Source organism: Vitis vinifera, chromosome 3, assembly GCF_030704535.1.
Source record: "Vitis vinifera cultivar Pinot Noir 40024 chromosome 3, ASM3070453v1".
Classification (NCBI taxonomy): Eukaryota; Viridiplantae; Streptophyta; class Magnoliopsida; order Vitales; family Vitaceae; genus Vitis; species Vitis vinifera.
The window spans coordinates 5,118,087-5,245,311 of NC_081807.1; the positions used below are offsets into that span (position 1 = coordinate 5,118,087).

Genomic DNA, 127,225 nt, shown 5'->3' on the forward strand with positions numbered 1-127,225 from the left:
TTCAAAATTTGTAGCGAAGAGTCACGGAATCAGAGGAAAAAGGACACAAAATTTACAGTGAATTTCTCGATATTAAAACTATATATTATAATTTAATGATGAAGAAAATAAACCCAATTCACATTATCTTGATAATGTTGTCGCTGTCACATACCCATCCTAGCAATTGAAATCTAGAGGAGAAGAAGAGATCAAAAACGGTGGCTAACTGAATCCTAATAATATCGAGGACTTGTTTGGTTGCAGATTCAAATCACCAGAAATAATTTCACATTGCGAGATTATGGAATGGTCGTGTCATGTGTGGGAAGCAAATCCCAGAAACTGATGACGGAGCTGCTGCTGCTGCTGCTGCCTCTTTATTTGATTCATCGATGGAAAATGTACTGGACTAGACGTGAAACGCGCTAGAGATAAAGTCTATGTTGCCGGCCAGCCCCCCACCTAGCCTTGCTTTGTCTGCTTCCCAGCTGCCCCTCACGCCTGAGGCCCCTACTCCTCACGAGTCACGCCCTCAGCCCTCTCTTTGTACAAGCTCGTACTACTGCTAAATGCTAATAACAGCTTAAATTTCTTTCATTTGTTTTTTTGGAACAAATTTATAGATGGTGAAAGTTGGGTGATGATCACTAAGAACTTGTCTGTATCTTGCATTTGACTTGGTGTGAAGGGGCAGGTAGGCCGCATTGTGTCTTACCTTATTTTTCTGCAGTAGGTGATGGCACGATGGCTTTGCATGCTACTTGCCCATTATAATACAAGATAATTAAAATTTAAAATGTCCATATTCAGTCCTCATGCACTTTGACTCTCAAAAACAATATGAACAAAAATCATCCCATTTGGCCACATTAATTGCTCGTGGAAAGTCCACGATGTCAAAGTTGAACATCTGGAAGAATGGTGTCGACAATTTTTGTTGAGCACACCATTGATAAATTTATCCATTTGAATAGTCCCTCACTGGGTGCCATGCACAATTTGGACTTTTGTTCTTATTTGAATCATAACGGGATATGTAATTAAGTAAAAAAAATTCTGGTAATGTAATTCATGGAACAATAAAAAGGAAATTCAATTAGTGATGAATTTCTTTGTTTAGGGTTCATCTGCAGATGGAAGCTTTCCGGCCAAGAAGGATGAGAAGAAGGCAAGAGCCCTGGTTGGTTGATAACTTGGAACAAAGTGTCCAGCTCCTCTTATGGTCACAAATGATAGGTTTTTGTATCCTACCGCATATCCGCCGACCTTAAGACAAGAAAAATAGACTGTTAGAATTGGTTCTGGACCTCTGGTTTCCTTAGGGAATAGAGAAGCAAGATAGGCGATGGATCCTTACCTCGCCTTGGGTGTACCAGGGGTACCATGGAGTCTTAACCGATGTTCCAAGATTGTTTATGGAGTAGCGGGTCGATGTTGTTGGCACTCTACCATCTGTGTCACCACTGTATACAAAATTTAAGGTTATATTTAATTCTAAATAGTACTAAGAAAAAAATGTTTGATTATAGCATGAAAGTTATATAAAAAAAATCAAATATAATCAAAATTAATTAAAAATATGTCTTTTTTAAAATTATTTAATTTTTATGTAAAAGAGAAAAAAATTAAGTTGGATAAGTTTGAAAGAATATATATAAATAATTTATTAATTTAATTTTTTTTTTCCATTTTTCTTCCTCATACTCTCTCTCAAATCTTTTAAAAACCAAACATAGCATAAGGAAGATCATGCATAATGTACCACTTACCTATAGATCCAAACACTTATCCCACTGACCATGAGCTCCTCAATCACTGGCAACACTGTCAATGGCATGTCCTTCCAACCGTAGAAAATAGCGTCGCTGCATTGATTTACAAATTAGATCAAACAATGGACGAAATAATCTGCTTTAATTTTTGCGAAATGCTCAGAGTATATAAGGGGTTGTAATATATACTTGCAAGACTCCCATGGACCTGGGATATTCGTGACGTTTGCATGCATAGATTTTTGCACTTCAGGAATGTTCAAGTAAGTTTGGATGTAGTCCTCGGAACATGGATCAAATACTGATATCTGTTTGGAGCATCAAACCATATAATAATGAAGGAGAAATTAAAAATCAAAGAAGAGAATTGTACGATGTTGAGTAGATTTAATGAACTATACCGGTCGGGTACTGTTTGAGGATGAAGAGCATAAGGGAGCATATATGTCATATATATAGATATAGCCTACAGCTGCATCTGCAGCATCAAGATATTGTTCACAGACATCCGAGATTGTTGTCTCAGATGAAAAATTGCAGTTTAAGTTGATTCCCTCATTGATTTCATCGGATATTAGAGAGTGTGTCCAGAAAAAGTCGTACATTCCCTTCAGTCCTGTCTCATAGTCTATCCATGCATTCCCTATCTGCACATTTATGAAGTATATTCATGTCAGTTCTCTTCATTTTTGATTCATACTCAGGCTTGAAGCCTTCAAGCATGTGGACTTACAGCGATTCCTTTTAGGTTGATGACAGTTTGGTTGGTGATCTTGTTGTTTTGAAGGATTTTCTGGGAGAGCTGAGGCACGTAGTGCCCTGCATAACTTTCTCCGGTGATGAAGAAATCTCTGGTTTTGTACTCAGGAAACCTTTCCAACCAGTTCAGAAGAAAGGTGTAGTTGTCTTCAGCAGTCTGCTTATCTCCACTTTTGTCGTAGTCTGATGTCGTATTTGAATAAGAAAATCCAACCCCAGCAGGAGACTCCAGGAAGAGGATGTTTGCCACTGAATTTCAAACCAAAAAGAAAAGAAGGAAGAAATTAATTGCAGGCTTTGTAAAATTGTTAATTTATTCTGAAAGAATGACTGGTGAGTTGAATAAGAAATTTGAGGATGTATACTCACCATTGCTCCATGCGTATTCGTTGTAAGAGAGAGTATTGCCATCACCGTTGACTCGGAATGGCCCCAGCTCCATCATTGCCCCAGATCCTAAAGAGGAGCATCCTGGTCCTGCTCAACAGAAAGACAAAAAAAAAAATGAAAAAAGGGTTCTCGGAGGGATGTTAATGGAGTGGCATGCTGGAAGCTTTCTCAAATTCCTAATCTAAGTTTATTTGGGTCACCAGAGAAAAAGTTACAAGAAATGTGAGTATATAAAGATTATACATGATGTATAGATGTGAGGAATAATAAGAAATACCGAGGAAATAAAAGGCCTTATTAGGATGCAAGGAAGAGCATAAGACATTTAACATGACAAAAGAGCTTATGATACAAAAAATAGAGAACCATGAGATGTTTTAGCACCCCAAAGTAGTTTCTATTTTTTATTTTATAATATTCTTTATCATCTAGTAAATATTATATATAGTTTTGATTTATAGAATCATATTAAGAGTACGTTCGGAAGTGATTCTAGAAAACGTTTCTAGCATTTATAACATTTGAATGATAAAAATTTTCAAGTACTAAAAATATTAAAAACGTTTCTTATAATCACTATCAAATAGACTCTAAAATCTTGTATGCTTTTAGGATTTATATTTGTGTTCTTCCACAAATGTGTTTCTATTCTAACATCAGCCACACTTATACATGATTATGCTAGTTGAATGATGAAGCTGATCAAGAAAACACATATCAACCATGTGATATAACAGTTACCTCCATTAAGCCACAAGACAAGAGGCTTAGAAGAAGAGTTCTGAGACTCCACAAAGTAGTAGAAGAGTGCTCTCCCAGCCTGAGGGTCAACAGTGACATACCCCGAGTACTGATCCAGATTCAACCCATTGGGTTGCCCTGGCAATGCTTGGATCCTATCACCATCCTTCAACCCATCTTGAGACCCCATATAGACTGGTGAATACTCTGTGGACATAGACTCAATTGAGTGACCCTCTGACTGCCTCTTCGACCTTTGAGCCTGCATAAGTTTCCCTAGCAGATCATATCTGCTCCCTCCATGGCATTGCACCAGGGCAACAAGGCAAGTAAGAGAAATTAATATCAGAAAGAACGCAGCCTTCATATTTGCTATGGGAGTCTCTCACACAAACTGTCATTGATGTGGGTTTCTATTTATAGAACCAAGGCAATCCCCTGAATGTGAGGTTTGATGCACACGAGGGTCTTTCATAAACTGTTGTTAGTATCGTTTTGTGTCTATTCTTGTTGGATTTGCACCTTAACAATGCTGGGGTTTTGAGGAGTACTCAAAGCGCTTTTATTCCTTGAAACTATGCTTTTGGATTTTTATTTTGTTTTTAATTATCAGAAGCACTTACACAGCTAATACAAACATATCAGCTCTGGCTCAGATCCATATAGAAGACAACGAAGAGGAGAAGTTGGGGAGTTGGACAAGGATCGGATGGCTAGTGAGTAATCAGCCGGCTAATTCTATATATATGCATGCCTAGAAGTTCCCATGGTTAGTTTGATTATTTATTGCCTGGCTCTTGAACCCAATTTTGTTATTTTATGCCTCTTGTGTTATGTCATGGCTCGCAAAGATAAGCCTCACATTTGGTACTTAAATAGAAAAAGTTTCAAAACTTAGAAATTGACCACGAGCAAAAGACATAATAGACCTTTGGTTTAGTATATTGCATATTTGATGAATATAAAATGGTCCATTTAATTTACTTGTTTGGATATATGCTACTTTGAATTCTATCACCTTATGAGGTACTATATTTGTTTTTTTTTCTTTTTCTCGTAGGCATTTGACACAATTAATTTTTTATAATTATAAGAAATTTATCATCAAATGTAATTGAATTGTTCTTTTTTTTCTTTCTTTAATTTGATTTAGGTTTACCAATTTATTATTTATCAAATTATTAGCTTTAACATATTTTATTTTAAGTATATAAAAATAGAACAAATATAACATTTATTATTTAAGGATGATATCGTAAATTATTTATTTATAATTTTATTATTATAGTAATTTGTATTATTTTGAAATTTTTATAATTATGTTAAATTATTTTTTTGGTCAAATAAGAGTGAATATAAAAATTATTATAGATTTCTGCTACTTCTGGAAAATGTATAATGTCAAAATTGTACATGCCGGTGCATTACAATAAAGCCACAAAAAATGAAATGGGGGTCCAAAATATTTGTAGCAGCACACCAAGTTGTCCGTTTGAATTGGGCTATGGAAACGGCTCCTATAGAATTTTAAAACCCAATTCATCGTCTTTCTATCTAGATCATTTCTTTGTTCTTATCTTAAAGATAAAGTGATCAAATATTTTTGAATTATTAATTATTTATACTTATGATTTCTAATTCTTAACATTATTTTTAATTTTAATAATATATATGTATGATGTCTTATTGATATCATGACTTGGTCGTGTTTCAACGAATAGATTATGGAAACATGATTTGATAACCTTGATTGGCATCTTTCATTTTATATTAGTTTATTAATGTAGTTGTATAAACTTATTGCATGGGATGTCATCATATCAAACTTACATGCACCCAATCATGGTTTTAAAAATTAGATTGGACTGATCGATCGATCTAAATGTTGGTCAATCATGATTCCAGTTTAATCCAACTAATTGAGTTGGTCAAGGGTTCAACTAGAATCAGACCAGTTTGATCAACACGATTCCAATTCAGTCCAACTAATTGAGTTAGGGTTCAATTGAAATCAGACCAGTTGAAGGGTCAAATTGGACGAATTAATAGCTAGATTGAACAAATTGGTCGGTTCAACTTTTTTTAAGACAAAAAAATAACGACAATATATCCTTAAAGAAACTAGATCGATCTATGGGGAGCCAATTCAACCCATTTGTCATCAAGCCCAATAAGCTTTTAGTGTTACAAGTTAATGATTCTTGCATGCCTTTTATATCCCACAATCCCTATATATATTTTTATCCATTTTTTATGTGGGATTAGTTAGTGAGAAAGAATTTTTTTTTGAAGCTTGGGACCTTCAGGTGTAAAAATTGAAACTTAACTATTAAGCTATGAAACTTCTTCATTGTATTATATTTGAAAATAAAAATATATAACAAAATTAATATATTTTTTTCAAATTTTTATTATATAAAAGTATAAAACACTTTCACATTTATTTTTATAGTAATTATATAATGTAATTAAAAAAATAATATAAATTAATTAATATAATAATTTTAAAATAATAAAATACAAAAGACATGCAAATAAAATTAAATATTATATTTTTTTCATTTTAAATATATCTTTATATTTAAATATTATAAATGTTCTATTTAATAAAATTTAAAATATTAATATATTTATATTTCTCTTCATCATTTAATTTGATATGTCAAATATAAAAATGAAATTTTATTAAAAAATTTAATTATATATAATTTTAATTTATTATAATTATTCAAATTTTATATAATATATAAATTATTATTTATGACGTCATTGATTCAATCATTCAACTTGTGAACCATGAATCGGTAACTTTTCTGGTTCAATCACTAGTCCGATTCTGAAAACATGTGACCCAACTGTATAGATATTGTGCACTTTAAACCCAAATGGACCTATGAGTTTAAAAACACGTCTACAAGGTTAAAAAAAAAATTCATACTTATATAACGTAAAAAACTTTTTCTCGGGATTCTCATATCCGATATGTGACATCATAAATATCCATTATGCAAATACAACATTCCGTTATGCTCCATAGGATTATAGGACCAAACAAACAAACTTTCACATCGAGGTCGAGAATTGGACGGAAAAGAAAGTTTTTAATACAATATATATATAGACTTCTCTTAACCTATAGTCAATGCTTTAAAGTCGTGAAAACTCAGTTTGACGTAGAGCGAATAATATCTATACGATTGAAAACGAATTATTACATTAACATTTAGTTTCTAAATTTATATTAACACCATAATTTTTTGCTATAATTTTAAATGATTTTATTTTAAAAATAATAAAAGAGGTGGTTAAAGGGAGAATAGTTTGGAGCGACGCTTAAAATATATATATTTTAACGGGGAATTTGCATGTAAACTCCATAATCTTATATTTTGTTGGTGTGAAAGATCATTTTAGCCCAAAATTCTTCGGATTGATCATTATGCAGTCGTGTCGTCCCTGAGCGGCAGTGGGCGAAAGTCGGATGGGTAGGCAACGCCGCAACAGTCTAGCTCGGTCCTTCCAAGGACTGGCCCAGCCCGACACATATGATCACTATGCGTCTTAGGCTGGCATGGCTTGGTAGGCTAGGCTGAACTTGGCGGCCCAGTAGACCCAAGTAGCCCAATCACTAATTTTGAATTTCTTATTTATTTATTAGTTTCCATTTTACAAGCTTTCTACCATCCCAATTCTAATAATATAAATTTTCTTTTTTGAAAAAAAATAGGACATGAATATTCTCCATTTCCGATCTCCGTCTTCTTGAGATTTAACACGGAAATTAACACACAATATTTCAGATCATTGAATTCAAACTCATCTCAAAAAATAAAAATAATAAAATTAAAATAGATTACATACTGTTTAAAGAATACGCAGTCATGAGAGATTCCCTTCAATTTATAGATCTTAAATCCTTGATCTCTTCTTCTTCTTATCAAACTTTAATACACAGAATTGTTTTCTGTAATTGATGGAAGAGAGCACTCACCGTACATGAAGAGGTTTCTGTATATATATCTTATTGATAAGAGAAGAGGGCTAAGAATACACGTTCAAAACCGTTCTAAACGTATTATTCAAATAACTGCTTTTATTCCAAATAATAATAATATTATTATTATAATTTACCCACTCCATCAAAGGATAAATATATTTATAACAATTTAAATATTTTGGGTATTCTTTTAATTGGTTAAACACTAGGTTAGTGGGCCACCCACTTAATTTTAACGTGGAAATAACATGTCTGTTAGGCATGCTTTAGGATCATAGTCCATTAACCCTTATTTGAAAGTGGCTTCAAAAATAGTTTTTGAAAACGTTTTTGTGATATTTTATAAAATAAATAATTTGTTTGAGAATCAGAAATGTTTTTACTTTGTCTTTTACATTTTTAAAATAAATTTTATTTATAATATTTTATTTTAAATTATTTTTTATATTTATATAATTAATTTTTTAGGTTAATTTTACTTCATTTTTCTAATGTTTTGGTTGAATATGTTTGGTCTCATTGATTTGAAATTCTATCGAATATCTCTTTTATTTAAGTAAAAATAAATAAATAAATAAAAATAATAAAAATATATATATGATAAAATTTCAAACTAACGGAAGTTAAATATATTATCCAAAACCTCGAAAAGGGTAAATGAAATTAATCTTTATTTTTTTAAAATAACTCTCAAAAACTCTTTTTTAGAGAACAAATATCTGAGTTAAAAAACAATACCAAAATTTATGATAAACTTGTTTTTTTCTTCATTAATTTTTCTTCAAATTTCATTTGTCTCTACTTCCATTTGCAAAAAAAAGTCTCAATGCAAAAAAAAAAAAATCATTATTTATGTTTGATTCCATAAAATAAATAAGAAAAAAATATTAAAATTAAATTTTTATATTTAATTTCATTATAAAAATATAAAAAAATAATTAAAATTTGATGTATTTTAAAATTATTTAAGATAAATGAAATATGTTCGAAATAGCATATAATTTAAATCCAGCAAAGGCAAAATCACAATTTTATACCTCCAACATTTCCTTTCAAAGGAAAAAAAATTTCTAATCATAGATGTAACATAAAGCAGATTCATTGATTTCTTCATGGTGAGAAAAAGATGAAGCAGAGGAGCACACCCACTATTTTCCTGCTACAAAGGACTCCATCAAAGCAAAAGCCCTGCGGGGCTGAAACCTTGGGACTTCATGCCCTGCCCCTCGAATTGTTGCGAACGTTAGTCCCTCATAAACAACCCTGTATCCACCCACCTGCAATTATCAACCATCTCAGTAAGATTCCAATCTTTTTTCTCTTCCTCTTTCTTTGTTTTCTAGGCAACCAAACTGCCCATCAAGAGGAAAAAAACACTTCAAAAAAATAAAGTAAAATAAAAGCATACCACTTTTGTGCTCTCCGACCAAGGATGCCAAGGTCTGATGACTTTAAGGTTTAAGGCATTAATGGAGTACCGGGTGCCAACAACTGATACAACTGCATCCACATCACCACTGTCCCCAAATCCAGAGAATCAGGCAGAAACATAAGATAATATTTGGAATAGCAGAGGACAATATTTGGAAATCCGGTTACCTGTAAATTAGTATCTGAAGACCAGAGGAAATTAGCCTCTTGTATATCGGAAACATGGTTGATGGGCTGTCCGTCCAAGAAGTGATCACAGAGCTGGTACATTACACAAGAGGGGAAAAAGACTTAGTTGGGATGGTAGGTAGTTTTTGGGAAAGAACAACTTCTAATGGAGATTTTATAATGAATTTCCTGCTTAATCTTTCGTATAAGTTTTCAAAAAAATATGTCATTTCTGTTAATTATTGTTCAAGAGAAGTACATACTAGATAATCATAAAGAAGATTAAGATTTCAAACCTGCAAACTTCCCAAGCATAAGGTATTTTGGTTCTGTTGGCATGCAAAGCTTCTTGTACTTGAGGAAGATTGAGATATCTCAGGACATAATCTGCTTCACAGGGATCAAACCCTCCATGGCGTTTCGGTTTTCTCGAAGAGTTTGAGGCGCGAAGGCAAACTGGGGCATATATGTTGTAAAAATCTATCAATCCAACTTCCAACTCAATATGATCTTCAAGCTTCTTACACTCATAGCTGTCGGGGAACTTGCAGTATTCGACTAGTCCTTGATGGGTTTTATCAGAAATCAAGGCATGGCTCCAAAGATAATCGTAGAATCCTCTGTTGTCCGTCATATCGTTCATTATCCCATTCCCAATCTACATCAATTACCACAACAGAATATAGTAAGCAACAGGACAGAAGTTTAGAGTACTTTTGAGGAAATGTCTGTTTACCATAATCCCTTTAAGGTGGATGATAGAGGAAGAGACTGCCTTCATGTTCCTCCTGATGATTGTATCAGCCAGCTCTGGAATGTAAAAACCTGCAAGAAAATTTGGTTTTCATATGAGCTGCACACAAGGTGGAAAACTTGACTAAGGAGGATTTCAATTTCATACCTGCATAACTCTCTCCCATGATATAGAAGTCCCTATTCTTATAGTGGGGAAATCTTCTGAACCAATTGATCAAGAAGGCGTATGTGTCTTGAGCTGTAACACTGACAAACATTAGAAATAGAGCACAACAGCAGAGCCTGGCTCGGATTTGTTCGATATATCTAAGCACACAATCACTCACCAGTCCGTTTATCGCCATTTTCATTATACTCGAAGGAATTATTAGAGTATGAGAACCCAACACCTACTGGAGACTCTAAGAACAGAGTATTTGCCACTGCATTTACAGAACCAAGGCTCAGCCACAATCAAATTCAAAGCAAAATAAGCTGAAGATTCAGCAATGACCAAATTCACCTACCTTTGTTCCAGGCATACGGTCTTAAATAGAGCGTTTTGCCATCTGGTTTAACCCCAAAAGGTCCAATCTCCACCATGGCACCTACTCCAAGGGATGAACAACCAGGCCCTGTACATATAAAAGCAGCCAGCTTCAGACAAGCACTGAATAAAGTCTGAGGTAGGAGTTGAGAGAATGTTCACCTCCATTCAGCCACAGAAGCAGAGGCTTAGATGATGGATCCTCAGCTGCCTCAGCAAAATAATAGAAAAGGTTTCGCCCTTTGAGTTCATTGACAGTTACATAACCAGAATACTGCTTAAACAACACCCCTGATGGCTGACCAGGGAGTCCACCTTCAATCAGATCATCCTCCATCTTCCCACTATCAAAAAACCCTTCATCCTCCATATCCAACACTTCCCACCTTCCATCATCAGAGCTCCTCTCTCCCCCCAGTCTTTTACCTCTCAAAGCCCTCAGCCTACTCGCTTGATCAATCCCCAATCCATGGCTAAGGCCATGAAGGAGCACCAAAACAAGAAGAATGAACAAGTTGTAGTACTGCATTGCAGAGAAGAAATGAAGCCTCACCTCCACTGTACTGAATCAGGGACTTCTCTTATATCTATCTTTTTTTCTTTTCTTATGCAGTACATTTAGCTGCCCATTTGTTGATGATGATAATTGTATCAAATTCAGTGGCCTTTCCCAATGGTTGATGATGAATTGAAAATGTCTTCCACCAATGGTGTTCAAAGATTCTCTCTGCAGTTTCTAATGCTTTCTCTTTATGAGGAATTTGGATTGGTCCTTTGCTAAATCCATGGGGCCTGCTGTGGACAAGAAATTGAAATAAAGGCTGGACATATGTGATGGAGGTGTAGACTTTTTAGTAAGAGAGTAAATAGTAGTTGTCGTCTCACTGCTGTTTAGTGTTGGTGGGAGGCACATAATGTAATAAAGTTATTAAAAGAAATGGGAGACATGCTTTTTCCAAGGCCTCTTTTTTCTCTTTCCCATTGTCTTTCTATTTGAGCTTATTAGTTAGTGGAAGAACATACTATTTGGATTTCATACTTGGGTCCATCTTGATCATATCCTTAACAATATCTTTGGAACATTAATTATAATTTTTATAATATAGTAATATTTTTCATAATATCAAGTTATAGTATTAAATAACTTTTTTCGATATTGTATTGAAGAAGTATCACTAATTTAGTGATATCATGCGTGCATCCTAAGTTTCATTTATTTGTATCCATATTTTATTTATTTATTTTATACTTAATATTATTTATTTGTATCTTTATTTAACAAAACTTAATTTTATCATATACATTCAACAATCCGTAAATGAAATTTGATAAGTAATATTTTAATACCTGAACATTTTCTTTTTCTCATATTCTGTTTTACAAGAACATACTATTAAAAATACCTCCGACATTTTCATTGATGCCAAAAGAGAAAATGTCACTACTATTAACATTTCACGATTCACACTTAAGAGAGCATTTAACTTTGATTTTAGAAAGTATTTTTAACTTTTCTAATATTAAAATGTCAAAAATTTTCAAATGTTAATAATATTATAAACATTTTTTTAAATTATTGTCAAACAGACTCTTAATAATAAGTAAATATTTAATCAAATTAATGACATTTTTTTATTTTCTTAAAATATTTACATTAAAAAATTATTTTAATGCATTATTGATACCATTGAATGGGGTATTATTATTATTACCATTTTCAAGTACTAAAATATGACTCAAAATGATTGTACTTCATTTGCTTGCATAACTTGTCACATCAAATAATGCAGCGCTATAAACTATTGTTAATCACTTCAATCTTTAAATAGATAAGATAAATATTGCTAAGTTATTTGGCTTGTTAAGGAAAAATATTATATTTCAAAAAAAAAAAAAAAAAAAAAAGAAATAAATAAAAAGGAAGGTGGTCCAAAGGTCACGGTTTGCACATGACATGCGCGACCTGCTTTAATCCACGAGATTTCCTAGCATGTGCTTTACACTCTTCTTGCTAAAGATTAAAAAGTGGACTAAAGATGGTATCAATAGGATATATAATTCAAGTCGAATTACTTTTCATTTAAGTTATGTTTGGTTCCCGTGGAAATTTGAGGGAAAAAAAATAAAGAGAAAAAGTAAAGGGAAAAAAATTGAAGAAAAATAGAAAATAGATTAAAAATTAATAAATTATTTTTATATATTTTTTCAAACTTAATTTTCTTCGTTATATAAATATTAAATAATTTTAAAATGTATATATTTCTAATTAATTTTAATTATATTTAATTTTTTTTAAGAAAATTATAGTAAAACTAAATATGAAAAAATCATTTTCCTTTTCACTTTTTTTCTTTTCATTAGCACTTTCTGATAATTAAACTTAACCTTAAACTTTGATCCATCGTAATTTATTTATATCTTAATTTCATTTGTATATTGATACTATATTTCTATTACCTTTTTTTGATAAAAGTTCAAATCATGCTCGGAGCCAAGTGTTAAATTTTTTAATAAATTCAAAGAAAATTTAGGGTTTGTTTGGTAATTACTTTTCAAAAACAATTCCAAAAAATAGTTTTTGAAAATCATTTTTTAAATTTTAAAGAACAAAAGTTTGTTTAGAAATATAAAATGTTTTTAACTTATTTTTATTTTTTTAAATAATTTTTATATCTAGTGTTTTATTTTTAATCATTTTACATATTTATATAATTATTATTTAAAACAGTTCTCATAAAATAAGTGAAAATAAAATAATAATAATAACTAAAAGATATTATTTGAAAGCGTCGTGTTTTCTGTTTTTAATAACAGAAAATATTTTTTTATTGTCAAATGTATTTTTTATGTTTTTTTATTTTGAAAAATAGAAAACTATTCTAAAAAATGATCCGTAAACAAGCCCTTAAATTTTTTATTTTTTTATATTAAATAGTTTTTTTAAATCACGAATTTTTTTTAATAAAATTAATTAAATAAATATAAGAATTCTTATTAAATTAAAAAGTGTTCATAAATTCTAAAAATCAGATCAAATAACATCTTAGAATTTATAGAGAATATTATTAAATCACAAAAAATACTTACCCCAAATTAATTATAAATTCAACCACCTACAATTAAAATGGGTTGCTGCTTGAAAATATTTTCTGATTTATATTTTCAAAAAACAGAAAATAATAAGGACTTTATAAGTATAAGAAAAAATAATAATTTTTAAAAACCATTAAAAAAAATACAAGTATTAAAAAAGCTTATTATCTTAAATAAAAAGGTTTATTTTTTTGAATAAAAAATGGTAAGCACATAGAATCCAAGGTGTGAACGTTTTCCCAGAAGAACCCTATGCCAAAAAACAAATGGAAAGCAACGGAAGCCTAAGCCACGTGCTGGGAAAGGCGCGTGGAGATAGGGTGGATGAAGAAAGCAAATGCATGTGCTTGAAAAGCAAACCATGATTGAACATCTCCCTCCCATCATGGCTTTACACCGTTTGTCTCTTCCCCTTTTTCCTTTTTTGTTTTTTTTTTCTTCTTTTATTTTTGCCTCAACTGTCTAAACAACTTGATCTTTTTTTAATTTTTTCATTCAATGTCTTTCGTCACCGTTGAATCCGAATCAGTTAGCGTCATCATCCACGCAAAAATTAACTTATTTTAATGTACTTCTTATTTTTAAAGTTTTATCCTATTTTAATGTACTTACTTTTTAGTTTTATCCCAACTTTTTTTAAATAATTTTTTAATTTGAGAAAGTGAGAATTTTTTGATATCTTAATTTTTTAAAATATTTTTCTTTTAAGATAAATTATTTTTATTTTAAAATATAAAAAATATTAAAAAAAAAACATAAAATAAGAAGTATATGCAAATAAAACCTTATCTTTTCAAAAAAAAAAAATTACTTTTTTTAAAAATAAAATAATGTATGAAGTGCACGGTGTCTTAATCTTTTAAAACAATTTATTCCCAAAATTGAACTACCAAAGATGTGTTTTCCGCCCCTTTAATTTTTGTTCGACAACAAAAACAATGATTCTACAACTGAAAGAAAAGAAAAAAAGGAAGAAGAAGAGCAATACATGCATTACAGGAAGAGTATACGCTCAAAGAAACCTCATAGTGAGAGGAGGAGAAGCATGAAGCTTCCAGCCCCCCACTGTTTTCACAAAATCACAAAGCATGTTCTACCACCCAAAAGGTGAAACATTCCCAAACAGGTCCTTACTTTCACACGGTGCAATCTCAATAAACAATACAAAGAAGTACAAATTATTAGACTCGTATAATTGAAAAGAGCCCAAATAAGAAACCCCCGTCTATCTGACATGCTTGTAGGTCCATGTCAATGATGGAGGAGAAGCACATGGAATTAGATCATTTTTTGCTTCATCCATCACCTGTTACTAGGGTTTTTGTTTCATCCATAGCCTACTCAGCAAAGCATCACAGCATACCTCAAATTTCTGAAGGACGGTTAAAATAACATCCTAACAATGGTTACAAGATGTCAAAATTGAATCCAGCTACAAAAATTCATCACACTACAAACTTGGAACCAATTAAATTCTATCAAACTTTGTCTTTGTTTTTTCGATAACTAAAATTTAAAAGTCTGTCCCAGTAAAACTTGGTTTATTGCCAGTGATGGTTGGCGTACCCATGCTAAGAAGCACCATAAGTTGCAGCTGCAGCATACATGTTTGGATCATTCTGTGGCATTGCATATCCATAGCCGCCACCATACCCCTGCCCTCCATAATATGCCCCATTCCACTGGTTATTGGAATCATTTCTCCACTGCCAAGTTACAATGTAGTTCAAACAATCAAATAAGGCACAATCCAAGGATAAGAGCAAGATGATAGAAAGCAAATGTGAAAAAAAAAAAAAAAAAGAAAAGAAAAGAAAAACAAATCAATGAGAAAATGCAACTTGTTTCACTTAGGAATCATTGATGCAAATTATTGATTCTCGTGCAATACAAAGTAAACCTCATTGCTTGACAACAAAAACGAGAGTATATTTCCAGAATATGTTATCATAGACTATAGTCATTACCGCAGACCAGAATAGAATAACTAAAAGTGAGATGGAGGAATAATCTCTAGTTGACTAAGGGAACCTTCATTAGGAATCTAGATGGAAAGTGCAATTACCTGCTTGCTTGCCGGATTACGGCCCCATGATAGACGAACAGTCTGCTTGCCAATAACAGTCCCATTCAATCTCTGTAGTGCATCCTCGGCACTGTTTCTGTAAACAAAGACAACAAACAGGGAAGGTTATGCGCCTATCAAATCCATGTTAAAACATTACCCAAATTATTTTTATTAAGAAAGGCCTTTTCCACTCTTTCAACTTCTCCCATTACCGCCAAACATTTACCACTTGAGCCACACATCAAGAGTAATTGCAGCATCCATTATATTCCTTTTACTTTCCAACATTTTACTTAACATAAATAGTGAATATTAAATTTGAAAGATAATACTCATAAATGATATTGAATGAATATCTAATGGCAGGCTAATACAAATGTAAACTCTTGGCCATAATTTTACACTGTATATTCTACTCTGTTTAATTAAAAAAGGAAACAAATAGGTAGACAAACTGGGAATTTAACAATATAAAAAAAGTGTACCTGTTAGCAAATTGTACAAATCCACATCCTTTTCCAACTGGTATTTTTACAGATACAACCTCACCAAACTGAGAGAAAGACTGCCTGAGATCTTCATCGGTGACCTCAGAGTCAAGTCCTCCCACAAATATCTACAATAGAACATGGATTAATGAAATAAATAGAATTTGTGCTAGTAAATGCATCAGGGGAGAGCTGAACTCACTGTTGTATTAGTTGAGTCGCCATTAGCCTGGGAACCTTGGGCCACTGCACCATTTGATGCATTTCCACCAGCCAAAACCAAAGCTAATTGAAGAAAATATAGTTAAATTTTTTGGTCAAATTCAGATCAGATGTGTAAAGGCATTAAATCAACTCCTTTCCGATCTACAATTTTAATCATCTACAAAAGCAGGTTCAGCACTTCAAATTAAGAAGAATATGCGGATATGCAATTGGCAAAATACAGAAAGAAGAGGAAGTATTCCAAGTTCAGAAAAAGTAGAAGTTCTGGAAAGGACTTATCTATATGTAAATCATGCAGCAAAGTATACAAGACAAACAGCTATGGAGAGAATCAATCAGCATAAAACAAAAAAATCAAATGTACTTTATGTAAAACTCACAGATCAAAGATATTGCAATATGATTTTAACACTCAGAGAATGGTATTACCTTGTGAAGAATACTGTTGTTGATAACCAGATGCCTTCTTGGGGGTGGCCACACCAATTCTCATGGGCCTACTTGAACAATAGATGCCATTCATTTCATTCATGGCCCTTGACCTCTCATTTTCATCACCAAACCTAACAAAACCATAACCTTTTGAGCGGCCAGTGTTTGAATCAGTGACAACCTTTGCACCTTTAACAGATGGATATCTAGTAGCAAAAGTTTCCTGCAATAATGCATCTGTAACATCTGAAGCTAGATCTCCCACAAATATAGACAGATCAGAACCAGCATCAGTACGTCTATCACCCGTGCTGAAAGTTGCCCAATTGAGGCGAAAGGGCTGCTCTGTATTTGGCATTAGGGTTCCATTATAGCTGTGCAAAATTTTCTCAGCTGTAGCACGCGAAAAGAACTCAACAAATCCATATCCCTCAGACTGTCCAGTCTGCTTATTACGAATTATCTTTATGGAAGAAACCTGCAGAGTTCATAACACCAAAAGTGAGCAAGCTTGGGCATGGTGTAAAAAATTGAAAGCAGAATGTGCTGGTTGGGAAATATTAAACGGCCAAAATGGATGGATGATTGTCTTTGTTATCAGAATGTATCCGCAAGTCAGAAATGGTATATTCAACGATTCACAACAAATGTGGTAGATACAAACTGACAAGTACAAATGTCAGATGCAAACTATTATCTCACATTCAATTATATATGCAAGTGCAAAGGTTTCAAATTTGGAAGCAATCTCACCCAAGAAAACATGTGTCTTAAGGAAGAAATCTAGAATCACATAAATCAACCACCAAAATCATCTAAAAAATTAGGACTGAGGACTCAATGATGAACCGTTCAAGTACTTTGCTGATGAGCTTGTCACTTTCTACTCTCCATTGCAAGCAACAAGCATAGAACTGGAGATGTACTGCAGTCAATGGGATTCCATATCAAAAAACAGCCATTAAAGGAAAGGGGAAGTCACCAAGACAATGTATTAATGAGGATAGATTGCTGTGGCTTTTGTCAATATTTTGGACTCTAAGCATCACACTTTTGAGGCTTTGATCAGGGGAGAGAGCTTATATCAAAATTCTAAATATGCAGCCCTTAGGATGAAGGTGCCTGCCATTTTCTCAGGCACATGTGAAGCAAGCACCACCTTATTTTCCACTTAGATCATGCCATATGAGTGACCAAGAATCTAATCTAGAGCAGCAAGATTTCATGAAAATGTCAGTCATTATTTCATGTCTGAACAAAGTCTAAAATGGGTAACATTCATGTTCACAGAGACGTTAGGCTGAACATCTGTATTTTTTGAGAACACGGCCTGCATATCGCATTCCCAAATGCCTTATGCATGATTGCTAACTATAGTTAGATCCTATAACCATATTGAAGCTGAGGTCATCCAAGAGAAAGAGGGAAACCCTGAGAGAAAAAGGGGCATTCAGTTTCTGTGATTAGGTTTCCTCTCTATGCTTAATTAATCATGGGAGGTAGTGCTACAAGGGTTTCTCCAGTCGCCTTCTTCTGCAGGATCTGCCAGCTGGAGGGACATGCTTTGGAGGAAGAGTGCAGCATCAATATTTTACACCAACATAGGGAAAGACTGGATGCAAGAATCTAAGGAAGATTGATTTAAAGGCAGACAGCTGAACTGAGGTGGAGTATATAAAATCAATACACGATTAGAAATTTAAAAAATAAAAGTGTTAAGAAATAAGAAAGAAAGTAAACAAAGCAGGCCTCTTCAACAAGGCCAGCTCATTGCCAAGCAAGGCACCAGAAGTAAGGAGTCGTTGCGCCTTGGGCCTAGCCTTTAACAACTAAGGCATACAGATTATGGAGTTTATTTCAGTTGTTTACTGAAGGGCTATTTTGCACACACTCCTAATGATGTATATCGGCATTATCAAGGATTTGGATGTAATTTTTGAACATATACAAATGTGATCCGGATGCAAAAATTCACGAACTTACATTACAAGAAATTAAAAAAAAATGTAAAACTCAAATACATTCACGCTGCTACGAAACCAATTACTGTACCTAATATTCCAAGCTCATGAAAAACATCCCCAGCCCACAGCCAAATCCATTCATAAATCTTAAAAGACTTGACTATATATAGCACTTCTATTGAAAAGCCAAACACCAGAAGTCTATTTATAAAATAAATGTGTCTAATACACATCACAAAAAGCCACTATTTACAGTTACAGAAACATTCTTTAAACACACAAAATCTAACATTTATATCAATGTTTTTTGTTGTTTCATTAATACAATCAACCTTAAATTGGAACTTAATTCAGTCAACAAATCAAAACCAATAATGGCATATTGCTTGTTATTTCACATAATCATTTCAACCATCAAACACAATCTAATGACTCGTTATATAGAATAAAGTCCTGAGATAAAGGCCGCGCAAGGTTGCTAAGAAACAGATTTGATTGAAAATTCCACATCCGTGGATAGCGAAAACCTTGACCCAGAACCTAAAACTTATTCGAAATCTTTTCAATATGAAATCCAAATCCAAACCCGTTTCCAACCAAATTATGAGATTTGGTCATTTGCGCCTCTGATTTCTGCCCATTCTTGCAACCAAACACAACCACATCCAGACCGAAGAAGAAAATGAAAAAGAAGAAACCTTAACCTCGCCGGTGTGACCGAAGCAAGTACGGAGGTAATTATCGTCCATCCATTGATGGAGATCCCCGACCCAGAGGGTTTTAATCTCGTCGGTTGATCCGTGCATCTGGTGCTGAGGTGGCTGATTCTGGTACTGCTGTGGAGGTTGAGGGTGATGGTAAGGCATGTAATGCTGCGGGTACATCATCTGGTGCTGCATCACCATAGCCGCCGCAGGGTACTGCATAGCCATCCATTGCTGCTGCTGCTGCTGCTGCTGCTGCTGCTGCTGCATCCACTGTTGATGGTCTTGGCTCATATCGCCACCGTTCGATGTCTGCATCGTCACCCTCTTCTTGATCTCTCTCCTCTCTACCACTCGGGAATTTGCAGAATTGTAGAGAGGAAAGTAGAGAGAGAAAGGGCCAAAGAGGGAAACAAAGTGTTGTGGGAGAGGGATATAAAGAGCGAGCCTGTGGATCTTGATTTTCACATAGTTTATAACGATATTGCTTTCTAGCCGTTGATTCTGATGACCGTGTAATCCACGGTTGTCACTTTGCCCTACAGATACTCGTGTGGGCCCTCGTCTTTGGCACCCCACCGCTTATGTATTTCTTTTCCCGTGTTGTCTCGTTAACAGAGGATTTTTATTATTAATCTGAGCCCTTGATTCGATTGCAATGATTCATTGGACGGTGTAAAATAGTGCCGCACGTTTAAGACCGGGTATCCTACCGACGACTTTTTCATCCTTTCAATTTCCAAAATATTTTCATTTTTCTTCACAATTTTTCGTTTTTCTTTTCTAGTCAAATTTTCTATAATGAAGGGAGTAAAATTTATTTCATTTATTTTATTTATTTACTAATTAAATATTTTATTTTATTTTAAATAAATAAAACTTTACGCATGCATGCATGCCTTTTTTAATTAATTGTTTAATTTATAAATTGGGTTTTTTTTTTTTCAAATTATCTTGCGAAGGAGACATGTGAATGATTGAAAAGTGGCATCCTTTTGCTTTCATTGATCAATGAGGAACTCTGTCAGACCAAGTCCAGTCAAATAAGGGCTGTTAGGCACCTCAACTGTCCTTCATTTGCGAGTCAACCATGTCCCTTTGGACCCTCCATTGGCTTCTTCTTTACTAAGACCGCGTATGACACAACCTTTTCTTACAATCTATGAAAAATCTATGCTTTCTCTTCTGAATTTTACACAGAATTGAAGGAAAACAAAAGGGTAACAGGAAACAAACTTTCTCTGAGGATCAGGTGGAAGAAAAACCAGAGTCCATCCATGAAAAGTGGGTAAAAAAAATGAATCAATTGAATAATAATTGGGACGTGGAAAACTGAAGCTAGGGGGCAAGGCAACACATGAAAGTGCTGCAGACAAAATTTCGACAGGGTGTCCTGCTGGGTGTTTGGCTCCTGTGACTGGAAAATAAATAATTAGGACAGAGAATGTGCTATTTACATTTGTCACAGGGGCTCAAGCTCAGATTTGGTGAAGTCATATTTGATAATCAGCGTGGAGGAAGCTTTCATACTGGGTTCCTTTGAGAGTCTTTAGGACTTCGTCCCAGTTCTCGACCTGTTCAGATAACGACCCTTTATGTATCTTCACTTGGCGACTCCTAAGATCCCTTTGTGGAACTTTAAGAAAGTTCAGAACATCAACCAGTTTCTGCAGTAAGACAATGAGAACAGTGGTTTTTGTAATGATGATGCGCATTATGTTTTATCTGAAGGATGAGATCAGGTTTGAGTTGAAGTAGTTTGTCTCACCGTGCGGTTTTTTATCACATCCTCATAGTAGAAAATTGTGTGTCTGGTGCTATTGAAGTACTGTAAAGCTTTGGCAACTGTATCTTCTACTTGCTTCAGATCCCGTATCAGCAAAGTTGCATTAATCGATGGCTTATATTGGGCAAGTATCTCAGCCTGAAACCATTACTGAGTTCAATAACTTGCATATGAAGGCATGTGTGTGTGAGAGGAGGGAAGTAGAAAGACAGACCTCACGAGGTGAATGTACGTGAGACTTGTGGGTTCCATTTAGTTGCTTGGCTTCTCGATCATAAGAATTGGCAAGCATTGAAATCATCCTCCTCAACAGATTTCTTCTGAAGAGGAAAATCAATGAAACACCCCTCGTGTTGAAATATTCTACTATCTCTTTATGATTCTGCATCAATCCCTGCATTAATCATTCCAGGCAACCATAAGCACTGTTTCATTGACAAAACAATCATAGAAAAGGCGGGAAAAGCATACTTATTGAAAGATAGGCGGCTATCTACTCCACAATTGCCATGTTACTTACACCAAATAGTGACTGCACACTGATGCATATATACAAAGAATGGAATGACAGAGCAAAATATGGAGTAGAAATAGGCGCAATCTATGCTAAATCGCAAGCCCATTGGTTGCCGACTGCCCACTTGGAAAAACTGCTAAGGTTTGCATGTCAATCATTCCAAAATTCTAAACAGATAATTTTGTGAAAAAACAAAAAAAAAACAAAAAAAAAAAAACAAAAGAAAAAAGGAGGAAGAAATGAATACATTTCATCAATGTTTTGTTTAGTTACTCAGATTCGAAGTTTAGTTTGGGGAAAGGAAGCCATGACAGTATTTTATAGGTACTAACCAAATGCACTGAAAGACAGTCTGGTGTGGACTCCTCAATCCAAGTAAACAATCAGCAATCTACACCTATGGTAGGGGGCTGAACTTGAAATTCTGACAATAACAGAGATAAGATATGAATGCGGGCATTTGGGTGACAGTGCAGGTTTAGCTAGTTTGAGCTGCAGGGTTTCTTAACTACTATATAGACCGTGTGTGCCTACAAAATATCAAAAGGAAGAGTTCAACCCTTCCTTGGCCAGCTCCGAAATTATTAGAGATTGAATGATGAGCATATGGTACTAAAATGTTTTGGAGAAGGGGGAATCAAGTGGCATCTCTTAGAAAAGTATGCTCCTTTGAAAGCACTAAAAAGGAGTATTTACAAAATATTAGCTTTGTCTCCTCTAGAAGAAAACTTAGATCTACTTGAATCTGTGGTCTTACTAGCCCAATTCCTTGTAGTAGCTGATTTTAAATGACAGCTTCCCAATCAAAAGAGGTGCTTTGACTTAATTTAGAGTTCATTGGGTTTGAGCCTTTCTCACTGCCATAGTTTCTTCCAAAATTAGCTGTATGATGGTTTGCATTAATGTGTTTATCACCCCCCCTTGATTTGTTTCTGCATTCCAAGGACATCTTTCAATCTATTTACCCAGGAAAATACATCTAATTTCATCAGTGAAGTATGGCCAAGGTTGTAATAGTAAACCTCTGTGGATATTTTGTTTTCCAAGTATATTTTGCCCACTTCTTCAAGCAAAAACAACCACTTATTGAGTACCATGGAAAACTTAATCTAGAAAGATAGTTCCCAGAAAAGTTAAACTTCCATCTTGTTCACATTGTAATATAACTTACACTTTGCTCAAAATAGGCTGCTGCTTTTATTTGGGGGTAGGTTGGTTATTCACCCTTAATAGTCCCATATTGTTCAAATACTCAACATAGGACATCAGTCACAACCATAAGAATTCAAACACCAGTATCAACATCCACTTCTTCCAAGACTCCTGTTTCCATTGAAGCAAACAGCAGCAGAAGAAATCTCCATATTTTCCTCAGGGTTAACCAAGTAAAATATTTTAACCCTTTAAATAGACATCCATCCACTTCATTTGAATCTGGTATATTCTCTTCACAAACATCAAAACTTGCTCTAGGACCACACAGTTGGCTCATAATGTCCAGGAAATGAATTACCATATACATCTAAGTTTCCTTTTAGCAACCCTAGAAAGAATCTACCATCAACTGCCCAAATGTCAATGCCAACCAGATTCATTTGTGTCTGTTTCTCCAGAAAGAGTTGGGAAAGAGAAGGATAAGCTAAAGGAAACATTTATTATTTTCTTGTGAGAATAATAAGAAGCCACAACATCTGTTCTATCAGAAAGGAAACAGGGAAATGAGGCATATTGACACTACCAAATGAGGGCACAATACAATAGTAAATTTGGAAAGTATGTCATTGAAGTCTTTTACAATAGGCAAAATTATCTTATCAAGAAATATTTTCACAATATGCGATGAATGAGGCATGCAGAGCATGCCAGCTTCTGGAAAACTTACGTGGCATAACAACATAAAAAGATTACTGTTTCCTCATTTTGGGATAAAAATGATACCTATAAGAAACAAAGCTCCAATCTCCTTGGTGCTACAAACAGGATAATCATGACAGTTATCCAAGACCATTACCAATTAACCTTACATTCATATCAAATGAATTAATGTGTTTAATAAAAGTTAAAACACTCCATGATTGTTCCTAGAAGTGATCTCTAAAACAAAAACATCCAGCCCTTGTAGCAGGTACTAATATCACATGCTTGGAATAATTTCACTACATTTCACTGTATTGATTTTTACCTTTCTGATTCTAAATATATGGCAAACCCAAGGAATAAAAAGTAAAAAAGCATCCCCAGAAAAGAGCGCATTTGAGTTTTTTTTTTTCACTAATTATATTGAAAAACACAGGTTCCAACCTAGTTTCATCGTATCCACCGAGAATGGTAGGACTTGGCCAAGTCACATCTGTCTCAATTATGGCTTGTGACAAGTCCGAAGACAAAAGTTGGGTACTGCTTAGTTAGCAACAATCCAATCCTGACTCACGTATGAATTACTTAACTTGGCCTACTTGTAAGCCAACAATTGGAAATGAGTCATTGGGATTGGATCAGCTACTCTTAACTTCTTTGTATAACAACACTAGGTTCCAGAGGAAGGAGTTAGCAAAGAGCTAACATGGAGCTTTGTTAAATAGGAACTCTGAAGGAATCAGGAAGCTCATAGACAACTCATGTTAAAAACTTGAGTACCAGTTCCTCAGTATAGAAACATGAGCATCATAATGCTACTGCAATCCTGATTGGAGAATTTATTACCATTGAACAGGCCACTATGTTTAGACCATACCAACTTTATAGTAGCATTACAAAATAAGCAGAAATAAACATGGCTGTTATTTGTACATGCTAACTTTGTTTGCTGATCCAGAGTAGTAGTTAGAATGGAGCTTTCCATGTCATGGAAAATACTGGAAAATTTAAGAGGCTCCTAAGACATAAGCATCTGCCACATAGATATAATATCCTAAATGCAAACTAAGGGGTCTCTCGTCAAACAAAAGTAGTACTAACTAAATGGTTTAAATTTACCAGAAGGAAAATAATGATATAAATTAACCATATCAATAGTGCTAACCTGATTAAGCATCCACTTCAGCCCAACGGCAGCTGTGCACTCATTCTTGGAAGCACTACTGAGCCAGTCTAGATTATAGATTTTATCCAAAGTTTCTGTGATTGAAGAAATATTGCTCCTTCTAACTTTAACAGAGAAAATCTCTCCATTTGAGCTAATGTTGATATGGCTATTCAATAAGGTCTCAAACCACCCGCTCCCAGATCTTTGTGTTGATAAGATGGCAAAATATCGTACAGGATTGCATGCACATTCAGCCCTGATAATTCAGCCAAATAGCATATCATAATGATGTAAATGGAACTCAAATTCAAAACCAAAAAATATAAACATCGGCATACCTGCTATAGGATATGGGTTTCGGGAAGTGCACATAACGAACTTCTGATGGTTCAATATTAGGCTTCTCACACGGCCTTTCAGTCAATTCGACATTTAGGAACCCAGCTGTGGCTGTGGTGCTAATTTGCTTTAGACAGATCGAGCAAATATAAACCCCACAAACCATTGCAAACACCAAAACAATCATCCTCAACACCAATGGAGATTTCTTAGGAGCCTTGAAGACGAAGGAATCCTGTGATTCAAGGGTGGCCAGAGTTAAAATGGGCAAATCACAAGAAAAAACGACATGGGTATTGCTGAAATTATCTTAAAAACGACATGGGTATTGCTGAAATTATCTACCCTGAGACCGATAATCCAATTTGATCGAGCAACCCAAAGGACACAAGGGTTAAATCAGAAGGGGTATATGACATGGGCACTAATAAATAGTCTAACTAGAAGCAGGAATAGGAATCCATTCGGATTGAGCTACCCAGATGATGAAAAAGGGGTAGAGAAAAGGGAAAAAATAATAATAATAAAAATAAAAATAAAAATAAAAAAAAAGAAGAAAGAAAGAAAAAATCAATCTGGTTGGGCTAGAAAATGTATACCCTCATTCTCTAACTAGAAGATAACCCACAAAAAAATAATGATAACTGATTTTATAACAAAAAAAAAAACAAAAACAAAACAAAACAAAAAAAACAAAAACAAAAATCAAATGATTCAAGCTGAAATTCTCAATCCTACCAGACTCTGAAGAAAGGAAAAGGAAATCTGGGTTTGCTTCAGTTCAATGAATTAGCAAAACAAAACCCGGAAACGTTGGAAAAAAATATTTGATTATTCAAACACCTAGATCAGACAACACCACATGCCAACCAAATTTCTAGTAATAGAAAATAATTGAAAACTGGACTCGTAACCCAAACAATCCATACACGTTCGCTCCTTCATAGAATACCATTTTGTGAGGAGATGAATCAACAAACCTTGGTGAAGAAACAGAGATCGTCTGCCATGTTTGAATATTCAAAAAGGAAGAAAATAAAAAGGCATTTGGCACTTCAGATTCGACTCCTTTTATATTTTCTCTCTCTCTTTCTCGAGCTTTCTCGCTCAGTTTCTCAGAGAAAAATGAAATACAGAGGCCTCAAGGCTTGAGCTCTTTCTCTTGAAGAACAATATTATCGGATGCTTCATTCATTGCTTTCCTTCTTCGGATTTACATTCCACCCTTTCAAAATCTAGGATGCTACGATTCACACCCAACTGAGAACAGCACGAACAGTGGCAGGGTTGAAACGTCGTCGTTTATCTGACGTATTTGACTTTTTCTTACACTTAAAAAGTTCAAAATCGCAATACTCCAACGACGCCGTTTTCAGCCGCCCCTGAATTTTATAGATAAGCTTTTGGTCAAATCCAAAGATGGTGAAACCCAAAATTTATCTCCTTAAAATGAAAATAAAAAATAAAAATTTAAGGCTATTATGCTTTGATTTTATTTTTTATATATACTATAATTGAAATGGTAAATAGAAATTAACCATAATGGGTTATAATATTTTGCAAAAAAATTAAAATACTCATTTGGTCAGTGGCATATGCAAGATCGTAAAATGGTTCTTCAAATATTTGATGGTGGTCAACAATAAATTTACACCACGTGGTGTTATTAAATAGTTTAATAATTTAATTTAAATTATTAAATAAATTAAGCATGTTTATTAAAATAACTTAATTGCATGAGTTAAAGTTAAAAATAACTTTAAATAATAAACTTTAATATTCACGAACGGATTATTTAAATGACAATTCATCCATATAATAAGTTTCAATCACTTCTCATGGATTTTCATAATTCGGTGCAAAAATGGAATATGCATTTGAAATTAATATACAAGTAAAAACAATTAATTTATTTTTATATGCATATTTTGATTTTACATTTTTACCCTTATTTGTTATAATCATTTCTACTATTGTTTTTACTACTCCACGACTTTCATTGTTGTTCAATTTTATTTACCTTATTTATAATTTATGAAGATAAATATGTCAATTTGATAATTTAAAATAAATTTTAAGTTATTTTATCAAATAACTTTAATACTTAAAATAAGAATTAAATAATAAGTTTTGAGTCAATAACTTAAGTATAATTTAATTTAAAACTAATTTAAGTTATTAAATTATAAGTATTAAGTTTTATCAAACACTCCTAAATGTTGTACCACTCGAGATATTTATAAAAATATAAATAAATAAATAAATAATCAAATTTTCATCCCAAATAAATTGCAAATTGAAGTGAAAATTATCAAAGAATAAATAGAACCATAATTAGGGTAGAAGTGAGTTTGAGATTGTATTTATAAATATGGAATGAAATTCAAGTACTAATATTTCCATCATATATAAATAAAAGTTAAATTAATTTTTTAACATATGGAAAATAAAAAATATAGGTCAAATTTTCATAAAAATAAAATATAAAAATTAAGAAAATTTTATTATTTATTTTAAAAAAGGAAAATTTTCATTAATTGAGAAAAGTCGATGGATTAGTTCCAAGAAGGGAGGTAATCCATCTTGATGCTTTTTCTAGTCAAATCATATAAATAGAGGGGAAAGCATATTGGGTTAGTTTATGAGCTAACACATTTTGCCTTCAATTAATATGGATGAAAGCTTCCATTGAATATGCCCATCAAGTGGTTTAATGCCTTCTATTGTATATGTGGAAAACTTAATTGATTTGTTCATAAAATTATTATCTGATATTTCTAGAACAAATGTTTATTTAGAAATCTGAAATGTTTTTAATTTATTTTTTATGTTTTTAAATATATATGTTGTAATTTATTTTTAATAATTCTTTATATTTGTAAAATTATTTTTTTAAACAATCTTAAGAAAATAAGTTAAAACAACTAAAACTAAAAAATGTTATCTGAAAATACTATGTTTCTTGTTAATAGAAAATTGTTTTATATTTTCTTGTCATTAAACTTTTTTTTTATCATGAATAATGGTTTTTCGAAAATAGCTACCATTTATATTTTATCTTATTGTCTCTTACCTACAATGAAAAATACATTGTAGTGGATCGTAGACCTTCAATTTAAAAATTAATCTCATAGTATGATTATTTATATGAAATTATAAATCAAATTTTAAATATAATATTTTAGTTGAAGATACAATAAGAATCATGTACAATCCCTGTTGTTCGATGTGCTTGTGCATATCCAAAAATAGTGAGTAATCAACCATTGGAAACAAAAAGAGAAAAAGAAGATTGTGGGTCAGGGTTGTATTAAGAATGATAAAGTTTAATTAGTGTTGACTTTCATATTTAATTTAATAGATAGAATACCTTTTAAGTCAACTTACGTGATACAAATTTACTTTTGAATTGATTTATTTGTGTTGATGAACTTGATAATTATTTTAACATGCTTAACACATATCTGATTTTTTTAAAATTTGATTTTGAATAAATACACCAATTGACTTATATAGGCATGTTGGAATATTAATCACTTATATAAGACTTATTTCAATTTGATTATTAAATAACACTTAATTGTGAAATGACTTAAATAGATTATATGATATGCCACCTATGTAATAATTAAATTGTTTTTGGGTTTGTATTATTAACTTAATTATTATTTATATGGTGTTTAAATTGATGAGTAGAGATGGTCAATTGCCAGTTGCCACCACAAGCCATATGGTATGATGCGCTCACTTCGAGGGATGACGATCCTCAGCCTCTCGCTCTTATCAATAAGCCCGCTCTAATAACAAATTTTTTTGACTAAAACTACGCCTCCTATTATAACTACAACTATTAACTAAATGAGTATGTTTGATAAAACTTAATACTTATTAATTAATATCTTAAGTTAAATTATACTTAAGTTGTTAACTTAAAACTTATTACTTAATTCTTATAAGGTTGTTCGATAAAATTAACTTAAATTTTATTTCAAATCATCAAATTGATAATTTTATCTTCATAAATTATAAGTAGAGCAATAAAGGTTATGGAATAGTAAAGGAGATTGTGAAGGTAAGGTAAAATGGAGATATGAATTTAAAAATAAATTAATTATTTTTACTTATTAATTAAAATTATTTTTGATTTTAAGTTATAATATTAAGTCATTTCACAAAACATACTTAATGACTTAAATTAAGTTATTAAGTCACTTTTATTTATTAAATAGATTTACTAAACACCCACTTAATTTAAGTCTAAATAAAATTTAATAATATTAAGTATTAAGTTACTTGTCTTTTTATTAATATTTTAATTCCATTAAATATTAAATTATTTGCTTTTGTACATGCTAAAAATTAAATCTTAATTATTTTATATAGTTAAAGATAAAATATTTAAAAACTAATAATTTAATTAAAAAAGGACTTTAAAATATTTCTAGAATCTCAAAATAATACAATTAATTAAAATAATAAAAATTATAAATTATTGTAATTATAAAGCAAGTAATGCATCATTAACATCCTTAAAAAATAAATTAAAAAACATTTCAAAACTAATAATTTAATGAATAGTAAATTGATAAAACCTAATCAAATCAAAGAGACTTAAGTTTTCACTTGTATATTTTATTTTGCATTCCATGTAGGTTAAGCTTGCAATATATTTTTTTTTTTTTACAACAATTCATTCTGAAAAAAAAAACTCACTCTTCCTTTCCAAACACCCCATTTTCAAAAGCCTAGAATTCACGACTTCTTAAGGTTAGACACTAATAATACATTTGGAGGTATAATGTTAGATGTTCTTGAGGGTGTTTAGAAGTACAATATCAGATGTTTAATAGATTGTCCAACCCTATAACTCGGAACACTTTTCTTAATCTTCTTCTTTTAAACCAAAAAACAAAAATAAATAAAAAACGATATAGATATACTTCTACTATCATTGAAAATATTGAAACCAATGTTTAGTTAATCTTGATTTTGATGATAACAAAACAATGTTTAGAACTAATGATTATATTGAAGTGTGATTAGGCCAGATGATTTCCAAAGTAGTAATCACAAAGACAAATCAAGCAAAAAAAAAAAATTATTAAGAAGAAGAAGACCTCAAAAAGAAGTGTTTTTCAGGACCCAACCTTCATAAGATATCTTTGTAAGGTTGTTGGTGTACTAGAATTTTCATACATTATATTCTTTACTTATGCATCAAAATCATCAAAGAATTTTTTCATTTTAAATCCTTTAAAATTGGATGATTTCATGTTTTCAACTAAAACCTTGTGTCAAATATTTTCCAAACTTGTTTAAAAGTTTTAAGTTGAAAAAGTTGGTTGTTGAGCCAAAAACGGCTCAACCAGTTGAACCGGATGAGGAACCGGTCGACCCCCAACTCAACCGGTCAAAGGGTGCAAAAAAAAACATTCTCTTAATTCCAGAATGGTTGTTCAATTGATCAAGGTTGAACCTCAATCGATCGACCCCCACTTCAATCGGTCAAGGTCTGGTCAAGAAGCGGTCGAGGTCCAACAATCACTTGCCAAGTATTAAATGCTAACGGCTAATTAACCGGTCGACCCCCATCTCAACCAGTCAAATCTCCAACGGCTAATTTGGTCTTTTTCCTCTATAAAAAGACTCAAATCTTTATTGTTTCATAAGTTTAACCCTCTCAAACCCTTCTTGAATGTATTTGAAGAGTGTTTTTTAGTGCACCATTGTTCTAAAACTTGCATATCTTTAGTGCATTATTCAATCCTAGTTTTCTTATATCATTTGAACCTAAAGTTTTGTATTAGGATTTTATAAAATTATTTGTATATCTTGGAGATGAAAAATATAAGTGTGATGCATCACTTACAGATTCTCAAGTGTAGGGTATCACTTGAGAGGTTGTTCAAGAGTGGAGTATCTTTTGAGGATTGTAAAGAGTGTTTGGAGCCAAAAGTCCAAGAGGGTGGATTGGAACCATAATTTAATCATATTGCTTGAAGGCTTGGTTTGGAAGCCTTCAAGCTTGGGATTGAAGCTAGAGGAAAGTGGACATAGACCAAGTTGCACCAAACCATTATAAAAATCTTGTATTTGCATTTTCTTTTCCTTACTCTCTTAATTTATATGCAATTGTTTTTATATTATTTTATTATGTATTTGCATATAATTATCTCTTACATTCACATAATTTAAATTTACAAAAAGAGACTATCACCCTATTCACCCCCCCCCCCCCCCCCTCCTCCTCTAGGGTGATTACCATAAGTTGGATTAGTTTAATTTTTCTAGCAAAAATAGTTATATGTTTATTTATTATTCAAAAACCATTACTTTTCTCAAATTTTTTATTAAGAATTTGAAGAGATTGGAAGAATATAAATTGAGGAAGAAGAAGAGAATGATGAGTATGTGTTGAACTTTAAATGCATTTTTATTTTTCCACTAGTGGGTATTTTTGTCCTAAAAATTATAATCCAAGTGGGTGTGAGGAACAATCACGTAAATGCATATGTAACATGGTAAAATTGGTGCAAGTATAAGAATGTTGATGGCTTATATGGAGCAGGCATTGGCTCTATCACCTTCATTCATTTTATTAACTTTCGGGTATTACATAACTCCTAAAACAGTGCCCAAAAAACAACCATTCTTTTATTTTCTCAATCACCCTTCTCTCATCGTACCAAAGTCCTGATCCTATTTATATTTGGGTTTAGGGAATACCCAAATATAAAATAGTTTAATATATAGGCTCATGGGCCAAATAAACTTAGCCCAACATGAATAGATTTGTGCAATGCATCCTATTGGAAATATCCCCCCAATGCTTCGTTTTTGGTAATAAACTGGACTATATGAGTTTCTAAAGGTTCAAAGCATAAATGTTTTTTTTTTTTTAATTTAAAAATATTTTTATTTATATGACAACTTAAAATCATGGTTTTAAAAACCGAACTAGCCAGTCACGGTTCCTGTTTGATTCGACCAATTGGACCGAAAAACAATCGAATCGAAATTAGACCATTTGAACTGATGGTCTGACTGATGAACCGGTCGATTCCCTCCGGACCCAACAGTTCATTTTTCTTCCATATTCCCCGTGCAATTGGTACCCCCACTGTCACATGGAGCGTCGTCCAACCGTCAACGATACCTCCACTGTCGCCTGGAGCATCATCCCATCCGCAGCACCCCCGACGCTGGGAACCCCACTCCATCTCCCCCCGCCGCGCGCTGAAAAGCCCTCCCAACCTCGGTAGCACCTAACGCCACTTCCCAACCTCGCCCCCAAAATGCCCAAATTCCTATCGCCAACCCCTCGCCTGCAAAGCCCCATCACCCGCCACCCCTGGAAAGCTCTCATCTCTCTCTATTCCTCCCACCACAGCTTGAAAATCCTTGCCTTCTTAGTTTTTTAAAATTTAATTTTTTCTCTCTCTCTCTTTCTACTCTATAAAAGTGTTAGGAATTTGAGGCTAATCCAACCTATGATAATCACCCTAGAGGGGGGGTGAATAGGGTGATGGTCTCTTTTTCAAATTTAAACTAAGTAAAAATAAGAGACAATTTATATGCAAGTATATGATAAGCAAAATAAAGACAATTGCATATAAATTAAAAGAGTAAGGGAAGAGAGAGTGCAAACACGAGAGTTATAGTGGTTCGGCGCAACCCGGCCTACATCCACTCTCCTCAACCTCCTAACCGAGTGAGGGTTCCACTAGCTTGAAGCTTCAACCAAGCTTCCAATCTTCTTACAATTGGATTATGGTTCCAATTCACCCTCTTGGACTTTTGGCTCCAAGCACCCTTTACAATTCTCAAGAGATATCCCTCTCTTGAAACTTCCTCTCAAGGTTTACAAATAATGATCTCAAAGGTTTACAAAAATCCTAGCACAAGAACTTTAAGCTCAAATGATACAAGAAAAGCTAGGATTGAATGGTGCACTAAAGATATGCAAGTTATGAAATAATGGTGCACTCAAAAACACTCTTCCAAGGCTCAAATATAATCAAGAATGATTTGGGAAGGTTAAGCTCTTTAAACAATGAAGATTGGAGCCTTTTTATAGAAGAAAAAAGCCAAACTAGCCGTTTGGGGTTCGATCGGTCGAGCTGGGGGTCGACCGGTTGACTAGCCGTTAGCATTTAATGCTGGCAGGAGACCGTTGGGCCTCGACCGGGCCTCGACCGGGTCTCGACCGGACCTTGACCGGACCTCGACCGGACGAGGTTCGACCTTGACCGGTTGAACAACCGTTCTGGAAGAAAGAGAAAATTTTTGCATTTTTCGAACGGTCGACCGGTTACTATTCATCCGGTTCAACCGGTTGAGCTGGGGGTCAACCGGTTGCTGTTCATCAGGTTCAACCGGTTGAGCTGGGGGTCAACCGGTTACTGTTCATCCGGTTCACCCGATTTAGCTAATTGAGCCGTTTTTTGCTCAACAACCAACTTTTCCAACTTATAACCTTTTAAACAAGTTTGAAACAACATTTAACACAAGGTTTTAGTTGAAAACATGAAATCATCCAATTTTAAAAATATTTAAAACAAAATAACTCTTGGATGATTTAGGTGCATAAGTAAGGAAAATAATGCATGGAAATCCTAGTGCACCAACAACCTTACAAAGAGACTTAAGAAGCTTTGGTCTTGAAAAACTCTTCTCTTTGAGGTGGTCTTCTTCTTCATGATTTCTCCTTGGCTTGATTTGTCTTTGGATTGCCACTTTAGAAGTCATCTTGCCTAATCACACTTAAAATGTAGTCATTAGTTCTAAACCTTGTTTTGTTATCATCAAAATCAAGATTAACCAAACCTTGGTTTCACAAAAAGTTTTTTAAAAATTAATTTTGATGTTTTTTATTTACATTTTTTATTTTTTATTGATTATAATTGTTGTGATATGTTTAATATTTATTATTATTATTTATTTATTGCATATTGATATTTTAATTTATTGAAATTATTAAAAATATTGAGTTGATTGACAACTATAGGTAAAAAAATTTGTGAAAAAAATCAACAAACATAACAAATACTGTCAAAATTTAGATAGAATTTATTATTTTTATTTATTAATTTTTTTAAAATTTTAATAATATATAAAAATATATATTAATGACGTCATCGATTCGACCGTCGGTCCAACTAGTGAACCATGAACCGGTAACTTTTCCGGTTTGATGACCGGTCCGGTTTTGAAAACATTGATAAAAATTTTGTGTTTGCATTTTCTTTTCCTTATTCTCTTAATTTATATGCAATTGTTTTTATATTGTTTTATTATGTATTTACATATAATTATCTCTTGCATTCACATAATTTAAATTTACAAAAAGAGACTATCACTCTATTCACCCTCTCCTCTAGGGTAATTACCATAGGTTGGATTAGTCTAATTTTTCTAACAAAAATAATTATATGTTTATTTATTATTCAAAAACCATTAATTTCCTCAAATTTTTTATTAAGATTTTGAAGAGATTAGAAGAATATAAATTGAGGAAGAAAAAGAGAATGATGAGTATGTGTTGAACTTTAAATGCATTTTTATTTTTCCGCTAATGGGTATTTTTGTCCTAAAAATTATAATCTAAGTAGGTGTGAGGAACAATCACGTAAATGCATATGTAACATGGTAAAATTGGTGTAAGTATAAGAATGTTGATGGCTCATATGGAGCAGGCATTGGCGTTATCACCTTCATTCATTTTATTAACTTTCGGGTATTACATAACTCTTAAAATAGTGCCCAAAAAACAATCATTCTTTTATTTTCTCAATAACCCTTCTCTCATCGTACCAAAGTCCCGATCCTATTTATATTTGGGTTTAGGGAATACCCAAATATAAAATAGTTTAATATATAGGCTCATGGGCCGGATAAACTTAGCCCAACAGGTATAGATTTGTGCAATGCAACCTATTGGAAATATCCCCCCAATGCTTCGTTTTTGGTAATAAACTGGACTATATGAGTTTCTAAAGGTTCAAAGCGTAAATGTTTTATTTTTATTTTTTTAATTTTAAAATATTTTTATTTATATGATGACCTAAAAGTATGGTTTTAAAAACCGAAACGGTCGATCACAGTTCCGGTCCGATCCGGCCAATTGGATCAAGAAGCAATATAATCGAAATTAGACCGTTTGAACCGGCGGTTCGACCGGCGAACTGGATGAATTGGTTGGTTCCCTTCTAACCCAGCAATTCATTTTTCTTCACCCTTCCCCGTGCGATTGGTACCCCCATTTGTCACATGGAGCGTCGTTCGGCCGACAATGGTACCTCCACTATCACCTAGAGCATCATCTCGCCGGTAACACCCTCGGCGCTAGGAACCCCGCTCCACCTCCCCCACTGCGCACTGAAAAGCCCTCCCAACCTCGGCAGCACCCAACGCAAATCCCGTCAGCAGCACCCAGTGCCACTTCCCAACTTCACCCCCAAAACGCCCAAATCCCCATCACCAACCTCTCGTTTGCAAAGCCCCATCACCCCCCACCCTTGGAAAGCTCTCATTTATCTCTCTATCTCCCCCCAACACACCAACTGGAAAAGCCTTGCCTTAGTTTTTTAAAATTTAATTTTCTCCCTCTCTCTCCACTTTGGAAAAGTTTTTAAAATTTTAATTTTGATGTTTTATATTTAAATTTTAAATTTTTTTTATTGATTATAATTGTTGTGATATGTTTAATATTTAATTTTTTTATGTTTGTTTTATTTATTGCATATTGATATTTTAATTTATTGAAATTATTAAAAATATTGGGTTGATTGACAACTATAGGTAAAAAGATTTGTGAAAAAAAATTAACAAACATAATAAATACAGCCAAAATTTAGATAGAATTTATTATTTTTATTTTTATTTTTTTTAATTTGTAATAATATATAAAAATATATATTAATGACGTCACCGGTTTGATCGCGGTACGACTGCCGGTCTGATCAGTGAACCGTGAACCGATAACGTTTTCGATTTGATGATCAGTCTAGTTTTGAAAACATTGCTTGAAAGAAATCTCACTATAATTTTAGTCATTTGAATATCTAATAATAAATAATTTAAACAAAAATAAAGTACTTTTATCATTTAAATTAAATAAATTTAGATTTTCAAAATTGAGACCATTAATGATATTAGAATAGTAGATATGAAATTTCTTAATTTGGACCGATATAATTTTTAAATTAATTTTATTTTCTTATATGGAGGATATTATTAATTCACTTGAGGGAACAAGGAAAACTTTTTTCTATGTACATGAAATAAATTAAAAATTATGTGGGAAAGTAAAAAAATAAATACTAATAAAAATGAATACAAAAGTATTTGTCAAAATTTCTTTATTTTCTATAATAAATAAAGGAATAAATATATTATGGACAATTGTGTTTAAGGGTTGATAGTTTAATGGGCCAAAAGTCCATCAAAGATATAAAGTTCAGCAAAAGGCCCAGGCCCAGCATTGTGAAAATGGATTCACCGCTCTCGTAACCAAAAGTTTGTTGATGACCATTGACCAAAGGGTGGAAATTGTATGCGCTGACCACGAAAAAGCAATACACTTACTACTTAAAATTGAAATGGGTAAAAATTGATTTTATTAATATTAAAAATTAAAAGAAAAATAGAAGAACTTGAAAAATAAAAATAGTATAATATCATAAATATAGATTTAAAGTTGCTTTTATAAGTATACATATATATATATATAATACTAAGAGCTTGTGTTGGCCGTGTAATTAAAAATTAGTTTTCTATTTTTTAAAATAAAAATTGTTTTAAAAATGTGAAATAAAAAACAACTTTTAAAAACAAGTAAAAGTCGGTTTTACCTTTTTTTTTAAAAAAAAAAAACCATAGAAAACTTTTAAATAAATCATAAAATAGAACATTATATCTTTTTTTTTTCTCTCTTTACCAATACCGAAAATCTTCAATTATATTCTTCCTTTAAATTACACATGATTTTCTACATTTCTTTTAACTTCTCTAAAATTCTTGATTGAGTAAATAAACTCGAAATCAAATTATACTCCATACATAAAATTCATTAATTATAAAAAATAATTTGAAACTCAAAAACCGGTTTAATTAGTACTAAAAAGTCATGAGACTCAATAACATTATAATTAATAATTTTATTTTTAAATTATTTTTATTTATTTTTAATAAAAAGTTTATAAAGATATTAATATCTTATGTTTCTAATATATACTTTTTTTTTATAAAAATAAATAATTTATGATTTTATTATAATATTATTATTTATATGTTACTAGAAACTATCTAATTTTTAATTTATTTGCAATTAGAAAATTATTTATATTTTTATTAAGAGTTGAATTAAATTAAATTAATATTTTATAAATTGAATTTACAATCTTTTTATTAATTCCAAAAAAAATTAAAACAACTTGTCCAGAATTTTTATTTTTATTTTTATTTGTAAAAATTGTTTTAATAAACAATTGTTGAACAATTTTATTTTATAAAATAGGAAAAAAAAATTTATTCTTTAACTTAAAAATAATATTCAAAAAACAAACATAGAAAAACATGAACAAAATAGTCTAATATGGAATGAAATGGTATTTTTAATATTTTAAAATTTTGTTTTCATTTTCATTATCAAAATAATTTAAAATATTTGATAATATGTTTATAAAAAGGAGTTTTGAAGGGTAAAATAGTTTTTTTATATAAAGATAAATAAGTTTTAGTCTTCTTTCAAAACTTATATTCAAATTAATCATTTTATTGTCATATAGGAACTATATCATAATTTTTTTGTTTTTCAAAATTTATATTAAAGTTTCAATCGTCAACCGAGCTTTTATTTTTTAATTAAAAAATCAATTGTCAATTAGACTTCATTTTTTAATTAAAATTTAAATTGATAATCGAGGCTTTAGTTAATTTATTTATTTTTAGTTTAAAACTTAATTAAAAATATTAAATTATAACATAAGTTTTGGAAACGAGGGCTATTTTGGCCAAAACTGTATAAAAAGTGATAGTGGGCCCATAATTCTCCCTTAATTACATGACGTGACTGTTCCTTCCCTCATTTTTTATTCCTCTATAATTGGCAATTGCATTAAAAGACGTATGAAGTTATCAGAGTGACTGCTCGCTAAAACTCCATTTTCAATATAAAATTTGTTTGGTTGAAAAGAAAACAGCCCAACAACGACTCTTCCACCATTTGCCTTCCGTTGTGTACTAGAATGGCATACAGGACTTCAACCTACCATTCACAACCAGTCCCAATATAAATATTAACGATCCCTGCACTTCACGTTTCTCAAGTCTCAACCCTCTCATCGCTGCAATGGCTTCAAGCAACACTGAGATAGCCCACGAGTTTCCACCATTTTTCAGAGTATTCAAAGATGGCCGCGTGGAGAGGTTGATGATCCCTCATGATCCCCCACCCCTTCATCCCAAACCCGGCGTTGAATACAAAGACGTCGTCATCTCGTCGGAAACCGGCGTATCGGCCCGAGTGTTTTTCCCCAAAATAGACGGCCCGGATCAAAAGCTGCCCCTCCTCATCCACTACCACGGTGGGGGCTTCTGCGCCGGATCACCCTTCGACAGCGTCACTCACAATTACCTCACCTCCCTCGTCGCCGCCGCCAATCTGATCGCCGTCTCCGTCGACTACAGGCTCGCGCCAGAGCACCCTCTCCCCATCGCATACGACGACTCTTGGGCCGCGCTGCAGTGGATCTCCTCCCACGCAAATGGGTCAGGACCCGAACCTCTCTTCAACAACCACGTTGACTTCGGGCGGGTTTTTTTGGTGGGTGAGAGCGCCGGCGCAAACATAGCCCAGCACGTGGCAGTCCGAGCTGGAGTCACCGGATTGGGTGGTGTCAAGCCTGTTGGATTGATTTTAGCGCACCCCTTTTTCGTGGGCAAAGAGCCCGATAAAATGATTGAGTTTTTGTACCCTAGTTGTAGTAGGGTTAACGACGACCCGAAACTAAACCCGAATGTGGATCCGAATTTGTCGAAAATGGGTTGTGAGAGGGTGCTTGTATTCGTGGCAGAAAAGGATTGGCTGAAAAGTAGGGGTGTAGGTTACTGTGAGACCTTGGGTAAGATTGGTTGGACAGGGGCGGTGGAGCTCATGGAGAACGAAGGAGAAGATCATTGCTTCCATCTGTTCAACTCCGACAGTGAAAAGGCTGAGATGCTGATGAAACGCACCGTTTCATTCATAAATCAGGAGTGAGCGCCCTTTGGGTGTTCTTGTATCTCTGTGAGCCTACAATAATGTTATCATTTATCCCTAATTTAAATTATATGGAGGGTAAAAAGGTAAATTCAGTGGCTTTTAAAGGCTTTGAATTTAGTGGATAAAATCTCCTATTTGATAAATAATGTTTCAATCATTTCTCAACTATTATTCATCATTACGAAGAAAGCTTTATATTCTTCCTTTTTTACCATGACAAAGAGAAAAAGTTATTATTTTTTATTTTAATCTATTTTTCTTAAACTTTAGGAGCTACGTAAAGACTCAATAATTCAATTTTTTTTTCCTCAACTTTCTTATAAACAATTAAATTTTTATTTTTATTTTATTTTTTAAATATTTTTCTTATCTATTTTCTTGTTTTCTTTCTTCTCATAACTAGAGAAATATAACTTTCTAGTCTCTATGCTAACAAGTCGTGGAATATAACTTTCCTTTTAGCATTTTCTCTCGTTTTTAATCAATATATTTTTACTTACTAGTCTCAAAATAAAAATATCGTGTTTTTATAACTTATTTAATTAAAAAGTGATTTTTTATTATATATACTAAAAATAAAAAATTAAATTAAGTTATTTTTTAAAATTAATTTTATACATTAGGTCGAGATAAGAGAAGGCAACACTTGAACTAGAGTTTTAAAGGAAAATATGAAACTCATCCCTACCCCATTCATTTTAATTTTAAATCCATAGTGTATGGGACAAGTATTAGAAAAAACACATTTAAATAATTTTTTTTTAAATTATTTAGGAAGTAGGCTATATTGTTTCACTAATAATTGAAAATATAAAAAGTATTTTACCCAGCTTTTATATTCTATATAAGTGTATATTTAAGTCCAAAAAATTATTTTTTATATTTAAATTTTCAAATAGACTTTGTTTGTGAAAATTATTTTTAAAAACATTTTTGGAGGAAGGTTCACTGGAATGTTCCTAAAAAACGCCTTAGGTTTTTCTTTTATATCTCAAGAAAAGAAAATAGATATGAAAAATATTTTAAAAAATAATTTTTTTTTTCGTTTAATTGTTTATAAGAGAGTTGAGGAAAAAAATTAAATCATTGAGGCTATATTTGGCTCCTAAAGTTTAAGAAAGATATGGAAAAAAAATGTAAAGTGTAATAAACTAGGGAGGAGGAGGAATTCTTTCTCATTTTTCTTTTATAAAAGTGAAGAAATTCTATTTTATTCCTTTTTTTTTTTAGAGTATTTTTTTTCCGTGAAAAAGACAAAAAGTATATAATTTATTTTTAAAATTTTAATTTTTTTTCTATTTTTCTTAAACTTCAGGAGCCAAATATAGACTCAATAATGCAAAATTTTCCCTCAACTTTCTTAGAAACATTTAAACTATAAAAAAGTATAAATTTTTGTATTTTTTTTATAAAAAAAAAAACCTAAAAAACTTTTTAAAGAAGATTTCCGAAAACCTTTCCCAAAAATGGTTTCTGAAATCAATTTTTACTTATTTTCAAAAACTTGAAAATCTAAATATAAAAAATAATTGTTTGTGCTTAAATATATAATTTCTAGATTCCACATGATGTGAGGTTAGACCGTTAAGAGGACTGAAATCCAAGAGAGCTGTCTCACTCTATGACGTTCTTTTCAAGTTCGTAGCATTTTCCTACCTCTTGTTTGGGCCCAAAATGTCAGGGAAGCCCCGTCCTATCACATTTTCCTACCTATCGTCTCCTTTATCTTTTTAGATACTTTTCCTTTTTTCTTTTTTCTTTTTCTATTTTTATTTTCTTTCCTCTGGGCAGCCAAGTTTGACGAACATAGCCCTTTTGCCTTTTGCTCTACCAATATATCCATAAATTTGGATGCTTGGTGTTTCAAGAGGCCACAGAGACAGTTGGGATCTGCCATGGATTCAAGCTGCAGCAGTGAAGTAGAGTTTGAATGTTTGCCCTTGTTCCGAGTCTTTAAAGATGGCGTTGTGGAGAGATTACGGGGCACAGAAACCGTGCCTCCTTCTGATGTCCCCCAGAACGGCGTCGTATCCAAGGACGTCGTGATTTCGCCTGAAACAGGTCTTTCCGCCCGTCTCTTCCTCCCGATGACTGCCACCCCCGACCGCAAACTCCCAATCCTCATCTACATCCACGGCGGTGGTTTCGTCATTGAATCCCCCTTCTCCCCGCTCTATCACCCCCACGTCGTTTCTCTCGCCTCGGCGGCCAACGTCATCGCCGTCTCCGTCCACTACCGGAGGCCCCCGGAGCACCCTATTCCCATTCCCCACGATGACACGTGGGACGCTTTTCAATGGGTCGCTGCTCACTCCAGTGGCCAAGGACCCGAACCCTGGCTCAACCACCACGCCAAATTCGATAGAGTCTTCTTCGCCGGCGACAGCGCCGGAGCTAACATCGCCCACAATATGGCGATACGAGCTGGAACTACCCAACCTCCTAATGTAAAGATTTATGGGATAGTTCTGGTTCATCCCTACTTTGGCAATAATGGGCCTGATAGATTATGGAACTACCTATGCCCATCTGGGGTTCACAACTTACTGTTTGACCCGGCGGTGGACACAAAGCTATCAATCTTGGGATGCGGAAAGGTGTTGATATTTGTGGCCGGAAAAGATGTGTTGAAAGATAGGGGTTTTTGTTACTATGAAGCGGTGAAGAAGAGTGGGTGGGGTGGAGCTGTGGAGATGGTGGAGAGTGAAGGAGAAGAACACGTCTTCCATCTCTTCAACCCTGACTGTGACAAGGCTAGGGCTTTGATACAAAAGTTTGCGTCTTTCATGAACCAGGACTAGATCCAAACCTTGGTTTGAGCTTTTGTTTTCTATCTGCAAACATGAAATAAGAAATGATGTTGTAGCTAACATTTGTTCTACTCCAAATCATTAATGCTTTAGATTGACCCTTTGTTGGTAGAATGGTGGTTAAGAGTGTGATTGTGTGAATAAAAAAAAAATGAAAGAAACTTTCCACCGACTCTGCGACTTCAGAGAATCAAACAACTCCTCTTTTTCCTCCTAACTGTAAAATTATTGGAAGATCGTCATCATATCTGCCAATCCAACTGCTTTTCCAAGTCCAACCTTACCTTCACTGGACCTTCCATCGTCTCCTATATAAAGACAAGAGTATTGTCACACTGTATCAAAAGTAGTCTCTTCCTAATACACCCGGAAAATGGAACACCTTCACAGCCTTCATGAGAAAGCAAAACTGGAGAAAAGCAATGGCCAACTATCCCATTTGTTCTTCCCCTTCTTTAAAATCTATCAAGATGGTCGCGTTGAAAGATTTATGCACACCGATCACGTCCCACCCTCCGACGACCCCCTTACTGGCGTTAGGTCCAAAGATGTAATCATCTCGCCCGAAACCGGCGTCTCAGCGCGTCTCTTCATCCCAAAATTACCCAACCCCAATTGCAAACTCCCCCTCCTCATCTACATCCACGGCGGAGGCTTCTCCATACAATCCGCTTTCAGTACGAGCTACAACCACTATGTCAAATCTCTGGTCGCGGAGGCCAACGTCATCGCCCTCTCCGTCGATTACCGTCTTGCGCCGGAGCACCCGATTCCGGCCTGCTACGACGATTCATGGGCTGCCGTTCAGTGGGCGGCGTCGCACGCTAATGGGGATGGACCTGACACGTGGCTGAACAACCACGCGGATTTTAGCCGGGTTTTTTTCGCCGGGGACAGTGCCGGAGGGAACATATCGAACACACTGGCATTCCGGGTCGGGTCAAGCGGACTACCGGGTGTGAAGGTTGTTGGTGTGGTGTTGGTGCACCCTTATTTTGGGGGTACGGGTGATGATCAGATGTGGCTGTACATGTGTCCGAACCATGGCGGGCTGGAGGATCCGAGGCTGAAACCGGGTGCAGAGGATCTCGCTAGATTAGGGTGTGAGAGGGTGTTGATGTTCGTGGCGGAGAAAGATCATCTGAGGCCCGTTGCTTGGGATTACTATGAGAAGTTGAAGAAAAGTGAGTGGAAAGGGACGGTGGAGATTGTTGAGAACCATGGGGAGGAGCACGTGTTCCATCTGATGAATCCCAAGTGTGAGAATGCCGCGGTTCTGATGAAAAAGATTGTTTCCTTCCTCAACCAAGAGTAGACTTTTCCACTGCTTTCGAGGGGGAATGTTTGGACGCAGGGTTAAATAAACAATAATTAAGAGTATGTCATGCGCTCTGTAAGGCTGCAAGCTGTATGCTTGTAAATTCCTAAATGTTGAAATAAATTCCTGAATAATAAAAATTGAAAATAAATGCATGTTCTTCCAAGTCTTTCATCAAAATTACCAAAATTTAAAATAAATAAAAAAATCTTCATTAACACGCAACGAATTTCTTCTTTTAGCCAACAAATATACATACATACAAGTACAACAATTTCTTCGGGCTGTTCTATAAACCCAAAATAAAAATTAACTTTAATCCTAAAATATATACAAATCTCTTTTACCTTACACATTTCTTTGAATTAAATAAGAAAAATATTTATGATGGTCATAAATTCATTGTCATTATTATGTTCAATAGTGTTTTTACAATCACTATTTATAATTAAAAAGTGTTTTTAATAAAAATAAAAAATCAGATATTTGATAAAATTTGTAAAAATTATTTATAGCATTTCTTAAAAAAAATATTTTATAAATTATTCAGTTAAAAACATTTATAAAAATAATATTTTTATAAAAAACTCTTTGAAAGAAAACATCATCAAACAGATTTGGAGTTCGTTTGATAATGATTTTAGGATGTATTTTCAAACTTTTTAATACTTAAAATTTTGTATTATTCAAGTATTAAAAATGCTATAAACGTTCCCTAAAATTACTACCAAACGCATTCTTATTTTTATTTTTAAATATGTTTCTAAAATTTTATTAAACATTAAAAAAAAAATATTTTCTATGTTAGAAGTGTTTTTAAAAAATATTATATAAGAGTGTGTTTGATAATGATTTTAAAAAATATTTATAATATTTATAACACTTAAATGATAAAAAATTTTAAGTATTAAAAATATTATCTAAATCACTATAAAACGAGTTTTAATTACATTGTTTTTTCCAAAAGCATTTCATAGGTAAACCTCCCATAAACAATTCTTTTAAAGAGAATATTTAAAAACATTTTGAATAAAAAGCATTCATTATTTATCAACCAATTCTCATATTCAAATTAAAAAATTTTACATTCAAAAATTAAAAATAATTTTCTTGCATTATGACTTTTAAGGAAAGAGTTTATTAATTTTTCTTTGTCCATCTTTTGAAGGACTCCCAAACAATTTTGATTATTTTTTTAATTGTCCACAACGACTATGTATTAAATAATTTTTCCATTTTAATAAAAAGCATGATTATTTTATTACAATATCAATATTCATAAATTTTAAAATATTTTTATTTATTTATAATTAAAACTATTTTTTAATAGGATTTAGTAAATTTAATTGGTATTATATAAATTAAATTTATAATTCTTTTATAGAATCAAAATAGAACATTTTTTTTAAATTAATTCAAATATATTTATCCAGATAAGGTTTTTTATTTTTTTTTTCAAAGTAATTTTAGAAATATTGCTTTTAATAATGATTATAAATATTATGTTTTTAACTTAAAAACAATATTTAAAAATAGGTTTTTTTAAAAAATAATAATTAAAAAAAATCGCAAAACATGCTAAAACTCTCCTCTCTTTTTTTTTTTTTTTGACAACTTTCAAATTTTTTTTTTTCGCTCTTTTAATAGTTGGTGGGGACTTTGTCCTAGATATTTTTCCTATTTTAGATCTCCCCGCTCCCTTCATTGATCGATTTCATTGTTCGCCATTCTTTCTTCACAGTCGCCGCTAATGGAATCCGATGATGCCAAAGTGGTGTTCGACTGCCGCTTCTTCCGAGTCTACAAAGACGGCCATGTCCAAAGGCACCGCCCCATCGAAAAAATTCCTCCGGCCGACGACCTGCACAGCGGACTTCGAGCCAAAGACGTCGTCGTTTCGCCCGAAACCGGCGTCTCAGTCCGACTGCTCCTTCCCAAAATCAAGGACCCAGATCAAAAGCTTCCTCTCCTCTTCTACATCCATGGCGGTGGCTTCTCCTTCGAGTCCGCTTTCTCTCCTCGCTTCGACGCCTACCTCAAGTCCCTAGTATCACAAGCCAACGTCATTGGTGTCTCAGTAGAGTATAGGCTTGCGCCGGAGCACCCAATCCCTGCTTGTTATGACGATTCGTGGGCAGCGCTCCAGTGGGTCGCGTCCCACGCCAATGGAAATGGTCCGGAACCGTGGCTGAACAGCTACGCTAATCTGAGTCGGGTTTTCATCGCCGGAGACAGCGCCGGAGCGAACATTTCACATACATTAATGGTTCGGGTCGGGTCTCTCGGATTAGCGGGTGCGAACGTGGTTGGGATGGTTTTGGTGCACCCGTATTTTGGAGGCACGACTGATGACGGGGTGTGGCTCTACATGTGTCCAAACAACGGTGGGTTGGAGGATCCTAGACTTAGACCAACTGCAGAGGATATGGCGATGCTAGGATGTGGGAGGGTGTTGGTGTTCTTGGCTGAGAATGATCATTTGAGGGACGTAGGATGGAATTACTGTGAGGAGTTGAAGAAGAGCGGGTGGGAAGGGATGGTGGAGACTGTGGAAAATCACGGGGAGAGACACGTGTTCCATCTGATGAATCCCAGGTGTGAGAACGCTGCGACTCTAATGGGAAAAATCGTTTCCTTCCTCAACCAAGAGTAGACCTTCCCTCTTCCTTTTTTTGTGTGAGGGTGTGTTTGGATGCAGGGTTGAATAAGCAACGATCAAGAATAGGTCAGAGCTTTCTGGGTTTTGATGCCTATTATTAATTTGTGATCCAGACTCTATATTTTAATGTTTGTGAAGTTAGGTGTCTTCAATGGAATTTTCAGAAGATTCAATTATTTAATAGAAGAGTATCTAATCTTTAATGCATCAAAGGACTAAATAATTAATATCATATCAATCATTAATTCTTTTATGGTGGAAGCCAGGTCACGCTCTTGGCCAACATTTAATATTTTAAGCTTCATATGGCCTTAAGAGCCTTAAGTAACATGAACTTATACTTTAGTCACAAGATACAAGATTACTATAAATTTAATTTTATTTGATCATTAATAGATTTACTATAAATCATTTGGGTTGTGACAAGTGACCAAACATTTAGCAGAAAATTTGGTGGGACGGATGGATAAACCCGTCACCTGATCTTTATGACTTTGTCTTTAACAATTATACTGTGAAGAAAAAGTAGCAGGGTGTTTATAACTCTGGAAACAAAGCTTTCGAGAAGCAGCCAAGCCAATGGGGTCCAGCCATAGTGAAGTAGCTCATGAGTTCAGGTTCTTCCGGGCCTACAGAGATGGCCGGGTGGAGATCTTGAGATCCCAAGAAGAGAAAATTCCTCCGTTCGACGACCCCCAAACTGGGGTACGGTCCAAAGACGTGGTCATCTCGTCCGAAACAGGACTATCTGCCCGAATCTTCTTACCCGATACAGCCCATCCGATCGAGAAACTGCCGCTTCTGTTCTACATCCACGGCGGAGGCTTCTGTATGCGATCTGCCTTCGGTATCGACTATCACAACTACGTCTCCACTCTGGTTTCCCAAGGAAATGCCATCGCTGTTTCTGTGGAATACGGGTTGTTTCCGGATCATCCGATACCCGCCTGCTACGAGGACTGTTGGGAAGCGCTCCAATGGGTCGCATCCCACGCTAAGGGAGGTGGCCGCGAGCCCTGGTTGATCAATCATGCCGACTTTGACCGGATTTTTATCGTCGGAGACAGTGCCGGAGGTAATATATCTCATACAATGGCGGTTCGGGTCGGGACGATTGGGTTGGCGGGTGTGAGGGTTGTTGGAGTGGTGATGGTTCATCCATTTTTTGGAGGAACGATTGATGATGAGATGTGGATGTACATGTGTCCGACAAACGGTGGGTTGGAGGATCCAAGGATGAAACCGGCTGCAGAGGATCTAGCTAGGCTAGGGTGTGAGCGGATGTTGTTGTTCGTGGCTGAGAAGGACCATCTGAGGGACGTAGGATGGAGATACTACGAGGAATTAAAGAAGAGTGAGTGGATAGGGACAGTCGAGATTGTGGAGAATCATGGGGAGGAGCATTGCTTTCACCGCCGTGACCTTACTTATGAGAAGGCTGTGGCTTTGATCCATCGCATCGTTTCATTCATTAAGCAGTCGTAGCTTTTCTTAGTACATTATTGCATAAATGTTCTTAATCTGTAGAAGATAATTAGAGATTGAATATTAAAAATTATTATCTTATATATTAAATAATTTTATTAATTTACTCAAACCCTATATGGAACAAGGATCTACCTAATCTTCCCCACCGTCCAGGAATTTTTATGTAATTCATGTGGAAAATCTTGGGAGTTACGACTTGTGGGGTGTGATTGGGATATCCAAATTGGATTATATAATATAAAAATACCACATATTGTTTGGTGAGATGTAACTTCCTCTCCAAGGTCAATTTAGGATCAAGAAAATTAGTTGGAAACTGTCCTTCAGTCTTCTCCCTCTATAAAAAAAACCCAATTTGCCTTCACCAGCCTCACACCCAGAACTTCTTCGCTGAGGCCAATGGAGTCCGACAGTGAAGTATCCCATGAATTCCGCTTCTTCAGAGTCTACAAAGATGGTCGCGTACACCTTTTTATGCCACCAGCCGAAAAATTCCCACCCTCCGACGACCCAACAACTGGGGTGCGATCCAAGGACGTCCACATCTCCCCTGATACAGGTGTTTCAGCCCGAATATTTCTACCCAAAACCCCAAGCCCGACCCAAAAGCTCCCTTTACTCTTCTATGTACACGGTGGAGGCTTTTCTATGCTTTCTGCCTTCGCTCGCCCCTATATTGACTGCCTCAACTCCATCGTCTCTGAAGCTAACATCATCGCCGTCTCCGTCGAATACGGTTTGTTCCCCGATCGTCCCATACCCGCTTGCTACGAGGACTCTTGGGCAGCTCTCCAGTGGGTGGCGTCCCATGCTAGTGGAGACGGCCCTGAACCATGGCTGAACGACTATGCTGATTTCAACCGGGTCTTCATAGCCGGCGACAGTGCCGGAGGAAACATATCACATACGCTAGCGGTTCGGGTCGGGTCCATTGGGTTAACTGGCGTGAGGGTGGTCGGGGTGGTGTTGGTGCATCCCTACTTTGGAGGTACAGATGATGATAAAATGTGGCTGTACATGTGCCCTACCAATGGTGGGTTGGAAGATCCTAGGATGAAGCCGGCTGCAGAGGACCTGGCCAGGCTAGGGTGTGAAAAGGTGTTGGTGTTTGTGGCAGAGAAGGATCATCTGAGGGAAGTAGGGTGGAATTACTACGAGGAGTTGAAGAAAAGCGGGTGGAAAGGGACAGTGGAGATTGTGGAGAACCATGGGGAGGAGCACTGTTTCCATCTCCATGACCTCAGTTACGAGAAGTCTGTGGATCTCATCAAACAGATCGCTTCCTTCATCAACAGAGAGTAGGCCCATTACAATAAACAAATAAGATGGACTTGACTGAAATATGCCATCTGCAGTTTGTAGTATTTTCGCTATTGGTCTATTGAGTCCAATAAACCTTTTTTTTTCCTAATTGGTGAGAGAATGTGTTAGTATAAGGAATATTTAAGTGGGAAATGGTGAAGTTAATTACGCATTTACCCTCATATTTTAAGTTTTACATATTATTATCAAACAAATTTCATTACATATGAATTAGTTGCTTAATAAAATAATTTATATATATATATATACTTAATAAAAGATTATTTGATTATTTCCAAAGTAACACATCTTAAAGAAATTTTGAAGTTCATTGGTATTAAAAATAATTTCAATTTATTTATTTACAAAAAATATTTCAATTTATTTATTATAAATGATTTGATTTATTTATTTTCAAGAAAGTTATTATTACAAAAATTCATTCAATGCAATTTCATTAAAAAAATCAATTTGATTTTATTTACAAGAAAATTGATTTTTGTCACCTTTGTTTAAAAAATGATTTCACGATTTTTATTAAAAAATATTTTCACAATTTTATCCACAAAAAAAAATGAATTTTGAGTTTTTTGAACAAATTTAATTTAAAAAAAAAAAAAAAAAGATCCCAATTCAATTTTTATTTAACAAAAGAGATTTTGACTCATTATTTTAATTATTTTTCTTTAGAAGAAATGACTTTTTACAATTTTATTTATAAAGAAAATGCTCCAACTTGGTTTTATTAGTAAAAATGATTTTTTTTTTATGAAAATAATTTTTTTTTACAAATGTATTAATTCATTTTTATTAGAAAAAATTTATTAAAGAGAGTCATTCGTCCTCCTCCCTCGAGCAGTCGCTTCCTCTGCATATAATACCACAATTTGCGATGCGTTTCATGCGATCCAGAGACTTCTCAGAACCGAGCCCGACGACGGAGATTGTAGAGAACCGTCGGGAGAAGCCCCATGGTTCCTTAGAACAATTTTCAATGCCCATAAAAGGGAACAAAGAAACACCATAGAGGACATCACAGGCAAATCGAGCGTGGTATACATATATATATTTAATTGAAAAAATTAAAACTAATGACTTTTCACCATGCCAATCATTGATTTGTAAACCCTACTCTACAACAACCCGACTTTCAGACGGGTTTGGGGGTTTTTATGCATAGGAAAATATATATTTGAACGGTTCGCAACGCAATACAAGAGAATTTTACAGTCTGAAATTTTGAATTTCTCTTTCCTCTCAACTTCTCAGTGCTCGCCCTTGGCTTCAATGGCGATTTCAGCCCCCAGGTGTTGGTTCTCTTCGGTCTTCTCCTCGTATCGCTATCCCACTCCCTTCCCATGCCAACCCCCTATCTTACGCAGATCCATTTCTACAGTGACTCCCACTGCAATCAATCACAGATCCCATTGTATGGTCGCACCGAATGCAATCAATTACAGAAAGATCTCTCCAATCCCACCTAACAAAATTAACAAACAGGTGAAACCCTAATTCTCTCTCTCTCTCTCTCTGTTCTTCCTCTTCTGATATCTATTTCTCAGCAGAAGAGTGCTGGTGGATTAAGAGAAGAAAAGAGCTACGCATTTCGCGATAGAAAGTGTTGGAAGAGGGACTTGAGAGTATCTCAATCAACAGCATTCAGATCCTTTTCCACTCAGTCGCAGGAAGACGACGAAGAGGTATGTTCACTTCATTCATCAATGACCCGATCCGTTCCAAACGGGTGTGATCGGGTTGGGTTCGTCCGAATCATATCCGTATAGTTTCTTAAAACGAGACTAAAATTTCGAATGTAAAATAGGATGAATAATATTTTATTTTTCTTATATCCTATAAAAAAAATTAAAACAATTTCTCTGGCATGATTGAATACTTGAACATATTTTGAACACCATTTTAACTTGGTTTATAAATATAGTATTCTATTTTTTTACCCTACTGTAGTGGCTTTTGTAACTCCATATAGCAGTTTATGATAGAATAAGACTTAGAGAAGGATATGGTAAACTTTGCGTCTATGATAGAAAAATGGCTTGTTTGAATATGTAGTTTGTGTGCTTGCTTCTCGTGCTCTCGAGCGATGTAATGTTGGAAAAGTAGGAGAATATTAGGTTAATCTAAGAAGGCTTAGTCTTAAGTACGATGGCAAATTTGGGATTTCATCTTTCGGTAGGGAGGCAAGGCAAATATTTCTTTGGAATTGAGTGGTATAATGTTTGATAGTGGCAAATTTGGGATTTCATCTTTCGGTAGGGAGGCAAGGCAAATATTTCTTTGGAATTGAGTGGTATAATGTTTGATAGAGATCGTTACTAAGATTGTGTTTTTGCAATAATTCTAAGAAACATTTTTAATATCTTTAATACTCAAAATATAAAATTTTTATAAGTGTTAAAAAGACTAAAAACATTTCTTAAAATCATTATTAAACGTATTTTAATAATCAATTTTTATAATATTTTTAGAAATTATTTTTAATTTTAAAAATATATTTTTAAATAAAAATAAAATCGATAAACACTTCAAATTTAAAAAGCATTTTTAAAAAGAAAATCAAATATTTAATAAAATTTTAAAGACACTTTAAAAAAAGTTAAAAAATGTCTAAAAAATATTTTTTTTAAGAAAAACATTTTTATTAAAAATGGCAAATGGGATTATGGGACTGCAAGCTCTTCTTAGAGGTAGTTAGTAAATGATAAAAATAATTTGGGGCGAAAGGTGCTGGTTGTAGCCTCTATAATTACTCTCATGGTCCAAATATTAGCCAAACGATCCCTTAAAATGACCTTACATTCACCCTACTTAATAGGGTTTGGTGCACATGCGATAGTGAGGGTTTTCTAATATGACAAAATTCCGAATCATCAACTGGTTGATTCTTGGTTGTCTGGGACACCTTTCCTCTACTAGAATTTGTGCTAGGGATTGTACCACTTTAAGGGCCCCAAACAACAAAAGCAGACACTTCGCTTGTTGGACTGTCCAATATTATGCTCCGTCTCCCTCTTTCAACCCATATGATTGAGAGTCCATCATTCAAGGATGCCATTGATATACATAGTTAGAACATATTCATCGAGTCCATTTCATCCCAAGAAAGTTTTGGATCATCTTTTAGTGATACTAATTCAACAAGTGATTGAGTTTGTCTTTTCCCTTAAGAAATATTCTTATGTGTGATTATTGAGAATATACTATAGAAAGAATGAGGACCAAAAGTTTTGATGGTCCAATCTAATTAGAGCAGAAATCATCCCTTTGAAAAACACTTTTGGAGTGATCCCAAATTATTCCCATGTGAATGTTTCCATAGGGTCGCTATCATAGTTGTCTGAGTAGTGGGAGATGCACGACCCCTCTCACCGACTCCCTACCCTACAGTTTAAAAATCCGTCCTGATTTATAATTTTAGAACGTGGATTCATTCAACTTTTATTGGTGATGTGAATTAATCTGAAGTGGCCCCTAATTTTTATGTCACGACGGGCGGCACCCTTCACTTTATCACATGACGACTCATGTCTGTCTCTAATTTTCCAAACCGTATGACCTGTGTGTCATTATAGAAACTTTCATTCTCACCACTCACTCTCCTCATTCTTTTCCTTCTTTCTTTCTTCACCGTCTCCCCAGATGGAGTCCGGCAATGCCGACGTTGCCTATGACTGCCGCTTCTTCCGAGTTTACAAAGATGGTCGTGTTCACAAGTATCACCCCACTGATAAAATCCCCTCCTCCGACCACCCTCAAACTGGTGTTCGCTCTAAGGATGTCGTCGTTTCCTCCGAAACCGGGGTCTCAGTCCGGTTGTTCCTCCCCAAAATCGACGACCCAGATAAAAAGCTCCCTCTCCTGTTCTACATCCATGGTGGCGGCTTCTCCTTCTTGTCTGCCTTCTCTCCTTCCTACGACAGCTATCTCAAGTCCCTGGTGGCCGAAGCCAACGTCATTGGCGTCTCAGTCGAGTACAGACTGGCGCCAGAGAACCCGATCCCAGCTTGTTACGACGATTCGTGGGCGGCGCTCCAGTGGGTAGCGTCCCACGCTGATGGGAATGGTCCTGAGCCGTGGTTGAACAGCCACTCGGATATGAACCGGGTTTTCATCGCCGGAGACAGTGCCGGCGGGAACATTGCACACACGTTAGCGGTTCGGGTCGGTTCGATCGGGTTGCCGGGTGCAAAGGTGGTGGGAGTGGTTTTGGTTCACCCTTACTTTGGAGGGACAGTTGATGATGAGATGTGGCTGTACATGTGTCCAACCAACAGTGGGTTGGAAGACCCTAGACTGAAACCGGCTGCAGAGGATCTGGCTAGATTAAGGTGTGAGAGGGTGCTGATTTTCGTGGCGGAGAAGGATCATTTAAGAGAAATAGGATGGAGATACTATGAGGATTTGAAGAAGAGTGGATGGAAAGGGACGGTGGAGATTGTGGAGAATCACGGAGAGGAGCATGGATTCCATTTGGACAACCTCACAGGTGATCAGACCGTCGATCTTATCGCTAGGTTCGAGTCTTTCATCAATAAAGATTAGTTGGCCGGAGCTGAATGTGGCTAGTAGCATGGATTTTCCTGATTTATTCCTGTTAACTTCAATGATCTTAGCAAATAATTGATCTTAACATATATACTATGCTTATCTTATTATGTTGTATCAGGACTCAAGAGTTTAATTTTTTAATTGGAAATGCCTTCATATTGATCCTTACTAGACGATGTTTTTTTTTTGACTTTTTAGTGAAAACAATTTGTTTTTAGAATTTAGGTTGTTTGTTTTTCTATTTTTTTCATGATTTATTATAAATTTTTTATTAAATAGAAAAAATCAAAATACATAATTTTTTTTAAATATAAAAAAATAATATATTATTTTTTCTTTACTTTTTAATACTTAATATAAATAAAATATTATAAAAACAAATAACCTAATATTTAATACTATTAAGTATTAAGGTACTATTTAGAATTAAGTAAAAAAATAAACACTATATAATTCTGAAATTCTGAACCATTTCAACCAAGCTCTCCCATGGTTTTTGCAATTTTTAAATTGATTTTTTCTTTAGAAAAAAACCTCAACCTATCTTGGAGAGGTTAACAAAGATCTAGCACTTTAACCCAAAGTTTATGTAAATTAGTAATTTAATTATTTAAAAGATGGACTATTTAAATATAATTGGATTTTAATTTTAGATTGGGTTTAAGTTATTGGAAAAAATTTTATGGGCCGAGCAAATTAATTTAGATCTTTATATTTAAACAATTAGACTTGAGTGTTAATATATAATTGAATTTAAAAAATATAAATAAAAAAAAGTAGAACAATGTTTTTCCATTAAAAACCCTAGATATGAATGTTCTATTATTAACTCTTTTGTGCAAGTGGTATCAAAGTCTAATCGAAGTATGTCGGCAAAGATGCTAGTCCCAAAGGGTAGACTTGGTCCTACATCTCTGGAATGAATAGGGAAGAGTCATGTATGGAGAGTTTTCATAAGACCCTATTGAGATTTTTTCTTATGAAAAAACAAAATCAAGGTCAATTGATGGGCTGTGTATGTACCATTGTAGCCCTTAATCGCCCTAGAATTTCATAGGATATGGGGGCTTTCCAACCTTAACGTGAGGGTTTGTTTGGTTCTTAACGGCAAAAATGGAAATATCTATGAATCACTGTTTTTGGACGGCTGGAGCGGATTAATTTTGTTACTGGGCTTCTGGTCCGGATTGTGCAAAAACTGGGCAGTCAAATTTGCAATAGTTTCAAAATTGGGCCGGTTTTCAAAAAAAAAAAAAAAAATCGGTTGTATTTACGAAACGTCAGCATGTACGTCAGTTTTTCTGACCACAAACAGTGCATTGATTATTTAGGTACACGTCATATCAATTGCTTTAGTGTTACATCCACATCAGTGTCACTACTTCATTTTCCTTTTCTTTTAGGAAAATTATACGGTACCACTTCGGTAACTACCGAAAAAATATTCTTGGCCATTGGATGTTGGTGGTTCAATCCGAACCGTCCAACTGGGTTATGTATTTTTTTTAAAAAAAAAAAAGAAATAAGCTACAGGTTGTCGGTAAACTTGTGATAAGAGTGCTGTTTTTCTCTGAAACTAGTATGGCCTCTTCCCTATGGTTTTGTGTGCTGTTCTTGGATAATGTTGAGGCGTTTTGGTGATTTTTTGTTTGTTTGTTCTTTTTTGTTGATGGGTATTTTCTCTTTTTTCCTCGAGTGTGGGTTTTGGGTGAGTTGATCTGGATCTGTGTACTTTGTAGCTGCATGTTCTTGCTGTTTTAGGGGTTTTGCGGGCTGGGTTTTCTTGGGAAACCTCTGATGTGGGAAAATGAGGGAAGGAAACACATTGTGGAAAAAAAATATGGGATGCTTGCAGAGATGGGAGTTTGATCTGGTTTTGCTGGTGGTGTGGGGGTTTTAACAAGTTGGGATTGTGGGGAAATTCCCAGGCCAGTAAAAAAATAAAAAACAATCTCTTTCTTTTTTTCATTCTTTCCATCAACTACTACAGAAAATATTCAAATACGATTCTTTTATTTTTTTTAATTACACACATTTTTTTTCTTTGACTTCTATAATTTTTTTCTTTATACAAATAAATTTCAAAATAATCAACACTTAATATATAGAATTTATTAATTTTTAAAAAATAATTTGAAATACAAAATCGGTGCAATTAATATTAGAAAGTCATGAAACTTAAAATTGTTAAAATTGATATTAAAAAGTCGCATACCAAATTCATCCTGAATAAATTTATTCATTCATTTTTACACATAACTATATTTTAAATAAAAAAATTATTGGGAATTTAATATATTGGATTTATTAATAATTCTAATTATTTATAAAATAATTTGAAACTCAAATATTAGATAAATTTATTTTTAAAAAAATTAGAAATTTTTATCTAAAAAGTAGAAAATCTTGCACAAAAAGTATAAAAGTTTTGTACCCCTTCTCACAAAGTTTGCATCATATCTCACAATGTTCATAGTTCATCTCACAAAGTTCATACTCTCTTTTACAAAGTTTATACCATCTCTTACAAAGTTCGTACCCTATATCACAAAGTTTGTACTCCTTTTCACAAAGTTTGTATCAATTCTCGTAAAGTTTGTATTCTCTCTCACAAAGTTTGTATCATATCACAAAGTTCGTACTCTCACTCACAAAGTTTGTACTATATCTTACAAAGTTCGTACCACATTTCAAAAAGTTCATACCATCTCTCACAAAGTTTGTACCCCATCTCAAAAAGTTCATACTCTCTCTCACAAAGTTTGTATTATCACTCACAAAGTTCGTACCATCTCACAAAATTCATACCCCATATCACAAAGTTTGTACCCCATCTCACAAAGTTTGTATCCTCTCTCTCAAGTAGTCTGTACAATCTATCACAAAATTTGTACCATCTCTCACAAAATTCATACATCATCTCACAAAGTTCGTACACCCTCTCACAAAGTTCGTATACTCTCTCATAAAGTTCATACCACATCTCACAAAGTTCGTACCATATCTCATAAAGTTCGTACCATCTCTTACAAAGTTTGTATTATCTCTCACAAAGTTCATATCATTTCTCACAAAATCTATACCCTATCTCACAAAGTTCGTACCCCATCTCACATTGTTCGTACCATCTCTCACAATTTTCATACCCCTCTCACATTGTTTTCCTTCTTCAAGATATATAAAACTTCATCTTCAAATTATATCTACGAATACACAAAATAATAATATAAAAATATTAATGACAATTTCATAACAAATGACTAAATGGTCTCAATTTGATTAATAATAACTCATAAAAAAATTCAAAAATCTAAATGTTATAAATCATTATATATTTAAATGTCATTTAAACCTACAACAATTATATTTAAATGAAAAAAATATATATATCAAATGTTACCTTTTAACACTTATAATCACTTAACATCCTTCATATAATGTCTTCTTCAAGACATGTAAAACTTCATCTTCAAATTTAATCTATGAATACACAAAAAAATGATATAAAAATATTAATAACAATTTGATAACAAAATTTAATAATAAACTCATAAAAAATTCTAAATTTTAAATTTTATAAATCATTACATATTCGTTATTTAACATCACATTTCTACCTACAAAATGTATATTTAAATAAAAAAAATATCAAATATTACCTTTAATACTTGTAATCACTTGAAATCCTTCATTTTCTTTATATAATACAAATTTTAAATTTTCTCCCTTAAAGAGTTTCAAACTTGATCTTTAAATTTGATTTATCAAAACACATATTACATATTTTGTAATATGATAGTTGAAACTATTTAATTTTCATATTAAATTAGTATCTTTTTGTATATATGAATAATGAGAGCATAAGGATAGTTGGTAGGATTTTCTTTTTTTAGATACAGTATTAAATAACAAATTATAATTTATATTTAATAATAAATTATAAAAAAAATTATAATATTTAGATGTGTATAAAATGCATATGATTATTTCTCATCAATAGGTCATTTTCACCGATTTGATAAGTTTTTATAAACTTTTTAATAACATGTGCTTTATACATGTCATTTTATTATTGGGTCAAATGTGAGTGGGTACCAAAGAACAACCCATTTATCAATGATATTTATACCGGCCAACTATCTATTTAATTTACCATGTTACAAAATCAGTGGGAAAGCTGGGAATGTACTCTAGAAGTGCATAAATAATAGAATTGTTTTAAGGGGGGTAAAAATGGGAAATTATTATGATTTATTTTTTTAGGGGGCCATGTGTCCCCCCTGAGCCTCGGTTGGCTCCGCTAATAGACAAAATCACGAGTACTTGTCATCCACATGGGATGTTTAGGGAGTTGCTTTCTGTCAAAAACTTAATAATTTTTCTTCTCCTATTTCAGAAGGAATATTCTTTTGATCGATTTAGTTGACCCATAATTTGTATTATCACCGAAATATGATCAAAATAACAAATTTATAAGGAAGAATAATAACATGGGGTGGGGGCCAGGCCGCTTCCTTGTAAGATTTTCTAACCATCCAAACACATATACAACGAAGCGCATTTATCGCTTTAAGAATCCATTCACCAGTCAAACTTCATCTCTTTCCCATCTGCATAGCTCTCAAAGTTATATATATAAACCAGAAGAAAAGGCCACTATCTTTAGGCCTATCTGTTCTTTCTTTTATTCTTCGATGGATTCAAACACGAATCCTGAACTTTCCTTCAATTTCCCACCCTTTCTCCGAGTTTTCAAGGACGGGAAAGTAGAGAGGTTCGTGGGAACCGACTCCGTTCCGCCCTCTCTCAATATTGAAACCGGCGTCAACTCCAAGGATATCGTGATTGATCCAGAAACTGGCGTTTCCGCTAGGCTTTACATCCCTAAAATCAACGACCAATCTCAGAAACTCCCTCTTTTAGTCTACTTCCATGGAGGAGCTTTCTGCATCGAAACGTTCTCTTCTCCTACATATCACAACTATCTGGACTCCCTCGTTGCTGAAGCCAACGTCGTCGCCGTCTCCATCGAGTACAGAAGAGCCCCGGAGCATCCTCTCCCGGTTGCCTACGACGATTGCTGGGCCGCAGTCAAGTGGCTAGTTTCCCATTCCAACAGCCAAGGCCCAGAGCCGTGGCTCAATGACTACGCCGATCTCGACCGCCTCTTCTTCGCCGGCGATAGTGCTGGGGCAAATCTCTCCCACAACATGGCCATACGCGCCGGGACTCGAGGCCACGAATTGGGCAGCGTGAAGGTCTCAGGAATTATTCTGATTCACCCATATTTCTGGGGCAAAGACCCAGTTGGCGCAGAGGTGAAAGACCTGCAGAAGAAGGGTCTCGTGGATTCTCTATGGCTTTTCGTGTGTCCGACGACGAGTGGGTGCGACGACCCGCTGATAAATCCCGCGACTGATCCGAAACTGGCCAGCTTAGGTTGCCAAAGAGTACTTGTTTTTGTGGCTGAGAAGGATACGTTAAGGGATAGAGGGTGGTTTTATCATGAGACGTTGGGGAAGAGTGGGTGGAGTGGTGTTGTGGAGGTGATGGAGGCTGAGGGAGAGGACCATGTGTTTCATCTCTTCAACCCCACTTGCGACAAGGCTGTGGCCATGCTCAAACAAATGGCTATGTTCTTGAATATGGCTCAGTGCAATTCGTAGCTATTGTGATCTTGTCGTTTGTTCTTTGTCGATTTCTTTGGATCTATCTCATGCTTTCAGCTCTTGATTATTAACTTCGTTTTGGCATCTCTTTCTATTATATTTTGTACATATATATAATTTTATTTTAGCACTTTCATGAGTCTAGTAGTATAATATTTTACTTGTATCTAGATGTATATTTACCGAAGGGTTAACTTGCTTGTTTGTTGGCCATATCTCTTCCCATTCACACAAGAGGCTACAACTAGCTCAATATGTTGAAAATTGAAATCCTAGATGTTATATTAATATTTTCAAAGCATGTATAGCTCCCAAGAAGATACATTAAAACTTGATTGAATGTGGTTTTACAAGTTAAGGTGGTGATCTTTTTTTGGTTTTTTGTTGAAAATAATTTGTTTTTAGAATTTAGGTCGTCTATTTTTCTACTTTTTTATAATTTATCATAAACTTTTTACTAAATATAAAAAACTAAAATATGTAATTTTTTTTAAATAAAAAAAATAACATATTGGGTTTTCCTTATTTTTTAATACTTAATAGAAATAAAATACTACAAAAACAAATAATCTAATATTTAATACTATTAAACATTAAGATTCTATTTAGAATTAAGTAAAAAAAAAACAAACATCACCTAAGTTTTTGAATCATCAAATAAATTAATTAATTAAAATAAAAGTAAGAAAACATGAAATGTTAACTTAACAATTTTGTTTTTTCCTTTTTGTTTTTACTAAGTAAAAATCTATAGGTTTTGAATTGATTATTTGCGTTGAAATGGATAAGTGCAAGGGAGAATGAGTGACAAAAGAGGAAGATAGACAAGGTGGTTTGGATTGTGGAAAGAGAAAGGAAATCCCATGTTTGAATTTTGAGGATTAGAGGGTAATTTGTGTTACACGTCCATCTTTAATTTCTCTCTTCACTTAACCTTGTTTAAATATTAAAAGGGAAAAAAAAATGAGGCTAGCTGAGAGTGCATATAATTTCCAACCATCCAAATGCACGACAAAACGCATTTATCGCTTTAAAAATTGCATCCACCGATCAAAGTTACCTCCCTTTTCAGTTTCATAGCTCAAAATTATGTATAAATAAGAAGAAAACGCCATCATTTTTAGGGTCAGCTTATTGTTTTTTCTTCAATGGATTCAAGCGACAATTCTGAACTGACCTTCAATTTCCCACCTTTTCTCCGAGTTTTCAAGGATGGTAGAGTAGAGAGGTTCCTGGGAAACGACACCGTTCCGCCTTCTCTCAATGTCGAGAACGGCGTCCACTCCAAAGACATCGTGATTGAACCAGAAACTGGCATCTCCGCCAGGCTTTACATCCCTAAAATCACTTACCCATCTCAGAAGCTACCCCTTTTAATCTACTTCCACGGCGGAGGTTTCTGCATCGAAACCTCCTCTTCTCCCACATATCACAACTATCTGGACTCCCTCGTCGCCGAAGGTAACGTCGTCGCCGTCTCCGTCAATTACAGAAGAGCCCCGGAAGACCCTCTCCCTGTTGCCTACGACGATTGCTGGACTGCATTTAAATGGGTCGTTTCCCACTCTAACAGCCAAGGCCTAGAGCCTTGGCTCAACGACCACGCCGATTTCAACCACCTCTTCCTCGCCGGCGACGATGCCGGAGCAAACCTCGCCCACAACATGGCCATACGAGCCGGGACTCGAGTCAACGAACTGGGTGGCGTCAAGGTCTCAGGAATCATTCTGGTTCATCCATATTTCTGGGGCAAAGACCCAATAGGCTCAGAGATGAACGACCTGCAGAAGAAGGCTCGCGTGGATACTCTGTGGCATTTCGTGTGTCCGACGACGAGTGGGTGCGACGACCCCCTGATAAATCCGGCGACTGATCCGCAACTGAGGAGCTTGGGCTGCCAAAAGGTTCTGATTTTTCTGGCTGAAAAGGATATGTTGAGGGATAGAGGGTGGTTTTACTATGAGACGTTGGGAAAGTCTGGGTGGGATGGTGTTGTGGACTTGACGGAGGCTGAAGCAGAGGACCATGTTTTTCATATCTTCAAACCCACCTGTGAAAAGGCCGTGGCTATGCGCAAACGAATGGCTTTGTTCTTGAATCCCCAGAATTTCAATTGATCATAGCTATTGTGATTCTGGTTGTTTGTTGATGTCTCTCATGCTCTCGTGGTTTCATGTTCTTGATCATCGTTACTTGTTTTTCCATCTCTTATATCATGCATGCAAAAACCTTACGTAATTGAAATAATAAATAATTGAGATTTATTTACATTAATTTTTATCTCTTTATTTTTATACTAATTAATGTATGTTACATTATTTTGTACTCTAATTAATTTTATTCTTTTATATTTTCTTTTATCATTTGTGCATGCCACAATATCATATATATATCATTAAATGACTTATTTTTAACCATGCACTTCTTCTAAGAATCAAGATTGCAAATTCAATGGGTATCAAATCTATATAATAGAATTTTAATTCCTATTTTCTTATAAGAATTAAGTTAGTATTTGAAAAAAAAATTAAAAATTAAAAATCAAAAATGATTTCTCTTTAAAATTGTTAACAATTATATATGATCACATATGAATTTAATTAATCTAGTGAAGTCACAATATGGTAATTAACTCGAATATCCTAGTCAAACGATACCCTTTTATGTGTGGAATTAAGGATAGATATGAGGCTCCTTAGAAATGGTTCTCAATTATTTTTAAGAATAAAATTTGATTTAGAAATTCATACATCTAGATTATGAAATGCCTAAATAGAATGAATAACACTTCTTTTTATCCTAAAATTATTATTTTTAATATTTCAAAAATAGAAAGAGAAATCAATCGAGATAGAAATTTTTACCTTAAAACAACTTGTATTGTCTACTAAAAATTATGCAGATATAAAAATCACGAAATTAAATATCAAGTAAAATACAAATTCACTACCGTTGAAATAACAATACATAAATTTATTTTATACATGTTATCTTTAAATCTTACTTTTCAATGCCTACATTGATCTTCATGCCCATGATACAACATCACATGTGTGCCAATGGACTAGACCTCAGCATATGAAGGGATGCAAATTTCTTCACGAACCCAGGAAATGAGAAATACAATTTTTTTTAAGAGTTTTGTGATGTGGAAAGGATATTTAATTTTCTTAACAAAATTGCATCATAGTCTAAAAAGTCTTTTTGGCATAATTTACTTAGGATAAAAATCTCAATATTTTAATAGTGCGATTGATAACGATTTTAGAAAACGTTTCTATTATTTTTAATACTTAAATAATACAAATTTTAAAGTGTTTAAAAGTTTGAAAACGCTTCTTAGAATTATTGTCAAATGAGAATTTAAATTTAAAATTTTTCAAAACAATATTTAAAAAACACTTTACACTCTTTTTAATTGGTTTATATTTACTTTTTCATCCATTTATCATGTAATGTGAGTGATTAATGAAGGGTAATATCGGTATCTAAATCTAAAAAAAAAAACTCCTAAAACACGGTGAGTGGAATAAAATTACCAACCTAAATGACTTTGGCTGTTGCACTAACTAATATCACCAGAGGAAAGGTACCCACTGAGCCATAATAATGTAATTTCCCATGAGGGCTGAAAAAATGGTCAATTTCCATTAGTTTTGGTCGGTTGGTGGTAGTGCACTTCTATGTAATTTTCTGTCCTTTTCTCAATGATCAAACAGATACGAAGTAAAATAAATGAATTTGTTGAATTGCAACCTTGATAATTGAAAGATACTGTGTTTTCCAAAAGAAGAATGCTGAATTCATTAAATCTTTAGGAGCAGCAAGATGAGTTATAAAAGGAAAAAACCAAAGAATGAAGGTACCGTTGCTTAATTAGACTGCCTTTGATAGAATTATTTTTAATTTTTTTAATATTTGAAATTTTTTATTTTTTAAATATTATAAATATTATAAATATTTTTCAAAATCACTCCCAAACTCTTTCATAGTGAATTTTCAAGGGTGACCATAACATGTGGTCTCCTAAAAGTTTCCTCCACATGTGTATAAGGCGTCTACCATGTGAAACCCCCCAAAATTTCTCATTTTTTCCTATAGAAATTTGTTAGGAGCATACATATTATTCATAAAAGCGTCGATATAATAAGTAGGTAGATAAAATTATCCAAATACATATTAAGAAATGGTAATTAAACCAGCCAATCCCAAATACAAGTTTGGGCCTTCTTCCCCATATCGCATTTGGCCAAAAGATGTAGTCATCACCCAACACAAACCGTAGAGCCTAGTCTTGATTCATAAAAGAGGCCAGCCTTTTCATCAAAGCCACAGCCTTCTCACAACCAGGCTTGAACAAAAAAAACACATGATCTTCTCCTTCCGTCTCCACAATCTCCAACGCCCCACCCCAACCACTTTTACCCAATACCTCATAATAAAACCACCCCCTTTTTCTCAGTCCATCCTTCTCTGCTACACAAACCAGCACCTTACTGCACCCTAATTTTCGTAAATTCTGGTCTGCTGCCGGGTTTATTATTGGGTCGTTTATCCCGCTCGTGGTTGGACACACAAAAAGCCACCTGTTATCCACACCTGGCTTCTTATCGACGAGGCTGTCACCGTCACCACGGCTATCACAATCAGCTTCTCTCCGGCCGAAATATGGATGAAGTAGACAAATTCCTGACAGCTTCACACCACCCAATCCTTCAACCCCAGCTCTTGCAGCCATGTTGTGGGCAATATTGGCTCCGCCGCTGTCTCCGGCAAGAAAAACTCGCTTGAAATCAGAATGATCATTCAGCCAGGCTTCAGGGCCTTGCCCAAGACTATGGGAAACCACCCACTGGGTTGCAGCCCATGAATCTTCATGAGGTACGGGGACGGGATGTTCAGGTGCCAGTCTGTAATCAACAGACACTGCAATGATGTTTGCTTCAGCGACAAGAGAAGTGACGTAGTTGTGGTATATGGTGCAGTAGGGAGAGCCCAGGCAGAGGGCTCCGCCATGGTAGTAGATCAGCAGAGGGAGCTTCTGGTCTGGATTGATGGTGTTTGGCTTGAAGATACGCGCAGATACGCCTCTTTCAGGTGCAATTGCAACGTCTTTGGTGGAAACCCCAGTTTCAGAATCGACCGACGGTGGAACCACGTCGGTGCCGAAAAACCTCTCCACCCGCCCATCTGTGTATGCTCGGAGAAACGGTGGAAAATCGTGAGCTATTTCAGTTGCTTTTGGATCCATTTTTTAAGAAAAGAAGAAAACGAAAGTTTATGGCCTGGTTGAGACAGAGAGATAGAGAGAAGACTATGTATGTTGGATCAGTGATCAGATATAAGAATTTAAGTAGAGTTCTTGTGGGAAAAAGTCTGGTATGTTGGTAGTTGAATCTTGACCATATAAATATTAGTATAAAAAATTAATGTGTGAAAATTTTGGCATTTTATAATTTGCTATATATTTAAATTATGTTAATTAAATATTAGTAATAATTCTTTCACATGTCCTAAATTTTCTAACTAACATGGGCCTAACAAGGAAGGTCGGAAGCTAAAAATAAATAAAAATAATAATTTTAATAATTAAAAAATAATTACCTTAAAAATCAAGGAAGGTCCGAAACTTTCAAGTTACATTAAACAACCCTACTTGAATTAACTCATAACACACTAGTCTTTGGAGAGCCAAGAACTGGGCTTCAGAAAATGGCTGGATTGTGGAGAACACGTCTAGATTCCTTAGAACAGGTTTCCAGAGCACAAAGTTTAAATTCATTTGCGAGTCCATGTGATCCACAGAGCCATTGTCATTATTTCCCCCGTCCTTTCATTTTCTGAGTGTTCATATTGGAATAGAGAGAGCCATTGAACGATTTTCCAAGGATTCGGTGAGAACAGAGAAAAAGGAAAAGGATATTGTTGGTGTCTAGCCATCGACTCATCACCATCGTTCGGTCTTATTGCCAATTGGTACATGTTCTCTTCCTTTCTAAACACTCCTAGTTGTGGACCCTCAAAGACCTTAATATGGATTGGCATGGCTTGAGAAGAGCAAGTTTATTGGGCTTGTGGCATCCAAATTTCCACATATTTTCCATTAACATATAGTGGGGAGAATTTAATGGAAGTTTAAGGCAAGTAGAGACGTAATGTGAACGAATTGAAAAGGGTGTTGGTGCTTAATCGTCACTTGTCACTTGGTGACCCTTTAGGTCGTTAAAGTAGGTATATTTTCCCCACCTTTTAAAATTTCCAAATTGTGGGCCCTCAAATGGCCCTAAAAATTGCAATGGTATGAAACAAGAACACAAAATTTGGTAACCCAAATGTAAAAATAGAATAGAGATGTGACATCCCACATGGAAAATTTTTTTACATTATATAAGCATGCACTTCTCATAACCCTATAGATATGTTTTAAAGTAGTGAGTCATTTTGGGTACAAAGCATCTCCGGCCTCGGTGTTCGTCTATTTGACTCGCAATCTTACAATTTCGTGGACGTTGTGTCTACCCCCATAAGATTACGGTAGACGGGGTGCTTACAAAAGATATAAGGCAAAATTGGCAAATAAAACAATCAAACTTTCATAAAATAAAAAGGCGATCTCAGTGTGAGGTTTGTTTGGCCCCATACAGGTGTTCGTCTATTTGATCTTACAATTCCGTGGACTTTGTTGTGTCTACCCCCATAAGATTGTGGTAGACGGGGTGTAAATAAACAATAATATTTACACCGTGTGGAACGAGTTCTTACAAAAAGATATAAGCCAGAATTGGCAAATAAAACTTTCATAAAATGAAAAGGCATAGTCAGCACAAGGCTGACTTATTAATTGAGAAATTAAAAACTCTCTTCTAAAGCTCCAGCACAAGGCTGACTTATTAATTGAGAAATTACAAACTCTCTTCTAAAGCTCCAATGACCTGAACTTATTCTTGATTGATGAGAGAGACGATCCTTTTCATCAGGAAATTACAAACTCTCTTCTAAAGCTCCAATGACCTGAACTTATTCATGATTGATGAAAGAGACGATCCTTTTCATCAGGGTCACGGCCCTTTCACAACTAGGCTTGAACAAATGAAACACATGCCCCTCCCCCTCTGTCTCCATAATCTCCACCTCTCCACTCCAACCACTCTTACCCAATGTCTCATAATAAAACCACCCTCTTTCCCTCAGCGCATCCTTCTCTGCAACACAAACCAGAACCTTACTGCACCCTAGCCTCCATAACCTCTCATCAGCCGCCGGATTGTACCTTGGGTCATTGAACCCACTAGTTGTTGGACACACATAAAGCCACCTGTTATCCACACCGGGCCTCACGTCCGGTCGACCACCACTGGCATTGTCATCAACCTTGCCAACATCATCTTCTGATTTTCTCCCAAAATATGGATGAACTACACAAATTCCTTGCAGCTTCACACCACCCAGCCCTTCAACCCCGGCTTGTACAGCCAAGTTGTGTGAAATATTGCCTCCTGCACTGTCTCCAGCCAAAAAAACTCGCTGAAAATCAGCGTGGTCTTTCAGCCAAGGTTCGGAGCCTTGCCCATTACAATGGGAAACCACCCACTGAAGCGCAGCCCATGAATCTTCATAAGCTGCAGGGACAGGGTTTTCAGGGGCTAGTCTGTAGGCAACAGACACTGCAATGATGTCAGCTTCGAGGACTAGAGAAGTAAGGTAATTATGGTATATGGAGCAGTAAGGGGAGCATAGGGAGAAGCCTCCGCCATGGAAGTAAACTAGTAGAGGAAGCCTTTTCTCTGGGTTAACGGAGTTCGGCTTGAACAGACGTGCCGATACGCCAGTTTCAGGTGCGATCACAACGTCCTTGGTGGAAACCCCGGTTTCCGAATTCATTGCCGGTGGAACTACATCTGTGCCGAGCAACCTCTCTACAAGGCCATCTGTGTATACCCGGAGAAATGGGGCAAAGTAGTATGCAACTTCAGCAGTAGTTGAATCCATTATTGAACCAAAGAAAAGCTAAGACTGAGAAAGTGTTTGTTTGTAGATAGAGATGTTGGATTACAAGAAATGACACCCACCTCTATATATATATTGTTGGATGGAGTTCAAAAGGAAGAAGATGATTTGATCACGATGCTTCAATCTGTATATATATATTCGCAGCAGAAACAAAGAGAACAAGTATGATTTGTGGTCTTAAAACACTTTTGGATTTATCTTTTAAAAAAATATGTCATGGCTTATCTTACATCGAGAATATTAGCCTTGAAGGTTGCAGACCTTTAATCAATAATTTTCTAATATCTCCGTGGAAGAACTAAGTAATAATTGAGGCTGCTTTGGGTCATTTGCTGCCATTATTAACCCAACAAACGAAAGAAGTCATGGGATGATGGTCGGCTCTTTAAAAAACATATTTTTAACACAGTTTTCGAGCGTTTAATCCGTAAATCAAGGGCTGTTGTTTGTTACCCACTCTTTATTTTATTTTGGGTACCTAACCGCACTTTACCCCAATAATAAAATGACACGCGTAAAGTGCATGTCATTAAAAAATTTACAAATACTTATTAAACCTATAAAAAATGATTGAGAATAATCCGCATTTCATATATATCTAAATATTATAATTTTTTTTATAATTTAATAAATTACCTAACTCTTACAACTATCCTTATATTCTCATTATTCATATATATAAGAAGGATATTAATTTAATATGAAAATTAAATAGTTTCAACTACCACATTACAAAATATATGAGATGTATTTTTGATAAATCAAATTTAAAAATTATATATGTTTGAAACTTTTTAAGGGAGAAAATTTAAAATTTGTATTCTATGAAGAAGATGAAGGATTTCAAGTTATTACAAGTGTCAAAGGTAATATTTGATATATTTTTATTTAAATATAAATTTTGTAGATAGAAATGTTATGTTAAATAATGAATATGTAATGATTTATAAAATTTAAATTTTAGAATTTTTTATGAGTTTATTATTAATCAAATTAAGATAATTTAATCTTTTGTTATTAGTAATATTTTTATATCATTTTTTTTTGTGTTCATAAATTAAATTTGAAGATGAAGTTTTATATGTCTTGAGGAAGACATTATATGAAGGATGTGAAGTGATTACAAGTGTTAAAAGGTAACATTTGATATATATATATATATAAATGTTGTAGGTAGAAATGTCGTGTGAAATGACATTTAAATATGTAATGATTTTTAACATTTAGATTTTTGAATTTTTTTTATGAGTTATTATTAATCAAATTGAGACTATTTAGTCATTTGTTATAAAATCGTCATCAATATTTTTTATGTTATTATTTTGTGTATTCATAGATTAAATTTGAAGATGAAGTTTAATATATCTTGAAGAAGAAAACAAGAATTTTGTCTCTTGGGAAGATATTATACGAAGGATTCCAATTGATTACAAGTGTTAAAGGTAAAATTTGATTTTTTTTTATCTAAATATAAATTTTGTAGGTGGAAATGTCATGTTAAAGAGGGTATAAACAATGTGAGAAGACTAACAAGTAATATGAAAAGAAGGTACGAATAATGTAAAAAAAAAAGCTACAAACATTGTGAGAGATGATACGAATATTGTGAGAGGGGGTACGAACATTGTAAAAAATTGTACGAAATAATGTGAGAAGTTGTACGATCAATGTGAGATTGGGTACGAACATTGTGAGAAGATGTACGAAAAATTGTGAGAAATAGTACGAACAATGTGAGAGAGGGTATAAACATTGTGAGAGATGATACGAACATTGTCAGATGGGGTACCAACATTGTGAGAGGTGATACAAACTTTGTGAGATGGAGTACGAACTTTGTAAGATGGGGTACGAACTTTGTGAAATGGAGTACACACGTTGTGAGATGATGTATGAACATTGTGAAATGGGGTACTGACATTGTGAGATGGGGTACTGATATTGTAAGAAAGGGTACGAATATTGTAAGAGATTGTACGAACATTGTGAGGGTGGTACAAACTTTATGAGAGATTGTATGAACTTTGTGATATATGGTACAAACTTTGTGAGAGATTGTACGAAACTTTGTGAGATGGGATACGAACTTTGTGAGATATGGTACGAATATTATGAAATGATGTACGAACATTGTGAGATGGGGTACGAACATTGTACGAACTTTATGAGAGATGGTACGAACTTTCTGAGATGGAAAAAAAAATCTTAAAATAAAAAATTTGAGAATTTTGGAGAGTACCAAAATGTGGGAATTGTACAAAAATGTGAGGAAATTTTTTTGTGTTTTAAATTTCAAATTTTTTTGTGTCTAACTTCCATCATTTCTAAGGATGATTAGTATGCCTAAGCAATATTGATGCTATAAGAAGTGACAAAAAAAAATTAAATCAAAAAAATTAGAAGGTAGGAAAAATGTAAGTGTAATTAGTCTTTTTAAAGAATATCATAACTATTTGGAGTTGGATTTTTTTAAAATAAATTTTAAAATACGTATCTATTGTTAATTAGTATTTGAAAATTGTATTATTAATTTTTATTGTAAATTTGATTATTTTTGTTAGGACAAGAGTGGATGAAATATTGAAAAAAGGAAAACCAATACAATGGTTAATTGAAGTTGAAAAAGAAATTGCATTATTTCAATTAATTTTAAGCATAATTTGAGCCCTCTCCAATTTTTTAATGTATCATTTTTTTTTTAAGTTTTTGGATGATATTTTTCATCATTTGCGTAATTAGTATGGATAACCAATATTATTACATTTTCAAGAAAAAAATTGATTTAGAAAGTCATACATCTAGATTATGAAATGCCTAAATAGAATGAATAACACTTCTTTTTATCCTAAAATTATTATTTTTAATATTTTTAATATTTCAAAAATAGAAAGAGAAACCAATCGAGATAGAAATTTTTACCTTAAAACAACTTGTATTGTCTGCTAAAAATTATGCAAATATAAAAATCACGAAATTAAATATCGTAAAATACAAAATCACTACCGTTGAAATAACAATACATAAATTTATTTTATACATGTTATCTTTAAATCTTACTTTTCAATGCCTACATTGATCTTCATGCCCATGATACAACATCACATGTGTGCCAATGGACTAGGCCTCAACGTATAAAGGGATGCAAATTTCTTCACGAACCCAGGAGAAATACAATTTTTTTAAGAGTTTTGTGATGTGGAAAGGATATTTAATTTTCTTAACAAAATTGCATCATAGTCTAAAAAGCCTTTTTGACATAATTTGCTTAGGATAAAAATCTCAATATATTAACAGTGCATTTGATAGTGATTTTAGAAAACGTTTCTACCATTTCTAACACTTAAATAATACAAATTTTATAAAGTATTTAAAAGTTTAAAAACGTTTCTTAGAATTACTGTGAAACGGCAGTTTAAATTTAAAATTTTTCAAAACAATATTAAAAAACCACTTTACACTCGTTTTAATTGTTTTATATTTACTTTTTCATCCATTCATCGTGTAACGTGAGTGATTAATGAAGGGTAATATCGGTATCTAAATCTTAAAAAAAAATCCTAAAACACGGTGAGTGGAATAAAATAACCAACCTCAATGACTTTGGCTGTTGCAGTAACTAATATCACAGAGGAAAGGTACCCACTGAGCCATATATAATAACCATTAGTTTTGGTTGGTTGGTGGTAGCGCACTTCTATGTAATTTTTCCGTCCTTTTCTCAAAGACCAAACAGATACAAAGTAAAATAAATGAATTTGTTGAATTGCAACCTTAATAATTGAACGATACTGTGTTTTCCAAAAGAAAAATGCTGAATTCCTCCTATCTTTAGGAGAACCTCAATATCCACGGGCTTATTAGCTAAATGACAATTGGTACATATAATACATCCAGTCACTTCTCATGGATTTTCATAACCTTGCTGTGCAAAAATGGTCATATGCTTGACACCGACCGGGAGGGGCGAAACAATGAATCAATTATCCAGTACCAAATCCATCGGTCATAAATCTTTCTAGAATATGGCTGCCTCCACCCATGTTGAAATCAAATTCTCTATCATCCCCTATCTACTGCAGTCAAGTAACTTCACCCAAGAAACTAAGATAAGAACTAGTTATTTTAGTTAGTTTATTCGGAATCAGTAACTAATTCATTGTGTAACTAATTGATTCTCTTCTATTCCAAATACTGCTACAGCAAGATGAGTTATAAAAGGAAAAAACCAAGGAATGAAGGTACTGTTCCTTAGTTGGAGTGCGTTTGATAGAAGTATTTTTAAATTTTCTAACATTTAAAATTTTTTATTTTTCAAATATTAAAAATATTATAAATACTTTTCAAAATCACTCTCAAACTCATTGATGGTGAATTTCCAAGGGTGACCATAGTATGTGATCTCCTAAAAGTTTCCTCCACATGTATAAGGCGTCTACCATGTGAAACCCCCCAAAATTTCTCATTTTTTCCTATAGAAATTTGTTAGGAGCATACATATTATTCATAAAAGCGTCGATATAATAAGTAGGTAGATAAAATTATCCAAATACATATTAAGAAATGGCAATTAAACTAGCCAATCCCAAATACAAGTTTGGGCCTTCTTCCCCATATCGCATTTGGCCAAAAGATGTAGCCATCACCCAACACAAACCGTTGAGCCTAGTCTTGATTCATAAAAGAGGCCAGCCTTTTCATCAAAGCCACAGCCTTCTCACAACCAGGCTTGAACAAAAAAAACACATGATCTTCTCCTTCCGTCTCCACAATCTCCAACGCCCCACCCCAACCACTTTTACCCAATACCTCATAATAAAACCACCCCCTTTTTCTCAGTCCATCCTTCTCTGCTACACAAACCAGCACCTTACTGCACCCTAATTTTCGTAAATTCTGGTCTGATGCCGGGTTTATTATTGGGTCGTTTATCCCGCTCGAGGTTGGACACACGAAAAGCCACCTGTTATCCACACCTGGCTTCTTATCGACGAGGCTGTCACCGTCACCGCGGCTATCACAATCAGCTTCTCTGCGGCCGAAATATGGATGAAGTAGACAAATTCCTGACAGCTTCACACCACCCAATCCTTCAACCCCAGCTCTTGCAGCCATGTTGTGGGCAATATTGGCTCCGGCGCTGTCTCCGGCAAGAAAAACTCGCTTGAAATCAGAATGATCATTCAGCCAGGCTTCAGGGCCTTGCCCGAGACTATGGGAAACCACCCACTGGGTTGCAGCCCATGAATCTTCATGAGGTACGGGGACGGGATGTTCAGGTGCCAGTCTGTAATCAACAGACACTGCAATGATGTTTGCTTCAGCGACAAGAGAAGTGACGTAGTTGTGGTATGTGGTGCAGTAGGGAGAGCCCAGGCAGAGGGCTCCGCCATGGTAGTAGATCAGCAGAGGGAGCTTCTGGTCTGGATTGATGGTGTTTGGCTTGAAGATACGCGCAGATACGCCTCTTTCAGGTGCAATTGCAAATTTGCAACGTCTTTGGTGGAAACCCCAGTTTCAGAATCGACCGACGGTGGAACCACGTCGGTGCCGAAAAACCTCTCCACCCGCCCATCTGTGTATGCTCGGAGAAACGGTGGAAAATCGTGAGCTATTTCAGTTGCTTTTGGATCCATTTTTGAAGAAAAGAAGAAAACGAAAGTTTATGGCCTGGTTGAGACAGAGAGATAGAGAGAAGACTATGTATGTTGGATCAGTGATCAGATATAAGAATTTAAGTAGAGTTCTTGTGGGAAAAAGTCTGGTATGTTGGTAGTTGAATCTTGACATATAAATATTAGTATAAAAAAAGATTAATGTGTGAAAATTTTGGCATTTTATAATTTGCTATATATTTAAATTATGTTAATTAAATATTAGTAATAATTCTTTCACATGTCCTAAATTTTCTAACTAACATGGGCCTAACAAGGAAGGTCGGAAGCTAAAAATAAATAAAAATAATAATTTTAATAATTAAAAAATAATTACCTTAAAAATCAAGGAAGGTCCGAAACTTTCAAGTTACATTAAACAACCCTACTTGAATTAACTCATAACACACTAGTCTTTGGAGAGCCAAGAACTGGGCTTCAGAAAACGACTGGATTGTGAGAACACGTCTAGATTCCTTAGAACAGGTTTCCAAAGCACAAAGTTTAAATTCATTTGCGAGTCCATGTGATCCACAGAGCCATTGTCATTATTTCCCCCTTCCTTTCATTTTCTGAGTGTTCATATTGGAATAGAGAGAGGCAATGAACGATTTTCCAAGGGTTCGGTGAGAACAGAGAAAAAGGAAAAGGATATTGTTGGTGTCTAGCCATCGACTCATCACCATCGTTCGGTCTTATTGGCAATTGGTACATGTTCTCTTCCTTTCTAAACACTCCTAGTTGTGGACCCCCAAAGACCTTAATATGGATTGGCATGGCTTGAGAAGAGCAAGTTTATTGGGCTTGTGGCATCCAAATTTCCACATATTTTCCATTAAAATATAGTGGGGAGAATTTAATGGAAGTTTAAGGCAAGTAGAGACGTAATGTGAACGAATTGAAAAGGGTATTGGTGCTTAATCATCACTTGTCACTTGGTGACCCTTTAGGTCGTTAAAGTAAGTATATTTTCCCCAGCTTTTAAAATTTCCAAATTGTGGGCCCTCAAATGGCCCTAAAAATTGCAATGGTATGAAACAAGAACACAAAATTTGGTAACCCAAATGTAAAAATAGAATAGAGATGTGACATTCCACATCAAATAGAGGGAAAAGTTTTTGACACTATATAAGTATGGATTTCTCGTAACTCTATAAATATATTTTAAAGTCGTGAGAGTCATTTTGGGTCCAAAGCAGACAATATCTACACAGTTGAAATATGGTATCAGAGTCGATCTTAGAAATCGAGCCATTACAAATGGTATCAAATCCGATCTCCGACCTCGGTGTGGGGTTTGTTTGGCCTCATATAGGTGTTTGTCTATTTGACCCGCAATCTTACAATTCCGTGGACGTTGTGTACCCCCATAAGATTGCGGTAGACGGGGTGAGGAACAGTTCTTACAAAAGATATAAGGCAAAATTGGCAAATAAAACAATCAAACTTTCATAAAATGAAAAGGCATAGTCAGCACAAGGCTGACTTATTAATCGAGAAATTACAAACTCTCTTCTAAAGCTCCAATGACCTGAACTTATTCTTGATTGATGAAAGAGACGATCCTTTTCATCAGGGTCACGGCCCTTCCACAACTAGGCTTGAACAAATGAAACACATGCCCCTCCCCCTCTGTCTCCATAATCTCCACCTCTCCACTCCAACCACTCTTACCCAATGTCTCATAATAAAACCACCCTCTTTCCCTCAGCGCATCCTTCTCTGCAACACAAACCAGAACCTTACTGCACCCTAGCCTCCATAACCTCTCATCAGCCGCCGGATTGTACCTTGGGTCATTGAACCCACTAGTTGTTGGACACGCATAAAGCCACCAGTTATCCACACCGGGCCTCACGTCCGGTCGACCACCACTGGCATTGTCATCAACCTTGCCAACATCATCTTCTGATTTTCTCCCAAAATATGGATGAACTACACAAATTCCTTGCAGCTTCACACCACCCAGCCCTTCAACCCCGGCTTGTACAGCCAAGTTGTGTGAAATATTGCCCCCTGCACTGTCTCCCGCCAAAAAAACTCGCTGAAAATCAGCGTGGTCTTTCAGCCAAGGTTCGGAGCCTTGCCCATTACAATGGGAAACCACCCACTGAAGCGCAGCCCATGAATCTTCATAAGCTGCCGGGACAGGGTTTTCAGGGGCCAGTCTGTAGGCAACAGACACTGCAATGATGTCAGCTTCGAGGACTAGAGAAGTAAGGTAATTATGGTATATGGAGCAGTAAGGGGAGCATAGGGAGAAGCCTCCGCCATGGAAGTAAACTAGTAGAGGAAGCCTTTTCTCTGGGTTGACGGAGTTCGGCTTGAACAGACGTGCCGATACGCCAGTTTCAGGTGCGATCACAACGTCCTTGGTGGAAACCCCGGTTTCCGAATTCATTGCCGGTGGAACTACATCTGTGCCGATCAACCTCTCTACAAGGCCATCTGTGTATACCCGGAGAAATGGGGCAAAGTTGTATGCAACTTCAGCAGTAGTTGAATCCATTATTGAACCAAAGAAAAGCTAAGACTGAGAAAGTGTTTGTTTGTAGATAGAGATGTTGGATTACAAGAAATGACACCCACCTCTATATATAAATTGTTGGATGGAGTTCAAAAGGAAGAAGATGATTTGATCACGATGCTTCAATCTATATATACATATTCGCAGCAGAAACAAAGAGAACAAGTATGATTTGTGGTCTTAAAACTCTTCTGGATTTATCTTCTAAAAAAATACGTCATGGCTTATCTTACATCGAGAATATTAGGCTTGAAGGTTACAGACGTTTAATCAATAATTTTCTAATATCTCCGTGGAAGAACTAAGTAATAATTGAGGCTGCTTTGGGTCATTAATTTGCTGCCATTATTGACCCAACAAACAAAAGAAGTCATGGGATAATGGTCGACTCTTTAAAAAACATATTTTTAACAGAGTTTTCCAGCGTTTAATCCGTAAATCAAGGGTTGTGGTTTGTTACCCACTCTTTATTTTATTTTGGTACCTACTCACATTTTACCCCAATAATAAAATAACACGCATTATAAATGAATTACCTAACTCTTACAACTATCCTTATATTCTCATTATTCATATATATACAAGAAGAATACTAATTTAATATGAAAATTAAATAATTTCAACTACGACATTACAAAATATGTGGGATGTATTTTTGATAAATCAAATTTGAAAATTATATATGTTTAAAATTTTTAAGGGAGAAAATTTAAAATTTATATTTAACGAAGAAAATGAAGGATTTCAAGTGATTACAAGTGTCAAAGGTAATATTTGATATATTTTTATTTAAATATAAATTTTGTAGAATAGAAATGTTATGTCAAATAATGAATATGTAATGATTTATAAAATTTAAATTTTAGAATTTTTTATGAGTTTATTATTAATCAAATTAAGACAATTTAATCTTTTGTTATTAGTAATATTTTTATATCATTTTTTTTTTTGTTCATAAATTAAATTTGAAGATGAAGTTTTATGTCTTGAGGAAGACATTATATGAAGGATGTGAAGTGATTACATATATATATATATATATATATATATATATATATAAATGTTGTAGGTAGAGATGTCGTGTTAAAGGACATTTAAATATGTAATGATTTTTAACATTTAGATTTTTGAATTTTGTTATGAGTTATTATTAATCAAATTGAGACTATTTAGTCATTTGTTATGAAATCAAAACCAAAACTTCATAAGATCTCTTTGTAAGGTTGTTGGTGCATTAGGACTTTCATGCATTTTATTCTTTATTTATGCACCAAAATCATTCAACAGTAATATTGTTTTAAATATCTTAAGAATTGGATGATTTCATGTTTTCAACTAAAACCTTGTATTAAATGATTTTCAAACTTGTGTTAAAAGGTTTTAAGTTGAAAAAGGTTGGGTGTTGAACCAAAAAATGGCTCAATCGGTCTACCGGTTGTGCTCGTCCGGTCGATGACCGATTGAGGGAGGCCAAAAAGTTTCTCTCTTCCCTACTTTTTAATATATATATATGCAATTATCTTTATATTGCTTATCATATACTTACATATAATTGTCTCTTAAATTCACATAGTTTAAACTTGCGAAAAGAGACCATCACACTATTCACCCCCTCCCCCCCCCCCCCCCCCCCCCCCTCCCCCTCCCCCTCTCTAAAGTGATTACCATAGGTTGGATTAGCCTCAAATTTCTAACAAGTATTAAAGGTAAAATTTGTTTTTTTTTTTAATCAAAATATAAATTTTGTAGGTGGAAATGTCATGTTAAAAAGGGCATAAACAATGTGATAAGAATGTACGAATAATGTAAAAAAAAAGGTACAAACATTGTGAGAGATGATACGAACATTATAAGAAATTGTACAAAACAATGTAAGATGTGGTACGAACAATGTGAGATTGAGTACGAACATTGTGAGAAGATGGTACAAACAACGTGAGAGAGGGTATAAACATTGTGAGAGATGATACGAACATTGTAAGATGGGGTACGAACTTTGTGAGATAGAGTACACACATTGTGAGATAAAGTACGAACATTGTGAGATAGGGTACGAACATTGTGAGATGGGGTACTGACATTGTGAGATGGGGTACTGACATTGTGAGATGGGGTACTGACATTGTGAGAGGGGGTACGAACATAGTAAGAAGGGGTACGAATATTGTGAGAGATGGTACAAATATTGTGAGAGATGATACGCACTTTGTGATATATGGTACGAACTTTGTAAGAAAATGTACGAACTTTGTGAAAAAATTGTACGAAACTTTGTGATACTGGATACGAACTTTGTAAGATGTGGTACGAACTTTGTGAAATATGGTACGAACATTATGAAAATATTGTACGAAACTTTGTGATATTAGGTGCGAACTTTGTGAGATATGGTACAAACATTATGAGATTATGTACGAGCATTGTAAGAGGGGGTACAAACATTGTGAGAGATTGTACAAACTTTGTGAGAAATGGACGAACTTTATGAGATGGAAAAAAAAAATCTTAAAATAAAAATTCTGAGAATTTTGGAGAGTACCAAAATGTGGGAATTGTACAAAAATGTGAGGAAATTTTTTTGTGTTTTAAATTTCAAATTTTTTTTTGTGTCTAACTTCCATCATTTCTAAGGTGATTAGTATTCCTAAGCAATATTGATGCTATAAGAAGTGACAAAAAAAATTTAAATCAAAAAAATTAGAAGGTAGGAAAAATGTAAGTGTAATTAGTCTTTTTAAAGAATATCATAACTATTTGGAGTTGGAATTTTTTTTAAAAATAAATTAAAATAAATTTTAAAATAAGTATCTATTGTTAATTAGTATTTGAAAATTGTATTATTAATTTTTATTGTAAACTTGATTATTTTCGTTGGGACAAGAGTGGATGAAATATTGAAAGTAGGAAAACCAATACAATGTCTAATTGGAGTTGAAAAAGAAATTGCATGATTTCAATTAATTTTAAGCATAATTTGAGCCCTCTCCAATTTTTTAATGTATCATTTTTTTTAAAGTTTTTGGAGGATATTTTTCATCATTTGCGTAATTAGTATGGATAACCAATATTATTACATTTTCAAGAAAAAAAATCTTAAAATTGGAAAAAGATTTTTTAATGTTTTAATGCTTTTATTGTTTTTAATTTTTTTGAGGATAATTTTCATCATTTTTAAGCTTAATTAGTATCAATAAACAATATTATTATATTTTCAAGTGGATTTTTTTTTTTTTGCAAAATTCGAAAAATTGTAAATTTGTACTCATTTTCACATTCTTCGTACCCTTTACAATTACTTAATGTTTTAAAATTTTAATTTTTTTAGGATAATTTCTATCATTTCTAAGCTTAATTAATATTAACAAACAATATTATTTGTATTTTCAAGTGAAAAAAAAAATAATAAAATAATAAAATTCCAAGGGTACGAAGAATATGAGGATTTATCACATTCTACGTACTCTCTCCAATTTTTTAGTATTTTAATTTTTTTATTTTTTGAGGTTAATTTCCATCATCCCTAAGCTTAATTAATATTAATAAACAATATTATTATATTTCCAAGTGAAAAAAATTCAAAAATACAAAAAATTGTTAAATTTCTATAGTATGAATAATGTGAAGATTTATCATATTCTTCATACCCTTCCTCCCATTCTTTGTATGCTTACTCACATTCGTCGTACCCTTTACAATTACTTAGTGTTCTAAATTTTTAATTTTTTTTAGGATAATTTTCATTATTTCTAATCTTAATTAATATCAATAAACAATATTATTATATTTTGAAGTGGAAAAAAATCTAAAAAAGTAAAAAAAAAATGTAAAATTTCAAGGGTACGAAGAATATGAGGATTTCTCATATTATTTGTACATTTCCTCACATTTTTTCATACTCTTTCCAATTTTTCAGTATTTTAATTTTTAAATTTTTTTAAGGATAATTATCTCTAAGCTTAATTGTTATCAATAAATTAACAATATTATTATATTTAAAAAAATTCAAAAAAATATGAAAATTTGTCAAATTTCCAAGGTACGAAGAATGTGAGGAAGAGTATGGAGAATGTGAGGATTTGTCATATTCTTCGTACTTTTCATCACATTCTTTGTACCCTTATTCACATTTTTCATACCTTTTACAGTTACTTAGTGTTTTAAAATTTTAATTTTTTTAGTATAATTTCCATCATTTCTGAGCTTAATTAATATCAATAAACAATATTATTGTATTTTCAAGTGGAAAAAAATTCAAAAAATTGTAAAATTTCAAAGGTACAAAATTTTCACACTCTTCATACCATTTCTCATATTCTTTGTACTCTCTCCAATTTTAAATTTTATTTTTAGGATAATTTCTGTCATTTTGAAGTAGCAATAAACAATATTATTATATTTTCCAAGTAGAAGAAAAATATGAAAAATTGTCAAATTTTCACGGTACAAAGAATGTGAGTAAGGGTACGAAGAATGTGAGAATTTCTCATATTCTTCGTACCATTCCTCACATTTTTTGTACCCTTACTCACATTCTTCGTACTCTTTATAATGACTTAGTGTTTTAAAATTTTAAATTTTTTTAGGATAATTTCCATCATTTCTAAGCTTACTTAATATCAATAAAAAAATATTATTATATTTACAAGTGGAAACAAAAATTCAAAAAATATGAAAAAGTGTAAAATTTCATGGGAAAGAAGAATGTGAGGAAGAGTACAAAAAATATGAGGATTTCTCACATTCTTAGTACCAGTTAGAATTTGAGAAGGCAAAACTCTGTTCTCTTCGTAGGAGAAACAAGAGTGAAAGAGAGTTTATATATTGTTCAAGAAACTCTATTACCAGAAGTAAAGACAGCTGTAGAGATAGTTGTCATAACAGAAAGTACAGCTCACAAGAGCTTCTAGAAAGAAGTTGTTACAATAGAACAACACAAATAAAGGAAACAGAAAGCAAGTAAAGACTATCACGTGGGATCTATAACCACTTCCTCTATCTTTGGCTTATCATCCCCCCTCAAGTGAAAGGGTCTTAGAGCTATGCAAAGCTGTGACTTGAGAGACAAGAACCGAGAACTTGTAAGATGCTTAGTCAAAAGATCAGCTGGCTGATCTTCAGTAGGAACAAAATGCAGTTGTATCTTGCCTCGTATGACTTGATCTCGGATGAAGTGAAGATCTATTTCAATGTGCTTCGTTCTAGCATGAAACACAGGGTTCTTTGCCATATGATAAGCACTGATATTATCATACCAAAGCAGGGGAATCGCAGGTATAGGAACACATAACTCTTGCAACAAGGCTTGCATCCATATAATTTCTGCAGTAGCTAAGGCAAGGCCACGATATTCAGACTCGGCACTGCTGCGAGACACCACCTTTTGTTTGGTAGAGGACCAAGAGACTAAGTTACCTCCCAGATACACCAAATAGCCACTGGAACTTCGCCTATCATCAGGTTGAGCACCCCAATCTACATCTGAGAAGCCTTCGATTGTCAAATTGGTTGAAGGACTCAGCAATAACCCATCTTGCATTGTTCCTTTAAGATAACGAAGGATTCTTTTGACTGAAAGCCAATGAGCTGAGGTAGGTTGTTGCATGAATTGACATGCCTTATTAACTGCAAAAGCTATATCAGGCCTTGTTATTGTTAGATACTGAAGTGCCCCTACCACACTTCGATATTGAGTGACTTCGTCCATAGGATCACCATCAAACTTGGACAAATTCTTCCCAACAGCTCCGGGTGTTTTTGCTGGTTTGGTATCAAACATTTCAGTTTTATGAAACAGATCAGAAACGTATTTGGTTTGGCTTAAATTCATAGAGCCTTCATGGTAAGAGACTTCTATACCGAGGAAGTATGATAGTTGTCCCAAATCTCTCAAAGTAAAAATAGAATCAAGCTTAGCAATGAGTGAGGAAATCTGTGTTGAGGAGCAACCAGTGATGATTATATCATCAACATAGACAAAAACAATCAAAGTAGTAGACTCACCAAAGTGTAGAAACATAGAACTATTAGTTCTAGAGTTGCTGAATCCCCACTGTATAAGGGCAGAACTGAGTCGTTGAAACTAGGCTCGTGGTGCTTGTTTCAAACCATATAGAGCCTTCTTCAATCGACACACTTTGGTTGGGAATGTAGTATCCAAGTAGCCAGGAGGTTGAGACATGTAGACTTGCTCTTCTAACTCACCATTGAGAAAAGCATTGTGAACATCAAGCTGCCTAATTTCCCATTGAAAACTGAGAGCCACAGTTAGTATGATTCGAATGGTTGCAGCCTTAACCATCGGACTAAAGGTCTCAAAATAATCAAGACCATGAGTTTGGTTATACCCCTTAGCCACAAGTCGGGCTTTATATCTCTCTATGCTCCCATCTGGCTTGTGTTTCAACTTGTATACCCACTTACAGCCTATTAGATTAACTTCAGAAGGTTGTTCAACAAGATCCCAAGTTTGATTCCGATGAAGAGCAGCAATTTCTAAATCCATAGCTTGAATCCAATTTGGATCCTTGAGAGCTTGTTTGAGTGTATACGGTTCTGAGATCTTTACAGCAGAGAGATCAAGAATGGTCTTCTTCTTGGTTATACCTCGCATTAGCCTTGTTGTCATGCGTGGAGCAGGGGAAGGAGAAGGAGGTTGATCCTCATGTATAGCTTCGGGTAAGGTACTAGAGGCAGGAGTAACAGTAGGACTACTCACAGAATCAGAAGCTTCACTCGTGGAAAGAGAGGAAGAAAGTGAAGATGTGTGGCTGCCATTAGAATAGAAGGTTGGAAAAGGAAAAGAAGTTATAATGGCTGGAGTTAAAGTATCAATTGAAGTGTCTTTGGTTGGGGAGAGAGGGTGAGTTTTAGCTAGAGGAAATTGTCCCTCATAAAAAACAACATGAGGAGTGATGTAAACTCGTCCAGTCAGAAAGTCAAGACACAAAAATCCTTTGTTATGAAGACTATAACCAAGAAATAGACTTTGAACAGAACGATATTGAAGTTTGTGACTGTTGTAAGGACGGATGAATGGGTAACACAAGCAGCCAAAGACTCTAAGGGACTTGTAATCCGGAACCTTTTGAAAAAGTGTGAAATAAGGGGAGTTATTCTAGAGTACCTTACTTGGCATTCTATTGATGAGAAATGTAGATGTCTGGAAGGCATATTGCCAGAATTCCATTGGTAAGGAGGCATGAGCCAACAAGGCCAACCCGGTTTCAACAACATGCCTATGCTTTCGTTCAACTCTCCCATTTTGAGCTGAGTTATACGGGCAAGAAAACCGATGAAAAATGCTTGTTTGCTGAAGAAACGTCTTGAAGGATCTGAACTCACCACCATTATCAGACTGTAGGCATTTGATTTTAGCATCAAATTGATTTTCTACTTGGAGTTTGAACTTCTTAAAAGCAGGAAGGGCTTGGTTTTTTGTTTGAAGAGGATAGAACCAGGTGTACCGTGAGTAGTCATCTAGAAACAAGATGAAATATCTAGCACCAGAGGTAGACTTGACTGAGGCAGGTCCCCAAAGGTTAGTGTGAACAAGTTCCAAAGGTTTGGAAGCACAAGAAAGTGAAAGATGAGTAGGTAATCTGTGACTTTTAGCAAGCTGACAAGAAGAGCAAACAGTAGAACAAACAGCATTTTTATTCTTTTCAAAAGAGACATTACAACTCTGCATAATTTGGGTTACAATGTCAGTAGAAGCATGGCCTAGTTTGTGATGCCATAACTTCACTTTATTACCAAAGATACTGGAATTATGAGAGTAAAAAGTAGAAGAATTAGTAGCACCAACAAAGGCTACTTTCTTGCTGTTCAAAACTGGGAATCGGTAAAGTCCATTCTCAAGCTTGCCTTGAGTAAGCACCTTCTTCGTATGTAGATCCTTCACAAAGAAACTATTAGACCGAAACTCAATTAAGGCATTATTGTCTAAGCAGAATTTAACAACACTTATCAAGTTTGCTGATATAAAGGGGACATGAAACACCTTTTTGAGATGAAAAGAACGTGAATCAGAAAGTAAACGATAAGAACCAGTGTTGGAAATGGATAGGTGCTTACCATTACCAATTGTCACCTTATCTGTGCCCGTGTATGGTGAAGAACTAGTCAGATTGCCCACACTCTGAGTCAGATGATGACTGGCTCCAGAGTCAAGATACCAAGTGTCATCTGCAAGATTATTAGAAGAGGCAACCATAGCAGGTATAGAGTTTGGATTACCAGCATTTGAGGGAAAAGTATTACTGCTCTGAGAGCTTTGATAGGAGATATCAAATCTGTGATAACAGATCTGAACGGTATGACCAAACTTGCCACACAACTGGCATTGTGGTTTCTTAGAACTGTTGGAATTGTGCCTCCCATTTTGGCCATATCGACCCCCTCGACCACGACCTCTGTAGGTATAGTTGCTGATGTTTGGGGTATGATTCTGTCCTCGACCGCCATTATACCTCCTTCCACCACCTCTGCTATTAGATGAAGAGGCATAATTGGCTGATATAGGAGAGAATTGTTCAATCGAGCTTTGTTGCTCAAGGCGATGTTCAAACGCAAGAAGCATACTGTGAACAGCTTCAATAGAGATCTTGTCATATCTAATATTAATAGCAGTTACAACTGCATTATAGTCGGATCCAAGTCCGCCGAGGAGATTCATAACTTGGTCTTGTTCTGAGACAGGTTCTCCAATTGCTGCTAGACTATCTGCAGCTCCTTTAACCTTCATGATATAATCGATCATAGACAGAGAACCTTTCTTGGTTGACTGTAACTTGAGCCTTAGCTGCATAATTCTGGCTCTGGAGGAAGATGAGAAGGTTTTCTCCAATGCATTCCAAGCAGAGTGAGAAGAGTTGTGACCAATGATTTGTGCCATGATCGCTGGTGTGAGAGACGAGTAGAGCCAGTTGAGGATCGTTCGATCTTGTCTTCTCCAAGCAACAAAGGCAGGATTGTTCAATCCTGAACTGAGTTCTTTATCTGGACAGATGGAAGATCCGTCTATGAAATCTTCAAATCCATTGGCAAAAACAACATTATCAATCTGAGATTTCCACAGAATGTAATTAGTCCGATCAAGTTTCATAGGTAGAGTATGATTGAGCATCTGATAAGAAGGATGAGACGCCATTGTAGTGCTTTTTCTAGATCCAATCGAGCCAGAGGATGAAGAGGATTGAGTGGAAGCGGAAGCCATGATTGGATCTTAAGGAAAGAGATGGAAAACTGAGAAAAAATAGGAGAAAAAAAATAGGAGAATACTCACACCTTTGATCGAGAGGCTCTGATACCAAGTTAGAATTTGAGAAGACAAAACTCTGTTCTCTTCGTAGGAGAAACAAGAGTGAAAGAGAGTTTATATATTGTTCAAGAAACTCTATTACAAGAAGTAAAGACAGCTGTAGAGATAGCTGTCATAACAGAAAGTATAGCTCACAAGAGCTTCTAGAAAGAAGTTGTTACAACAGAACAACACAAATAAAGGAAACAGAAAGCAAGTAAAGACTATCACGTGGGATCTGTAACCACTTCCTCTATCTTTGGCTTATCAGTACCATCTCCAATTTTTTAATGTTTTAATTTTTGTAATTTCTTTTAAGGGTAATTTCCATCATTTCTAAGCTTAATTAATATCAATAAATAATATTATTGTATTTCCACGTGGAAAAAAAATAATTTGAAAAGTTCGAAAATTTGTAAAATTTTTTAGGGTAAAGAGAATGTGGTGAAAAGTGTTAAGAATGTGAGGATTCCTCACATTCTTTGTATCATTCCTCACATCATTCGTACCTTCTACAATTACTTAGTGTTTAAATTTTTTAATTTTTTTGAAAATAATTTCCATCATTTTCTAAGTTTGATTAGTCTCAATAAACAATATTATTTGTATTTTTAAGTGGAAAAAAATCAAAAAATTCGAAAATTATTAAATTTCAGGGTACAGAGAATGTGAAATAGAGTATGAAGAATGTGAGGATTATTCACATTCTTCGTACTCTCTACGATTACTTAGTGTTTTAAATTTTAAATTTTAAATTTTTTTGAAAATAATTTTCATCATTTCTAAGCTTAATTAGTATCAATAAAAAATATTATTATGAGGAAGGGTGAGGAAGGGTACGGAGAATTAAAGGATTCCTTATAATCTTCATACATTTTCTCACATTTTTTGTATCCTCTCTAATTTTTTAGTGTTTTAATTTTCTATTTTTTTTTAGGATAATAACATCATTTCCAATTTTAAATTTTTTTAATTCTTAATTTTTTTTTTGTAACAATTCTATCAATAATAAATCAAAATAATATTATTAAACTATGTTATTGTCATTTCAAGTCAGAAAGTAAATCTGAAATTTTAAAAATATAAATAATTTAGGGTACGAAAAATATGAGAATGGTACGAAAAATGTGATAAATACATGTTTTGTACTTTCGTCACATTTTTCATATTGATTTTTAGTTTTAAAATTTTTGAAATTACAAATTTATTTTCGAAATTACTATCAGTAGTAACTCAAAAGAGTATTAGTAATTTATTTTATTGTAATTTAAATTTAAAAACCTTCAATTCAAAAAATGTAAAATTTGGAGAGTACGAAAAAAATTAGGACAATGTAATTACCTAAGCTTTACATATGATTATCAAAATGTTGAATTTTAATGAAAATACTCATTTCATATTAAAATATTACCATATTCATTTTTATGTTGAATTTAAATGTTTAATAATTTGTTAAAAATAAAATAATGTAATTATGATATATGATGATTTTTTTGTTAATAAATATGTTTTCAAATTTTATATCAATTCTATTTTTATTTTTTTCCAATTCTATTTTTATCTCATATTTATTTTATTTAAACCCAAATTTATTGAAAATTGAGGAATAAATTAAAGGAGACAATGGAAGGCTACAACGGATTCTTCCCTTAACTTAAGTGGAATTTTTATTTCAAATTTAAAATGGATGACCAATCTTAAAGTAATAGTTTCAAATTTTGACAAGAATAGATAGAATTATTATGAAATGACCGACACCACGGGTGATAATATTTGATACGATTTATTAAAACAAATCAAATCAACTACATTTTTTATGGATTTGAACCGAATATAATTACGTTTGGGTCAAATTTGCTTCGATGTACATAACCCATTTAATAATAGATTATTTTTCAGTCAACTTATATAATACAAATTTGATTCGAATTAACCTATTTAACAATCATGTTGATTAACTTAATTATAATTATAAAATATTGAACACATATTTAATTGATTTTAAATTTATTTTTAAATAAATATGTATATCGGGTCTTAAACATGTCAAGTTAAAATATTCATCATATAGACTTACATAAAACGTAATTCAACTTGATTATTTAATAGGTTAAATAGATTGTACGAGGTTTTATCCATTTAATAATTAGATAGTGTTTAGGTTTATATTTTTAACATAATTATTATTGGTGTCGTGTTTATGTTGACTTGTTAGTATAGCGAGCCATCAACATGGATTATCACCCATGGTTGAGAGAATAGTTGTGGCTAATGTGGGTACCCCCATAAATATGAGATAATGGGTCTGGGCCTTTGCATTCTCAACAATGGGCTAAGATGGGGGATTCTTGATAAATGTACTGCTATTAGGAAAAATAATATTTAAAATACTGTAGATTGGAAAATAATTCCAATTCTACGGCACTTCTGAACACGTAGGATAACACGTAGGATGAGATATGAAAACTCATTCCCCCCTTTCCATTTCCCTTCCCGTTTTTCTTCTCTGCATCAAAACTCCTCTGCCTGAAAACCCATTATCCTACACGCTGATCATGGGGTGGAGATCCTTGTCTCAACACCAATAGGAAGGAAGTGAAGTGCAGATCTGAGAAACCATTGCCCCCGGTGTTTTCTGTAAGTTTTGTGGTTATATTTGGTGGTGTGGTTGTGTTTGGTCACCGAGAAAGTGTGGGAAGGTTGTAAAAAAAATAAAGTTTTCATTTTTTTTACAATGAAACTGAGTAGACTAAAAATTATGGAGAAAGTTTTAATTTTTTTTGTGGTTCGGCTTGTTGTGATTCTGTTTGGTTGCCAAGAAAGTGTGGGAAAGTTGAAAAAAAAAAAATTCCCAATATTTCCTACCAGTCCAGCCCGCGCACAGGATACAAAATCTGTCCAATTTTTTTTATAAAAAAATATAAGATGCTATTTGGTAATCTGATCATGATTTGAGGGGAAAGGTTGTGTTTTTCAGCTTGGCTCAAAAATTGTGGATTTAGGGTTCGTGAAATTTAAATCCAATGGCACAAAAGCAAAGAGACCCCTAGAATAGATCCAAAAAGCACGGAGCAAAAAAAAAAGGCATTTTTTTTGTTTGTTTTTCTTGGGGGTTTTGCATGGATTTTCTCGGAAATCAAAGAAGGATGAATTTTCCCGGGATTTTCTTGGGAATCAAACGAGGGTTGCAAAAAAATAAAAAATAATAACCTGATTAGATTAGTACCTACAAGAATTGAAATTCAAATTCAAATCCAAGGAGATTCTTCATTGGGCAAAATGGATATACTAACTTTTTATTTGTTAAAATAAAAAATAAAAAATACTATCTTTTTATTTTTTAAAATTAAAAATAAATAAGAGACACTTCAGGTTATTATTTGGCAAAATTAAAAATACTATCTTTTTATTTGGCAAAATATTGATTATAATGTATACAGGTGATAAACTTTAAACATTTGGTTGTACGGTAGGTAATACTAATTAAGAGATAGAATTTATTTTTTTCTTTTGTGGAATCAGCATAAATTCAAAATTTTCTACTATGTATGGAAATTGTAGAAAGTGTCTCTTCAAGAGACACTTTCAGTATAAAGCGAATTTTTTTAACAAATAATGAAAATTGCGGAAAGTGTCTCTTGAAGAGACACCTTTAGTATAATTTTATTTTTTTGGAATTGTAAAATGTCCCTTTTCAAAATTCAAAATTTTCACTGAAAAATTGTGGAAAGTGTCTCTTTAAGAGACATTTTCAGTATAAACCCAATTTTTTTAAAATTATGAAAGACGTCCGAATCTAATTCCATTTTTTTTGTAATTATGGACATAAATTCAAAATTTTCCACTATTTGAATGGAAATTGTGGAAAGTGTCTTTTGAACAAGCACTTTTAGTATAAACCCAATATTTTTTAACACATTTCACAATTCCCAAAAAATGGAATTATATTGAAGGTGTCTCTTGAAGAGACACCTTCCATTATTTTAAAAAAATTGGGTTTATACTGAAAGTGTCTTTTGAAGAGACACTTTCCACAATTTTCATACATTGAAGAGAGACATCTTTAGCTTTTAAATTATTTCCACAAATTTTAATACATATTGGATTTTGTGGAATTGTGTAAAGTGTCTTTCCAAGAGACATCTTTAGCGTAAATATAATTTTTTGGAATTCTAGAAGGTGTCTCTTCAAGAAACATCTTTAGCTTTAAAGTCAAATTCATAAAACATTCAAATTTGTCAAATTATGGAAAGTGTCTCTTCAAGAGACACCTTTAATGCATATTAGATTTTTTGCCACGTGAAAAGTGTCTTTACAAGAGACACCTTTAATGCATATTGGATTTTTTGTCACGTGGAAAATGTTCTTTTAAGAGATACCTTTAATATAAATCAAATTTTTTAGAATTGTAGAAGGTGTCTCTTGAAGAGATACCTTGAGCTTAAATTCAATTCTTTCATGATTTTGAAAATTGTGGAAGGTGTCTCTTCAAAAGACACCTTCCACGTGGCCAAAACTGCCATAAATCTATTAACATTTTCACAACTACCATTTTTTAATTATAATTTTTTAAAATTGGTTCATTAAGTTAATCCAACGTAAGCAACATTCATTAAAAACTAAAAAAATCAGCTGCTGAAATTAAACCAAAATACAATTCATTGCTACCCAGAAATTGTCGATACCATACAAATATGAAAACAAACCATAACCCTAATCATAGCAATGCAAAAGTCCCCAAATTATAACATAGTCATAATAGAAATAATACTTATTCTATTTCTTTATTATCTTAAAATTTTATTTAATTAACTATTTAAATTGTTGTATAAATATATAAAATTATGTTTTTTTATAAAATATTGCAGGTGTATTTTGAATCATACTACTTTAATTTAATTTCATGAATTTAAATAATATTTTTATGTTGCTTTTCTCCTTCTTCTTTTTTAATTCATATAAAATTATTGTTCATATTAATTTTTTACTTAACAAATTATTTTTCAAATTTTGGAAGATTAATTTAATAGTACACTAAATAAATAAAAACAAAATATAAGTACACTTTAAACATTATCAAAAATATTTTTAATGTTATATTAATTTGAATTTTCTATGTCATTTCTTTTCATTTTTTAAATTTAATTAAATAAATTTTATAAAGAGAGTTCATATTAAAAATTATTATTTTATAACTTTTGAAGGTTAAAAAATCACTATTTAATTGCTTATGATAAAATTAAGTTTAAATAAATATTTTTTTTCTACATATTTTCTATTGCGTGCGCGTTTCAGCTTGTCAAAATATAAGAGGAAGCAAGATCTGCTAAATGGCCATTTCTTGACCATATAAAATTTCCCATTTTTTCCATTAATTTTCCTATGGATTTTTTCTGGGTAAGAATATCCAGGAAAACTTGGAATACAAGCAACCAAACAGCCCCACTCCCAAATCCCTGATATTTTCCCTCCCAATCACCCTCTTTGTCTGTCGCCCCCATCCACCCTAATCTTCGTACACTCCTTCACTTACTTGGCCTAAAACAGAAAATCAATGGAGAGAGCCGCGCTGCTTCGCTCCATAACGTGTTCTACGCTCGCCTGCAACAGATTCTTCCTCCGCTCTTCTCATAGGCTATCTCTGCCCTCCGCTTCCTTCTCTTCCTCTCTCTCTCGCAGTCACCACCGTTCCTTTGGCACCCTCACTAGACGCTCCGTGCTCCGCCGTCACTGGCGATTGCTCCCCAGCTCCTCCTCGATTCCATCTACGCGATGTTTCTCTTCACTCTCCCCGAAAGCTATCGCCACTTCGCCAGAGCAAGCCTCTTCAGGTGGCATTGCTTATTCTTCGCTTGTCCATATTCTTAAACTCGCGATTTGGCCTTAGAAACTCGTTTTTGAACTTAGGAGGCGTCAATTTATAAGTTTGAAATTTGAATCTTTTGATTCTGTTTTGGGTGAAAATCGAAACAATGGAAAATTCATTCAAGTAAGATAATCCGTGGTAGATTTTGAGCTGAGGCGAGGTCATGTTTTTAGTTTCTGCTGATGAAACTCAACGACTCAAATGTTGTCGGAATTCTATTTTTTGCAATTTTTTTTTTCCATTTTCTCGAAAATGGTCCTTAGAAACTTTAAGGAGACGAGCCTCTAAATATGGTTAATCGGTTTTATGCTTGTAGATGCTGTTGGAAGTCAAGATGATTTAGCTGAGAAGTACGGATTTGATAAAGTCTCAGAACAGTTTATCCAAGAATGTAAATCAAAGGCTGTGCTTTACAAACACAAAAAGACTGGTGCTGAAGTCATGTCTGTATCCAATGATGATGAGAACAAGGTTTTTGGGATTGTTTTTCGCACTCCTCCGTAAGTTACTGTGTTCCACGCTTTTGAAGTTTTCTCATATTTTGTATGCATTGGAACAAGACATTGTTAATTTAATTTGGACATTATCGAGTAGCATTGCTAGAGGACTTTTCTTTTATGTGATACCAAAAGTTCCATTCATTTTTGTTAGGGGAGTTGAGAAAATAGGGTTTCATTAAACCCCAACAGATGACCAATTTGGTAGAAAATACCACAGAAGCAACTCAAACAAGTGCACCTGTATTCGCTTATAACACCAGAAGGAAAAATAAGAAACCTGTTGTTTTGTGGATATCATATAAAAGGGTGAGAAAAGAACTTGTAGAAAAAATTTAGCAAACTTTTTTTTTCCCCATTTTTCAATCAAGTCATAGTATATGAAGCAAAAAGAATCCACATTCACATAACAATTTTTAATTTCTATAACAAAAAGAAAATTGGAAAATTATAAGTTTTTTGGTTGAAAGTTTGGTAAGTGACTTTAAAAATGAAAGACATACCATCTTTCACCTTGATTCTCTACTTCAATGGTTTGGTTACTTTTTCCTATTTTAAATAAGCAGTGGAGAAGTCCTTTTGGGTTGATACCTCCATTATAAAAAATTTGGGAAAGCCCAATCATAGGACTGCTAAACATGATAAAAACAATGAAAACTTATAGTATGGATATATCTTAGTATTTTTTTTGTAAGCATGTAATTTGAGTATTAATTTGCCTCTTAATTTTTTTTTTTTTTTGGTTTTAATTTCCAATGAGATTCAAAGATTTGTTATTATTTTCCTATTTTAAATTGGAAGAAAGTCCTTTAATGACATGCAAAGGATAAATGTTTGTTACATGCGTGTGCCCCGATATTTTTCTTGAAAATCGGGAGTAACTTAAAAAGGCATTTGACATCTGGGTACCAAGGGAAAATGTATCCTTCTTTATGAATTAGAGGGGCCAACTGATATATAAAAACAGGAGCAATAAGAAGGAATTGTCTTTTTTTAGGGTTTTGGGATGGCCCCGTTTGTGCCCACCTCCCTTAGCCCTTGCTTTGATTCATTGGTTTTGTTGTCAAATTTTGTATTTAAAGATGTTCAATGAGGTGATGGACTGACTTCAATAACAAGACGCTGAATTTTCCATGGTGGTCCAAACAACACCATGGTTAGGAAAGATTTTTAGTGTGAGCTATTGGGTATTTTCGGTTTAACCTACCTGAATTGGTGCATGGGTGGAGATTTTAATGTCATAAGGAGAAGTTCAGAAAAATTGGATGGTTCTAAGTTAACACCTAGTATGAGAGATTTTGGTGACTTCATAAGAAAGTGTGAGTTAATTGATCACCCTTTAAGAAATGCTTCTTTTACTTGGTCAAATATGCAACATGCCTCGGTGTGCAAGAGATTGAATAGATTTCTATATTCAAATGAGTGGGAGCAAAATTCTCCAAAGTCTACAAAAAGCTCTTCCTAGATTGATATCGGATCATTGTTTGATTGCCTTAGACGCCAATCCATTCTAGTGGGGGCCAACTTCGTTGGAGGCAAAAATCTAAGGTGTTGTGGGTAAAAGAAAGGGATTGTAATTCAAAATTTTTCCATAGGGTGGCTAATGGTAGACACAATAAAAAATGTATAAAGGCCTTAGAAAATGAAAAAGTAGCAATTCTAGATAACATTGACAATATCTCAGCGAAGATTTTGAATTTTTTTGGGAAGCTATATGCGAGCCCCCCTGGAGAATCTTAATTAAATTTGTCACCCATTTCGATAGAGAGTGCTTCTAGGTTGGAATGTTCCTTTATTGAAGAAGAGATTCATCAAACCATTTTCTAGTTAGATAAGGATAAAGCTCCTAGCCCTGATGGTTTAACTATTGTCATGTTCCAAGAATGTTAGGATGTGATTAAGGAGGATTTAGTGAGGATGTTCTCAAGGTTTCATAGAAGCGAGGTAGTTAATAAGAACATGAATGCTACCTTCATTGCCTTAGTGCCCAAAAAAAGTTAGACGAAAAGGATGTCCGATTTTAGACCTATCAACTCGATCCCTTGTTTGTATTAGGTCATAGCCAAAGTCTTATTAGGGCGGTTACGAGGTTTTCTTAATGAAACTATCTATATCATACAAGGGGCTTTTGTTCAGGGAAGACAAATACTGGACGTTGTGCTGATAGCCAATGAGATAATGGATGAGAAAAGACGATTTGGAGAGGAAGAGGTAGTTTTCAAGATTGATTTTGAAAAGGCTTATAACCATGTGAATTGGGGCTTTCCATACTTTGTACTTGAAATGAAGGAGTTCAAATTTAGATGGAGGACTTGGATGAGAGATTGTTTATCCTCTTATCTCTTTTGTAGTTCTAGTAAATGGTAATGCTAAAGGTTGGGTCAAAGCTTCTAAAGGCTTGAGACAAGAGGATCCTTTATCTCGATTCCTCTTTACCATTGTAGCTGATGTGCTAAGTAGATTGATGTTGAGGGCTAAGGAGAGTAGGTGATTAGAATGATTGATAGATCCTCGATGCTGCCCTTATTGCCAATGAGGCAATAGATTCTTTGTTGAAACGAAACGAGAGGGGGGTGTTATGTAAATTGGACTTAGAGAAGGCATACGATCACATAAATTGGAATTTTTTGCTGTTTGTACTGCAAAGCATGGGATTTGGGGAAAAGTGGATTGGATGGATCTCCTGGTGCATCTCTACAACAACGTTTTCAGTTTTGATCAATGGCACCCCGGGGCCCGGAAGGCTACTTCAACAGTTCAAGGGGGCTGCGTCAGGGGGACCCCCTTTCCCCTTACCTGTTTGTGTTAGGAATGGAGGCCCTTAGTAGGCTGATCCATAGAGCAGTGGGGGGAGGGTTCCTATCAGGATGTAGGGTTAATGGAAGGGGTGGGAATGGGGCTTTGGTTTCTCATTTGCTGTTTGCCGACGACACGTTAGTGTTTTGTGAAGCTTCTGAAGATCAGATGGTCCACTTAAGCTAGTTGTTGATGTGGTTTGAAGCCATATCAGGTTTGAGGATCAACTTGGACAAAAGTGAAATTTTGCCGGTTGGTAGAGTGGAGAATTTGGAGAATTTGGCTCTTGAGGCTGGCTGTAAAGTGGGCAGACTGCCTTCTTCTTATTTGGGGATCCCTTTGGGGGCGAATCACAAGTCTGTGGCTGTGTGGGATGGGGTGGAAGAGAAATTTCGGAAACGGTTGGCCTTGTGGAAAAGACAATTTATTTCCAAAGGAGGGAGAATTACTCTAATTCGGAGTACATTGTCAAGTATGCCCATATACTTGATGTCTTTACTTCGAATACCAAGAGTGGTTAGTCTAAGGTTGGAGAAAATTCAAAGGGATTTCTTGTGGGGAGGGGGTGCTTTGGAGAGGAAGCCTCACTTAGTTAATTGGGATACCGTTTGCATGGATAAAAGGAAGGGGGGTTTGGGAGTTAGATGCCTGTCCATCCTTAATAGGGCCCTTCTTTGCAAGTGGAATTGGCGTTTTGCGATTGAAAGGGAGAATTTTTGGAGGCACGTCATTAGTAGGAAGTTCGGGGAGGAAGAAGGGGGTTGGAGTTCAAGAGAAGTCAGGGAGAGTTATGGAGTAGGTCTTTGGAAGGAAATAAGGAAGGAAGGTGCCCTTATGCAAAATAAAGTCGCTTTTGTAGTGGGGAATGGTAGAAGGGTAAAATTTTGGAAAGATATATGGTGGGGGAACCTCGCCTTATGCAATTCTTCTCCCTCCTTGTATGCTTTTGCCTCCTCTAAGGAGGCTTGGGTAGAGGAGTATTGGGACACGTCGGGAGGGGAAGGGGCTTGGAGTCCTAGATTTTCTAGGCCCTTCAATGATTGGGAGGTGGAAAAGGTGGAGAGGCTTCTTTTGACAATCCGAGGTGCAAGACTTAGTCCTCTTATGGAAGATAGAATGATGTGGAAGGCGAATTCGAATGGGATTTTTTCAGTTAAATCACTCTATAATGATCTTTTTTCAAGAAGAGCTGGTCTTTTTCCTCATGGTTTGATATGGAACCCTAGTGTGCCTTCCAAAGTGAGTTTCTTTGCTTGGGAGGCTTCTTGGGGCAAGGTGCTTACTATGGATCAACTTAAAAAGAGGGGGTGGGTTGTTGCTAACAGATGTTTTTTGTGCTGTGAGGAAGAGGAGTCAATTGATCATATTCTTATACATTGCTCCAAGGCAAGAGCTTTATGGGAATTATTGTTCGCCCTTTTTGGAGTGTGTTGGGTCCTTCCTTTTTCGGCTAGAGAGACCCTTATTGAATGGAGAGGCTTTATGTTGGGCAAGAAGCATAGAAAGGTGTGGAAGGCAGCCCCGTTGTGCCTTTTTTGGGCGGTTTGGATAGAAAGAAACAGGATTGCATTCGATAATGAGGAATTTTCGGCTCATAGGTTGAAAAATTCTTTTGTTTGTAATATTTGGGTGTGGACAAAATCAGTTGTAAATGAAGGTTCTCTTACTTTACCTAGTTTTTTTGATTGGCTAGGCGCTAGATAAGGGTCGGGTTTGTTTTTTTCTCTTCTTTTGTGTGTGCCTTAAGGGGCCTTTTGTATACTCCCTGTATGCTATTGGGTTTTCCTCTTGGTGCCCTTTTCTAATATATTTCTGCTTTTGCCTATCAAAAAAAAGAATGATTCACTATTGGTGAGAGTGTGACTATTGTTTCCCACTTGCAATTTGCCGACAACACCATCTTTTTTTCAAGAGCCTATCTGAAAGAATTGGAAACTTTTAAGATAATTCTATTAGTGTTTGAGCATATTTTTGTACTTAAAGTCAATTTAGAAAAGAGTGCTCTCTCTAGCATCAACATTGATCTAGATCAATTCAATGGTATGACAGTGGTCCTTGATTGCAACGTGTTGGATTGACCTATTCCCTATTTGGGACTTGCATTCAAGGGGAACCTAAAGGTAGGTGTGTTCTGGGATCCTGTGATTGAGAGAGTTTCATGAAGATTAGATAGGTGGAAAAAAGCCTATTTGTCTTTAGATGGGAGGATAACTCTTATCCAATTGTGCTTATCTCATATTCCTAGCTATTTCCTTTTCATGTTCAAGATCCCTTCTTTAGTGACATTGAAAATTGCAGAGGTATTTTCTGTGGTCAGTGGTTAGGGAGCATAAGCGAGACCATCTCGTTAGTTAGGACTTAGTGTGTAAGTCTAGGGGGGAAGGGGGATTAGGGTTTGGGAAGATTTTTGTAAGGAATCATGCTCTATTAGGGAAATGACTATGAAGGTTTCTTAAGGAAAGTCATACTCTTTGGCATTGGGTTATTCTAAGCATTTATGGGACACATACTAATGGGTGGGATGCCAACACCAAGTAGTCACATCGTTGTCCTTAAAAGGCCATTGCATAAATCCTTAAAGATTTTTCTAGATACACATGGTTGGTGGTGGGAGATGGGACAAGAATTCGTTTATGGGAAGACTTGTGGTGGAGGGATCAACCTTTGTATTCTTAATTCCAAAGTCTATTCAGAATTGTCACAGTTAAAAACTTCACTATTTCATTAGTTCTTGGGTTCGTTAATCCTTTCTCTTGGAATCTAAACTTCTATCACAATCTTTCGGATTTTGAGATGGAATTGTCACAGTTATCTCCGTCTGGTTTTAATTCGAGAGCTTGGTTCCTAACTTGTTTAGGTTAATTTACAGTAAAGTTGTTTTTTTCAATCTTGTCCAACCATACCGATCCAATTCCATCATTCCCTATTGATTTTGTTTGGAAATCATAAGCTTCATTTAATGTCAAATGCTTTGCTTGGTTAATGGTACTCCAGAATGTAAACACCAATGACATGCTACAATTGAGAAGATCCTACAAAACTCTCAGTCCTGATGTTTGTTTGTTGTGTATGGAGAGTGGTGATATGGTAGATCATATCTTTTCACACTGTCCATTGAATTTGGAACTATGGCATAGACTATTCAGCTTGGTTCATATGGATCGGGTTCCTCCTAGGAGTATATGTGACATAATGCTTATCTCATATAAAGGATTGGGAAGTACCAATAGAGGTAAGGTGTTGTGGCAGTTTGCTTGTCTTGCTCTAATGTGGGTTGTGTGGTGGGAAAGAAATGCTAGGATTTTTTGGGACAAGGCGAGAGAGGGTCTTTGGGACATAGTTCATTCTTAGCCTCCTTTTGGGCCTCTTACACCACAACTTTTAAGGGTATTCCCCTTAATTTGATCCAACTTGATTGGATGTTGGTGTGTAGTTCCAAGGGTGTGGATTAGCAAGGATAGATTATTTTTGTGTATTGTCACATGGGACATGGTTTGTGGAACCTCATAGTTGTATAGATTTACTTGAACTTTGGAGGTTCCTACTTTCTGTTTGTGTAGTTTTTAGTGGATCTCCTATTGTACTTATTTTTACTTACCTTAATATACTATATTGTTATTTATCATAAAAAAAAATAAAATTGACTACTGAATGAGTTCACCATCTTTCCCCTTTGCTCCATTATCTATTGAAGCTCTTTCTTTGGATTATTTACTTGAAAGCTTTTTAAAACAATTTTCAAACCATTTTGAATGAGTTTCTTTTTCATTTTTTTTTCCCATGGAACCAAGAACAAGTAATTCTTTTCATGGATTTGTAAAAGGATGCAAGGAGAAAGATGATTATCCTTCGCTAGACATACAACTTCACCAAGATTATCCTTCACTTGATATAACATTTGACCAAAAAGTGGAGAAACTAAACAAGGAAAAACAATGAAGTGGCTTGAACCAAAGAATACCAAATGAATGGATTGAAACTTAAAAAGATAAAACTTAACGAGGTAAAAACTTTGTACCAAAACCATCTAACCAAAAGGCTTCATGTTTGAATAGAAGCATCTCTAATTGGTTGGTTGAGCGAGTAATCCAATAGTAGGACCCTTAAATTTTGGCTAGACCTAATGTTTGGCATAAGAAACTTCATACTCCCACAACCCTTGCTTTTCCTCAGTCACCCAAGAAATGATAGTACTAGAATTTCCTCACTTAAATGTTGGACAAAGAATTAGCCAAACTGAAGCTCCCCAAGAGTGTTTGGATCTCTCCCTTTGTAGCTGAACCCACCCGACCTGGTTTGGGAAATGCTTTGAATGGTAATTTCCCATTGCTCTCATTGATACTTGGGCCAGATGGAGAAGGATATTCTTTTGTTCTCAAACCAATTTCCAGCTGAATAGAGTGAGGAACCATACTACCATCATGATCTCTTATCACTTTGCAAATCTCTAGCTTTTCTGGGACTGCAACCATCAAAATTTTTGCTTGTGGACACTTGCTAAAGGAGTCTATACTGAGCTTGCATCTCCACCATACTAATCTCTTGGAAGAATAAACAAGGTCTCAATCTAGCCGGATCAAGTTCAAAGGACTACCAAAAAAGGCATCTTTTTAATTGAAGCCTAAAGTAAAAGAAAAAAAGCAGTCTCCTAGAGAGCTGTCATTGCCTTCCATCTATCTTAAAAAATTCCAATGTTCCTCTCAAGGTAGATTGCCAAATTAAAATGAAGCAAACCACAACACTCTACTTGTGGAGTGTCATTTAAAATATGGCTCTTAGAATAGGTTCAGGGTGTAATGTCAAATGCTATAAAAGGTTTGACATACCCTTATTAGACACTCATTGGTTTTTTTGATGAGATAGTCAAAATCCAATTGTGAAATATTATTAGAGGTTAAAGATCATGGGTTCAAGTTAGGGAAGCATTATGTTGAGGGAGGGATTATTGGGGTGCAACAATGCCACTCTTAAACTTGGGGACAAGTTACCTAAATAATGCCTCTTAGAATAGGCTTGTGGGGTGCAAAATGTTATAAAAGGTTTGACCTGCCCTGACTAGGCACTAATTGGTTTTCAAATGAGATGGTTAAAGTCTAATCTTATAAACATATCAACTGTGCTACTAGGAGGAGCCTATTCAATCTCTACAAGCCCTGTGCCAAAGCTCTAAAGCAATTGAGCAATGAGGAGATTGATGATCCATTAATTCACTATTGTCCTGTCACATAGTACATCTATTAGGGATGAAGACCTTGCCATGACTCCTTAATTGCAACATGTCATTGGTATTAATCTTTTTATTTGCCATGAACCAAGCAATTGCCTGGATACTTTCTTGCTTTCATTTTTTCTTTTTGATAAGAGCATTACTTTCTTTCTCCATTGATAGTTATTCAATATCTTATCATTTCCCTCAAACCTAATTGTTAATGCAGGAAGGATTCTACTGGGATTCCCCACATACTGGAGCATAGTGTATTGTGTGGATCAAGAAAGTATCCTTTAAAAGAACCATTTGTTGAATTATTGAAAGGGAGCTTGCACACATTTCTAAATGCATTCACATATCCTGATAGGACTTGCTATCCAGTTGCATCCACAAATACAAAGGTAAAAGGAGTTGGATAGTTGTATAAAATGGGAAATTTAGTTATGATAATCTGGTTCTATTTTCAAACTCATCTTTGACTATTATTTTCTAAACAGGATTTCTATAATTTGGTTGATGTATATCTGGATGCTGTCCTCTTCCCAAAATGTGTGGAGGACTTCCAGACCTTTCAACAGGAGGGTTGGCATTATGAGCTGAACAATCCTTCAGAAGATATATCATATAAAGGTTACATTTTCTTACAAAATATAATCAATCATCAAATTTTCTTGCTATCAGTGGTTTTGGGCAATATCTCAAATTTTCTGGTTATATTGGGGCAATGTTTAATCCTATAGAATTCATCCAAACCATTATGGAATAATTTATTTTGTTTTCCCCTTTTTTTAGTCTGATTGATTTTACATCAATTACAGGAGTCGTTTTCAATGAGATGAAAGGTGTTTACTCACAGCCCGATAATATATTAGGTCGGACAGCTCAACAGGCAAGCTTTCTGTTCTTTTCCACTTAATTAATTTTCATATTTGAATGATAAATTTGCCAGTCATTAGTCATTCCTAAGATCCTAGTGAGCAAGAGAGATAAATGTGGCATTAATTTTCATCCATATGTATGGACTTTGAGCATCAAATATATTTAATTTGTTTTTTCCATTTAGTTCAATGTTATTCTCCTTTTACATTGATTATGTGCCATATGAAGCACGCAAAGCATTTTCTTAATTTTCTGGTAAGCAGCAGAAATATGTGCTTAGCAAAACCTTTCTTGCCCAGCCCATATGGGATACTTATCCCCTCTCATTTATTCAAAAAGCTTATTGACTTGTTTAACTTTCTTCTCAACTTGTCCTTCTTAGTAAACTTTAATACCACATTATATGAGACTCTTTTTCTCCTTTTTTTTCCTGCCTCTATGCAATACTATTTTACTTTCACATCCTTAAATCATGTGTTGTGAATTCAATATAGATGGTTTCCCGTTTCCTATGGAACAAAGAATTTTTCTAGAAAAGAATGCATAGATGGTGTGTGTGGCTATGGTGAACTGTTTACTCATCCCAGAACAAAACTCCATATATTGAAACCAGGACTGGATGGATACTGCTAGAGAACCAAATAGAAGAACCCATTGGTTCTGTTCTTAAGTTGAACATCCTCGACTTGCACCTCTGTAGCTATTAAAGCACATTGTTTGTTATTTATGCTTATCTTACTTGGATATTCAACCTACAAAGGTCAGCATTCTGAGTCTATGAATGGTCCAGCTTACTAATTTGACAACTCTTTCATGAAAATGCATCTGATATATCTATCTTGGTTGTATTTATGATTTCTACTTATAACTTTGGCTCAGGCTCTGTTTCCAGACAATACCTATGGTGTTGATAGCGGAGGTGATCCAAAAGTTATTCCCAAACTCACGTTTGAGGACTTCAAGGTTTGTGATGGTGCATCTTATGAACTTTGCTTTTTCCAACATGTTTCTGTACATTTCTTAATTTCCAATGTGGTAATTTTGCTTCTATACATTGATCTCATCTACACAGTTGGCACCTCTATTTATTAATAATAAGATTAGAATGGGTATTATGGTTTGTTAATGTGACTTTTCATTGTTTCAGCTGTTCATGCCACTTATAATGGATGTCAATGAGGCTCTTTAGTCCTCAGTAGCTTGAAATCTATTGTAATTGATATAATTGTTGCATGTTAATTGAGGTTCTAAACTACTGGTTGATATTTTGTAGTTAATATCCCATTGAACTGTAACTTATCATTGATGAACTTTCCTAGAAATTAGTTGGCATTCACCTTCCATGTTGGCTATTCATTGATGTTTCTTTTTCTTCTTTCTTTTTCATTTTCTCCTGAAACAATCAGTAAGAATGTTTCAACTTCATGGAGTAAAATGTCAATATTTAGAATTTAATTATGTAATTGTTTTGAAGGCTTTTTGTTAGATATGAGAGTCATCCTTCTGTTCAAGGGGGGAACTTTGATTTCTTTCACTATTTTTCATTTTAATCTCATTCCTATAATAACAGTTTGATGATAATACTTCTGAATAGATTGCTCTTGACATATTTTGCTTGTAGTGGTTTTCAATTCAAGTTGTTGTTGCCCACCCTTGAAAAGTTCTAGGCAACTCTTTTTTCTTTTTTTTTTTGGTTCACATATGCATGAAGATTTTGTGTTATTGATAATTATTAATTTATCTCGTGTCTTAAAACAAATTACAGGAATTTCACCGTAAATATTACCACCCTGGCAATGCTAGGATATGGTTTTATGGAGATGATGATCCAAATGAGCGGCTACGCATCCTGAATGGTAATTCTTGTCGATTGACTTAATAAGAAATGATATCTCTTTCTAATGGGGAGAAAAACAAAGAATAAGTGATATCTCAGCCGTTAGTAACTACATATATATGGCTGTACACCTACGCATCATTGTTACCTATTTGATGCTTCCTCTGAAATATAAGGGGCTATTTTAATTTGTTCCAATGTGAAATAATGCAATGCTACATTTGCAAAAGAGATATTTCGGAAGGTATGACTGCAAAAATCAGCTGTCTTTTGCAAACTAGACTGAAAAAGAAAGGGCAGAAGTGGATGCTTCACCTATGGCTTGTTCTTATTTTGCTGTCACAACTGAAATGGTTAATCTTTGAAGCATTAACTGTTTCCCTTTCCAGTTATATTAGTTTAAAGAGGCAGGGTATAGGGTTCAATTAATCTTTAACATCATACATCCACATACTGTGTTAGCTGAATACTAAGTTCTGGACTGTGTAGACAATTATACGCTTCCCTCTTTTCTCCTCTCCTTTTGGTTTTGTTTGTTTGTTGTTTTTTGTTTGTCCATTTGTTTACTTACTTTTACATATTTTGTACAGAGTATCTAGATTTGTTTGATACAAGTCCAGCTTCCAGTGAATCAAAGGTTGAACCACAAAAACTATTTTCAAACCCAGTCAGGATTGTTGAGAAATATCCTGCTGGAAAAGGTGGTGATCTGAGAAAAAAGCACATGGTATGCCTTAATTGGTTGCTCTCGGATAAGCCGTTAGACTTGGAAACTGAACTTACCCTTGGGTTTTTGGATCATCTTATGTTGGGAACTCCTGCTTCTCCATTGAGGAAAATTTTATTGGAAAGTGGTCTGGGAGATGCTATTGTTGGTGGTGGGATGGAAGATGAGCTCCTTCAACCCCAGTTTAGTATTGGGTTGAAGGGTGTTTCTGAAGATGACATTCATAAGGTAGAAGAATTAGTCATGAGTACGCTTAAAAGTTTAGCAAAGGAAGGCTTTAATTCAGAGGCTGTGGAGGCATCCATGAATACAATTGAGTTCTCTCTCAGGGAAAATAACACTGGATCATTTCCTCGTGGCTTGTCCTTGATGCTTCGCTCCATTGTGAGAGATTTTTCTTCCTTTTCCTTTTTCCCCTCTCCCCAAACTGGTTAACCTTTTTACCTTTTATATGTATTTACATTCTTATTTTGGTGTTTACTCTGCAGGGGAAATGGATATATGATATGGATCCTTTTGAGCCATTGAAATATGAGAAACCTTTAATGGCCTTAAAAGCGAGAATAGCTGAGGAAGGTTCTAAAGCTGTGTTTTCTCCTTTGATAGAGAAATACATCCTGAACAATCCTCATTGTGTCACTGTTGAAATGCAGGTAATCGTTTAGCCTAGAAAATGGTCTCCTCTTATTTTTATGTGATATTTTGCTATATTAAATACCACTGGTATTTTGTGTCAGCCTGACCCAGAGAAAGCTTCTCGTGATGAAGCAGTTGAGAGAGAAATTCTGGAGAAAGTCAAGGCAGGTATGACAGAAGAAGATCTTGCTGAGTTAGCACGTGCTACACAGGAGCTACGATTGAAGCAGGAAACTCCTGATCCACCAGAAGCTTTAAAAAGTGTACCAAGCCTTTCTCTACTCGACATCCCCAAGGAACCTATCCATGTTCCCATAGAGGTTGTCCAAAATTCCAAATCTTATATCCTTGTGTTTGAGCATCCTACATTTTTTCCCCTTGGTCTAGAAATCCTTACTGACCTTATGTCTACTCATTGTAGATTGGAGTCATCAATGATGTCAAAGTTTTGCGACATGACCTCTTCACAAATGATGTCCTTTACACTGAGATTGTCTTTGATATGAGTTCACTAAAGCAAGACCTTCTTCCCTTGGTACCTCTTTTCTGGTGAGATGTTGCCTCCAACATGTAATTGTTGTCATTTTTTTTCCATGTCCTGTTGTTTACTTTTTGCTTAGGTGAACATTTACAAATAGGAGATGTTATGTTTCTTGAACCTCGACTTCAAACTAGTGCAGAGTCCTCTTTTGTCTGCCATGTAGTGCTGCTACGACTTTAGGAGTTAATATCCTGGGGGTTGTCCACTAATCTCTCTCATTATAAGATGTTAACATTGTCAATTTCTGTTCTTTTTATAGGCAAACAAAAAGGATATGCTCAGGTTGTGAATTTCTTTGCATGTTATCCTTTCTATCTTTGTTAAAATTACATGATCCCTCTTAAATGAAAGAAATAGGAATATTAATTCATATCATATTTGATAACAAAACTCAGCGGGGCTTATATTTGCCACTTAGCTATGTCACAGGCCATGTCTTCTATTAAATTATGGGTCTCTGGATCACCATGTCTTTTCCTATGTTCCTATTCAAAGTGCTTAATAAGCTTTATCTTATCTTTATAGTGCCTTTGGCTTGAAGCAAACAGTCCACGTTGTTGGTGCAATCATTGGCCTGTGTTGCACATGACCAGAATCTTAACTAACTGCTCTTTTCATCATCTTCAATTGATACTACCTCAAGCTTAACATGAACTTCACTTTTCTATACTGTTTTGTCTGATCAATTGTCCTTTTCGACTTTCTTATTTTGGCTAGGTTCATTTTATCACATCTTTCTTAATTCTCCACTATTTTGTCCTAGAAAATTTTTCCTAATATAATAGATATTCATTGATCTCAAAACATTTTAGAAGTACTTCTCTGGTTATCTATCCATCTACAATTCTGTGGCCAAAAGTCCAAGTGAACAAAATATATCTCTAGGTGACATTGCTAGGCCTTCAATTTTCATTATTCCCTCAGTTTTGCCTCTGACTTTACTTCAATTTATTCCATATATTCTTGTGTAAGAGAAATTTGAATTTCATATATACTATGTTGCCTTGCTGATGCATCAATTTTGTGTCACTAAAGTTTCTTTGCATAGTTTGAACTTACTTTGGAGCCAAGGCTTAAGGTGTTGGCGTGTGGGTTGGAAAACCAGGAACACCCACCTCCAATGAAAAAGAAGAGTTACATTTAAAGCTTTATTCTTGCTCTGGATCATTGATTAAAACTATCTTGTGAGCAAAAACATACACCATGGGCATCTTCTACAATAGGATGAGTTAATTCATCCATAACCAATGTAAAAGAATTGGGTTCCTGCTGGTTATCGATGCAAGCTTATTGTGATTAGAAATTTTCTGCTCTGTGAGTTGTTCTCCTACTAGTTGCGAATCATCATGGATGTTTTGCTCATATCAAAATATCCACTTGACATGCTTTATTTTTTATAAAACCCTCCATCGTCTATTTAGTGGGTCGTACTTTTCTTCAATCAATACTTGAGTTCTCTATTCTCTCTTTAATCTTTCTATTGGCTTCTTGGAGCCAACTAATCTTTTGATACTTTTTTGTTTCATGTCTGCATTGTTCTTCAATTGGTTGAACCTTTGAACACTAATCCTGATTTGACCAGGTAATAATGGTACTAAGGATTTGTTTAGTTCACCAGTATCTGTGTTCAGGAGTGAAAATTGTTTTTCTAGAAGTGAATCTTTGGAATGTGATGAGTATGTGATTCTCATTTTAGCGATTGATTATGTCCGTCAAGTTTTATTCTCATTTTAGCGTTTGGTTATTTTAGGAATTGCTCGAGAATTATGCAATTCTATATAACAGCCCTCCAAAAGAATATTTTTAAAAATTAAATTTATTTATATAAGAAGAATGTAAAAATGCATTGTCCATTTTGTTTCTGTTCTCATTACATAGGAATGAAGAAATACCAAGTCTTAAATGAGTTGAAGGTCTTCTGAACTTTCTGGGGTCATTCCCAAAAAACTGAAAAATCTAAAGCTATATGCACTCCAGACATGGTAACATACTTGGAAATAAGATATCCCTAGTTAAGATTGCAGCTAACCAAGTGCACCCTAAATGAAAAGGGATAAACATTTATCTAAACAATAGAATCTAGAGATTTAATTCTATTTGTTGCATGCTTGTTTGGAGATTTAATTCTATTTGTTGCATGCTTGTTTGGCAAAGATAATATGGATACTACCAACATTTAAAATTTACCATCCAAATCTTTTTCACAGTCAATCTTTGATGGAGATGGGTACAAAAGATATGGACTTTGTGCAACTAAATCAGTTAATTGGGAGGAAAACTGGAGGAATATCGGTTTATCCTTTCACTTCGTCTGTACGGGGGAAGGAATATCCTTGTAGCCACATAATTGTTCGGGGAAAAGCCATGGCAGGATGTGCAGAAGACCTATTTAACTTGGTAATGTATTTTTTTTTTTTTTCCTTTTTTGGATTTAGAGTCAGAACTATGATTGGAAGAAGGGGTTGAAAGCTAATACATGTTTGAGGTAAAAATATCATGTATTTCATAGTGGAGCTTTCAATGTCAAAAACTATACATTTGAATAAGCATACATACGTTGAGAAGTAGGTCTCTATGTGCAAATATGAGTGTTCTAAAGTGGATTCTTTGGTGCTGTGAAATCAATTTAAATCATTTTTTGGCTGCATGGCCACTATCAAGAATGTGTGCCCTATAGCTACAGGTCTTGTTGTGCACCTGTGTAAGAACTATGATCTTATTGTTTGCTCACAAGGGTTCCTTGATTTATGCATCTAGGCCACTCTTGAGGCTTACTATGAATATTGATAACCACAATAAGAGATTTTTTTTTTTAATCAGAAACCACAATAAGAGAACTTCCTGTGTTCAGTGTACCATTGGTGGTTATATATTATATGATGATATTTCCTTAAGCTATTTCTTTATGTTCTCATTGAAGTTGTAATTTACCTTTCAGACAAGTAGTTGGAGAATAATTTTACAAAGGTGCTCATGCATGTTGTATATTGTAGGTTAATTGCATTCTTCAAGAAGTTCAATTCACAGACCAACAACGTTTTAAGCAGTTTGTTTCCCAAAGCAAAGCAAGAATGGAGGTATACATTAAAAACAATAGAATGATTGTCACATTATTGAACCATATATCTTCAACTATTTAATTTTTATATTTCACATTTATTTTCAGAACCGATTAAGAGGCAGTGGCCATGGAATCGCAGCTGCAAGGATGGATGCAAAGTTGAATACTGCAGGGTGGATTGCTGAACAAATGGGTGGTGTTAGGTTAGTATATTTGTCTTGTTTTCAAGAAATTTGTCTCATGGCTAACCTTTGTATTCTACAACTACATTTGTCATTATTTCAACATGTGAAAACTCTGATCCAGTACTTGAATGCTTCAGAAAGATTTTGTGATAGTTTTACATTAATCTCAGCTTTGTTGCAAAATATGTTAATGACATGTGAAAGATTTTAATCTTTATTAGAAACTTCCTTTTTTGTGTGAAAAATCATTTAAAGTTGGCTACTGGAACTTTGATGGGACTAATTTAGTTTGCATATATGGTGTTTTACTTGTAGTTATTTGGAATTTCTGCAAGCTCTTGAAGAGAAAGTTGATCAGGATTGGATTGGGATCTCTTCATCTCTTGAGGAGATCCGCAAATCCTTACTTTCAAGGAAGGGTTGCTTGATAAACATGACATCTGAGGGAAAAAATCTTATGAACTCAGAAAAATACGTTAGCAAATTCCTTGATTTGCTTCCTGGCAGCTCTTCTGTTGAAAAAACTACTTGGAATGGTCGACTCTCTTCAGAAAATGAAGCTATTGTGATACCTACTCAGGTGAAATAAATGTTTTATTATATTTGTTTTCTCAGTTTGCTTGCTTTTACACTCAATCATATTCATTATCTTTACAGGTTAATTATGTTGGAAAAGCAACTAACATATATGACACCGGTTATCAACTCAAGGGCAGTGCATACGTAATTTCAAAATACATCAGTAATACATGGTTGTGGGATCGTGTGCGAGTTAGTGGTGGGGCCTATGGAGGTTTTTGTGATTTTGACACTCATTCAGGTACAATTTTGTGTTAAGATGTTTTGTCATACAAATTTAATTGCTAAACCCGCCTCTAAGCTTTGGATCATTGTATAGGGGTATTCTCCTTCTTATCTTATCGAGACCCAAACTTGTTAAAAACACTTGATGTATATGATGGAACTGGGGATTTTCTACGTCAATTGGAAATGGATGATGATACTCTCACAAAAGCAATTATTGGGACCATAGGGGATGTAGATGCATACCAGCTACCTGATGCCAAGGGTTATAGTAGGTAAGGGTCAACCCTTTTTGTCTTTTGTATGGAATTTTCCATCTCTATTTATACTAAATCATCTGGATGGAGGAATTTTGCTACTTGTATAATGAGAAATAAAGTAGATAGTCAACCTTCACTAATAATTTGCATTTATTCATTGCTTATTTTCTTGGGTTATCATTAGTTTTTTGTTTTCTCCTATCACACTTATAAATGCACATGCTTTAGCAAGTTAGCATCAACAAAATGAAAAGAAAATCAAAATCATGTCTGTCAGGTATTTAATTTTTGTGTTTTTTTTTTTTTTTTTGTTGGAGGGAGGGTGGTGTATTTCGAAATCTCTCTTAGGTTTTCTGAAATATCAATGGTATTCATGATGTTTGAATGTAAGCATTCCTTACCATCCTTGTGTCAAAGGGCTGCTGGGTATTTATGAATAAAAATTACCACTTCAATCAAATTAATAAATGTTTTTAGGACAATTAATCCAAATAAAAAAATTAAGTGCATGTTGATGGTATTGTTTTTTCACATTTATATATATATATATTTTTTTTTGATCAGAAACGAAGAGAATTATATTAATAGAAGGAAAGATACAAGAGAAAGAAAAGAAAAAAGAAACAAAAGAAACCACTAGAAGGATGAGAGGTCCTTCCTACACAAACTGAACAACATAAAAACACCCAACAATAGCTAAAAACAAAGAGAAACCCCCACAAACTCAAACTCTTGAAGCGCAAACCTCACTCCAGTTGAGTTGTAACACATTTAGAGGAACTCCTCTAAAAGCTGCAGAACAAGAAGCCCAAAGAGTGGAATAAAACAAAATCAAATCCCATAATGTCTCTTCCGATCTCCCCTTATCCTCAAAAATCCTCTTGTTTCGCTCTTGCCACACTATCCAAACCAAAGTAAGGCAAGCAACTTGCCAAAGAGTCTTGCCTCTTAAAGAGTTCCCCAAGCCTTTAAAAGCAATTTCACATTTATATTAGGGGCATGCAATATAAAGTGGTCAAAAACCTCATGGGAGGTTTCTGTGTTTTTTCCTTTTTACTGTTTCATACCATATTACAAATAAATGTTTACTGTTTTTTCAGTTTGTTACGATACTTGTTGGGGGTAACAGAGGAAGAAAGGCAAAAGAGACGTGAAGAGATTTTGTCAACCAGGTAGAAAATGTTCTTCAATCCTATTATATGTTGTGATCTTATCTACGTAAGGATGCCCAACATCAAATACTTTTGCAGTAAGGTTGAGCGTTTCCCCTAACAATAAATATTAATTAGCGTGGATGGTTAACTAGAGTTCTTATTGGATCTATATTCTTCCCTAATACTCCTGAAAGAGCAATATCTGAACTATGTTTTGAGGTGCTTTCACGTATCAGATTACATTGTTTTATAAACTTATTTATGAACAAAGTCATTTTTAATATGTACTGTTAAGTCTAAAACAATGTTGTGTTTACAATTAGCATCCAAATGACATTGGTTTGCTGATGTTTGAATTGTAAATCTTTGTCCAATATTTTTATTTCTTATTTTGTTTCTCTTTCCCCAGTTTGAAGGACTTCAAGGAATTTGCAGATGCAATTGAGGCAGCTAAACATAAAGGGGTTGTGGTTGCAGTAGCATCTCCGGATGATGTTGATGCTGCAAACAAGGAGCATCCTAACTTCTTTCAAGTGAAGAAAGCCCTTTAAAACTCCAAAAAATGTTGCAAAGGCAAAGATTCTCTTACCGGATATTCTTTTGTTCTGTAGAATACAAAATTCAAAAGTGTTTTTCCAATTTTTCATAGCAATAAATAAATGATACTGTAGCAAAACATGGGATAGGACAGAATCCATGCAGCTTGAAATGAACAGTTGTATGGGGCTTAACATTGTATTTTAGCAGTATTGCAATTTATGAACTCCTAAATTTGAGCTGGAAATTTGTAGATTTCTTCTACTTTTACCCTTTTTTTATATGATTAAACATATTAGCTCTATCAGAAAGCCTTGTGCAGTTCCACAAGTGGTAATGCTCCTTGAGAAAGCGTACTAAAACAACCATAGAGGTGATTCTCCTGTAGCTGTGAGGCATTCCTTGTTTCTGTTTCAGTATAACACATACTTGGGACTTGATTGTCATTGTTTGGTTATTCTACATTCATCTGAACTAAGAAAACATCTTAGGTTCAGATTTTCTATTTTAACAGACTGGAGGAATGCTCTGAGTTGTGTACTCTCGGATAGAACTGAACTTACAGCACCAAATCCAGGCACTCAGGTACACAGAAACTTCGTTGATTTTTCCTTTTTTCTTGATACGATCCTAGATGCTTGGTATCTCTCCAACTGGGGCCTTTTCCCAATTTGTCTTTTTAGCCTCAAGATTCTTAGTCAATGTCGGTAGTAATTTGATGCACATAACGGAAACTGGCTATTACAGAGATGCGTGTCCTTGTTGTGTTTTGCTCCCATGCAGGAGTCTAGAAGTTCTGCTGATATCATATGGTACACAATTATTGTATATGCATGTCGGTTTTCAGTGTTGGATCCTTCACTGCTAAACATGTGCACATTCGTAGTTTTTAGTTCAAAAAATGCAATCTGTACTTGAGATAGTGTGATTTTGGGTCTGATAGCACAACATCTTCTACCTATGTTACAGGATATTGTACAAATTTTGAATCTACCATCCGATAAAAAGGAGAAATTTATCCATGTATCTTAGAAAGGTCCCATATCCAAACATGATTGATACAGCCAAGAGTACATGCTAGTTGAAGTAAGTTTCTTTTTCCACTCAATACTCTTCATAAAATCGTCATCTTTGTTCGCTGGGTTTTGATTTTTTTTGTGGTTTACTAAAATTTGATTTGGATTCTAAAAGCTTGATGTGTAGATACATTAAGCTTGTGCTATAATATTCTATGTGTTCCCTTATGAAAAGGGAGTTAATCAGATGAAATAATTTATGGGAGATTTAGAATTGAGGGTAAAATCAGGCAGATGAAAGAGGTAGTGAAAACTCTAGACCCCACAATCGAGGTTGGGCTCTGACCTGTAGTGGATGGGCCAGGAGCAGAGACATTAGGTTTGTCTTTAGAGGGTCATGTACGGTTCCTGGACTGGACTCGTGGCCCATCCACAGACTAACTCGTCCTTTGCTTCCATCCTCACAAACCAAAGGAATCCCACGGATTATCTTGGTGACACGTCTCCCAACCCCACTGAAAAAAAAAAGGGAAAATATTGAAAACTGAAATCCATATAACATGTCCTATCATCCTATCCAGTTTTATGCTCGGTCGTCTGTGTAGTTGTTCCCATATCCAGGCTGGTTCATAAGTGCACTGCCCTGTCAGCGCCTTACCAAGGTGGCATTGGAGAATCGCACAAGGTAGATATCAGTACTGCAGGTAAATGGCCTCACCAACTTAAATTGTTTTACACATGGGTCATGTTATAGTTACCTGCTGGTAAGTACGTTTAGTTTTTAGCTTTTTACATCCATCAATGATCGAATGGTAAGAGATGAAAGTAAGGAAAAAAAAAAAAACTATGGTACCAATTATATGGTATCGAACTTTGTATGTGGAACATGAAAGTATATGGTAAAATTTAGGTCATTAGATAATGGTATAATTAAAAAATAAGATTAGATATAAACAATGAGTTCGATGGTGTATCATTCAAAATATACTGATTCAGTACCATAGCCAGACCTTAAGGCTATGTTTGGTTCCCGGAAAGTACAAAGGAAAGAAAAAAAATGCTAAGGAAAATGATTTTCTCATATTTGGTTGTCATATGAAAAATATAAAAGAAAATCAAATATAATTAAAACTAATTAAAAACTTATATATTTTTAAATTATTTAATCTTTATATTGATGAGTTAAAATAAATAAAATGAGTTTGAAGTAACAAAAAAAATAATTTATCAACTTTTAATCTATTTTTTTATTTTCCTTCACTTTTTCTTTCCTTCTACTTTTCCTTTGTATTTTCTTTCCCTCGCATTTTCCCTCAAATTTTCCGGGAACCAAACATAGCCTAAGAGTAATTGTAGTAAGGTTTGTTAATGGAACTTGTAACTTATGAAAAAGAACTTAATATAGAAGTACTAAAAATATTAATCCTTTTCGAAATTTTGTTGACTTGTGAAGAAACTAATTTCATGTTTGATAAAAAAATTTGTAATGTCAATATTACTCTTTGAAAATTAGGATTTCATTCGGTTTTAACTTTTAGTTACAAGTAAAAATAAAAAATAAAAAATTATCCCAATCGGGCTTGTAAGTTACTAATCATCTTAGGCTTTTTGAATTGACTTTTTAAAAAGTCATAAGTAAGGTAATGGAAAAAAGTGTGTTCCTACACTGACATGTAAAAATTACTATAAAATATATATTCATTAGTTAAAGGTAATATCTAGGATGATCAAATGTAATAATTTTGAAAATATTGGATTTATATTTAATTACTTTTTGAATATAATTAAGTTAGTTATCAAATTAAAAGTCTGTTTGGTAATGATTTTAGGAAGTGTTTTTAATAGTTTTAATACTTGAAAATTTTTATCATTCAAGTGTTAGAAATGTTAGAAACGTTATTTAGAATTACTTTTAAACGCACTCTAAATTTCTAAACAAATATGACTATTTGTTTCTCAATGAATTCCTAGATTATCTCTTCCACATTAGAAAATCCTTTACTCTACATTTGAATATTTTTTTTATTTTTATGTTTTCAAAATTAAAAATATACAATATATATATATATATATATATCTTTAAAAATTATTTAAAATTTAAAATAGTAAATATGTATACCTCAATTTTTTAAAACAAATTTTAAAATCATTACTTTTTAATATAATTTTTTATATCTTAAAAACAAAAAATTTATACTAACATATGTTTTGACAATTATTTTAGAAAATATTCTTAACATAAAAAGTATTTTTGAAAAAAATTAAGTGTTTGATAAAATTTAGAAAACATTTTCAAAAATATGAAACATCAGTTATAATATTAAAAAATCATTTATAATGTATTTTGGAGAAACATTTAATAGATGATTCTCCTAAAAACACTTCAAATAAAAATATTATTAAATATACTCTTATTTTTTACTAATTCTTGAATGAAATTTAAATTTAAAAAAATTATTTTTACTTAATTTATTATAAAAGGTTTTACATACAAGCGAAATTTTTTTAAATTTTATTAATTATGTAAAAAAAAAAAAGTGTTTTTAACTTATCTAACACTTATTTTTTTATTTTTAAAAAAAATAAAAAATACTTTTCAAAATTATTTTCAAACGCACGTATTTTGCATATTCGTGAGACAACAACCAATAATCGGGGGGGTCCTCTTTCCACCTTTTTCTGTTCCATCCTATGGAAGAGGCTCCTTTTGCCATGCTGGCCGCATCCATTTGCATCTTGGGTTAGGGTTAGGGTTTGTCCACTTTGTCCGCTAAATCTTGAATTTTCAGGTGACTTCTTTTTGATAGTAGAAGTGAAAAGAATAGTTGCATGTGTCTGTAGCGGGGATAACATGTACTAGGGGTCCTACTCAATTTCCTAAGAAAAAAATTCGTACTAGTAACTATATGGTCCAATGTCTTTATCATGGGTTGGCCATGGTCCATGGTCCATGGTCCATGGACGACGTGTGGTTGGTAAAAAATAAAAAATAAGCAATACTTTCCTCCAATAATAACATATCCAAAATTCCACCCAACCTTTTAAAATTTGTTATCTTTTACTTTGATTCCGAAAAATTTAAAAGAAAAATAGAAGAAAATTAAAAAAAGATACATATTCAAAATCAACCAATAATTTTTATATGTTTCTTTAAATTTATTTCTTTTATTATATAAAAATTAAATAATATAAAAATATATAAATTTTAAACTAATTTTAATTATATTTTATTTATGTTTTTCACATGAAATTAAACATTAGAAAACCAATTTCTTTAATATTTTTTTCTTTCTTTAGTATTTTATGGAACCAAATATAACTTGAGTTTTAATAAACACGAAATTATTTCATCGACCCTGTGTTAGTATGTAAAAGTCGCATATTTACAAAATTCTTTAAGATCATATTATGAAAGAAATGGAAAGTATGGAGGAAAAAAATGGAAAATAATTCAAATTCTTTTATTTGACTTATTATGAAAAAATATATATATAATAAAACTTATTTTTAATTTATATATTTTCAATTTTTTAATTTCATTTTCTCCATCAAAGAAAATGCCACTATACTTTCTAACTAAGGTAGAGCACATCCATTTTCTTTGCATATCATCTCAAATTTAACATCACTACGAGTCAAAGATCTCCTTTGATACTGTCTTTTTTTTTTCCCTCTTTAAACAACCGACGGAGGGACGGCAAAAGCCTTTTACTAATTGAAGAAGCAAAATGGGAATCTTTGTTTTCCAAAACAAAACTTGTGTTGTTGGCATTTGATTTAACATGAGAAACCATCAAATAGCTAGAAAAGAAGGAGTTTACAGAGAGTTGGATATATTCATATTCTGTTCTCTGCAGCAGAGAGTATCGAACATACAGAAAAGCAGTTGATCAACTGGGTTTCCCTTTTTACTTGTTTCCAAATGTACGTAAGCTGAGGAGGGAGTTGTGGTCTGACTTTTTTGGGGTGGGGGGCGATGGGAGAAAGATGTTCGCCGCAAATTCCATTTGATGAAAAGCTTCCCCCAGGCCTTTGTTTGTTTTTTGATATTTGCACCAAGGCGAAGATGCTTTTTGAGTTGAGAGTACCATCACCAGCTTGTCCCATAAAAGTAACCAGACTTGTACATGAAAGCTAGAGGCTCCTTTCTTTGGCCCTTTTTTTCTTTTTTCTTTTTTTAAATAATATTTTATTTTAAAAAACAATATAGTTATAAATTAATTTCTCTTAACTCCGTGATAATTTGAAATTTCATGTGATATTTTCTTTACTTTGAATGAAAAGAAAAATGAGTGAAATTTATAAATAAGAAACATAGGATAGGGAAGGTAGTGATCATTTGATAACTATTTTAAGAATAATTTTATGTGTTATAAAAATAAAAAAATATGTTTGATAATAAAAAATTGTTTTATATTTTTTGTTATTAAAAATAAAAAATATAACGTTTTCAAATAATTTCTTTTAATTGTTTTAAAAATAATTATATAAATATAAAGAATGATTAAAAAATAAATCACTAGATTTAAAAATTAATTTTAAAACATATATAAAAATATTAAAATTAGATTCCTAAACATAATTTTATTTTATAAAATATGAAAGAATAATTTTAAAAACTATTCTCAAAAACTGTTTTTCAAAATTATTTACGTGAATTAAGTGAATAATACTAATCCCTTAAAATTTACATGAAAGTTATTTTACTTCTATATTAAGAAACAACTTTAGATTTGTATTCCATAGATTATCATAGGTTTGAAAATATTTTTTTTAATGTTTATACATTAAAAATTATAAATTATTTTTATAATTATTATTTTTTATAAATATTTTTCTCATACTTTGGAGTATTTTATTGAAAGTTATAGTAATTATTTGGATTAAAATTTTCCATGTTCAAAATTAATCACAACTTTCCAAGTTTATTTTATCACATACTCTATGGTTTGATGTCATATTCAATTTTTCTTTACAACTAATTAAAAATATTTTTTTCTAAAACGTAGACTATGTTTGATTTTGACAAAGTATTAAGTGCTCAATGGAAGATTTTTTTTAAAAAAAAAATATTTTTCCGTATTTAATTTATCAGGAAAAATATGAAAAAATAAATTAATTAAAATGTTATTAAAACTAGTTAACAAGTTATGCATTTTAAATTATTTAATTTTATAAAGAAAATAAAAAATAATTAGAATACATTAAAATATTTTATTAACTTTAAATTTAATTATTTTTCATTTTTTTTTACATTTTTCAAAATGTAAGGTTAATAATTTTCAAATTTTCATTTCAACCTTTCTCACAAGGAGAAAAACATTGGGTTTATGTCTTTTATTAAAAAAAAAAAAAAAAAGAGAGATATTCAGTTTTCCACCTTCTTTGCATTAAATACAATTACATCTAAATAAAGACATATAGATTGACCGAATAATTTGTTGCATTAAATATGATTACATCTAAATGAAGAAATATCTAATTTAAAAAAAGAAAAAGAAAAAAAAAGAGGGATAATACTCACATTTGGAAAAATAATTTATTTTTATTAAAAAAATAATTATAATATAATTAATTAATTAATTAATTTTTTTAAAAAGGCATAGGATTGAGTTAGTTAATTGCACATACGCTACTTCTAACTCATTGATGTAGAAACTCCCAACTGCAAAACCACCTCCGGCCCTTCAATAACCCAACTCCCTCTCCTGCAAACCCTCAAAATGCCCACCCACCCATCTAAATCACCATCTGCCAAGTATCTGTTTGCCTCTGTCCCTTGTTTAATCACACTGACATGGCGAATACATGTTTAGTGTACGTATTCAACATTCATCCACCAGCAATAGGGCTTTTGTACTTGGAGTTAAAGCCCCCAATTAAGAGCTTCCGTCCTTGTTTCCTTTCTTGGTGCCTTCCATTTTCTTCCCACAATTCATTGATTCCAGTTTGTGGATTTAGGTGGAGAGAATCTTCAATCTTTCCGGGAGTTGGTTTACAATTGAAAATCATTTTTTTATTTTTTTTCCAAATTAATTTGGTTAGTTGGGGAAAATATTTAAAATTGGTTGTTGAATTTAAAATTTTAATTGAAAACAATTACCTAACACTATTGAAAACATTAAACCCAGCCAGAATGGTTGGCTCCAGTGGAATGAAACACTGGTGGTTTCGGACTATAAATTTCACTCCGCATTTTAACTATTCTCACAGGGCCATGCAAAACAAACAACAGAATTAGTTTTGCACTGGCTATAGCCGGTTGGTGGATTGTCACGTGGCAGGATTTGATTAGTCGCAGGATCGGTAGGATGCCTCAACGGCCAGATCTTCGTAACGGCACCGTCATGCATATGCCGGGCTTCCTGTCACCGTTAACGGAGTCAGGACCACATGTTATAACTGTCTAAGCATATCTGAGCCGTCCCTTTATTGATCTGCGTCCGTCCATTCAAATCTCCGTTTTTGGGCCCTCTTTCTAGAACCAAAAATAGAAGAGAGAGAGAGGGCGAGTTGTTCAGAAATGAAGGAGTACATGAGCGAATGTGAGACAATTGTAGGAATTGCAGTGATGGAGGTTGGTCATGGCGGCGTGAGGGTGAGGCCTGTGGAGGCTTCCACCACTGATGCGTCCAAGAGGAGGAGGATTGCTTCTGGGGAGCTGCGAACGTCGCCTTCGTCTAATGTTGAGCTGAGAAGCAACTGTTGCTACGTGAACTCGCCGCCGGATTCACCGTCGCCGGCCCAGTCGGAGAATTATGTTGAGCAAGTTCTCGGTGATTTGTGCGCCAGCTCATGCGCCGATCACGCTCCGGAGTCTCGTTGTTCGAGCAACGAGCCCGGTGAGGTCGTGAGGAGCAGCTTGAGATCTGCAGATCTGGAGGTGATATGCAAATTGAGAATTTCGGATATGGTTTAAGCCACTAGCATTTTTTCCTCTCCGTTGGTTGCTAAGAAAACGGAGGAAAATAAAATAAATGAAAGGAAAAAAAGAAAAAGAAAAGAAGATGGACTTCGACTAAGCTAATTAGTTGTGTTTGACTTAGTAGAATTAAGATTTTTGTTCTTATGTTGATTTACATTTATATTTACAATTATACCAGTCTAAAATAATTAAAATTTTTGTAGGATTCAAAATTGTGAATTCTTCTCTTCTGCTACATTTTCTCAAAACCGAACGGAATTTGTTAATTTAGTGTGTTATTACTCAAATAACCGTTTCTTGTGATTTAATTCTTCATTACTTTGTATATTCAAAATGCTTCCATGTTCTTTTGCAGGCCAAGGGTTTCGAAACTGAAAACTCAACGTATAGCGACGGCAGATTCAGGTTTAATTATTTTAACTCTTTATTATTTTGGACAACGATGAAACGAAAAGATTGTTAACGGTTCGTTATCTATATTCCGTTTCATCCTCACTGTAACTTTCGCTTTATTCTTATTCTCATACATATTTCGTTGTTCTTTCCTTTTTCGCTGTGTGCGCATTTGTTCTTTTCAGTAGAGAGACCACTCCAGTGAGCGAGCTCTACGCTGATTCAGCTGAGATGGAGTCTACGGCGAAGACTACAGCGGCCAAACCGCGACGGAAATCTACGGCGGGAAAGATGCCGTCGACGGTTGAGATCGAAGAGTTCTTCTCCGCAGCGGAAAAGTACCAGCAACAGCGATTCGCAGAGAAGTGAGTGTGAAGTGTGCGCATGATAAGCACTGTAACACCACAAGCTCACTTTAGCACAATCAGAACCAAAAACCCTAACTCCTCTTTGTTGTACAGGTACAACTACGATATCGTGAAGGATGCCCCCATGGAGGGCCGGTACCAGTGGGTTCGCTTGGAGCGATGAAGGAGAAAAAGGGTAAGAGATTTGCTAAAGTGACAGTAGGGGGTTAAAAAGCATCTTTTGGAGGGGCGTGGTGTGGTGGTGGCTCTTTCTTTGTTATATGTACAGCTTTTCTCTACCTATGTAAGAAGCTCTGTCTCTGCGTGTACGACATTCGGAGAAGCTTCTTCTGCAAATCCCTTTGGGAAGACCCATTTTCAATAAAAATGCTCCACATTTAGAGCTTTCGGTTCTCTTCTCCAGTAGTTACCGGTACAGTAACAGTGATCAGTAATTTTTCTTTTTCTTTTTCTTTTTCTTTTTCTGTTTTTTCTTTATTTGGACGAACGCATTTTGTTTTTGTTTTTCTTGATTCCTAGCCTTAAAAAATTGTTTTTTCTTTGAGCTTCTTTTGGTCCTTATTTTGAATGTTTCCAAACTTCTTTTTCTGCAGTTTGGCACCTTTAATTCTTCTGTTTTTTCTGTTTCTTCTATTTCTTCTCATCATCACAAATTTAAAAAATATTCTTCATGAAATGATTCAAATCCGAAATATCTTTTGGTGTCTTGTATGGGTTGCGAATATGGGTGTGTAAAGTGGGGGACCATTCAGGTTTTGATAAAAGGAAATGAAAAGGATGAATAAATCGTTTTGCATCATCTACTTCACATTATTTCGTTCCAATTCTTCAGGTTATTTTTCACATATATATATTGTTTGGTAATTCTAAGTTTCCACAAGACCATATAATTTGCTTCTTCAAATCCCAGCAGGATGAGTCATTTGCCGAATCAAATGAAAATCAACATAAGTTAAGTCTGTTTTGAAAAGTTCTGACATTAATTTTTGAAGCTACATTTTGGATTCTCGTGCATCACCAAAACGAAGTGAAATAAAGAGAAAAGGCGATTCTGGAACTGATTTGAATCAAATTCTTGATAAAGCGAAAGGCATTATAAAACTTCTCTACTCAAAGCAATTTCAGCGGTTGAGAGAGCATAACAACAAATTTATAAAAAAGAAAAATGAAAATAAAGGAGGTTCTCAGGGGCATTATCGGAAAGAAAGAAAAAAAGCGCATATTGTTGAAGGGACACGTGTCAAATAAAGAGTCCACCCACATCCCATGTGAGAGGGGGTTGAATTGAGAAAAAAATTTAATAAAATACACATAAATTAGAAGGAAGGAGGAGGGCACGTGCTGCTGTGGAATGGCGGTCTCCTCATCAGTCATCACTGACTTCCCCGCTTGCTTTGGATCTGGTGCCTCTCGTCTCCCCCATTTTTTTTTTCTCACACAAAATTGGAAAGAGAGAAGGAGAATGTTGCTTATTAATGAAGAATTAAGGTAGGTTTTGAATTTCACTGCCCCTCTCTCTATTCACGAAATTGATTACTGTGCAGTTCTTCATTCCAGGTTCTTTGATGATTTCTGTGCATCCTTCTGGCTGTTGTAGGTTTTTTTAATGATTTATGTGCGTCCTTTGGGTGTGCATCCTTCTGGCCCGTTGTATTATAAATATGTATAATATTTATAATACATATTATTCTATTAATTTAGAATAAAACTACAACATTTTTTTAAAGACTTTTGTTTTATATATTTATATTAAAATTTAAATAGTAAATGAGATAAAATTTTAAAATAATAACAACAGTTAAAAATAAATTTATATATATTTTCTAAAAATTTGAAAAAGTATATAGTATAATTATAATTTAACATTTTTTCTTAAGAATTTAAAATAAATAAATATTATTATATAGAATAATAAAAATATATGGTAGAAGACCAAAGTTTTTTCTTAAGGTTATGTATGGTTATAGGAAAGTTCAAAGGAAAGATAAAAAATAGTTAAAAAATGATTCTTTTTTCAAATTCCATTGTATTATGGAAAATATTAAATAAAATGAAGTATTTAAAAATTAATTACAAACTTAAGCATTTTAAAATTGTTTAATCTTTATATATAAAAGTTAAAATGAGGGAAATGAACATGAAGTAATATATAAAAATAATTTATTAACTTTAAATCTATTTGTTATTTTGTTGTCACTTTTATTACCTTATACTTTTTCTTTTTATTTTATTTCCTTTGCATTTTTCCTCAAATTTCTCGAGAACCACACATAATTTAAAAGGTAAATTGTAAAGCTAACCAAAATTTACCACTTTTAGTGAAAGAAGAATATTAGTAACATTAAGATCACATTGTATATGAAAAACACATTTTTCTATTTTGAATTTAGATAAACATTTTATGAAAGTTAAAAAGAAAATTTTGAATAAATATAAAGCATAGTGTTTATTTTTTTTGGGTGAAGGGAAAAAAATTAAAATATTTGATTTTTTTCTATTAAGATAAAGTTAGCTTGTTGATATCAACCGACATAAATAAATAAAACCTATTAATAACTAAATTAAAATGAAACTAATGATTTAAACTTGAAATCACGAAGGGTAACTTCAATCTAATAATTGTCTTCACTATTTAGTTCTAAACAATAAAATAACACCATTTTCCAAAATAAATCAATTTTTAAAATCAAAATTAATTATATGGCAATCAATTTTCCCACGTTTTGAGTTTTTAAAGGGAAAAAAACACTTTCTGACCAATTTTCTATTCTAAAACATTTTCATCCTAAATATTTTTCTAAAATAGTTTTAGGTTATGTTTGTAAGAAAACAAAGGATACGCTTAGTTAAGAAAAACACCCAAAAGAGGGGGGTGAATTGAGTTTTTAAAATCTTTTCAATTACAACAAATTCAAACACAATATAAGCAAAGTAAAGAGATAGAGTTTAGAGAATTCAAACTCGGATTTATAGTGGTTCGACACTTCCTTACCTACGTTCACTCTCCTCAACCTCCTAACCGAGTGAGGGTTCCACTAACTTGAAGCTTCAACCAAGCTTCCAATCTTCTTACACTTGGATTCCAGCTCCAATGGGCTCTTACACAACTTCTTAAAGATTCAAACCTCTTAAAGGCTTTAACACTCAGATTTTTACAAGATATAATCCCTTAATCTAACTTAAAGATAGCTCAAATACAAGACAAAGCTAGGATGACACACAAGAGTGTACTAAAGGATATACAAGTGGTGATTTAATGCACTATGAAAGAAATGAGAGCTTTTTGATCAAGAACGGGTAGGTAGGCTATTGAATGCAAGTGTTCTTTTGTCAATAAATGAAGTGGAGCTCTCAATTTATAGGTTTCTAAGCTCGGGAGTCAAAAACAGCAAAAGGTAACCTTGTCCGATCGAGCTAGGGGTCGACCAATTCACTAGCCGTTAGAACATTTAATGCATGACAGGTTACCGTTGCCTCGACCGAATCTCGACCGGACCTCGATCGGTAAGAGAATCACCTCGACCGGGAAGAGAAGACCACTTGGAGAGAGAAAAGGTTTTGGTGCATCCTCAATCGGTACTCGACCAGACGAGCACAATCGGTCGACTGGTTCCTCAACCGGTTGGCCATATCCTCGACCGGTTGAGTCTTTTTGGCCCCGAAAACCTATTTTTTTTAATTCCTTTCTTTTCTAACACTTAGGCAAGGTCTTTAGGTGAATTATTAAGCCATTTATAAAACATTTTGCCTAAGGTACTGTTAGAAAAATTAGGCTAATCCAACCTATGGTAATCACCCTAGAGGGGGGTGAATAGTGTGATGATCTCTTTTCGCAAATTTAAACAAGTGAATGCAAGAGACAATTATATTCAATTATATAATAATCAATATATATACAATTGCATATAAATTAAAGAGTATGGAAGAGAGAATGCAAACACAAGAGTTTATAGTGGTTTGGCGCAACCCGACCTACATCCACTCTCCTCTAGCTTCAATCCCGAGCTTGAGGTTCCACTAATTCAAGGCTTTCAAACCAAACCTTCAAGCAATACAATTGGATTATGGTTATAATTCACCCTCTTGGACTTTTGGCTCCAAGCACCCTTTACACTTCTCAAGAGATATCACACTCTTGAGAAACTTCTCCTCAAATGTTTACAAATAAATGATCTCACAAAAATCCTAATACAAGAACTTTAAGCTCAAATGATACAAGAAAACTAGGATTGAAAGGTGCACTAAAGATGTGCAAGTTTTAGAATAATGGTGCACTAAAAAACACTCTTCCAAGGCTCAAATATAATCAAGAAAGATTTGGGAAGGTTAAGTTTTTTGAAACGATGAAGATTGAAGCCTTTTTATAGAAAAGAAAAGCCAAACTAGCCGTTTGGGGGTTTGACCGATCGAGTTAGGGGTCGACCGGTTGACTAACCGTTAGCATTTAATGCTTGGCAGGTGACCGTTGGGCCTCAACCGGACCTCAACCGGTTGAGGTTCAACCTTGACCGGTTGAGGTTCAACCTTGACCGGTTGAGGTTCAACCTTGACCGGTTGAATAACCCTTCTGGAATAAAGATAAAGTTTTTTGCACCATCAACCGGTTGAATTGGGGGTCTACCCAAGCTTCGACCGGTTGAGTTGTGGGTCAACCCGGACCTCGACCGGTTGAGCTGGGGGTCGACCAGGACCTCGACCGGTTGAACTTGCAGTCGACCGGTTCCTCACCCGGTTCAACCGGTTAAGCCATTTTTTGGCTCAACAACCAACTTTTTCAACTTAAAACCTTTTAAAACAAGTTTGAAAAACATTTAACACAAGATTTTAGTTAAAAACATGAAATCATCCGATTCTTAAGATATTTAAAACAAAATAACTCTTGGATGATTTTGGTGCATAAGTAAATAATGTAATGCATGAAAATCTTAGTGCACCAACAACCTTACAAAGAGATCTTATGAAGCTTGGGTCTTGAAAAACACTTCTCTTTAAGGTGGTCTTCTTCTTCATTATTTCTCCCTGGCTTGATTTGTCTTTGTGATTGCCACTTTGGAAATCGTCTTGCCTAATCACACTTGAAATATAATCATTAATTCTAAACCTTGTTTTGTTATTATCAAAATAAAGATTAACCAAACCTTGGTTTCACAGGTATAATAGTTAAAAACTCGGGTTTTAATGAAATCGAAGTTTTAAACAATAAACTGAGTTTTCTAAGATGCATGAAACGTATGAAAATCCTAAGTGCACTCATGCATTCATCTTACATTAGTTTCTTATTATCACAAGTCTTCCAAGCGTCTCGATCTTGTATCCATTTGGTCATTTGATAAATTTTCGAGTTTATACTTGAGATTCTTAATCATTAAACCAATTAGTCACTTAACCATGGTTTGTTATCATCAAAACCCGATTAGGAGAACCCTTGGGCTAATAGTTTTGTTAGTATAAAATATTAAGAAAAAGAAAAACAATGCTAAGGAATTTTTTTTTAATGCTTGGTTTCTTTATGAAAAAATATGAAAGAAAATAAAATATAATTAAAATTAGTTAAAAATTTATATATTTTAAAATTATTTAATCTCTGCATAAAAAAAAACATGTAAAATTAGTTTCAAATACCATATAAAAATAATTTATTGACTTTAAATCTAATTTTTATTTTCTTTTACATTTTCCTTCTTTCCACTTTTCATCTTTATTTTCTTTCTCTTGCATTTTTTCTCAAAATTTTTGAGAATCAAATACAACTTTAGAGTTTTTAAATCTTTTCTAACATCACTCTAAGATTATGTTCAGTTCTTGAAAAGTACTAAGAAAAGAAAAAAAATATTAATGAAAATGATTTTCTCATATTTAATTATCCCATAAAAAACATCAAGGAAAATTAAATATAATTAAAACTAGTTAAAAACTTATACATTTTCAAAATATTTAATCTTTATATCAATGAATTAAATAAGTAAAATGCTGTTGAAGTAATAAATAAAAATAATTTATAAAATTTATTTATTTTTTATTTTTCTTAAGTCATGTTTGGTTCTCTGAAAATATTAAAGAAAAAAAATGGTAATATATATATATATATATATATATATATATATATATATATATATATATATATATATATAATTTTCTCATGTTTAGTTGTTTTATATAAATCTAAAGAAAATAAAATATAATTAAAATTAATTATAAACTTATGCATTTTTAAATTGTTTAATCGTTATATTAATGAGTTAAAAAAAATAAAAAAAATTTGAAGTACAAAAAATAATAATTTATAAAAATATAATTTATTGATTTTAATATTATTTATTTTATTATATTTTTCCTCTCTATTTTCTTTCTCTTACAATTTCACTTAAATTTTCCGATAACCAAACATATTTTCTCTTAAATTTTCCGATGACCAAACATAGCATTAATATTTTCTTTTCTTTTACTTTTCCTTTATATTAGGATACATAGGTACATGTAACTGAGATGAATCATAATCTCATACAAAAAAAAAGAATCCTAGAAAGGATGAAATTTGATTTTTATTAAAAAAAAAAAATTCAAATAGCATCGATAGGTTCAAGTTCAACAACCTTTCTTCTCATGCAATTTCGTTTTTCCCACGGGTCTCCTTTCCTTCCCCTCAAATGGTTGCTTTCCCTCATCGTATAGTTTATTACCAACACGCCTACATTTTTCCTCTTTTGTGTCCATTTAGAATATTCAAAGTTAATTTCATATTTAATAAAATTATGTTAGTTTGTAAAAACAAATGTGGACACTAAAGGAAGAAAATATTGAAAATAGTAGTTGACACTTCTCAGTAGAATTTAAATACTTATGGAAATCATGTTTATTTAGAGTATATAGAATTACTTTTATGCTTACTATGAATTATAAATGTGCATATTGAATACAACAAATATTAATGATAATTGTTAAAATTTCTCAAATTTAACTACTTGTATTAATCATGGCCGATTTTTTTAACGAACAAGTAAGGAAAGAGAAAATATCTTCCACGGTCATTCACACTTCGTTCTAAAAGTAAAACTTACAACAACTTCACAAAAACGTCTTAATATATTACGAGTTTGTTTGATAGTGATTTTAAGAAACATTTATAATCTTTTTAATACTTAAAAGTAATTCTTTTGAGAAAAGTTTTTAAATACTAGAAAAATTAGAAACGCTTCTTGAAATCACTATAAAAAAACATTTTAAGAGTTCTTTTGATAGTGTTTTTAAAAAATATTTATAGTTTAAAAAAGTGTTTTTGAAAAAAAATCAAAGATTTAATAAAATTTAGAAAACATTTGAAAACAATTAAAGCATCAATTATAATGTTTCATGAGGCTATGTTTGATTCCCATAAAATTTGAGGGAAATACGAATGAAAAAAATAGAGAGAAAAAGTAAAAGAAAAGAAAAAGTGAAGGAAAATATAAAATATGTTTAAATTTAGTAAATTATGTTTACATATTACTTCAAACTCATTTTATTTATTTATCTTTATTATAATAAAATTAAATAATTTAAAAATATATAAAATTTAAATTAACTTTAATTATATTTATTTATTTTTTATATTTTCTATAGTGAAATCAAATATGAGAAAACAATTCTCCTTAATATTTTTTTTTCTTTCCCTAATATTTTTGGGGACCAAATATAGCCTAACTAATTTTCACTTATCCAATACACAAAAATAAAATGAAAGAAGAAAAATCCTCATATTCTTAAGGAAAGAAAAATGAAAATAAAGAGGAAAAATAGAGTTAAATTTAAAAAATTATTTTTATTTACTATTTCAAACTCATTTTATTTATTAACTCTTCGATATAAAAATTAAATAATTTGAAAATATATAAAAATTTTAATTAGTTTTAATTATATTTGATTTCCTAAACCTTTATTTTAGTGTCCTTTAAATATATACATTTTAAAACTAAAATATTATGGCTTGTTTGATAGTTGTTTTTTTTTTAAAAAAATATTTTATTCTTTAAAATAAAAAATAAAAATTTCAACTTAAAAATATATATTTAAAAACTTTAAAATTAAAATATTTTTTTTTAGAATTTGTTTCGAAAATAAGTAAAGTTTATATAATAAGTTTGAAGTGTTTTATGACATTTTTATAAAGTGTATTAAGAAACAATTGAAAAGACAAAAAATAAATTGATAACATTATATTGTAGTGAAATGCCTTCATAAAGAATAGACAAATGATTATAATTTTTTTAGAATTGAGTTTTCAAATAAAATTTTGTTCTTAAAAATAGTGTAAAACTATTTTTAAGAATTTGTCTTAGAAACTCATTTTTGAGATCAATATATTTCGAAAACATCACAAAAACAATCCTTAAAACGCGTCTAATTGTTTATCCAAATTTATTAAAAAAAATTCAAATTTGTGTGTTTATACTCGAAGTCTTTCTCAATTATATTTCAATTCTAATGACTTTCAATAATTTGGATTCCAATGAAGTCTCCCTCATTAATTTTTTTTCCATTTTTAAAATAGATAACTTTTTTAATTAAGATTTTTAGTGTCACAGAATCCTTTTTTGGACTCTAAAATCACATGTTAAAATGATTTTAAAATCCTTTAAACAAGATTCTAATTTCAACAAAAATTCCATAATCTTTGAATATTATCAAAGGAAATGCCCAAACAAAGAGAATACGTTTCTTTTAAGTTAAGATGAGATAGATGAATTAAGCCACTCTCGTAATAATTGTCATCGTGTAAACAACGTAATTAACTAGAAACTTATTTTCTCTTAGTTTTGAGTTATTCGCTATAA

General features: G+C 33.8%; 18 protein-coding genes across 21 annotated transcripts; 11 read left to right on the forward strand and 7 right to left on the reverse strand.

Moving 5' to 3' along the window:
• Positions 1-901: 901 nt before the first annotated feature.
• Positions 902-4,618, reverse strand: LOC100248712 (serine carboxypeptidase 1). Its single transcript, XM_002281952.3, has 8 exons — positions 3,645-4,618; positions 2,883-2,990; positions 2,488-2,762; positions 2,156-2,401; positions 1,944-2,062; positions 1,752-1,847; positions 1,340-1,445; positions 902-1,248 (listed from the first exon to the last, which is right to left on the reverse strand). The coding sequence occupies exons 1-8, from the start codon at positions 4,009-4,011 to the stop codon at positions 1,099-1,101; spliced, it is 1,467 nt and encodes a 488-aa protein (XP_002281988.1). The 5' UTR covers positions 4,012-4,618; the 3' UTR covers positions 902-1,098.
• A 4,005-nt stretch (positions 4,619-8,623) lies between these two features.
• LOC100264100 (putative serine carboxypeptidase-like 23) lies at positions 8,624-11,490 on the reverse strand. Its single transcript, XM_002284986.4, has 9 exons — positions 10,685-11,490; positions 10,503-10,610; positions 10,323-10,418; positions 10,142-10,234; positions 9,977-10,065; positions 9,537-9,898; positions 9,241-9,333; positions 9,050-9,158; positions 8,624-8,918 (listed from the first exon to the last, which is right to left on the reverse strand). The coding sequence occupies exons 1-9, from the start codon at positions 11,049-11,051 to the stop codon at positions 8,790-8,792; spliced, it is 1,446 nt and encodes a 481-aa protein (XP_002285022.1). The 5' UTR covers positions 11,052-11,490; the 3' UTR covers positions 8,624-8,789.
• Positions 11,491-14,730: 3,240 nt separating this feature from the next.
• LOC100258930 (polyadenylate-binding protein RBP47) lies at positions 14,731-20,150 on the reverse strand. Of its 2 annotated transcripts, none has more exons than XM_010649471.3 (6): positions 19,497-20,150; positions 16,826-17,306; positions 16,374-16,456; positions 16,169-16,299; positions 15,681-15,777; positions 14,731-15,321 (listed from the first exon to the last, which is right to left on the reverse strand). In XM_010649471.3, the coding sequence occupies exons 1-6, from the start codon at positions 19,812-19,814 to the stop codon at positions 15,187-15,189; spliced, it is 1,245 nt and encodes a 414-aa protein (XP_010647773.1). In that variant the 5' UTR covers positions 19,815-20,150; the 3' UTR covers positions 14,731-15,186. The 2 variants fall into 2 exon arrangements, with proteins under 2 accessions (XP_010647773.1, XP_002285031.1); XM_002284995.4 differs by having other exon boundaries at positions 19,491-20,150.
• Positions 20,151-20,717: 567 nt separating this feature from the next.
• On the reverse strand, positions 20,718-26,507 carry LOC100253782 (uncharacterized). Its single transcript, XM_002285003.5, has 6 exons — positions 26,144-26,507; positions 25,163-25,398; positions 24,822-25,080; positions 21,497-21,676; positions 21,265-21,420; positions 20,718-21,163 (listed from the first exon to the last, which is right to left on the reverse strand). Exons 1-6 carry the CDS (start codon positions 26,171-26,173, stop codon positions 20,990-20,992), a joined length of 1,035 nt encoding a protein of 344 aa, XP_002285039.1. The 5' UTR covers positions 26,174-26,507; the 3' UTR covers positions 20,718-20,989.
• An 11,787-nt stretch (positions 26,508-38,294) lies between these two features.
• Positions 38,295-39,591, forward strand: LOC100248687 (2-hydroxyisoflavanone dehydratase). Its single transcript, XM_002285004.5, has one exon. It carries the CDS (start codon positions 38,515-38,517, stop codon positions 39,421-39,423), a length of 909 nt encoding a protein of 302 aa, XP_002285040.1. The 5' UTR covers positions 38,295-38,514; the 3' UTR covers positions 39,424-39,591.
• A 1,540-nt stretch (positions 39,592-41,131) lies between these two features.
• Positions 41,132-42,347, forward strand: LOC100243547 (probable carboxylesterase 12). The gene has a single exon (XM_002285005.4). It carries the CDS (start codon positions 41,322-41,324, stop codon positions 42,225-42,227), a length of 906 nt encoding a protein of 301 aa, XP_002285041.1. The 5' UTR covers positions 41,132-41,321; the 3' UTR covers positions 42,228-42,347.
• A 65-nt stretch (positions 42,348-42,412) lies between these two features.
• LOC100265871 (probable carboxylesterase 5) lies at positions 42,413-43,720 on the forward strand. The gene has a single exon (XM_002285006.5). It carries the CDS (start codon positions 42,610-42,612, stop codon positions 43,549-43,551), a length of 942 nt encoding a protein of 313 aa, XP_002285042.1. The 5' UTR covers positions 42,413-42,609; the 3' UTR covers positions 43,552-43,720.
• Positions 43,721-45,219: 1,499 nt separating this feature from the next.
• On the forward strand, positions 45,220-46,389 carry LOC100260659 (probable carboxylesterase 12). The gene has a single exon (XM_002285009.4). It carries the CDS (start codon positions 45,305-45,307, stop codon positions 46,205-46,207), a length of 903 nt encoding a protein of 300 aa, XP_002285045.1. The 5' UTR covers positions 45,220-45,304; the 3' UTR covers positions 46,208-46,389.
• A 106-nt stretch (positions 46,390-46,495) lies between these two features.
• Positions 46,496-47,804, forward strand: LOC100265900 (2-hydroxyisoflavanone dehydratase). Its single transcript, XM_002281970.3, has one exon. It carries the CDS (start codon positions 46,793-46,795, stop codon positions 47,696-47,698), a length of 906 nt encoding a protein of 301 aa, XP_002282006.1. The 5' UTR covers positions 46,496-46,792; the 3' UTR covers positions 47,699-47,804.
• Positions 47,805-47,998: 194 nt separating this feature from the next.
• Positions 47,999-49,185, forward strand: LOC100255589 (2-hydroxyisoflavanone dehydratase). The gene has a single exon (XM_002285018.5). The coding sequence runs from the start codon at positions 48,101-48,103 to the stop codon at positions 49,001-49,003; it is 903 nt and encodes a 300-aa protein (XP_002285054.1). The 5' UTR covers positions 47,999-48,100; the 3' UTR covers positions 49,004-49,185.
• A 676-nt stretch (positions 49,186-49,861) lies between these two features.
• On the forward strand, positions 49,862-53,737 carry LOC100250402 (probable carboxylesterase 7). 2 transcript variants are annotated; one of them, XM_010649469.3, is made up of 3 exons: positions 49,862-50,503; positions 50,566-50,703; positions 52,661-53,737. In XM_010649469.3, exons 1-3 carry the CDS (start codon positions 50,291-50,293, stop codon positions 53,561-53,563), a joined length of 1,254 nt encoding a protein of 417 aa, XP_010647771.1. In that variant the 5' UTR covers positions 49,862-50,290; the 3' UTR covers positions 53,564-53,737. The 2 variants fall into 2 exon arrangements, with proteins under 2 accessions (XP_010647771.1, XP_002285060.1); XM_002285024.4 differs by having other exon boundaries at positions 50,148-50,503; positions 50,569-50,703.
• Positions 53,738-57,978: 4,241 nt separating this feature from the next.
• LOC100245277 (probable carboxylesterase 2) lies at positions 57,979-59,368 on the forward strand. Its single transcript, XM_002285028.5, has one exon. It carries the CDS (start codon positions 58,060-58,062, stop codon positions 59,233-59,235), a length of 1,176 nt encoding a protein of 391 aa, XP_002285064.2. The 5' UTR covers positions 57,979-58,059; the 3' UTR covers positions 59,236-59,368.
• Positions 59,369-60,244: 876 nt separating this feature from the next.
• On the forward strand, positions 60,245-61,512 carry LOC100267581 (probable carboxylesterase 2). Its single transcript, XM_002285031.4, has one exon. It carries the CDS (start codon positions 60,387-60,389, stop codon positions 61,353-61,355), a length of 969 nt encoding a protein of 322 aa, XP_002285067.1. The 5' UTR covers positions 60,245-60,386; the 3' UTR covers positions 61,356-61,512.
• Positions 61,513-63,304: 1,792 nt separating this feature from the next.
• LOC100262425 (probable carboxylesterase 12) lies at positions 63,305-64,672 on the reverse strand. The gene has a single exon (XM_002285035.5). It carries the CDS (start codon positions 64,487-64,489, stop codon positions 63,527-63,529), a length of 963 nt encoding a protein of 320 aa, XP_002285071.1. The 5' UTR covers positions 64,490-64,672; the 3' UTR covers positions 63,305-63,526.
• Positions 64,673-65,847: 1,175 nt separating this feature from the next.
• LOC100257314 (probable carboxylesterase 2) lies at positions 65,848-67,468 on the reverse strand. Its single transcript, XM_010649467.3, has one exon. The coding sequence runs from the start codon at positions 67,225-67,227 to the stop codon at positions 66,256-66,258; it is 972 nt and encodes a 323-aa protein (XP_010647769.1). The 5' UTR covers positions 67,228-67,468; the 3' UTR covers positions 65,848-66,255.
• A 4,178-nt stretch (positions 67,469-71,646) lies between these two features.
• On the reverse strand, positions 71,647-75,728 carry LOC100247056 (uncharacterized). The gene is given in 3 exon segments (XM_019218261.2): positions 71,647-72,729; positions 72,732-72,907; positions 74,439-75,728. Coding segments are annotated over 3 exon segments (1,965 nt in total). The 5' UTR covers positions 75,409-75,728; the 3' UTR covers positions 71,647-71,910.
• Positions 75,729-90,076: 14,348 nt separating this feature from the next.
• Positions 90,077-109,960, forward strand: LOC100255619 (presequence protease 2, chloroplastic/mitochondrial). The gene is made up of 19 exons (XM_002281988.4): positions 90,077-90,555; positions 90,907-91,090; positions 99,319-99,493; positions 99,590-99,722; positions 99,911-99,981; positions 100,851-100,934; positions 101,737-101,827; positions 102,399-102,919; positions 103,024-103,188; positions 103,273-103,491; positions 103,593-103,720; positions 105,920-106,109; positions 106,706-106,789; positions 106,879-106,976; positions 107,274-107,538; positions 107,616-107,778; positions 107,857-108,037; positions 109,123-109,194; positions 109,586-109,960. Exons 1-19 carry the CDS (start codon positions 90,279-90,281, stop codon positions 109,725-109,727), a joined length of 3,243 nt encoding a protein of 1,080 aa, XP_002282024.1. The 5' UTR covers positions 90,077-90,278; the 3' UTR covers positions 109,728-109,960.
• Positions 109,961-116,977: 7,017 nt separating this feature from the next.
• On the forward strand, positions 116,978-118,808 carry LOC100250434 (cyclin-dependent kinase inhibitor 7). Of its 2 annotated transcripts, none has more exons than XM_010649466.3 (4): positions 116,978-117,612; positions 118,010-118,059; positions 118,236-118,412; positions 118,509-118,808. In XM_010649466.3, the coding sequence occupies exons 1-4, from the start codon at positions 117,253-117,255 to the stop codon at positions 118,576-118,578; spliced, it is 657 nt and encodes a 218-aa protein (XP_010647768.1). In that variant the 5' UTR covers positions 116,978-117,252; the 3' UTR covers positions 118,579-118,808. The 2 variants fall into 2 exon arrangements, with proteins under 2 accessions (XP_010647768.1, XP_002282040.3); XM_002282004.5 differs by having other exon boundaries at positions 116,984-117,612; positions 118,233-118,412.
• The last annotated feature ends 8,417 nt before the right edge of the window (positions 118,809-127,225 follow it).

Bases quoted from the DNA above. Each gene is read 5' to 3' on its own strand.
- LOC100248712 (XM_002281952.3), bottom strand. From the start codon at position 4,011: ATGAAGGCTGCGTTCTTTCTGATATTAATTTCTCTTACTTGCCTTGTT. The intron at 2,063-2,155 runs GTATAGTTCATT...TGCTCCAAACAG, and splicing joins CCTCAAACAGTACCCGACCG to ATATCAGTATTTGATCCATG. The intron at 1,446-1,751 runs GTAAGTGGTACA...TTTTGTATACAG, and splicing joins ATAAGTGTTTGGATCTATAG to TGGTGACACAGATGGTAGAG.
- LOC100264100 (XM_002284986.4), bottom strand. From the start codon at position 11,051: ATGCAGTACTACAACTTGTTCATTCTTCTTGTTTTGGTGCTCCTTCAT. The intron at 10,611-10,684 runs GTGAACATTCTC...TTATATGTACAG, and splicing joins GCTTCTGTGGCTGAATGGAG to GGCCTGGTTGTTCATCCCTT. The intron at 8,919-9,049 runs GTATGCTTTTAT...TGATAATTGCAG, and splicing joins GGTCGGAGAGCACAAAAGTG to GTGGGTGGATACAGGGTTGT.
- LOC100258930 (XM_002284995.4), bottom strand. From the start codon at position 19,814: ATGCAGACATCGAACGGTGGCGATATGAGCCAAGACCATCAACAGTGG. The intron at 16,300-16,373 runs GTGAGTTCAGCT...GTTCTATTGTAG, and splicing joins GCGACTCAACTAATACAACA to ATATTTGTGGGAGGACTTGA. The intron at 15,778-16,168 runs GTACACTTTTTT...CTTTGTTTACAG, and splicing joins TTTGTACAATTTGCTAACAG to AAACAGTGCCGAGGATGCAC.
- LOC100253782 (XM_002285003.5), bottom strand. From the start codon at position 26,173: ATGGCAGACGATCTCTGTTTCTTCACCAAG. The intron at 21,677-24,821 runs GTTAGCACTATT...TGATTAATGCAG, and splicing joins TGAAGTGGATGCTTAATCAG to GGATTGATGCAGAATCATAA. The intron at 21,421-21,496 runs GTCTGTCTTTCT...TAATGGTTTCAG, and splicing joins ACGTACATTCACCTCGTGAG to GCTGAGATACTTGCCCAATA.
- LOC100248687 (XM_002285004.5), top strand. From the start codon at position 38,515: ATGGCTTCAAGCAACACTGAGATAGCCCACGAGTTTCCACCATTTTTC.
- LOC100243547 (XM_002285005.4), top strand. From the start codon at position 41,322: ATGGATTCAAGCTGCAGCAGTGAAGTAGAGTTTGAATGTTTGCCCTTG.
- LOC100265871 (XM_002285006.5), top strand. From the start codon at position 42,610: ATGGAACACCTTCACAGCCTTCATGAGAAAGCAAAACTGGAGAAAAGC.
- LOC100260659 (XM_002285009.4), top strand. From the start codon at position 45,305: ATGGAATCCGATGATGCCAAAGTGGTGTTCGACTGCCGCTTCTTCCGA.
- LOC100265900 (XM_002281970.3), top strand. From the start codon at position 46,793: ATGGGGTCCAGCCATAGTGAAGTAGCTCATGAGTTCAGGTTCTTCCGG.
- LOC100255589 (XM_002285018.5), top strand. From the start codon at position 48,101: ATGGAGTCCGACAGTGAAGTATCCCATGAATTCCGCTTCTTCAGAGTC.
- LOC100250402 (XM_010649469.3), top strand. From the start codon at position 50,291: ATGGCGATTTCAGCCCCCAGGTGTTGGTTCTCTTCGGTCTTCTCCTCG. The intron at 50,504-50,565 runs GTGAAACCCTAA...TCTATTTCTCAG, and splicing joins CTAACAAAATTAACAAACAG to CAGAAGAGTGCTGGTGGATT. The intron at 50,704-52,660 runs GTATGTTCACTT...CCGTCTCCCCAG, and splicing joins CGCAGGAAGACGACGAAGAG to ATGGAGTCCGGCAATGCCGA.
- LOC100245277 (XM_002285028.5), top strand. From the start codon at position 58,060: ATGGGGTGGGGGCCAGGCCGCTTCCTTGTAAGATTTTCTAACCATCCA.
- LOC100267581 (XM_002285031.4), top strand. From the start codon at position 60,387: ATGGATTCAAGCGACAATTCTGAACTGACCTTCAATTTCCCACCTTTT.
- LOC100262425 (XM_002285035.5), bottom strand. From the start codon at position 64,489: ATGGATCCAAAAGCAACTGAAATAGCTCACGATTTTCCACCGTTTCTC.
- LOC100257314 (XM_010649467.3), bottom strand. From the start codon at position 67,227: ATGGATTCAACTACTGCTGAAGTTGCATACTACTTTGCCCCATTTCTC.
- LOC100255619 (XM_002281988.4), top strand. From the start codon at position 90,279: ATGGAGAGAGCCGCGCTGCTTCGCTCCATAACGTGTTCTACGCTCGCC. The intron at 91,091-99,318 runs GTAAGTTACTGT...TTGTTAATGCAG, and splicing joins ATTGTTTTTCGCACTCCTCC to GAAGGATTCTACTGGGATTC. The intron at 106,110-106,705 runs GTAATGTATTTT...TGTATATTGTAG, and splicing joins CAGAAGACCTATTTAACTTG to GTTAATTGCATTCTTCAAGA.
- LOC100250434 (XM_002282004.5), top strand. From the start codon at position 117,253: ATGAAGGAGTACATGAGCGAATGTGAGACAATTGTAGGAATTGCAGTG. The intron at 117,613-118,009 runs GTGATATGCAAA...GTTCTTTTGCAG, and splicing joins TGAGATCTGCAGATCTGGAG to GCCAAGGGTTTCGAAACTGA. The intron at 118,060-118,232 runs GTTTAATTATTT...TGTTCTTTTCAG, and splicing joins TATAGCGACGGCAGATTCAG to TAGAGAGACCACTCCAGTGA.